The 132,798-nt window shown below is 44.1% G+C and overlaps 2 protein-coding genes across 6 annotated transcripts in view; both read left to right on the top strand.

The window, feature by feature from the left end:
• The window catches only part of LOC112104365 (transmembrane protein 136-like), an 8,210-nt gene extending 207 nt beyond the window's left edge, over positions 1–8,003 (top strand). Inside the window, exons 1-3 of one of the 2 annotated variants that reach the window (XM_024196648.3) lie at positions 1,081–3,132; positions 3,795–3,994; positions 4,392–8,003. In XM_024196648.3, the coding sequence (XP_024052416.1) occupies positions 3,796–3,994; positions 4,392–4,930 (738 nt within the window). In that variant the 5' untranslated portion in view covers positions 1,081–3,132; position 3,795 and the 3' untranslated portion in view covers positions 4,931–8,003. Of the gene's footprint in view, positions 1–1,080; positions 3,133–3,794; positions 3,995–4,391 lie in introns of those variants that run through there. The other variant, XM_024196651.3, reaches the window with a different exon arrangement.
• A 10,830-nt stretch (positions 8,004–18,833) lies between these two features.
• ARHGEF12 (Rho guanine nucleotide exchange factor 12) lies at positions 18,834–115,179 on the top strand. Of its 4 annotated transcripts, none has more exons than XM_024196652.3 (41): positions 18,834–20,162; positions 57,879–57,902; positions 58,691–58,779; positions 60,405–60,461; positions 71,098–71,196; positions 71,724–71,773; positions 72,699–72,756; positions 73,523–73,701; positions 74,257–74,334; positions 74,978–75,097; positions 76,209–76,343; positions 78,118–78,189; positions 79,707–79,799; positions 80,467–80,577; positions 80,943–81,041; positions 82,475–82,517; positions 82,959–83,064; positions 83,719–83,856; positions 84,372–84,404; positions 85,356–85,470; positions 85,992–86,097; positions 86,444–86,656; positions 87,070–87,202; positions 87,535–87,570; positions 89,382–89,536; positions 90,181–90,327; positions 91,115–91,200; positions 93,122–93,247; positions 94,043–94,157; positions 98,598–98,698; positions 98,863–98,940; positions 101,426–101,501; positions 101,904–102,071; positions 102,652–102,739; positions 104,733–104,822; positions 104,963–105,042; positions 105,436–105,645; positions 107,685–108,167; positions 112,110–112,420; positions 113,252–113,324; positions 114,134–115,179. In XM_024196652.3, exons 1-41 carry the CDS (start codon positions 20,131–20,133, stop codon positions 114,142–114,144), a joined length of 4,617 nt encoding a protein of 1,538 aa, XP_024052420.1. In that variant the 5' UTR covers positions 18,834–20,130; the 3' UTR covers positions 114,145–115,179. The 4 variants fall into 4 exon arrangements, with proteins under 4 accessions (XP_024052420.1, XP_024052421.1, XP_024052424.1 ...); XM_024196654.3 differs by lacking the exon at positions 18,834–20,162 and adding an exon at positions 24,950–24,987; XM_024196653.3 differs by lacking the exon at positions 60,405–60,461.
• Positions 115,180–132,798: the final 17,619 nt, after the last annotated feature.

Below are 132,798 nucleotides of genomic sequence, written 5' to 3'. Positions count from 1 at the left end.
AGGAGATCCAGCTCTGCTCCCCCTTGCACCACGCAGGATACCGTGATCAGCTGCTCCTAAACTCTCTCCTAGCTCAGCGGGTCGGGATGTTATTTCAACATCCTGCTTATTCAGGGGCTCATCAGGTGCCGCCTGCCTGTGCTGTGTTCCCTGCCCGATGTATTATTTTGGCTGCATCCTCAGCCTGGTGCTAGGACGATCCGAATGGTATTAGCCCGCTTCCCGCATGACAGGCTGCCTCTGGGAATGACACTTATTTCGCTCTATTCAGTGCTGGTCTTTACATAGGCTCTGGGCTGGCCCCAAAGGCGATTCATGCCCTGAAGATTCCTTCCTCAACTTTCTGTGCGATTTTGTCTCATTCCTCTCTTGCCCCCTCTGCTGTTTTCCATGTCATGTAGGGAAAGCATGAGCCCTGGTCTCTGAGCTAAGATTCAGACTCAAACTAGATGGACAAGTCCTGCCTTGTACCACTAGAGCTTTTTCGGCCCCCACTAATCCCAGCTCTCTACCCCCTTTCCCTCAGCAATATCTCGGAGTGCTAGCTACCTGCCCCATTCAAAAGAAACAGGAGCACCCATTTATTCCCAAGACTTTGGATCAGACATTTGCTCCTGCTAGGGAGACCAGATAGCAAGTGTGAAAAATCGGGACGGGGTGGGGAGTAATAGGTGCCTATATAAGACAAAGCCTCCAAAATCGGTACTGTCCCTATAAAATCAGGACATCTGGTCACCCTAGCTCCTGCTATAACAGATGGAGAGACAAAAACTGTGAACTCTCCTTCACCCTCTAACATTTTGAGTTTAGACTGAATGTAAAGTAAATTGGAGGATGTTGTGGTGAGGCGGGAGAGCAGCAGTAGGGAGATGGAGCCCTGGTATGATATATTTTGTCCTGAAGAGGAAGGACTTTCTTCTGGTTACAGTACTGGGCTGGGATTCAGGAGATCCAGTGTCAATTCCTGACTCCTCCACGCAATCTCTGTGACACTTTGGCCAAATCAAGGATGATTTAGTTGGGTGTTGGTCCTGCTTTGAGCAGGGGGTTGGACTAGATGACCTCCTGAGGTCCCTTCCAACCCTAATCTTCTATGATTCTAAGTCACTTAGGCCTGGATTGTCAATGGGAGAAATCCCAGCTTGCTGTCATCTGTAAATTTTGTAAGTGTACTCTCCACTCTGTTATTTAAGGCATTAATGAAAATATTGAATGGTACTGGACCTAATTCTGACCCCTGTTGAGTCCCCCTTTGGTTCCTTCCCCCAGTTTGACAGCGAACCGTTGATCTGCTTTTTGAGTATGGTCTTTCAACCAGTTGTGTGCTCACCTGACAGTAGTTTCATTTAGACCACATTTCCCTAGTTTGCTAATGAGAATTTCATGTGGCACTTTGTCAACCCCTTAAGTAAAATCCAGATATATCACGTCTGCAGCTTTCTGCCGTCTGCTTGGCCAGTAACTCTGTCAAAGAGAGAAGTTAGTTGGTTTGTCATGATTTGTTCTTGACAAATCCATGTTGGCTATTCCTTATATCCATATTATCCTCTCAATGCTTTGGGGGTTGCAAAGGATTGTGGGTTCAGGGTCACAGGAAGAACCAATGTGAGAGGTTTTTGGGTGCAGTGAGCAGGATGGGTAAGCAGGGGTGAGTTGAGATGTTTCCTTCTTATGTTAAACTTTGAGATCTACTGATAAGAGTTACACTAGACAATTATGTATTATTATTACTTACTTACTTTCTGCTCCATGCTGTTTATCTCTCATCCACCTGTTGCTTTCTGTCATGCACTTAGATGGTATATTCTCTGAGGGAGAGACTGTATTCTTGTCTGTACAGTACCTGACTGTGGCCCCTCAGTGCTATTGTAATACAAATAAGGAGGGATAGCTGGGCTGGAGGTAGGATCACTTTTGGATAGTTTCCCATGGGTTGCACAGATTGTTCGCCGTTCAAGTGCTGCCTTATATGACCACCACCAGCTGTGGCAGTGCACAATAATTGTAAGCTGCTCTTAAAAACAGAGCGTACTTTCTACACCACGAAAGGAGAGGCTTAAACAGCATGTCGGTACCTATGAAGTTACGCATGTGGAGTGTGTGTGTTTAAAGAAAAATCTGTAATTATAATGTTTTAAAAGGCAGCTTTGTTTTGTTGAGCATCTTTCACACAAAGTATCCAGGAAATGCTTTAGTTTTGCAAAATTACCATTAAATATCAGAGGGAGGGAAAAACCCACCGCAGTCAAAGAGGGCAAAGGAAAACACGGGTATCTTTAGATGAGATTTGAAGCTAGATAGGGAATTGGCGAAGCGATCCTGGGAGGCTGCTCCAGATGGCAGGAGCTCATGCCAGCAGTGCTGAAGAGACAGAAGAGGCCGGGTGCTAGCTGAACCGAGGTGAGTAGCAGAGAAGATCTGGTAGAGGGTTTTCAAATAGATGAGGAGCAATTTTGAACTGTGCCCTGAGATGAAGGGGGAACCGGTTGTTAGAAGTGGGGTGATGTGGTCAGACTTCTTTACGTATGTGAGAAAAGGGGGTGTGCTGGCATGTGGAGAACTAGGACTCAAAAGGGAAAGGTGGTCCAATAGTCAAAGTGGAAGGAGATTATAGGGGTCAGGTGAAATTCTTGCCCATGTCTTTGTATCCTGTGTACACATCTGGAAATGGGTATTGTAACGCTCACTCGCTGAGGTGTTGGAAGGCCTGCTTAATGTTTGTGACAGGCAGCACTCCTCGGGTGGCAAGTCCTGTAGGAGTGCAAAATATTTCTCTTGTTCCGGCAGAGGTGGAATTGAGATGCTGCCCTCCATGAGCAATGTTACAAAGCAGGGCAGGTGATGCGACGGGCAGACCTTTCAGACGCAGAAGGCACGGGAGGAGAAGAAGAGTTGAGGCCCAGGGATGACTCTCGTACTTGGAGCTCAGTCTTAAAACTTTTTCAGAATGCAGCAGCCTGCCAGCTAGGTAGAGTAGATGGCTGAGAACACATCCCACCCGTGCTCTGCACTCTACTCTGGCTGCCAGTCTGATAATGGGTCCATTTCCAAGTCCTGGTCTTTAAGGACCCAACTGGGCTAGGACCTAGTGGCCTAGAAGAGCATCTCTCACAACACACCTCCCCACAACAGGTAAGACTGGTGAGGTTGCTTCAGCTGGCACTCCCCATGGGCTGCTTTCTCAATATTGGGCCAGCCACTGGAATTCACTCCTAGTGGGTCTAATTCTCATCACCTTCGGGGTTCTCTGCAGGACACACTTCTTTCAGACAGGCTTCCTCCTAACCGAGTCACGGAGGGTTCCCTGGCAGTAGATGGTAGCCTGTTCCAGAATTGGGAGGCAAGAGACCTTACATTCCAAACCTTGCCGATGAGTCGCAGTGTGACCTGGGGTAATTCACATCACCACGGTGTAGCTCAGGATCCCCATCTGAAAAATGGAGATTATGATGCTGACCCTCTTATGGGAAGCAATTTGAGAGCTGGTGAGGCTGCTACTTATTGTATTCTAATCCCATTGCCTGCGATGGTGCCTTACCCGAGTAAAATGGCTCTGTCTGAGGCAGGGGAGGAGAGAAGGTGGCAGCTCTAATAGGATTTGCTGCATGCTCGGGTGCTATGGCAGCAGGTGCCTTCAAAATAATTTGTTATAACAAGCAGCAGAAAATACTAATTTATACGGAGGAGTCGTCAGAGCAACTTAGTGGTAAGTCTGGAAATGATGTGATGGAGCCAATTGACTTTGCATGTGACTAGATTAACTAATCTTTCTCTGTCTCCCTGCCCTGTCCTAGGATGATGGCCTCTATGCCCCTCCGGGTGACCTGCAGTCTGATCTCCTGGCTGTCTCTCTACACCTGGTTCTGCCATCGGTATAAGCACAGGAGTTATGAGTGGAGCTGCCGGCTGGTCACTCTGACCCACGGTGTCCTCGCCACCTGCCTCTCTGCTTACATTGGTTTTATCGATGGCCCCTGGCCTTTGACTCACCCAGGTGTGTTATGGGGGTTTTGCCCTCAGGCTACTGATCTCATGAGTCATGGCAGAGAGTGGTGTCTTCTGAGCAACAGGAGCCCACCCATCTTCCTCAGTGGATCTTGCTGGCTGTTTCCTTCTTGGGCTCCATCTCCAGTCAAATGTAATTGGTGCCAGGAAGGGGGGAATCATGGAGTGGGGCGGGGGGGCGTGTTTCTGTAATGTTCTCTGGGCTCCTTTGGGATGGGAGGTGTTTTGCGAGCATAGAGGCCGTTATTGTGACTTCCTCAGCTTTCCCTTGCTCAGTGCCAGGCGAAGCGGCCATTGCTGGAAGAGAACACCTTGCCCCTTCTGCAGATCCTGCCTGCCTGGCGTCTCCTCACTTTAATGTACCAGCTGGTGTCTTTCCTTTCCAGGGTCCCCGAACACAACCCTCCAGGTGCACGGGCTGTGCCTGAGCTTGGGCTACTTCCTCTTCGACCTGGGCTGGTGCGTATACTTCCAGGCGGAGGGTGCTCTGATGTTGGCCCATCACATGGTGAGCATCTTGGGAATCACGGTGTCTCTGGCCCTGGGTGAGTCGGCTGCCGAAGTCAACGCCGTCATCTTTGGCAGCGAGATCACCAATCCGCTGCTGCAGGCCCGCTGGTTCCTGCGGGAGATGGGGCTCTACCACAGCTTCACGGGGGACGTGGTGGATTTCTTCTTCGTGGCCCTCTTCACGGGCGTGCGGATCGGGGTCGGGGCCTGGCTCATGTACTGCGAGCTTGTGTCACCCAAGCCCAGGTGGTTCATTAAGGTGGGGGGGGTGATTATGTACGCGGTCTCCTGGGTTTTCATGGTCAGCATTTGCCGCTTCGCTAGGAGGAAAAGCATGAAGAAGTACCATGCCTGGAGGAGCCGGAGGAACGAGGAGCTGTACTCGGAAACAAATGGCCATCTGAAGAGTCATTAACCCTGCGGACTCCAAGTTCACGATCTTGCAAGAAGGGGATCGAGCCCCTGGACAGGAAGGTCATTCTTGGGAGATGAGCCATTTAACATTAGAGAGAACTGAGCCAAGTGCATCCCTGGTGTAACGCCATTGAAGTCAGTGGGGTTACAGCATCAATGCATTGAGTCTAGGGAGTGTTACCTGGAAGAGACTGGATTAGAGGTGTGCTGTATGTATGTAGACATATAGCAAACTGCGTGAGTGGGGAAAGGGCTTAATTTACAATTAAAGCAGTTGCCAGTGCATCAGCACAGGTGTAAATAGCAGTGTTAGTGGCTGACTCCTTCAGCACTGATATAATCTTGAAGGAGATAAGATCAAGCACTAGGTCTCAGTGTTCAATGTACTGCACAGTGCAGGCACCTCGTGTGACTCTGATTTCCTGCTCAGAAGAGGTGTGGTCTAGTGCTTGGCGTGGGGAAACTAGGAGTCAGGATTCCTGGCTCCGCCACCAACTCGCAAGGTGAGTCGCTTAGCTCTCTTTATGCCTCAATTTCCCCATCTGTAAAGTGGGGATAATGAGGCTGATCCACACCTCTGGGAAGCACTTTCAGATTCTTGGATAAAAGGGGGTCTGTATATGCAAAATGTGGTAGATATTTATTATTATCTCGGCATTTCCTTTGGAAGAGAGAAGCTTGGCGGTTGAGCCAGAATGCAAGTGCAGGTTAGATAGCAGTTGAGTCAGTATTATTTTTCTTCTGGTTGCTTGTAATTCTTTATTAATTTATTTATTTCTGTTATTTCTGTTACAGTAGCGCCCAGAATCGAGGCCTCGGTGTACTAGGTGCTGTACATACACACACAATGAGGCAGTCTCTGATGCGAAGAGCTTACAATGGCTTTTCCCCCCAGCTCACTCCTTCCCACCCCTGATCGTTAAAACGATACCCACAATGTCGTTCTCGGTTCCCTCTCCAGTAGTCAGGTGTCTAACTGCTCCCATCACAAAAAGCCACATCAGCAAGGGGCTATAACTGCCCCACTTGCTGGCTGTCTCCGGAGGTGGGCTGATCTGCCCATGGAGACTGAATTCCCCTTTGCGATGCTTCCCATCTGTCCAGGGACAGGGGATAGCACAGAGGAAGCTTGCTTTGCTGCTTAGCGTGCTCTAACTTGTGGATAAATGACATAGTTAAGGCTGGTCAAACCAACATTTCTCACCAGCCGTAAATTCATTTAAAAACTAAATCCTCAAGTAGGATGGGGCTGGCAGCTCGCAGAGTAACAACCAGATCCTGACCTTGGTTAACCTAGTGTAAAGGCAATGCATTTCCACTGTGGATTTAAACCAGTGTATCTGAAACCAGAATCTGGCCCAGTGTTGCCTTTGTGATAGCCGGCTGACCTGTACATAGGAAAGCTGTGTTGCCGACACTGGCCCCGTGCACAGATTCTGCTGTGTTGGGGAAACTGTGTTCCAGTTTTCAGATGCTGTTGTGTTTATCTCGCTGCAGTCTCTTAAGCACAATTTGGTTTTGATCCTGGCCCTTTTTCGTGTGGATTCCGCCATGCCCGAATCTACAGTTCATATTTCAGTTCTCCTGTAGACGTCGCCTGTTGCAACCAAAGAACTGACAAGCGAATTGCCACATGCCAGCTTCAGGTGAACAGAGCTGACAGAAGGGCAGGCCAGCCCTCAAAGGGAAACTCCACCTGTTTTGCTCGGTGCAGTGATACAAATGTTCACTCTTGAAGGGAGGTAGGTGGTTAGCACAGGTAAGTGGTAATCAGGACTCCTGGGTTCTATTCCTGGCCCTGCCACTGACCTGTGTGTCATGTGACCTCTTTGCTTCAGTTTACCCATCTATGAAATGGGTATAATATTGACCTACCTCACAGGGGTGTCTTGAGGCTTATCAACAGTAAAGCACTTTACCCACCTATAGTGAGTGCTTTCAGGTCTCTGGTGAGCAGTGCTGTATAAATGTAGAGTGTTACTGCTGTGATTTGAGAACTTTCCCCCATGATATATAAACTATGAACTATAACTGGGACTAAACTTTCTAACTCAAACATAGCACTTCTCAGTCCCTGGCTTACTCAAATCACAAAACCCCAGAGGGATGTGATGCTTTTGAACAGTGTTTACAGGCAGGATTCTGAGAGGTACCAGTTGCTACTGTGAACTGGAAATATATTTAGGGGCCAGTCCTGCAATCTCTTCTCAGGTAAAGTTCCTGTTTGATTAAAGCGAGGGTGGTGGGGTTGTTTGCCCACGTGGGGACTACAGGAGTACGTCTGGAGTCTCAACCACCTCCTGCAGTGGGCCTGAACCTGAAAATCTTTTTGTGTGGAACTCTCATCAGTCAATAAAGGGTTTGTGCAGGGAAGGCTTGAAGGTTGGAGTCTCAAGTAGGCTTAGAAGAAAGCTGAGCCTGGTATGTTCTAATTGCCAGCCAGGAATGGTTCCATGCGCAGACCTGATGGTTTGGATTGAGACCTAGATCTTCAGAGAAGTTTGGTGTGCAGTTGCATTCAAAGTTGATGCCGTTACATGCACAAATAGTCGAGTAGCCATGGTGGTGCGCGCAGTGGAAGTAGTAGCACGTGCAAATTAGATAGGCACTTTGCACGAGCCGGTGTGCGCTTAGAAAAATATGAGCTGTAATGGCCAAGGAGTTCCTTTATTTGTGCTTCTGAGAGTAGAAAGGGGACTTGTTGCAGAGCCCCTGATGAGTATCAGGACTGTTTAGAATGTTATACAGGGGTGCCCGAAGACAAAAAGAGTAATTGACAGTAGCTTTGCAGAAAAGAGACGGCAAGAATGCTTCTAGCAAAGGCCTTGTAGTGCCTGCAGTGGGCACAAGTGCAGAATCATGGACCCAGGGAGAGGGAAGATATCTTGCCATCTGAGTGAAGCACATGGTGAGAGAGAATGTCCTAAATTACACTGAGTAGAAGGGCTAACCCATGGTGTCTGGAACAGATGTGTGGGACTAGTGTGAAATACTAACTTGTGTTTGAATTACTGTGTAATAATTATTAATGTTCCACCGGTGGATGGTGTAGAAGCTTTCTATTACATTTTATAAAATAAAGACACTTTAACTATACAAGGAACCGAGTCTCTCTCTCTCTCTCTCTTTAATGCAGTTTCTTCTTTTGAAGGTAAAATACTGGCTGCCAGATGAGTCAGCATGGCCTAGATCAGGGGTTCTCAACATTTTTCTTTCTGAGGCCTCCTCAACATGCAATAAAAATTCCCTGGCCCAGCTGTGCCACAACAACTGTTTTTCTGCGTGTAAAAGCCAGGGCCGGCATTAGGGGATAGCAAGCAGGGCAATTGCCTGAAGCCTCATGCCACGGGGCCTCCGTGAAACTATATTGCTCAGGCTTTGGCTTTAGCCCCGGGTGGTGGGGCTCAGGGCGCAGGCTTCAACCCCTTATGGGGAGACTTTGGCTTTCTACCCTGGGCCCCAGCGAGTCTAATGCTGGCCCTGCTTGGCGGCCCCTCTGAAACCTGCTCGTGGCCCCCCAGGGGCCTCGGACACCTGGTTGAGAACCACTGGCTGAGCTGGATGGGTAAAGCATTTGGGATCCATACCCACCAATCAATGGATAAAGTATTTGGACATGCAATCCTGCCTCTGCCAGCGTCTCATTAAGGGACTGTGAGCAAGTCCCTTTACCTCCATGTCTTTCAGTGTCTCCATCTGTAAAAGGAGGCTAGAGCCTAAGTCACAGGAGTGTTGTGGAGAGAAAACAGGGAGTGAAAATGGTTCATCTCAGGAAGAGAATAAAGGTCCCAAAGCTGGTCAGAATGAATGAGGCCATCTACAGGTATCTGGGCCCACTCGGGAGGTTTTCCACCGCAGCATATAGAGGGGGGGATTCTGGCCCCCACGCTGCCCCAGCAGTGTAGCGCTGTGGAAGAGCCCCAACTGGGAGCAAATTCCCCTGGCACAGCACCGGCGTAGATCCAAGGCAAGCAGCCCTATGCTGCCTTGACCCTTGCAAGTCCCAGCCTCGGGGATGGGAGGGAGAGCGTACTCGTAGCATTCAGCACTGTGTGAATTCTGGGCTGCCTGCTGCAGGGCCCGTAGACAGCCCTGAGGAAGCTGCTGTGTGTTTGAGCACTCCTCAGGGCTGTTCTAAGTTATGCTGGGGGCCACTGCAGCCCCCTCAGCAGCCCAGAATCTGGAGGGTGCAAAGATGGCGTGATGACGTACACCCGGGCTTTATTGTCTATGTGGCACCTCTTAAGAGGCACAGAGCAGAATCTAGCCCTGAGCTAGGGGGGAAACATGCAAGCAAGCGGTGGGTGTGACAGTTTTCAGAGTACCCAGGATTGAGAGTCACCTTGTAACCTTCCCCGCCGCCGTCTCCAGCATGAGAAAAACTTGCTTGTGCTTAACTGGGTATCAGCTCCCTGACGCCACCAGCCTGTCAGCTACCCATGCACTCACCTCTGGGCTAGGCCAGCCCTTACTGTGCCATGCAGGCTAACGATCAGTGTACCCCAGTCCCTGGGCCCCTTTGGAACTGAGGTGTCCAGCCTCTTACCCACTGAACACCCACAGAAACACTACGTCTGCTTGTCTCCACCAAGGGAACAGGGTGCATCCCGCTTTGTGTGATTCAGCTCAGGATCAGCCCCTGACTTAACATCACAGCACTTAAATATATTTATAGTGAAAACAACAAGTTTATTATCAACTATTCAAGAGAGAGTGTGTATGGATAATGGAAGGAAACAGTTACATATAAAACAAAACTAACATGCTTTCTAGAGACTAAACTCAACAGGCTAACCTCCCTGTGGCTCATTCTCCAGTGTGCTGCCTCCCTGTTGATTTCATATCTTCCCCCCGCCCCGTTGATTTCACATGTAAATAATTTGCCATCGTGTTGGCTTAAAATGCTTAGTTAACCTGCTGACAGAGAGACAGGTCAAAAAACATCTTTTATCTGGCAGAAAACCTGTTTGCCAACTCTGCCTTGATGCAGACTTTAAAGCACATTTTCAGTAGACATATGTAACTCCTGACCTGGTATCTGTACATACATTTCACAATGATATTAACAATCAGTGTGACCCTGGCTTTCATTTAAGACCTCACCTGATGCTCTTTGGTAAACCAGAATGTATATACCAGAATCCGGATATTCTTGTACCCCCCTTCCCAGTTGACATTTAGGGGTTCATGGATCACACTGGGTTCGCCAATGCTGCTGAAACCCATCTCATTTTATACCTCTCCATTCGCCTTAAAAAGCCTTCCCCTCCCCACCCCAAATGACCACTGTTGGCCCTAGCATACATATATATAACCTTCCCTTTCAATCCTCTGCCATACTTCTGTAACTGATCCCCATATTTATGTTTTAAGAGGCTGGTATTTTATAATATTCAGGGCTTTATTCCCTTGCAACAGTGGCCCAGGCACTGATGAAAAAGCTGAATGTTTTAAGACGTTAGAGTCTAGACTTAATACCAGCACTGTCAGCAGGTCTGTTTCTTGGATTTGAAAGATGAGAGAATGTTTTAAGCCTCATGAAAGTCCTGAATGCATTTCTGATCCTTCCAGACATTGTGTAGCTTGGCTGGAAATAAAATTGCAAAGTCTGCTGCCATTTCCAAAGAAATCAAATTGCAGAGAGAGAAATTGTCTGCATCGGCCTTGAGTCGCATGAGCAATTTCTGGGCAAGGAGGGACTCTTTTGATTATCCCAATATATCGGCACTTTTCTCCTTCCAAACCATAGCGTGCATGTGTTCTAGTGAATTAGCATAGAAGGAATTAGCTTTTTATGGGCCTAATCCTCTTCCCATTTTAGGAGTGGTTTGCTTTTGATGAACATGAGCCTGACTTTGCTCCCGTCACACTACAATCCGAGTTTTGCAGTTGATTTGGTGGGAACAGAATTGGGCCTTAAATACAGACCTGCTCAAGTTGCTTATTAGAAGGTCTTTAACTAAGATGACTATAAAATGCTTTAATTAAAAGGAGAGTATAAATGCTGGAATTAGGGGTGCTGAGGGTGCTCCTGCACCCCCTGGCTTGAAGTGGTTTCCATCATATACAGGGTTTACAGTTTGGTTCAATGGCTCTCAGCCCCCCTGAAGGAAAGGAACTTTTTATTCAGAATTAATTCAGAAGTGGAGAAATTGTCAGTTTTTATGCCATCCCTAATATCTCAAGGTATAGCTTTTGGGATAACTTTCCTAACAAGTATAGTGTTATCTTTAATTGAGACTCCTGTCAAAAGGTTTCAACCCCTCCAGCACATCTGACAGTCCTTGTACATGATTGGAGATAGTATTATTTTCCAGCTCTGCAACAACAACACAAGCCAACTTACACTTCTAGTCAGAAGCACGCTGATTTCAGGGCTTGTCTATACAGGGACACTCGGGAAAGTTTGGAAATTAAAATCGAATGAAGGCCACTTTAATTCTGAATCATTGTGTTCACATAAGGATTTAACGTGGTTTAACTAATCCACTTTAAAAGTTAATTCGGGTTAATTTTCCTGAGCCCACGAGCCCTTAGAAGACAACAAAAAGAACGGCTCCATGACAGAAAGCACAGTGTGTGGAGACTTGTGTATACTTAAAATGTTTTGCTGCTTTAATTATGGCAGTGTAGTTAAAGCAGCAAAACCCTTCTAGTGTAGACACAGCTATATCCATATAAAAATGTGTAAACCAGTATAGTTTATTTTAGTTTGGGACCTATAATAAGCAATACTATTATAAGTCACATTTAGACCACCACAACAGCATCTACACTATGGCTTTTTCCACCATCGTCATATGATTGAAAAAATCACACTCCTAACTAACATAGTCTGCTGATAAAGTGTTGAAGCATAGACCACTCCTGTGTATGTCTCTGCTAGCAGTGTGTGCTGAAATGAACGCAGAATAGCTTGCTGCTGACAGCAGAGCCATTGGCTCTTTAAAGGTGCAGCATACAAAAAAACATCACAGTTACATAGATATATGCACAACAGCACTTCCACCCATCCACTTCCCCAAATTCCTGATTGCATCAAAATGGCTTTTAATAGTGACTGATCAGGCATCATATCAGCTTCTAAGACAGATCCTGTCTAGTCAACATGAGGATAAAAGCAACAGCCAAATGTCTGACTATAGAATCTCCCCTTTTGAGTTGTGGATGGCTCGATAGTTAGGTTCATTAGATACATGGTTGTCTTGCTTCTGGCCATAGTATCGGAGACAGCTTAAAGCTGTCTCAGAAGGAAAATCTCAGCAAAAGGCCGAGTTCAAAGTAAATTCCCAACTGGCTCAGAAGGATATAACCCCAAGTAAGTTCCCTGGGATCAAAGAATACTGAACCAAGCTCTAGCTCAGAGCAGATTAGATAATGCACAGGTGAGCTCCATTTAATCGAAGCTCAGACAGTTACCGAAATCAATAAGGTAGGAAGATTTAAGCTGTGCTAAGCGTGAGAGCAAAACCAGCCTTAACCTACTCCCGACAGGGGGGCAACTAGCTAGCCGCGTGGAAAATTAATATAATCAATTGCATGTTGAAGCCAGCGAAAGGCAGTGCTTACTGCTCTATGCCACAAAGCCAGGCTGTGGTGAGAGCTTCCACTTACAGTCAGGGGACTGCTGTCCATGTTTTTAAACATAATCAGTGGGTTGGTAAGACCCAGCATTGTGATTTGTGGGGAGCAGTTGGCTTGGCAGCAGATGATTCAGCTACGATGGATTCTTGCATTGCAAAGTGAAAATAGCTGATAGATCTGTCTGCAAGTTGAAACAAATGGATTAACTTGACTGTCTAGCTGCTCTGTTTCAGATCCTCATGCTATGTTCCCTTTGGGTGCACTTCTGTAGCCAGAGAGAATGCTGGGGACGGTCTATCTAAGCATCCAGTCTGTGTTACGTAAACTTCATGGCATAGCAGGTTGAAATGCGAGCAGCATTGCCTCAGCCTTTCATCCTTCCTTGACAACTTAAGGTCAGTGTGTGGGAGACTCTTACATGAGACTGTTAAAAAGTCAAGGATGAGGCCTTAGAAACCAAGGTCCTCTCTGTTGGTCTTAAGTGTTAAAAGCTTAAGGCACATTGTGTAACATTAGGTGTTTCCGCTGGTGTCCAGAGGCAGAATTTCCCCTTCACACCCTGTTGTGGAGGGTCCCAAAGAGCTGTCACCGGCCAGAGACTGCTGCACTTAACTGGTGCAGTGTATAGTTTGCAATAAAAGGTGTAATTTAAATGTAAAATATCAGTGTTTTTTTATCACCGATTCTAAATCCATCACCTAACGGCAGCTGAGGTTGAGAGAGAGGCCTTAATCCCACAGATTACTGGGGATGGTAGGGGTAAACCTCTCTCCTCTCAAAATCTCACACATGCTTCTACCCTAAATGGAATTAGGATTAAAAGAGTTTAAGGCCGAAGGGACCAAATGATCATGTAGTCTGATCTCCAGTAATTACAGGCCAAAGGAACCTCACCCATGATTTCTCCTTGAAGGCAATAACTTCTGTTTGAGTTAGACCATATTTTAGAAAGATACCCGGTCTTGAATTAAATCCTGCAAGTGATGGAGAAACCATCATATCTGTAGGTAAATTGTTTTCATGGTTAATTGCTCTCTCTGTTAAAAATGTACAGAATGTGAGGACGTAGATTCCTCATAAACAGAATCTCTTTAATTAAACTTCTTGCTCTGTTTATACTAAGGCCAAGGTTAAAGCTTGAAATGCTTCCTTATGCTGATTTTTTTTTAATTTAACGCTTTCTTAATATTTTTGAGAATAATACAAATGAAAACAACCAAACAGACCTACAAAAGAAAGAGATGTTTATATTTATTCTACAATGAACTATGGAAAGGAAATGGCCAGAAATGTTATAAATACCTCAGCCAAATTGACAGGGGCATATACTGGCTACCAAAAATAAGGAAACTACAACTGGTCACAAATTTTCAACATCTGAAATGTTAGGGAGAAATAATTCTTCAAAATTAGAATTTTGACAGCACATAAAAATAGAGTTTTGCACATTTTTCCTGTCCCCCCCCCCCAATTAGCTATAGAGCTATTATTTAAAAAAAAGACTTTAAAAAATGAAATTTTTGTCCAAATTTGATTTTTTGGGGAAAAACTTTGCAAAATATTATTTTTTGACTTTTTTACCACCTCCAAAAAAAGTTTCTAACTTACTGATCCAGATTCACTACTCATGTAAGCAGATCCAGCTCAAATAATTCTCCCAAAGTTGCTCTTGTGGTTGGTGTGGATTATTGTGTGTAGGGGCAGTTGGCATCTTTCAGGCTTAAAAGTCACAATGTACACAGGCACACCAAACAAACCACAATGGACCAGATCCTCAACTTGTGTACATTGCTTTTGCTCAGTTGAAGTCAATGGAATCATGACAATTTACATCAGCTGAGGGTCTGGCCCAGTGTATTCAGAGCTGAACCCTAGAGTGTCAGTGAACTGCACTGACTAGGTTTCCCATAAACTCCATAATCTGAAGTTTGATTAAAAGACTCATTGCAAAAGTGTGGATCTCCTTTTAAAATGGGTCCCCTGGCCAGATGGGAGGTTTTCAGGTGGGAATTGTGATGCTGGGATGTTCCAGCAGATGGCAACAGGTTCCTAGTGTGAGCTATAGTAGTAAGGTAGATTGGATCTCTTTCTTTTCTTTCCAGAAATAAACATTGCGTAACCATTTTGACTTGCGTTTGTATTTCCAGGAGTCCAATATAAGAGGCCTCAGAGGAGTTGTCCTTCTTATACCATGCTTTACTGCAACACCAGCTGAGGAGTTCTGGTCCATGGGACACATATCCTTCAATGAAAGAAGTTCCCACTTCTTTGACACATTTACTTCTGGTCTGGACACTGGAGAATATGCTATAGAGAACAACCTTGTATTGCCCTGGAGAAATGGATTAGATAACTTAATAGCCCTTTTCTGTTTCTAATCTATGTTTCTATGAAGGTACTAACTGTAAATTGCAGGCTAAGTGAGGTTTTTATAGCCAAAAAAAATCTATTTTAATTGGTAGTGCACAGTGTAATTGCTTATTGATTTTATCTGCTGGATTTCACATTGTTAAACTGCTCAAGCAGCAGAAACCTCGTAAATAAACACAGGTATTAAATTAATAAATGTTACATTTGAAGGCACGCACCATTGGTTCCTAACAAAATCAACATTTGCTAAAAAGATAAACAGTACTTGCATAAGGGCTTGTTTTGATTAGGTGTTTCCCTTCTTAATTGTTGAATTAAAATGTCTATGTGAACCATCAGGAGAGAACAGTGTCTTACATGGAAATTTGTACTTCTTCTTTATCGTGAGGGCATGGTTGTAGAATGATTCTTTTAAACAGGCAAGCCCTCAGCAGGTGTAAATCAATTTAGCTTCATTGATTTCGATGGAGCTATGCAGATTTATTCCAGCTGAGGCTGTAATAATCCTTACTGTACTTGTGTATACACTTTCTTGTTACAGACATATTAAGATGGAACACCAGCAAATTATGAAGCATGTTCAGCAGGAATGCTGCTACCCGGCCAGCAACTGTGGTTGCCAAAAGCTTTGATGGCATGAGAAGATCGCCAATGATGGGCCAAAAATGAAAATCCAGCCAGACCAACTTAAAGACCTAGCGAGTGATTGATCCAGGTATGGATTGATCTGCAAGGAGGCTATGGCCCCCTGAGATTGGCTATGATGCTGGTGATGTCTTCCTCTTCCTAATTGTTATTGTAATGTGATTATTTTGTCATGCACAATAAAATACGTTAAAGAAATAAAATAAAAGGACAACACAGCCTAATATGCAATTACCAGCCCTGACATAAAGCACGGGGTTTCCCAGAACCCCACCTTCTCTAAGATCATGACATCAGCATCGTCATCTGAAAGGAAATCACAAGGAAAATATAGATCTTCTCCGTGCCTATGCAAATGTCATGCATCATCTAGAGAATGGTTTCATTCCCCACTTCCCCTCTTGCAATGAATCGTTGTGAAAGAAGAAGTTAATTAGACACTAATACGGTCTCTTGGCTCACGCTAACCAGATCCCTGGTGAAAAACGTTATACCACAAGGTAAAACAGTACTGTAGCTTATTTATTGCAGGGCACTGGCCTGTATCCCTAGTGATCTGCTAACAGGCCAGTGTCCTGAGTCGCTTTGGCCTCGCCACGAGCGTTTGATGCTTGGCAAAAGCGCTGTGTACATCAATCCTGTGGCATTTGGTAAGAAAAGACTGATAGGCACTCCAGCTGCTAAGATCTTGAGTTTGGGAGACTAGGTGCTGCCACCAAACTTTGCTAATGGAGCAGTGCCATGCACCCATGGCATATTGCATGAACTCTTGCCACTTGGTAACATGGTAATAGCTTGAATCCTTGGCAATATGACACATGGTAATGGAATTTCATGAACTTGTAGTATAGGGGTAATAATCTTTGGCACTTAATAGCATGGCACTTGGGTGGACGCTTGGTACCAATAGGGGTGGGGATGAGGAGGAGTGGTGGGTATGTAGGGTTAGATAATACAGAACTCAGCTGCTGGGTTTATTGTTATTATTTATGGTGTGCTGCCTGTACAGTCTGTGCTACCAGACATTGGCAATAGAGTTTAGACACAAACAGGACCAGGTGGGCAAACTGATGCGCAAATTTTAAACCTCTCCCCAAGCCTAGTATATTCTATAAATGCTGGGGGGGACCATAAAAAGATGTGTCAGGGAAGCTGTAGTTTTAGGGACTGAAGAGAGGGGGATTGTTTGGGAAACAAGTGAGGGAGAGCCACGTCCCTGAAAGTTTAATTGTGAGAATGGGCATTAGGGTTAATTTATGGCTTGATCCTGTGCCCTTTGATGTCAATGGGAGCCGGGTGAGGCCCTTAACTGGAATATTTAGTAGGGGACGAGGGTGCACAGCGCCCTTCTGGTCTATCGGCAGTAGTAGGTTTTCTCCCCACCCACAGGAATAACTCCCAGTGAAACAATCAGAAAGCCAAGCATCCAAGATCAGACGGTACCACTAGAGCTCATCCAGTTTTCCCTCCTGTTTATCACAGGCCACTACCACCCCCTGCACCCCCCCAGCAAGCCCCCAAACCAGAATTAGCCCAAAGTATTACACTGCTCAGGCAACAAAACTATTAGGTGTCATCTGCAGAGAAGAGGAGGGCTCAAGGTGCAACCAAAGCCCCTGCAAGGGCCGAGAATTGATTAAATGTGATATACCCAGATGAGGGGCATTAGCGCTGTGATGTGAAGCCACAAAAAGCTCTGGTAATTACAGCATCCTATTATTCCCATTCCTACTTTGGTACTGTGGGTACCCTCTTATTTTAGCTTATGTATTTACTTATCACACAATGGTTCTCCACTGCCACAATTTCACACTTTACAGAGCCTCAGCTACAGCAATAGACCCTCCCTGCCCCAAAGAGCCAATGAGCTGCCTAAGACATGACAAAACAAAGCATAAGGTAGTATGTGGGTGGATAGAAATGGGGAAAGGAGGGATAGTTTGACGAAGCGTAGCTTAAGGGAGAGCTTTGAAGGCGGCAAGAGAAATATTTTTAGCAAATGGTAATGCAGCTCACTGGAAGGAAATAGCTATTAATACTTAGCTCTTAGAATAGGACAGAAAATCCATTCACTGGCTGGGAAGCCATCAAGGCTGCAATTTCCAATGGGGGTAATTGATTCAGGGTGTCTCCAGTTTGGGGCACTCCCCACCCCCGGAGACACCTTGGGGCCTGATTCTTCAGAGGTGCTCGCAACTCCAACTCAATTCAATGGGAGCAACATTAAATATGGAGATTGAGAGCCTAACTTTAGGCATTTATTTTATGTCTGAAAACTTTGCCCATCAGTGGGAGGGGAAAGAGTTTCCTAGGCACCGATTTCCCCCCCCCCCCCCCAAAAAAAAATCACCATGGAGTCAATCTTTTTGTCTTTATTAGGGATAAGGTGGGGCGGCTATCTCTGCAGTGAATTAGGATGGGAAGATCCCAGCTCTGCAGTGCATGGGGGGTGGGGGGAGAGGGGAGGGAATCTCATCTCTTCAATGCATTCCGGAGGGGTGTGGAGAGTTTCTGGCTCTACATTGCATTGGGGTGGGGGAAATCCCTTTGCTTCAGGGCATTTGGGATGTGGGGGGTCCATATCTGCATATGATTGAGGTGGGGGATCCCCTCTCCTCAGTGCATTCAGTGCTAGTGGTACCTTCTGGTCTTAGATGCTATGCCTCAATTGCCCATCGTTTCATTGGGAGTGCATTCAGGGGCGAGGATGCCTTTACTCCAGGGGTAGTTGATAGGTGGAGCATGGGCCAAATCAGGACTGCCAGATGCTTTTGAATGGACCCTGACATCTTTTATTTACTTATTATCATTATTGGGTTTTTTTTATTATTATTTTCTCTGGAGTCTTGACCTGGACTATACCTTGACCAAGAAACGTGCACCTTTGACTACCCTTGCTTTATTGCATTGCACTGGGGTGGAGGGATTACTTCTCTTCAGTGCACGGGGGTGGTCGTGGGTTTCCCTATCCGCACTGCCTTGGGGAGGGGTCCCTTTTCTACCCAGCTTTAGGGATGGGGAAGGTTCTTTCAGCCCCCTTCAGTACTGTGCACTGGGGGCTCCCGTGTCCCGCCTCTCCAGTCTGCTGGGTGGGGGAGCTTGGCATCCCCTGCAGTGTTTCTAAGGTACTGGGGGGCATTCCCGGTCGCGTGCTGGGGGGGGGGGGGGGGGCCCCCCCCCCCCCCCCCCGGGGGGGGGGGGAGCGAGGGACTCCTTTGCCTGCCCAGCTCCCGGCGGAGGCGCCGGGCAGGGCGGGGAGGCGATCGGCGCAGGGAGCCGGGGGGGGGGGGAGAGGGTGACGCGGCTCCCAGAAGTAAGAGAGACACAAAAAAGCCGCCGCAGCCCGGGGCGGGGGATCGGAACCGGACCCGAACCGGACCGGCTCCCCCGCGACACCCGCCGGTCCCTGAGCCGGGCCGGGAGCCCCGAGAGCCGAAGCGGGCCAGGGACGAGCCGGGCGGAACCGGAGCAGCCAGGACCGGGCTCCCGAGAGCGGCCCGAGCCCCCCGGCCGGCGAGAGCACCGGACCGGGCCGGCCGAGGCGGCGGCCCCGAGCTGGGAGCGGGAGCAGAGCCGCCGAACCGGGCCGGGGCCGCACGGAGCGGCCGGAGACCCCGCTCCTCCAGGCCGCGGGGACAGACCCCGCTGGGACCGGACACCGAACCGGGCCAGGATCCAGGGACCGGACGGAGAGACCCAAGTGGGCCGCGCTACCGAACCGGGCCCGGACCCCGGGGAGCGGCGGGGGGACCCCGCTGGACGCGGGGCCCGAGATCCCGGCGAGCGGACCTGACCCGGGGACCCCCCCCCGCCTCGCAGGGGAAGCGGAGCCCGGCCCGGCTGGAGGAGATGGAGCCCTGAGAGCCGCCGGCACCGCGGGGCCTAGGGGGACACCGGCAGCCGCTGCTCGGGGGGGACATGGGCCCCGCTCTGCGCCCCCAGGAGGAGAGGGAGCCGCGGGCGCGGGGGGGCTGTGAGCCGCACCCCGGCACCCCCAGATAAGGGACCCCGACGTCCGGAGGGGGCACCCCGAGAGTGACCGGTTGCGGGGCACCCCCTATTATCCCATAAGGGGGCTGTGTAGGCTTCTCCATAGGTCAGGGTGTGTATAGGTACCCCCCCCCCATAATCCATAGGATTACCCACCCTGGTGGTTTGGGAGTGGAGCCCTGTCACCCCAGGGAAGGTAAACAGAGGAACAGATACCCTGGTAGGGCCCAGTTAACAAAGGCGTCTCTTAGGCTCAAATCAGGATCTCCGCATAACCACCCTTTCCCCGGCATTTAAAGGTTTGGACCCTCTGAGGATTTACCACGTTTGAATATTTTTTCTCTTCCTTTTGGGAAATTTTTGCCCCTGGGAGAACTCGTGTGTGTTGTTGGATTATTATTTTTTTTTTAAGAGTCCCTTTGATCTGGATATTCTGATTGACTGAGCGAAGGTGTTTTTGAACTGAATTTGCCTTCTGTGCACGTCTCTTCTGGAGCAAGGCTGGATCTCAAACACTGCTTTATGTGTGGGGGGCAACATATGTGGGGAGATCCCTGCGAGAATAGTAAAATGCAAATTGGATAAAAAGACGACTCCTTGCCCAGGGCTCCAATGAGTGGCACACAGTCCACAATCACGGACAGGTTAGTATGAAACAGGATTTTATTAAACAAAAAACCCGTTTCCCTGCTCCAGAGTTGGTTGCCTTCTTTTTGGGTTTAGTGACAGCATGAAAGGTTGGGAGGGGTTGACAGGATCAGGAAAGTGGGAGTAAATTGATTTTGGAATCAGTAAATATTCCTGAGCAATTGAAATTAACCCAACATTTAAAACAGCTAATCCATATCTGTAGGAATTAAGGGATCCTCTTTCAGCCTCAGAGCTAGAGGGTCAAAGTACCCAAGACAGTCAGGTAAAATTAAGGGTTGGGGCTTCCTGGCAAGGGGATGTAATTTAGGCTACAAACATTTTGTGTATTAGGTGTATGTATATATCTATATCTATTCTTTATTGGGTCAGCAAGTTACAGTCATTCAGGGAAAGGTCACTTCAGGTGAAGACAGGATCCATATCTGATCAACAGGTATGTCTGCCCAGGTGTCTACTATATCATAGTGGTGTTTTCCAATTGTCTCCTTCAGGTGACTTCTTCAGTCTCTTGGCTTCTGTGTAAAACATCATTTTACTCTCTGGCAGTTTTTGTGCCTTTTCATCTTTATTGGGTTCTTCAGGGACAGGGGCTGGAATGTTGCTCTCTGTTAGGAGAGATTTGGATCGTATAAGAGCCATCGGATAATTCCACACAAACTTTCCATATGCGTTTGAGACAGTAGCATGATGTGAAGGAAGGAGAGTATTTAAGTTGTATTTCCATTTCTAGGCAACCAGGAAAAATGTCTTCTCTGAGGTTTTCAGACAAGATAATTTATTTTAGTGCATAGGTGTGTGTGTTTGGAAGCGATGACATAAAATGATAGCAGAACTGTGTGCGGTTTGGACCACTTGGGCCTCATGTGATCTGTACATCAGTCTTGAAGTAGCTGAGACAGGAGCATGATTCAGTTTCCAGTATCTGAGAGTAGCCTTGTAGATTCCAAAGGTGGGCAGAAGAGACACTGAGCCTGATTCTCATGTACATTAAGCCTTTTTACACTATTCTGGGAGTGTAAAGGGGCCTTAATGGGTGTTAAACTGCCTGAGTAGAATAAAGGGGCCTTGGTGTAAACAAGAATCAGGTCCACTATGTTCTGTTTATCATGTTTGTTTTCAGAATATTGAGCATTTGCAATTAATTTTTGCAATATTCATTTTTTTCTAGTGTGATAGGTGGGACAGTAACCGCTATACTGTGAATGCTGACTTGTTTTTCTTTTACAGAGCATGTGCATTAACACTGAATTGCATATTTGTATGAGTGCTGTAACGTACCATTTTCATACACAGCAAGGAGAGTTCTGTCATATAGATTTAAAAGAAATGCGTTCCCTAAAACTATTTAAAAGACATCATAGGGATAACTAGGTACTGGATCTAGGGTTTCCACCATATACAGTTCGGTTCAATGGCTCTCAGCACCCCCACTATTTAAAAAAAAAAAAATTGTTCCAGCACCTCTGTAGGGACAATAGGCTCTTCACACCAAAAAAGAAATTCAGTTGCTGAATGTGAAGGGGATACATGAAGGCAGGGGATTTGGTTGTTAATAAAACAAAAAATATTTTCCATCACTGCATTAGAAGGGCCAGTACAAAAACATAAGCACTTCCACTTCCTGCTGCTTTGTCATGTCCCAGGCATGTTCGTGTGCAGTATCCAATTAAAAGCTTGGAATAAAAATATGAATGCTGGGAAAAGAGGCTGGCTTGACAGCCCTGGAGACTAAAGCTTTCTATCATGACCGAGTACAGCATGGGCGATGGCAGGTTGGGGAGGCTTGTCCTTTGCCTTGCCACTCTGCCTCACCTCTGACCCGGAGGAACCCTTGATCTAATGGCGAGAGGGTAATTCAGTCTTCATGGCCCATTTGTTCCTTGGCTGAGACAGTTGACAAACTGCCAAATGTGACGATGTGTTCTCGTGATCTGGATATCCGCTCACTAGGAATTGGAATGAGACCACGCATGCATTCATTCATGTGTGGCACCAAATGCCCTCAAATGGTGGTCTTTTTGGCCACCCCTGTCCTGGCAACCTAGCGGTGAAAGGCTCTCTGTCACATTAGGGTAAAGAAATGTATATTCCCTTTTTATGTCTTGCTACTAATTGTGGGAATACAAAGTAGGTGCAGCCTAAGTGCAGGTCACTAGGCCTACAGAATATAAAAGCATATTCCAGGTTTAAGTTTCTCTGGTTGCCAGTGATGTTTATTAGCCTGGCTTTTTCACTCTTTCATGGAGTGCCTTTTTAAAAGTTCAGACATCCACACGTGTGCCAAACAGAAACATGAACATAGCAGGGAGGGCATTATGAGCCAACATCCTTCTCAGTTTGTGTTTATGGGCCTTTTGCGTACTGATCGCTTCTTAAATACCTATTAGGGAAAAGATCTACTGTCCATATGCATAATCTCCTTCACTCCCCCGCCCCCAACTGATTTAGCAGTGACCACCTTGAACTTTATTTGTGATATCTGATTGACATTCTTTTTGTGCAGGGTTACACTGGCTGTCGTGCTCGCAGCTCTTGCAGTTGATCTCATTTCTGGCACTAGTTTACAAGTTAGGCCAAAGATAGGAATAGTCAGTTTCAGTGCTGCTCCAGTGACAACAGGCCAAATCGCAAAAACCAGCCAGCCCTCTCCTTTTTCTCTTTGTCCCATAGCCCCTTCTGTTTAAGACACTTGGAGGATTCCAGATATTCCTGCAACTGCATCTGGGTCTGCTCAGGTATGCAATGCAGCCAATTTGTGTTGGCCCAGTTTGAGATGTCGGTCTCTCTCAAAATGCATCAAGCCATCAGCCCAGCTCTGTTTAATCAGAGATGTTATGCATCTGTTCTAACCCACCAAAGTAGGAGTGTTTCCTACAGGACATTTTCTAGCATATTTTCCCCCAGTGTATAAATGTCTCAAGAAAACACTAGGTGTTGAGTTAAATGAATTTATAACAAATCCTGAGACTGGTCAGCGAGTTAACTCCTTATCTTCAAAGCTATCCTGAAAAGAAGATGGAAATATCTGGGACATGTTAAGAATGAAGCCAGAGCATCTGTGCTATTGGACTACTGGAGAAGGGGGCAACTGAAAGAATCCTTGTGTCAAACAATACTTGGAGAGCGAATTTGGGGGATTTAATGACTTAGAGCAGTGGTTTTCAAACTTTTTTTTTTCTGGCAACCCAGTTGAAGAAAATTGTTTGATGGCTATGACCCAACGGAGCTGGGGCAGAGGGGTTTGGGGTGTGGGAGGGGGTCAGGGCTGGGGCAGAGGGTTGGGGTGTGGGGGGTAAGGGCTGTGGGGTGGGGCTGGTAATGAGGGGTTCAGGTTCTGGGAGGGGGCTCTGGGTTTGGGGGCTCAGGGCTGGGGAAGAGGGTTGGGGTGCAGGAGGGGGTCTGGGCTGGGGGTGCAGGCTCGAGTGGGGCTGGGGATGAGGGGTTTGGGGTGCAGGAAGGGTCTCTGGGTTTGGGGGGGCTTAGGGCTGGAACAGGAGATTGGAGTGTGGGCTTACCTCAAGTGGCTCCTGGTCAGGAGCGCAGTATGAGTGCTAAGGCAGGCTTCCTGCCTGTCCTGGCACTGCAGACCACACTGAGCCCTGGAAGTGACCAGCAGCAGGTCCAGCTCCTAGGCGGAGGTATGCAAGCGGCTCTGCGAGTCTCTCTCCCGTAGGCACTCCCCCTCCTCCCCCCAGCTCCATGAGAGTGCAGAACCCGTGCTTGGGGTGGGGTCAGCGTGCGGAGCCCTGCCCCCGCCCCCCAGGAGCCATACCTGCTGCTGGCCACTTATTGGGCGCAGCGCGGTGTCGGAACAGGTAGGGACTAGCCTGCTGTAGCCAGACAGCACAGCTGATGGGACTTCTAACGGCCCGGTCGGCGGTGCTGACCAGAGCCGCCGTGACCCAGTGCCTTACATTCCACAACCCAGTACTGGGTCACGACCCACAGTTTGAAAACCACTGACCTAGAGGACATGCAAAGGGTGTGCCAAGATAGATAGGGATAATGGCACCTTGTTTGTGTCCTAAATGACCTCTCATGGCATGGGAAGGATTCAGAAGCTTAAGTACACCAAACAAGGCTTTCCTCCCCTTCCTCTTTTGGGAGACTATTAAACAGCCTAGATTTTCTCTCTTCGTGATTGAATCCTGCCACCCATTGGACTATATGAAACAATTTCCCTTCATCCTTGGTGTTCGCATCCTTGGAAATGATCATGCACCCTTCACTTAATTATCTCTTAACCAGGTTGTGCATATTTAGCTCTTTTATTGCTTCCAGTCTTTCACTGTTTGTTCAATTCCTTCCCTAGTTGTCACAGTTTTTCTGGTACTGAATGGTTTTGGCTTGGTGATGTTCTGTTAGTGTTTCCAACTGTCGGGTCAGTCCTAGGCTAAGATTAGATGGTTACGCTGGCTTTAGACTTTGGTGTGTGTGTGTGTGTTTGGGTTTCTTCCTTCTGTTGTTTCTCTCAGGGTTGCAGGCTCTTCAGAGTCCCTCTGACTCAAGCTAAAATCAAACAGGCTGGCTTTGGGCGTAGCTATCTTGCCGTTTGTGGCAGGCGACACATGGCTGAGCAAGATAAGGGTTTTATTCTTAGCAGGGACTGCTGGGACTGGGTTGAAACTCAGCAACTTGCAGGCTGTGATTGGTCACTTAATGATTATCAGAACCTTGTTGTAGCTTCTTATAATGCTGCAGAAACGTTTGGATGTAGTTGTTTTTCCTTTTTTGTAACCCAGTTCCTACATTTTTCTTCCTGCAGCGGCTCCAGTCATATTGGAGCAAGGAGATTGCATGGTTACATGGACTGTGCAGGTTTGTGTGTGTGTGGTGGCTCAAGTACTGTAAAGAATGTAGATATTTTGTAAGAAGTGTGTCCATGTTCCTATGCGATTGCTGTCAAATAGGTTTTATTTATAATAGTGCCATAGCCTGTGCTACCATAATTGTAAAATAAGGCGGGGAGGGGGTAGAATTTACACATAATTATCCTTGTGAAGCTTTTAATTGTTGATTTTTCTCATCACTTGATAGTAAAGTAAACCTTAATTGTTTCTAATCCGCTTAGATGTGCTTCCCCTCTCTGAGTGTTTAAATGTCCCCTTGGTAGTTGGGACATCTTTTTTTAGCCAAATGGTGGCAAAATAACCCCTCCTCCTCTTTCTCTCTCTGAAATTCAGGGCCTTCTCTGCAACAGTCTTACTGAATAGCTAGCTACACTTACAATTTGCGCAGTGTTCATTTCGTCTATTTTTTTTCAACTTTCTCCCTTAAATCTAGTACTCACACAAGATAGATGTCGTTGAAGCCTTCCTTCTTAGTTATCGAGTGGCCAGTTGCATACAGGCATCGGTGCAAGCTTTCTTGTGTTGTCCAGTATTGTCGCCATTTCATTTTGAGTATGAGGTGATAGTCTCTGTGCTTACTTATTGTATTCTGTACTTTTATCGAAGCTGTCGGGATAGGGTGCCAGTCGCGATGTGTGCTGTTGGCTATGGGATAGACAGGAACCACAATGTCTTTTGCTACAGAGACTGAAAGTGAGGCGAGCTTGATTTTCTAGTTTTAATAGAGCTGGGAACATCTATTGTGGTTATTTGGCTGGAGGCAGGAATAGCATGCAGTGTGTTAGCCAAAGAGATATAATTCTCTTTGTGAGTAACTCCTATTGTGACATAAATGAATGCTGCTTAGGGAGGTCTGAATGGCTCTGGAACTGCCATGTGATGTAAAGCTTTCCCCTTCTAGATCTCTTTGCATCCAGCCCAGGTCTGCAGGAATCAGGGCCTGGAACACTGACCGGACCCCTCTTAGCCAGAGGTAGAAACAAAAGACTTGAAGGATGATAGAGCTATTGTTAATGTCCAGAGAAGCCCAGCCCCATACCCGGCTGCTGTGATTCCTGCCAGGTGAAGTCCTTGGACCCTGCTAGGGGGCTCTGGCTAATAGTGTGGAATAAATTTGAAACTCCCCATGGCCTCTGGAAGACAGAGGAACTCTTTCACTTTTCCACCCCTATCTCATCTAGTCTAAAAAGATTCTTATGCTGCTCTTATCACTATAGTATTTGAGCGCCTTCCAGCAGTGCATTAGATGACATGACCTATCATGTATGGTTGATTTCTCTCTCTCTCTCTCTCTCTCTCTCTCTCTCTCTCTCTTACAATTCTCCCCTGGGGAGAGGATATGTGCAGTGGAGTGTTTTTTTTTTTTGTGGGGTGGTTTTTTTTTTTTTTTTTAATGTCTGCTCTCTTTTGTCTGTGTTAGAGAAGGCAGGAAGGAGTGTGCCTTGCACTTGGAGCAGAAGGTGGTGAGGTTTGTGAGAGTCCTCAACTCCTGTGGGATTTCATTCTACAATCTCAGACCAGCCCCCGAGAAAGCTCTGTCTCCTGCACAGATGAACTTTACCCACGTGGTATAAAGTGCCATTGTGCCTGTGGAGTGGAGATGTTGACCATGATCTTCATTCCAGAGCTTTATGCAGTCTTTTAGTTATGCTGGGCTCAAGGCGTTGAGCACCTTGAAGGTAAGAACTAGACCTTGAACTTGACTCCATATTCTGTCGGAAGCCAGTGGAGAAACTGATGGGCAGGTTTGATGTGCTTGCAATAGCTTAAGCTGCTAGGGAGGTGTGCTGCAGAATTCTTTACTAGCTGGAGCTTCCTAAGGGCTGATGGCTTCATGCCCATCTGTGTCCTAGTCTTCTGAATGCTTCAGGATGAGGGGTCCACAACTCTACCCTCACTTCAGCCTTCTTTTTATGGGTCTTCCTATTCAGTGAGGAGCTTTGGTGTCTGTTTCTGCAGCTGCTCATAGCATTCCCAAGCAGAATCAGAGTGGATTTGACATGAGTCTGGACAGTTTCCCTGCTATCCACAATGTTCGTAGTAGCATCGTTGGAGCTATGACAGGTGTCCACGTCGCAAAAAACCAACCCCCCGAAACCATCAGCACAGTTGACACTAACCAGGCACTCTACTAATAGCATCAGGAGCAAGGCCATGGTTTACTTTGGTAATAGGGACTGATTTCCCCACTCGTACCTTAAGGTGTGGCTCTCGGGTTAGAGGGGAAATATATTGGCAGGGCTGTTTCAAGCATAAGTTTGGACTTCTGCTGCAGATGGTGTTGGTGCTCTGTGCATAAAAAGAAGCCTTCAGTCTCCAGGGCTGTCAAGGCGTTACCTTTCACCAGCGCTAAATTCTTATCAATAAGGATTATACTGGTATATCCTCCTTGTGCTTCTAGATTTGGGAACATAATGCAGTTGACATATTGCATGGTGATATGTAACTTACGTTTGTTACGGTGATCATTTTTTCATCATCAGTGAGTTTCTTGTAGCAGCCTCCCATTAGTATTGCTAAAAATTCAGAAGCTTTACTCCCAGTTAAGGCCATGTAATACAGCCGTAGTGTAGACATGTCTACACTATGACTGTAGCGTCCTAGTGTAGACGCTAACTACTGTGACAGAGGAGGGAGTTTTTATGTCACTGTAGGGATTCCACCTTCCACAAAAATGGTAGCTAGGTTGATGGAAGCTGCATCTGCACCAGGGCTTAGGTCGGCCTAGCTACGGTGCACTGGGGTATGAATATTTCACACCCCTGAGCACTGTTGTTGTGTTGACCTAACTCTTACATGTAGAGCAGGCCAAAGAACACCCCCCTCCCATTATCTATTTTGCAAGGTCTGGGTTTGTGTATGTAAGAGGGGCCAATAAGAATTCAGAGAGACAAACCCTTTTTTCGAGCCAGGACGGCAATTCTGCATGTATTGTCACTCTACAATCCAGCCCTGGAAATAACCATTAGGCTTTAAAAACATATATCAAATTTAAAATCTCACTTTAACAAAACTAAGGCCCTTAATTATTCCGAAGACTGAATGCAGATATTGTCTCCGCATAAAAATAGCGGCCTGACAATGAGGAGGAGAGGGAAGGGATGCAAGGCTTTTTATAAGTAAAACAAGAAAGGGGTATAAAGCATATAGAGATGTAATAAACAATGAAAAGGGGGAAGGCATAGAATGCAAAACAGGCCACCAAGAACTATAGAAATCAAGCAACAGGCTTAGAACGGAAGAGCAAATAAAGAAAAAGGCAGGAAGAGACTGTTGGTTTGTTTTTTAATTTTGTGTTTGTGTTAAACAAAAAAATAAAATAAAACCATGTATATTTTTAAAACAAGCATGGCAGGAAAAGGCATTGTCCTCAGTTTACATTTAAATGTAAATACAATTATAAATAGTAAAACCAAAACAAATGGTATTAAACACAAACTGTGGAGTAAACAAAATGTGCGCCAAACATCCCCACTTTTGTCCCTTCCTTTTATGCTGCATCCCTTTTCCCCACCCTTTCCCTGTCTGTATTTTGTCTGTTTGGTCTGTAAACCCTTTTGGCAGGAACCTGGTTGTCTTGCATATCTGTGCAGCTCATCTACCGTGTTTCCCCGAAAATAAGACAGTGTCTTATATTAATTTTTGCTCCCAAAGATGCGCTAGGTCTTATTTTCAGGGGAGGTCTTATTTTTCTTGTCCTGCGGCCAATCAGTGAGCCGCGCGGCGGCGCCCGCCGCTAGGTCTTATTTTCGGGGGATGCCTTATATTACAGTGAGAGGCAAAACTGGAAGTAGGTCTTATTTTCGGGGGATGTCTTACTTTCGGGGAAACAGGGTAGCAATGTTTGACCCTATGTACATGATGTTGCTGCTTTTATTTGTTGGCAAACTCTTAGAATTTGTCCACTGAGCTATTTTGAGCTTTGCTTTTGGATCCTTTAACTTTTGGGTTCTTCAGTGTAAATTAGAATGAATTAAGAAAGTCACTCTCCAAAATTGAGACCGCGAATGACCAATGTTGTCCCCGGGGCTGAGTACCCAAGCTGGAAAAGGCACTGATTTATTGCAGGTGGGCTCCCACACATTAGCGACAGTTCAAGTTCTAATCTAGTTCTGGGTAATCTCATCAATCAGGGTCATTATTGTGTTTGTCAGTTACGTGTTGTCAAGTGTCCTGCTGATTATGGCTGAAGTGTTGCTGTGTCTGTCAGAAACACAATGTCCACTGTGTGAACCTATGGATTGCAACAGGACGTGCTGATTTGTAGAGGCTCAAAGTGCATCTCCCATTTGTTTAAACAACTCAGCAAAATTATGGCATTTATGGTCTGAACTCACTGGCGATGTAGAAGATGTGGCATGAAGTGTGAGGTGTGAATTAACAAAAAGGGCCTGCCTTGGTGCAGATAATGAGGCTGCAGGATTTGTGCTAGCTGCCAAAGGGAGAATCCCAGGACAATGGAGTGTCTAGCCTGCTTATACCCACATGAACAAGGTGTAGTTTTGCTGGGGCTGGACATTTGAGTTGGTTCAATCAGCTTCTGAGCTCTTCAAGTGTGTGCTTCAGACTTTAAGAAATAGATGGGGGAAATTTGACTCTTCTTATCTAAGTAATGTTTCTCTTTAAAGCTGTGTGCACCAGTCCAGCTAACAAAGTTCCTGTTTATCTATGAAACTGATCTCAAGTTCGTCTGTAGGCGCTGAGTCCTGGTTCGTGATATTGCAGGCAGTCGCATGCCAGAGCACTTGGGTGACTTCCCAGTGTAGAGAGACAGAAGCCTGTAGCCTATGAGGAGTTAAGTATGCTTTCATGGAATTTTGAACAATTCCATAGTAGCTGGCAGGAGGTTGGAAGGCATGAACTGACCTAAGGCAGTGTTTCCCAGCCTGGAGGGAGGTGGCCAGATCTCACGGAGGGAGCACTAGACTCATTCAGGAGGGGCACAGTGCAAGGTAAGGTGCAGGATCTTCAATCCGGCAGCGCACCTACCTGCATGCATATGCTGCAACCTGCTGGTCCATATAAAGTGTCAGGTGGCTGCTTTCAAGTCTTCTCTTCCTGCTGTGATTGTGCTCCCCAATGTAGCTGGTTGGCAACTGCTCCTGCATGTTCTGGGATGAAGGCTCAGACCAAGTGTCTTTTCTCTGCACTCCTGCAGTGCAGAGGCACCAATAGATGTCCTATCCCATGCCCAGCACCACATAACCTTCTGATGAAGAGGGAAGGAAATTGAGGCTACCAGAGATGGGGAAAGGAGAAGAGTTAGCAAAAAAAAAAAAAATTAAAGAGCAAAAGAAGAACAAGAAAAAGATAATGAAAACCGATAGAAAATGAGCGAGAGAAAACTTGAACAGGAGGCAACCATAGGATATAGGAGAGGCTGCTCTTATGCCATTCCCAACAGCAGGCTCTAACTAAAAAGGGTGAGAACCATTGATCTAAGGGAAGAGAATTTGCTGGAGCATGACATTCCTTTCAGGTTCATAACATTCAGCTGTGCTTTTCAGCAACACCATGGAAGTGTATAGATGCCTGTTTGAAATGTGGGGGTAGATATTCATGCCCAGAGGGGCTGCATGGTGGTGTTGAGAACCGTCAGTCCCTTCTGGCAGTGGTTGTGTTTTTGTTTTTCCATTTGCCCTGGCTTAAACGGATGCACTAGTGCACGGGGACACTTGGGCATTGTTGATATTAAATACTTTCCTGTGTCGTACATTGGTTTTCAAGGTCAGTCCTTTTGGTAGCATGGTTCTGGCTGGCCTGTGTAGACGGGAAAACTTGCTGGAAATTTTTGTTGACTCCAGAGACCAAATTCACCAATGGCTTCTTTAGGATTTACACCCACTTATACCAGGGCTGAATTGTTGATTAACTCAAAACATTTTCAGCCATTCTTTCCCCCATCTCCCCTTCTGCTCCAGGCTGGACAGCCATGTTACCAGGAATTTTTCTGTGTAGATGGGGGGCCTTAATGGCTGCTTTCTGGAAGAAAAGTGGTGAGGGAAGGATATGTTTCACTGGAAACTGAAGGAGGTGTATGGAGGAACCAGTGTGATGTGAATTCATTAAGGTCAACAGGACAATGAGAGAGCTCATCTGTGAGAATCCGAGCATTCTGTATCCCAAAGATAAGAATGATAGAAATCCTGTAATGGTGATCTGTAACTCACATTGGTGATCTGCTCCTGCAATCTGCTGAGAAACACAGGAATGATAGGTTGTGGTTTGCCTTGTGTAGTCGCTGTGGTTTCTGCAACGGAAGTGGTTCTTGTGGGTGATGATCTGATCTTAGAGATTGTTGGTAGTATGTGTACTATCATTTCGTTTCCATTTTTGTTGGCTGGTGGAATAAGGCGCCCTTGGGATGCTGCTGAAAGAGCCTTTTATAGTCTTAGCTATTTATAATTAGGTTTTCTTTAATTCTGTCACTCCATGCTGCAATGAAGGTGTCAAAGTGCACAGAGACTTGATGAAGTTAACAACACTGTCAGAGGCTTCTTCTTTACCACTGAGCTTCAGACCTCTTTGTAGTGGGAGGCAGCATTCCTGTAGTAGTTAGGACATGGGGATAGGGGCCACAATACCTAGTTTCTGTTCCTAGTTCTAACCTGGATTTGCTGTGTGATGAAGGCTGCTTCACCTTTCGGTTCCTCAGTACTCCATTTCAAAATGGGGATAAGCTTGTACCCCACAGTAGCCTTAAGCATAATGTCGAGTGCTTTGAGCTCCTCTGAATGATGTGATAGAAATGCGTGTAGTTGTTAGTTAATCCCTGTATAAGTTCTTTGCTCAGGTGGGTTAAATCTATACGTTGGATTTTCAGGAAGATGTCAGCCCACTGTTAGTGGTTGGTTCACCCAGTAACTTCTTTAACTTCTGACTTGAGAAAGCAAGCATGCCAGTCTGTCCTTCAAAATATGGAAGGTTGAATTTAAAAATCAGCGTGATCATTTGTAAATGGTAAGATTGTTTGCTTTAGCCATTCACCAATGTTGTTGCAGCCATGCATGTTATATGACACATCTTTAGCTCTGTCTCTCTTTTTCCAGTAGACTTTGTCATCGGGTTTTGGGCTCAGTGAAGGTATATTAATAATACTTAGATTTTTATCTAGGGCTGTTTACACAAGGCAATCAATCCCATTTTATAGCAAGAAACCGACTGGGGCATGGAATAGAAGCCAGGAGTCCTGACTCCCAGTCCTTCTGTTCTAAGCACTAAACACTTCCTCCCTGGGAGTCTGAAATGCGCTTTGCAATTGGCTACAACTACTCTTGAAATTGTGGGTTGCAGTAATACTGGCTGGCAGGTGCCAAGAGAAGGGGGAATAGTTAGTGTTATGATTAGTGTTTATTTTGACAGTCCGCCTCCTTCAGAAAGACTCTTCCTATCTGCTTCTCCCAGCAGTGTTGCAGTGTTCCTAGGTCATTGCTGAAGCAGAAGCAGGCAGTTAAGCTGAGGGTGGTGGTGGTGGAAATAACCTCGCAACAGGTCTGTGGTGCAGGCAGTTCTCAATTCTCAGTGATCTTGTTGTCTGGAATTCAGCCAGTTGAAAGGAATCCCATTTTTGTCATTAATTGCTCCACAGCAGCTGGGAGGCTGTTTTTGTCAAGGCTGCTTATTTATTCCACTGACAAGAACGTCACAGTGCTTGTGAAGCACTTTTAAGTTCCTGCTCCACCTATCGCTGTTTGTGTTATGAGGAAACCACTCCTTCAGATCTACCCTGTGCTTCCTGAGATATTAAACATTAGGAGTCTCTGGATCAGCTGTAGAGGAATTGCAGAGGGTCACCCCATTGACTTAAAACTCCAGCCTCTCTCTCTTTCTCTCTCTGCTGAAGCTTCTGGTGGACGGTGGAAAAATTTTCCAGTAACAAGTTGGGCTTTTTTATTTTAAAGCTCTCTTCTGGAACACTGTGTGGCGTGTGGGTTTTTTGTTGTTGTTGTTTTTGTATTTTTTTTTAAACAAAAGCATAATTTTAAATCAAAATTGAGGTCAACCCCAATACAACCATCTATCAAGTGGGCAAGGAGGGAAATAATCGCGAAGGAACAGGCAATTAAGGAAGTAAATATAGTAACAGAGGTACAGTGAAGTCTTGCAACGAGCACTGAAGAGAGCCACAACGGAACTCTGGTGGACATCTTCAGACAAGGCGTTCTGTATTCAGGGACCTCATCTATGGAAGTCCCTATCCCTAAATTGATCGAAGCAGGACTTTGGAATGGAGAGCAGAAACCATTTGGTCAATCTCAGTTTGCCTTGGAGGTAGATAGACGAAGAGGTTAGATAATGCAGTGATAAACTCTGTACAGATGTCTGTAGATATGAAGGGCTTGCTCAAATACCTAGGGCCTACAGTGGTAGCAGTGTGTTCTGTGGATTTATTTAAATTCCGTAGTAACCATTTGGAGGTATGTCGTCATTCTCCTTCATTCTCCCCTGGTCTCTGTCCTTTCCCCAGCTGTGTGTGCAGAATCTCAGTGGCTATGTGAATCTGGGACAGCAATAACATAAATCTGGGGGCTGTCCTCTTCCAGTGACGAGGACTCCAGCCACCACCACGGCCCCAGGATCTGTTTCTCGATGACAGTCAGCTCAGTTCAGAGGAATGATAATGTGCAGTAACAAACTCCCACTGGCAAATTAATTTCATCTTCTAAGGCTGCCCACCCCTCTCCCGTCTCTTCCATTAGGTTTGGAGATACTTGCTTTAGATTAAAGCACTTTTACTTAATAACCAAGTGGCTCCAACTTCCATACTGCCATTAGAATAAATAATTTAATCAGACTATTTCAGAAGTCTGAGCAGGAAATACAGTAGGGAAATTGCCCTAATGCAGGCTATTCATAAATTAATTAAAATAAATGTTTCCTTTCTTCCTTGTCAATACATTAGCGGCTGATTTTCTGACCTGTGTTTGATATCCTGTATGTGGAAATCTGGATTGTCTCAATAACCTATGAAGAATGTGTTCAGCTGTTTGCACATTACTGTGGAACACAACGTTCTTCATCCTTTGCAGAGGTTTGATTGTGAGCAACTTCCCCTGGTTGTATAATGTGTACGTTTGGCGCCGGGGCACAGTGGGAATTAGAGAGAGGTTTATTTGCTGGCATTTGAATAATGCAGCCATATAGCGTTTGGAGAGTTGCGACTTCTGGCAAATACAGGTGTCTGAGACCTATGACCATAGGAGCACTAGCCAGTGTCCTTGAGAGCATTTCAGCAGATAAGCTGGGTTTGTGTCCTGGCATGACACAGGATGCAGTCACAAATCTAAAGTTAACATTGAAGTATACAGATAATATCTTATAGTTAACGATATAAATTTAATTATCAAATACTAGCTGACAGATGATCTCTGTTATTGGTCTAAACTTGGCTCAGCGATTGAGGTTTGAGGACAGCTCCTCCCAAGCTTAAAATAGGAAAAACTTGCAAAGGGGAGGGGGGAATGCAATTCTCTGCTAGTGAGCAAAGATTAAAAATACAGATGAATCATCTATCAGGAACTATTAAACTAGGGGCTTGTCTACACAGGGAAATTTACCAGTATAATTATACTGGTATAACTCCTTGTGTACACTCTCTGTTTTTCTGTAATAAGCTTGTCCACACAGGTGTATATACCAGTATAATTATAGAGGTAGCATAGTAAAATATGCCAGTAAATTTCCCCATGTAGACAAGCCCTAACACCTCGCCCCCCGCCTTCCCCCCCCTTCCCGCTTTTCCCCTGACTGCTTGCCATGGCATCATTTTTGTGCTAGAGACATGTTAATCTTTCCCACTGCTGTGGCAGGGGGGACTGGAGAGCCCTGGCAAAGACTATTTATTGGCTTGGGACTAAGAGGGAATTGTCAGTGCAGAAAAAAATTGTAATCATTGCAGCATCAGGAGTGACAAAACAATTAAATTAGTTCTTGGGCATCTATCGCCTGATCCCAGAGTCTCCAGACAATATAGGAACTCGAAATGTCAGCACTGGTGTTTGGTTCTGGTCACATCCTGGGGGTAAGCAGGTGAATGCGGCCACTAGTGCCCTGGGGGATGGATCTCTGCGTTTTCAGCGGCTGGGAATACGAATACAGATATTGCTGCCTTGGGGTGTCGATCTCGCTGCATTCTGAAGTTGGAAGTGTGACTCTACGCTTTAGTGACCTAAGCGGTAGATTGTATTGACAGTAGGGAAAATACTTACTCTTGCTTATGGAGTCAATATTCTGGTGCCTCTGCAGTTCTCCTGTATTGATTTATACTATGGGGTGGAGACTGAGATAGGAGAGATTTCATAATAGGTTGAGAAAATCCTTTAAAAATCTTATGAGAACAAGGATCCAAGATTTTTTTCTTTCTGATCATTGGCCCATAACTAGTGTTTGGACGAGTTTATTCGCTTTGAAAGCATTTGTATTTGTCGTCTGAAGAGCTTCTAACGCTGGCTGGTGCTGTAGCGAGGTTCTGGATCTTAAAACCATGCTGTTGTCTGTCTGTCTTCCTATCCTCTCTTTATTTCTGATGAGATTTTTGCTGCTGTTGGATAACTTGCTCTGGATGAGGGGATGTTACCATTGGGGTAACTGGGCATTTCAGCGTTTATTTCTGTCTCCGATTGTTTCATGAGATAGCGATCTATAAAATGGTCACTAGTTCCTTTAGTTTAGCATGCTGCTTCAGCAGTGGTCTCAGCTTGAATTTAGCAAGTACCAATCCTTGATCTGGTATAATTTTCTATTCCTAGAACAGCTGGTTGGTCTTCCTTGTAGCAGTCTTGCTGGAAACTATCAAACATGGAAAACAGGGTAAGCAGAACTTTGCATACTAGATGGTTTTAAAATATTTAATACCTCTTTGAAATTGGTCAAGATAAAAGATCAAGGAAGGAAATGTGACTTTTTTAAATGGAGCCCTGCATATACCATGGTCCTGCATCAGAAGCCAGCCCAGGCAAGTGAAAGCTTCAATCGAGTTAGAGCTCTCATGCGGGAGGGAAATCCTTTGCTTTGTGCTTCTAGGAGCTTTGTGTTTTCTGTTGGTTTGTCACTGACTTGGTATAATTTTTCAGCTCCTTTCTTTTCATGGACTAATAAACTTCCATTATTTGTACTAAAACTTGAAGATATTATCGTTGTTCTTAGGAAATCCCCATAGAGGTGCCCTAAAGCAGCCTGCTGTGTGACTCATAACTTGAGAGGTTAGAGGCTAGTACTCTTGGGCACTTCCCCAATTTCCTCAGATCAGCAGATTCTGTTTAATATCTATTAGTAGTAAGTTTTAAGCACAGTTATTGTTAGTACAGTTTCAGCCACAACATGGACACAGCTTCAAGGTTTCCACTACATGAAAGGAAATGTCTTAGCACTGCAGGTTTTGTTCAGAGTTAACACAGCCATGCATAAGAAAGAGACAGCTGTAGCTGAGTGTTGTAATGATTGGCTCTGTAGACTGTCTTGCCAGTCTAATCCTAACTTGGCTGATGTGTGCTTGTCTCGATGGAGCCCAGAAAGTGGGTTTTACTGAGTAGAGCTAGTGGATTTGCCTGGTGAATCACTCGGTGAGGTGAATGATGATAAATAGGGTCCTTTTGTGAGCGCTCAGCTCAGATGTGCTTTCTTCTCTTTTTTCCCCCCCGCCCTCACCCAGCCCTGTTTCCAACTTCTCTGACCTTTGGGTTCTTACTTAGTTCCCTTGAGAAGTTGTTTTAGTTGTGTAGCACTTCTCCTGCACCTGATTGCTCTTCTCTCATTGCCTCTTTGGCCGTTGGTAACTTGAGATGGATTGTGTTCTACAGGCACACTCCTCCGTTTCATGTGTTGAATCGTGAAGCTGGGCCCTCACCGAAACACCTGGGCACTCTGGAGCCCTCCTAGAGGGGCCTCATTCCACACTGAGACCCTAAATACTGTCTAGATTCCTCTCCTGTATCTGAAACCTGGAGACTTCTACATCTTTCCCCATACTCCACTGCCCATCTCTAGCATACAACTGAGGCGTCCTTTTGTTTTTCCTCCCTCCGTCTGAACATTCTGAGAGTTCATTTTCTGTATCCATAGGCTACAGCACTGGTCTTCTCCTAGTGTCCTTGCTAGATTACAGTACTGATTTAAGACAATGTGGGGAGTGATTATAGCACTGGATTGGGAATCTGGATTCTATTCCCACTTTAGCCACTAACTTGCACTATGATGTTGGGCAAGTTGCTTCCCCTTTCTGGACCTCGGTTTCCCAATCTGTGAAGTGGAACTAGAAACTTGCCTTTTAGAAATTGTTTGAGGTTCTTTGATGTTCTTTGATGAAAGGCCATGTAAGCGCTCAATAGTAGCATCTTAACGTTCTGCTTCTACCTGACCCGCTCTAGAAACTGTCTACTGTAAACTTGCAGAAGTTTCTGTTAGGAGGAGGCCTCTGTCTTGAACTTCCTCAGACTGATTGACTTAAGTACCACAGCATGCAACAAGTTTCAAATCCCTAAATAGAATATTTGACTGTCACTCGTTTGTTTAGCAAGGCATTTATTGCTGTCATTGAAAAGTATGGCAAAAGTGGCAGAGCTGCAGTGCTTTAGAGCCCCAAAATGTTTGCTTTCTCCATAGTGTGGATTATGGGATGCTGCAGTGGGGTGCAGCTATCTTAAAGGGAGTGATAGCCTCTTTGGGGCAGGGGGAAGGCATGGCACAGAGGACACATTAGCTCCACATTTCACACTCTATGCTTAAAATGTGTACAGCTCTACAAGTGGCATGAAGGAAGTGACTCGAATGTAATGGAACAAGTGCATTGGATGATAGCTGCAATGCTGGCAGCGTTTGTGTCTTTGTGGTCAGAAGCCATCTTTTTGGAGGAGTACTAGTTGCAGTGCTGTGAGGTGGGTGGGACAAAGGCATAGTACACATCTGAAGGAAAACTAAGGCTATGAGTTAGAAACAGCAGTGGCACAGGGAAAAAGGTGGTTGTACTGTATGTGTCTTGTAATGGAAAAATACAGTTTTGAATGCAGTATGCAGACTTTTTTTGTTTAAAAGCTCTATTGCATCTTATGTAACACTGCGTGTGTGGAAAAATAATGAAAATTTAGTGAACCAAGAACTCTTCTATACTGTCTGATAACCCAACGGTATTGAACAAAAAGGAGTGGGAATCAGTCTCTAATATTTACTGAGGATACTCATCAGTAGCATTTTGAATGTAGAGTCATTATTCCCTCTCTTCATATTTAAAAGCACAAGAGCTCTCAGGTATGTTAAAAAGATCGACTTGGTCTTGTGGACTATGTGAAGTTGCTCAGCATCCTGCTGAGAGTTTTTTTGTAGCTGACATTTATAGTATATCAAACTGCAGCCTGTGTTAAAGTTACTGATTTTCTTTTTTAAAGTATGCAAAACCAGCTTTATTTGAGGCCATTTACCATTGTCAATCACTTGCACCCAAATAGTCAATATAAATTACACTGATTTGTTGGCCATTGATGCAAGAATTGCTATTAATAGGCCAGCTTTTCTCACCCTGAGTGGAGCCACAGTGCATTATATAATAAAACAAAGACATGGATTAATATCTGTGATCTTATAAATTTTATTCCATTCCTACTGTGATAAGGAAATACAGGTGTCTAATTCTCACATCACATGTGATATAACTAAAGGAGATGGAGCCATAAAGGTAAATGTTTTATACATTAATGAGACTACCATGCAATAACATTGTAGTCTTAAGGCTTTTTATAGACTTAAAAAAATGATTTCCTATCCTTCCATAATTTTTAAACAATTCTATTTACTTGTAGGTTTTTCTTCATCACAGCCACTTTGAACTTTTCAGTCTTCCACATCTGTAACTTTAATTTTTATTTCTTAAGAAATTGCTGACTACTTGAATACTGGTATCTCTACAAGCACATGCTGTGATAACCTGCAAGCTTTGTGTCATTTTAAATCTCTGAATGAGCTTTAATGATACAAGTTTAAGCTGCAGTCCCAAGTGGTGGTAGAGAATATGGGAGTTAGATGGGCTTTTGCAAAAATATTGTTACTATGGCAATTTTGGAATCTTAATCATTTATTCAGCTGGAGATTTTCTAATAGACACAACATTTTAAAATCAAATTACTCTGTTTCAGCCCTAGTTCAGTATCTCACTACTGAGCAAGTTAGTGCTGTTACCTTCTCTCCATTCTTTTTAAACGAGCTGATCATGATAATTATCTAGTGGTGGTGATTTGTTACCAAATAGAGTTCTGTTGTTGGCAGCCCTGATAGATTCATAGATTATTTTTATTTTTTTTTAATTATTATTATTATTATTTTTTTTTTTAAGGCCAGAGCGGACCATTAGATAATCTACACTGACATCCTGTATATCCGAAGCCATGAAATTTCATCCGGTTACCCCTATATTTAGCCCGATAACTTGTCTTTGACTGAAATGTAACTTGTGTTTGGCTAAAGCAGATCTTCCAGAAAGTCATCCAGTCTCAATCTGAAGACACTGAGAGACGGTGAATCCACCACTTCCTTTGGTAATTTGTTCCTGTGCTTCATCTCCCTCAATGTTAAAAATTAGTGACTTGTTTCTAACTTGAATTTGTCTGGCTTCTGCTTCCAGCCATTGGTTCTTGTTCTGTCTTTCTGGGCTAGATTAAAGAGCCCTTGTACCCAATATTTTCTCCCTATGAAGGTCCTTGTACAATGTAATCAAGTCACTTCTCAGTTGTCTTTTTGATCAACTAAACAGATTGAACTCTTTAAGTATCTCACGGCAAGTCTTCAAATATTATTTTGGGGTATTTTCTGCATGCTCTCAATTTTTTCAAAGTCCTTTTTAATCTCTGGACACAGCTGTGACTGAACTTGTATGTTCCTTCAGTACTGGCCTGATTCTGGGATGTGCGCTGAGCCCTCTCCAGTGGCATGGAAGCTGAAGACACTCAGTACCATGCAGACTCAAGCCTTATGTGCTGTAACATTGGTAGAAATCCAGCAGAAAGTTGTAAAAGGCAAGTCAGAGGCATGAGTGATCAGAACTGGAACTCTCAGTAGCTGCCCTGCAGCTTTTTGCTCGGATGTGGAGTCCATTCCTTGGGGACCTCTCCACATCCGCTGTGTGGAGCTCTGGGAAGCTGCTCTTTTCCCATGCTTGGCTCCTTATTGGGGTAAAGGTCTGTGAATTCCGCATAAATATTTACCATATCCCATCCTAACCAGCAGAGAGCTGCTAACGCTGTTTCTTAGGAAAACAGGCAGAGTTCTGCTTGTTGTTTGCAGGGTTCATGTCTCATGTGTGCCTGAGCAGGAAAGCGTCTCATCATCAGTAGAGGCTGTGACGGGAGAAACGAAGGCCAATATGAAAGTTATTGGACGTAGAATAACATACAAAGAGAGGGGTGATCTATGGAAAATGGGTACTGAGCCACAGATACCACTGACCCCATTCTTTAGAAATACATAAATAACTGCCAGAAAGATTTTTTTAAAAAGGAAAATAGAATTTGGCTAACCTATAAGGCTTACAAGCAACATCTACTTTGGAGTTTAGGGGGGAGTGTTCCTTATTTTTAAGAGAGCAGCATCCCTTTTCCCTCATTCATTCTTTCTTTCCTTTCCCTCCCTTCCTCAGGGGTCTAGAAACCATTAAATTGTAGAGAACAACCCTGCAGAGTTTGCGGACATGGACTAAATGATCTAATAAATCACAGCTATCGCTAATTTCTCTTATCACCCAGCTGCACTGAACCTCTTTGCTACATGGCATCATGGGCTGCTGAATCAGATTTTTGCATGATTGGGAGGTTTAATTTGGCACAGAGGGCACTAGTGGATGGAGCTATTGGGGAGTAGGGTTGTTGGATAAGACAAGGGATGTATGAATGTTCATTCTTGGATCCCCTCATTTTACACCTTATCCTGGCATCTTCCTTAATCCCCCGAAGCAGCAATAAAACATGAAAAGAACACTCTGGGCTCCTTTTATTCCCCCGAAAGTTTTTAATCACTTTATCTTGTGATGAAAGCTAATATATTGTTATAAATCAAAAGTTGTGGTTAATTCTTGCCAAAGTCAGCCAGAAGTAAAGCTGTCAGCTACTCCCTAGCCCTAAAATGAATATAACCGATCACAATAAAAATCAAGCCGGATAATGCTGACTTTCCCCATTAAATCTCTGATTTTGCCCTTTTCCCCCAGTGAGTATATAGGGGAACCTCACATGTCCTGAAAGTTGTCAAATTTGGGCTGTTTCAGATGGGATGGGAACTAGGTTCCAAAAATTGTCCAGTGTATTGTAGCTTTAGGTAGCAACGTGGTTCTGGTAATCTAGTATTTCAGAATGTGTTGAACACACTTGGTCGGAGTCTTACTTACGCTAAGGCTCTTCACTCTGCTCTGGAAGTGTAAAATAAGCCTTCGTGTAAATGAGAATCGGGCGCGTTGTATTTTGAGTTCAAGAATTGCATGTGTCATCTCTCTTTTTAAACCAGTGTCTTCCTCTCTCTTGTAATAACCTTCCAAGATGCTGTCACTTTATCCTGTGCTCAAATCCCCTGGAAGCTTCTATCTCCTCCCACGATAGACCCTTTCCTGGGTGCTTGTGCTACTTGCCACTTTCCACTGAACTTCATTTAACTTTTTCAAATAAGGAGGTATTTTGGGGGGTTTCAGTTTTGATGGACTACAGATTACGATGTATAGTTTTGAAGCATTTAGGGTTCATGGTTCAGACTGAAAAGACAATTCAGTATTTTCCTGTGTCCTGGAACCATCACAGGCTTTTTGATTTATGAGGCCTGAAAATGTAACCACTGAGTTATAGTAATAATAGATTAGAATAAGATCTGCTTATTGACCCTTACACTAATGACGTAAAATTAAATATTTTACATAATGATTTTTTAAAAAAAAAGAAAGATTTCCCCTGTGTGAATGGGCAAGTAGAGCTTTGCAAGGTTGTAGTAATACTTTCCAGTGTTGCACTTTTTGTAGGATTGTAAACACATTTTGAACCTCAAATAACCCTCAGAGGTACATATCCCCATTTTAAAGCTAGGCAAACAGAGGTGCACAGATGTGAAATGATTTGGTCAAAGTTGCACTGACTGAAATAGATCCAGGAATAGATCTTGAGTTCTGACTTGTTGTTTTAGGCTCTAACTGCTAGATCACATTGCTTCTACTACTGTAGGCTGTGACTGTTTCCACAGGATAACTCTTTAGTGAAGTCAAAGATGTTGAATAATTAGGATCAATGTTTTAAGAAAAAGTATTTTTGGTAAATTCGCTCTTCTTGTGGTGTTACTATTACTGCATAGATTTTGTCCAAATGTCAGTGGGCGTGGCGGGGGGAGTGAGGAGATTTAGGAATTCTTGACTTTAAAACAAACCATTAGTGTTAAAAATAGCCTGTCTTTTGACACCCTGCTCCAGTTCTGAAGGGAAGGGTGGCTGTCTGGCACACGTGATGCATGAATAAAGTAGATGTGCAGGCTCTGCTTTGGGATTTAAAGTTTTTGTTTTGTTGTTTTTTCTCATTTCATTATATCTTGGGACACTTTGTTTTGAAGAGCACAGGTGAAAGAAACATTACTGACTGTTTCAGTTCTGCTCTCTAGGGTAGACTGGGATTGTGTGCAATGAGGTGCTGGCCAGTGAATTTCTGAGCATTTGGCCACCTTTTGTGTTTTCCCTCTTGTTAGAGCTGGAGTCCTTTGTTTTTGTGAAATCTCTCAAAAATGAGAGACACACACGTGTCTCCGAGCTGAAGACCACGCTAAATACAGCCACTAATCTTTAGAAAATTATAATGAAAACCACAGGAAAAAAATCTAGAAGCATGGAAAATGCATTCCCTGGGAATGTATGGGTGGGAATTTTTTGCATATTTAGAGCTGTGGAACAGAAAGATTTAGAGGTAGGAGTGGATTCTTTTGGCTCTGTGCCTCCTACATTAATTCCTTCTGTAGCCGTGATGAGATCATGGTTTTGTCAAATTGTAATTGGTCAGTGCAATTTGGTATTGACACAAACTGGGCTGAGGAGCACTGAAGTTGTGGTGAATGGGCCTTTTGATTTGTGTGTGTGAAGTTGCTCACCACTTTTTCTAGCCATTTCCATCTTTTTGACAACCACAGTGACACGGGAAATATGTGGAGTTAAGTTAGGAACAGCATTCAGAGCAAACGATCATAACCTCTTCAGTGACGTTAGACGGTTTCAAGGGAAAGGCTTTAAATGAGTGTTCCCTTTCCTTCTCTCCTCTTGCTGTCTGCAGTGGCATAGATGCCTGTTAATGGAGCGCTGGCCATCACATTGCCTGCGGCATGGTTAGAGCCCTGGGAAGATTTACATTAATCAAACACAAACAGACAGTGTAGCGTGAAGAAATTTCTATCCTGCTAGCGCTGCTCGGGAACCTAATTAGGTTATTGGGGCAGAAAAAGAAAACAACCCCTCCATCCCACTGCTACTTTCTTTCCCTAGGGCTGAGCCAGTCATATAGCCAAACTGGCTCAGCCCTAGGGAAGGAGAGCTGCCCTCTGTGTTGACCTGCTGATCTGTCGTTCCAGAAAAGAGAGAGAGAGAGACGATTTTATTCCCCTCCTTCTCTTGAAAACAATAGGGAAGGTCCATTCTTCCAAGAAGAATTCTGTGCTTTCAGGTATCATTGTGGGTGGGTGCCTTTTAAATATGTCTGTAAACACAATAAATCATATGATATGCATGTGGGGGGAAGGCAGAGCTGTGTGTGATGACAAGACCCCCGCAGCCCTCTTTGGGCATCTTGTACAAGTGCATCATTTCATATTTGTTAATTTACCAGGCTCAGTAGAGTGATCTGACACTTCCCTTTTTTTTTTTTTTTTTTTTTTTCCCTCTTGGTCCCAGGATATTTGGACATGCTGAGTTTTTAAACCCCAGCTCTCCTCCTTTTGCTGCCCTGCTGCATGCATTCTCCCAGAGAAGTACATGGATGCTGTTCTCTGCCTGTCCATTAGTAGCGCAGTGTTGGGTCTCCGTTGATGATGGTTGGGAGGAGATGGGAGAGAAGAGGTGGAGTTTATTCCCATCCCTCAGATGATCAGTAAAACAATCAAATGCCTTTCCAAGAATGTCAGATGAGCATTTAAAAAAAAGAGAAGGCAAAAACGAGGGGTAGCTTGTGCTCTTTGGAGAGGAGTTGGGCCCGATATTCTACTCCGTGGTAATGAGCCTTTCGAGATCTCCCTTGTCTGCTGTTTTGTCCTGTGATCCAGGTAATGTCTGGAAGCCTTTGTTCCCTCTCTCTGTTATATGAATATGGTGAGAGACTAGAAAATAGCATGTCTGAGTGCCGGGTGCAGGGGGAAAAGGAATGTTCCTGTAACATTGATGAGAATTAACTGTGCATGAAATAACCCTTTCCCCTTTGTTGTGATCCTGCAGTTGCTCTTTTTTTGTGTTGGTTTTTAATTTACCGTTTAAATACACTAATTTTGAAAATGCACGCCTGCTTGAGAACAAAGGTTTTGACAGCTAGAAAAGATGTCTTGCAAAAAACGTAGGCAGCACTACCCTCTTGTCAGTCCTCAATGCTGAACTGCTTGCAACCCTTTATGCATGCTAGCAGCATCCTCCTTACCAGCATTTGTGATCTACCAGAAGTGAGATTTGATAATCTGATGCTTTGGGATAGCGGTGGTGAATTACTTCCCACTCAGTGCTTGCGAAACCATTTTAGAGATGATGATGATGGTTTAAATATTTTCCTATAATATTTCCATTGTTATATTTCTAATTGGGTCTGGTTTTATTGAAAACAAAAGCAGCAGTGGAAGAGAGCTGAGCTGACTGTCTCTGTTCAGGGCAGTGCTGCTGGTACAGAATTCATACAGCATTAATCTGAATAATTTTACCATTTATTCAGTGTGTAATGTCAGCACCATGATGTGTATGAAGACACTACTGTCTTGCTTTGTGATGGCGTTGGGAGGTTCATTGTATCCATTTGAGCAGATCTATTAATGTATGGATGTTGGGATTAGATGTGAAGGGTGAAGACGGTGTGAAAAACACATCACTGCGTTTCCTTTGTTGGAATATGCTATAAAAGAGGCATTCAGCTTCTGTCCAGAAAGGGAACTTCCTAGAAAGGCAAGCTTTTAGGTGGCCCTGGCATGAAGAGGCAGCTCTGAGAAGTATTGGGACATGATTCTGAATGTTGTTGCAAGCTCTGTTCTCTCACTGAAGTCCGTGAGAGTTGAGAGTACTTACCACTGCACTGGGCCTTTAATAAGGAGTAAGTGCTGAGGACTAATGTATTCTGCCAAGCTTGAATTGAAACTTGAAGCAGACACTGCGATTTTCAAATGGTTTGATTATCTCCATCCTGCTGACACGAGACTTGAGGAATGTAACTGCTCCCACCTCTCGACAGCTGGTATATTTCTCAGGAATAAGGCTTTCTTTTAAGATGGCTTCACAGGAGAATTCGGGGTGGAGGGGAGGGAATATTCATATAAAAATGTCCTTAGAAGTATAATGGTTATAACTCTGCTGATACGTTGTTGTCGCATGCTTTCTGAGCATCCGAAAGGATGTTACCATAACCTCATGGCTTTATTATTGAACTAGACTGGTTTCTCTATTTTCCCCCTTCCCAACTCACAACCGAAGACACTGGACTTGATCCTGCAGTGAAACCAGAACCTGTGTTTGATCTAGTTTCTGACAGTAGTTTGTCATAGATTCAGCATTGAAACTTCTCTGTAAGAACAAATTGAAGGGGAATATGAAATACGAGGGAGCAAAGCATTGCTTAAATACACCTGGAGAAATTGCACTCTTCACGCATGCAGTATGCTGTGTGTCATTTGCTTCTTGGCTTCTAGCTCAGGCTGCATATCAGTGGTGTGGAAGATAGAAGGTTTGCATATTATGTGCATTTGTTTTGGTTCCTTTGGGTTTGTAGGTGCTATACAAAAATATAAGATACCAGGGAGAGCCACTATTGTCTTTATAGTTAAGATTGAAATTAGTTTTCCAGCATAAGCTTGGTGGGGTGTGGTTCTCCCCCCCCCCCCCCCCCCCCCCCACCCTACTTTACTTCCCTTTGCTAGAGCTAAGAGAATCTGTCTGAAACGTCTCATGTGATCTTGTACCAGGGTAGAAATTTTTCTGGAAAGTCTTGAAGCAAATAGGATGAGACGTTAGCGGGATTAAAAAAGAGATGTAATTCACTTCTGAAAAAAAAATTTTTTTTTCTTGGTTTATATCTCAAATGTTGTGGCTTACAAATGACAGTCTCGTTTATTCTGTCTCCCTCAGTGGTTGAATCTATGCTAGCCAACTTTGTAGCATTAACTCACCACCAATGCAATTTCACCAGTAGTAAAATGGGCTGCAAATCAAGATGTATCAGAAGCCTTCTACAATTGTCAGTAACTTGGACCCAGTAGCGTGGAAGCTGTAGATAGGACTGAAGTGTTACAACCTACAGTGTAGGTTAGAGAGCACTGTGGTCATGATTCCCAAGACTGTCTAAGCTGTAGATTCTGCTGGTGGAGCAGTATGTGTCCAGTTTCTTCCTAGTGTAAATGAGGCCACTGAGGAGCTCTTTGGCTAGTTTTGGACACATTATGTGTAGATTAGTTATTGCTGCAGGCAAATATTAGGAGTCTTGCAAAGGTCATAAAAGTGCATGCCATCCAGTCAGCACAGGCAAATGAGCATGGTTTGACAAATGGGTTAAGGGGGAGGAATAGCTCAGTGGTTTGAGCATTGGCCAGCTAAACCCAGGGTTGTGAGTTCAATCCTTGAGGGGACCACTTAGGGATCTGGGGCAAAATCAGTACTTGGTCCTGCTAGTGAAGGCAGGGGGCTGGTCTCAATGACCTTTCAGGGTCCCTTCCAGTTCTATGAGATAAGTATATCTCTATATATTGGGGGAGGGATGGCTCAGTGATTTGAGCATTGGCCTGCTAATCCCAGGGTTGTGAGTTCAGTCCTTGAGGGGACCATTTAGAGGCCTGGGGATTGGTCCTGCTTTGAGCAGGGGGTCGGACTAGATGACCTTCTGAGGTTCCTTCCAACCTTGATATTCTATGATTGGGGCTTGGGCATGGTGAAGGATGCATTTTACTTTGGTTGCCCTTTGGCTGAAAAGAGGCAGTCCCAGGTTGGCTGGCACAAAAATTCTGATGTGCCAGCATTGAGGTACTAGACCAATAACCTACATTAACTATTGGGACAAACTGCTAAGAGAAGTGATGGATTCTCCATCATTTGATGTCTTCAGATTCAGACTTGGATGCCTTTTGTCAAACATAGGCTGTGGTGTTCAGTACAAGAGTAACTGGAGGAAATTCTGTGGTCTGTCACACAGGAGGTCAGACAGTATGAGCTAATGGTCCCTTCTGGCCTTGAAACTTGACTCTATGAATTAAGGTGTCATTGAGCTACTTTACACTATTTTTGTCAAAGTTCCCAAACCAAAGGAAATGTTCCAGTCAAATGTCTGCATTAAGCTGTAGTTAAGTTACATGTGCATTTATAATCGCAAGGGGGGAAAACAACTTATTAAAATAAAGTTTTCTAAAAATAAAAACCAGTATCTGAAAGACAATAAATACAAAGATAAAGTCACACTTTGAAAATGGAAAATATATAAATATTACTATAATTTGGCATCCTTGGGAAATGGTGTTTGTGTATAATCAGTGTCTAGATATAGGATAGGGGAAATAGAGCTGAGTCTCATATGTCAGCGAGCTTTCTGAGCTGAAAAGTCCCTGTGCATAGGGACATAATCCTACTCCCATTGAAATTCATTGCAAAACTCCCGTGAATTTCAGTGGGAGCAAGCTAGGGTTGCCAGGCATCTGGTTTTGGACCGGAACACCTGGTTGAAAAGGGGCCTGGTGGCTCTAGTCAGTACTGCTGACAGGGCCGCTAAAAGTCCAGTTGGTGGGGCTAAGGCAGGCTCCCTGCCTGCCCTGGCTCTGTGCAGCTCCTGGAAGCAGCGACATGTCCCTGCGGCCCCTAGGCACAGGGATGGCCTGCGGGTGAGACTCCTGCGCAGCGCCCCCGGGGCTGAGCCTACACCTGTGGGCTGCAGGGACATGTTGCCACTTCTGGGAGCCACTGGAGGGAAGCACCACCCGGAGCCTGCGCCCCAGCCCTGAGCCCCACTCCAGAGCCTGTACCCTGAGCCGGAGCTATCAACCCCTCCCGCACTCCAACCCCCTGCCCCAGCCAGGTGTAAATGAGCGAGGGTGGGGGAGACCGAGTGACAGAGGGAGGGGGGAATAGAGTGAACAAGGGGTGGGGCCTCGGAAAAGGGGCGGGGTCGGGCACACAGGGCAAGGGTGTTTGGTTTTCAGCAGTCAGAAAGTTGGCAACCGTAAGCAAGACTGGTCTGTTAGTTGCTGCTCTGAGTGTACCCATTCTTGGGTAACAGACTCAGTTCCTCACTGGTGGCTAGAACTTTCGTATAGGACAGATGTGATGAATGAGTCTGTTGAGTGTACTGTCTGTGTGTGGTTTTGTTCTGCCATAGGGTGGGTGATACACAGACAGATTTTCAAAGGGGCTTCAGACTTGCTTCTGCCTTTGTGCACACAATCACAAAAGCAAAATTTGATATTTGGAGACAGTGTATAGAAAATTTGGCTTCCAAAATATGGGGTATTACATGTGACATGTTTTCTCCTTCCAACCTGTGTCTTTGCTGTTTTAAAAGCTGTCTTCACTTGTTGCTAGTCTACCACAGCCACAAATAAGATACAGCATTAATAAGGAAACTAGGCTGTCTCTCTAATGCAACACGAAAGTTGCATGATACAGTGGGGCAACATGACTGATCTCCAAGCCCTTGTGCATGTGTTGGGTGGAAGCAAATCCCATGGCATTTGAACGTGTTAATTTCCAATGGTTGGTTTAGCAGAATAAAACTGACTGGCATAGTGTGTGTGTGTGTGTGTGTGTGTGTGCGCGCACGCTGGTGTGTGCTGGTGTGGGAGTAGCAGACTAGTGTTTCCTGTGAGCCAGCTTTGTATTGCAATTATTGTCAGGCAAAGCAAACATTTCATTTCAACAGTAATTAATCTGCTTTTCTAAACTGTAGCTAATTTTGACTGCCTGGCCCTGTCGTCTAAAGGAACTTAGTTGCTTTGTGGTCTTTGTGCAGTGGGGCCATCTGTGGTTGTAGAAATTTTTAAATTATTTCTTATTAATGGATACGGGAGGGAGAAAAATGCAACACAAGGTACTGGTTGTGTTCCTGAGAGGTGTAAATTGGGCTTTTCCCCACAAGCAGAAACTCATGGTGCCAAGAAGTAGTGCAAATGGAAAAAGGCTTTTGTCAGAGCTTTTCTAATAGGACCAAACCAGATACTATAGAATTGACTTCTGGTGTTAAGAGGTAAGTGCGAATATGAATTCTGTAGGTCTGAGAATTTTTGCCTAAGAAAGCACAGTCTTTACTCCTGGATTTGAAGGGTTTGGCCCTCTTATCTTACTGGTTCAATATGCAATGCAATGGATGCTTGCAGCAAATGGACAAATCTTGTGGACGCTTGCCCGCTAGTTCACAGTGGCATAACATCTGTCTTGGCTACAGCAGCTTCTTTCAGGTAAAGTAATTTTAAGAAAGTGGTTGTCCTTTTTTGAAAATAATTGATCATGTGTGTTTAATTCATTTTGTCACCCCCTTCTGTCTGTCTGTCTGTCTGTCTGTATGTCTCTCTCTCTCTCTCTCTCTCTCTCTCTCTCCCCCTCCCTCCCTCTGCTGGAAAAAAGGTGAGCCAGTAACCTGTGACTGGTCACCCCGTTGCCTAACCCCAGCATGTGCTCCACAGACTGGTGGTAGTCCATGGACCACAGTTTAGGAGCCTCTGCTCCAGAATGATTTCAGAATAGAGTTTTGCTGTGGGTCTCTGATGTATCATTTCCCCTAGATGAACCTGACACTGTTGCTTAAATCTCTTGTTTTCAGGCTTCATTTATAAAGCCTCAGGGATGAGGGAAAACTGAGCAGTTTGTTACATTACTATCTCTTGTATTTTGTAGTTATGGCTTGTGTTCTGTATAGCTGTTCCTACCCAATAGTGCAGATACTAGACAATAGTTGTCCTTGTGCTAGTAAAGGACTGTAACTTCAAGTCCTGTAGATGGGGGAACTATGATGCTTCTAAACCTTGGAAGTCAGGCGCTCGTGGAACAGTATTTGGTGCTGAAAATGTTTGTCTGATTAAAATGTCCTCTCCCATTAGCAGAATTTCTACAGTGACTAAAAGCTCTCTCGCAGGGTCCTGGCTTCAGCAGCAGAACAGCACAAAGGCCACATTGAGAATAGCTGCTGGGGAAACCCTCCTTCCTTGCCTGCTCTGTAAATGCCGTTCTTTCTCCATGAAAAGCCCTGACATCAGCTCTTGGAAAAATCCAAACGCTTGTGTCATGGAACAGAGTTGAGGCACTTGGCTGGTATGGTACTGAATGGCTGAACTGTGGATGAAACTTCACTAGAGATGCTTTTCCCTTCCCCTCCCCTAACCCATACTGCTCTGAGAAACATTAACCCACACTTTGGAAAGCTGCCCAAAGAGAAGAGACTAAGAACAGTTGCAAAACTGCAATAAGTTATCAGTATTTTCTGGACACTCACCCCTCCACTAGCCCCTCTCTCCTTCTCCATGTGTTATACACCTCTTCTTCTAGAGCTGAATACATCTATCTATACTGTTATTTCCCAAAGCTGGCAAAAGATATCCCACCAGCATTGTTAGTATCTTTCATATAGCTCCTGGTGTGGAAACCAAGGCATTGTTTTCTTTTTACATGAAGTTCTTTCATCCTTTTTTTCTTTTTCTTTTTTGCCTGTTCTATTGCTTCCCCCCCCCCCCAACCCCGCCCCATAGCTCCTGGCAGCTGCAGAGAGAGAGCTTGCCAAGGTCTGTGGCACTGCTGCACAGCAATGAACATTCCCACCCCCAGCATGCGCCAGTTTAACCACTTTTCCAAAGTTGCCAGCAGCATTGTTTTTGAAAATCCCAAAGGTTCTGCGCCTACTTATCAGAGACTATACCTCCCTGTAGTGGTAGGGTGCTTTTGCTAGTACTGGTGTTGGGACTTTTCCCATGGGGAGTCCCCACCTTTTGGGAATCTCTCCTTTTTTGATGATCCATCGGAGACAGTCATGTAGCTTTCAAGGCTCTGAGGAAGGCATATTTATTTATTGCCTTTAACTTTTGATTGATTTTGCTTATTTCATTCCTGCCAGTTTTGCTGCCAAAACAATACTAGCATCCATTGGTAGAGTCTCTTTAACTTTACTCCTAATGGGCATTTCAGGAAAGCTATTGAGGGATTTTTATAGTTTGCCTATCACTATGATGGTGAGGTGCTTATTTTTGAAACTTAAAAATGCATAAACTACCCTCAGCGGCATAACATGAAAAGATCGCTGCAGCAGCCCACAGGAATGTTACCATATTAAAGCAAAACACAGTGGAATCTAAAACTAAAAATATTATGAGCCAAATCCTGAGCTCTTTACTGGCTTTCTACTTGGGCAAAACTCCCTTTGGAGCTGATGGGATCATGTGGGGGAAGAGTATTGTGTGGGGTCAGCACTAGGGGACTGAACTAGACCGGCTTTCCGGCCTTCTTCAGTCGTTAGTTTCCTATGTCCCTGCATTGAAGGTAGAGATTAGATCCATTCACAGAACTGTCAGTAATCTAAAGCTAATAATGCCATGAGCAATTCTTCCATGAGTCATTCTGTCAGCTGTGGCTGCTGCTCCGGACTCCTACTAAAATAACAGGGATGTTTTTCTTGATCACCCAGTTCAGTTTCCCTCCCCCTTACTGCAAGTGTACCAGATCTCTATATGGCTGCAAGCTTATAGTGTACCAGAGCTCTATATGGCTGCAAAGGGTCCTAGCAATGTGTACCACTTGGCCACTCTTTCTAGCTCAGTTTCTTCTCTGCAGCCTGCATTTGGAAACCCCTTGTCCTGAAGGGCTGTCAGATTTTGTTCAGGAGATGACTTCATGGTTCCCACATCTCTAAGCAGAGCACAACATTTTGTTGGTGATGGTGGCAAAGGGGACACTGAACTTTAAATGGATACATTCTAAGCCATAGATGGTTTGTGCACTGGGTCAGCGGTGTCTAGTGAAAGCAACCTAGATAAGCTGATATGGTCACAGCAGGGGTTTGTGGGTAGTGCATTGAAATGCCATATTTTTCTCTGCATTCTCTCTTGGTTTCTAATAGCTGGCCACTTGCCACATCTGCGTTTCTCTCTGTCCGCCTGTCATTTGCAATCTCATCAGTTCCTCTTACTCAGCCATCCCTCTTGTACAGAACATGTTCACCCAACTTTGTTGTGACAGAGGACTGCCTGTAGCTGTATGTTAAGGTCATAATGGTGCTGCTGTAGTTCAGGTCGTGTGGGCACTATCCTGTAAGCCTCGTCTTCTCGGGGCTTTGAAATTCAACAAACAAATGCCTTCCTCCGTTTAGAGAGAGTGTGTAAAATGTGAGAATAGCACAAATCTTTTGTTTTGTTTTTAAATCTTTGTTTTGTTTCTGAAAAATTACTATGAAATGGCATCACAGTCTTCCATGTTGGTTGTAGCTCAAAGACTCCAGTTCAGATGTGCTCAGTTTACAAGTTAAAATACAGCTTTTTTCTGACCACCAGCACTGTATACTTGATCTGGGGTCTGAGAGTCAAATTTGAAGTGTCTGATGAAGATAAACAAGTAATAAAGATGGTGCAGGCTGTTCAGTGGTCTGGCATGGGTGTGTGAGAGTCAAATTTAGTCTAGCTGTTAAATCTTAATGATCAGATCTGCTGGTGCATACATGAGCCAGAACAGAATCTAGCTCCATATCTGAGCTGCAGTTGCTCTGCAGAACTAAATGGAAAAGAGAGCACTAAAAACTTACTGTTTTGTTACTAAAGTCAGCAGATGTGACTCCTAAATATCTACAGAGATCCCATTATTGACTAATAATACCCAGTGATAACCTGCTATTGGGTAACAAGGTGCCATTTTAAGTAGCCTCTTTTTAGAGCAGAACAACTCTTGGAGTTTTTTTTTCTTTCCTTTTCTCTTTCAGCACTTTTTCTCATGGAAAAAGTAAGATGGCTTTATGATTTCTTTCCCCCCCACCTCCTTCCTGTTTAGGGTTCTGCAAAAAGCAACTTCTTTTTCTAAATGACTACTAATAAGTAACCACAATGCTTTCAATGCTACTATTCCTCTCCTAATTAAAGATTATTTCTGTCAAGCAAGCAGTTTTTGCTCATCCCTGTTGAGCAAATTTCATGTTCTAAATTACTCACACCAGCACAAGCTGTAATAATTTTGATTGCAATCCTGCAAGCAATAACTTACACACAAGCTTGACTTTAAGCATGTGAGTAGGCCGAGTGATGTAAATGAGGCTAAAGTTATGCAAATACATATGTTTTTTTCTAAGTTTGGGGCCCAAGTTTGAATCAAAATATTGTTCTTTGATCAGTTTTTGAGAAAGCAGGTACTAAAACCTTGCTAGAAATCAAGCCGGAATAAAACCCGACATGGTTCTCTGAACAATGTGCTATTTATGGCCTGATATATTTTCAACCTTCAGGGCTAGAATGGAATGCTTTGTACTGTTGGAAAGCTGGGAATCCTTCCTAGCCCTGGTGTGTTTTGACACACACAATCTTAAAACTATTATTTTTCTCTTGGCTTAGGTGGTGCTTTTTAGGCTCTGGTCCAATGCAGAGAGTGAGTGTGTGTGTGTGTGTGTGTGTGTGTGTGTGTGTGTGTGAGGGAGATACTTTAGAGCAGTTAATTTTCAGTCTCTAGTATTGCAGGTTTTGTATTTTTGTTCAAATTGCTCATTACTGAACTTATTTTACTTAACATACTTATGACTGATAAAGGCATACTTTTAATAGTCTGACACGTTAAGTCAAATATATCAAGTGATTTTAAATTACTTGAAAATGAAATTTGATATAGTTCTTAATCACTTCTGGTATTTGGGAGGCATAGAGAGTGCAGAACGACTAGTTTGAAAATGTGCTGATGCGCAACGGCATTTCAGACAAAATGTCCACAAAGGTTTTTTATCAGTCAGATTTGGAGTTGAATCTCAGCCTGCAGTGGGTTTGCAATGGTAGGTGAAATGCACAATCTACTGTGTTGTTTGGGTACAAGGGGGTGAGTTCAAGCTGAGCTTTCAGCACTACCTCTGAACAACTTTTTGGCTTTTGTGGGATGAAGGGTGAACATCAAATAAAAATTGAGTTAAGCATGTGAACACTTGCTGAATACCTGCAGACTGTGGTGGGCATCTGGCAGAGAAATAAGGTTATATTAATCACTTAGTGCTTTATCTTTTGCTCTCAGTTAAGCACCATTCCTCCCTATTTCCCTGAAAGAGAAATCTTTCTGATGCTTCCTGGTGCATGTTTGAAGGTACCTCAGAGTGCAAGAAAATCAGATATTTCAAATCGTACTGCGTCACGTGGCAGCTCTGTCTGCGTCATTCTGGAATCTCTTTTGAGGTACTTTCAATATACGTCATTTCTCAGTCTAATTTCTTATACTGTGCCTATTACCATAGTACAGAAGTGATTTGGTATTTAAGCATGGAAGGATATCTTCAGCAAACCAAGAAATGCTAGGAGTTATTCACAGTGGGAGCATGTGGGAAAAGTAGAAACTTAGCCTGTGCTGAATGCTCCCCAGTCTGATTACTGAATGTCTTAAACTCCGCAGATTTCTTCCATCCCTTAATTTCGGTGGGTCTGTAATTCAGTGGTCTGGAACTACTTCAGGGCTTGTTCAGAGTTGTTCTATATAAGGGAGCTTATCTCTGGTTCAGCTCTAACACAAAGACCCAAGTTCCTATGCAGTCCTGGTCTGTTAGCTTGACTAGACACTTCTGCTTCTGAAGTAAAGTTCAGTAATTCAAGGCAGAAATGCAGTGATTGTACGCTGGAGGAATGAAATTTGAGGTCTCCTCGTCTCTCCCTGTATTTCTAGAGTTTGCTGGGTACTCGTAGGCTTGTGAGAGGCTTCACTGTGATCATGACCTGCTGCCTGCCCTGCTTCCCTCCCCTCCCCCCCCTCTCTTTTTGAGAGAAAAAAGAAACTCAGGAAATTGGCTTGCAGCCAGTGGCTGGGGAGCTTCCGGGAATCTATCCCAGAATCCTTCTGGAACAGTGCACCCCTTGACGCATGCGGCATTGTTCTGGAGAGTGGAGTTTTCGTGAGGGAAAGACAGAGGCTAAAGGTGAGAGACACTGTGGTCGTGCGATCCCAGGATTAGTGCTGAAACCCACGGAAAAGAAACCAATCTGCTTTCTTCTCTGGCAGCAACTCTGCCAGGACGAGCAGGCCCATTGTAAATGGATAATAATTGCTTGTCATATAGGAATGCTCTGAGGCTTGGACCCTGCCTGATTCAGCAAGGTGTTTAAATACATGCCTAACTTTGAAGTGCATCAGCTGTTCCACTGACTTCAATGTGCTTGAAGTTAAGCTTGTACTTAAGAACTTTGCTGAATCAGGGCCTTAATTAATTATAGGAAAACCCTGAATACATGCTTATGGACTTCTTTTGAAAACAAACAAATTGTAGCATAGCACTTTACATTACTAAAACTCAATTTACTTTCCTCATTTATGCTGTTAGGGGGAGGATAGAGAAGTGTAAAAAATAAAACCGTAAAAGAGCTAGTTTTATTTTGCTTTGTAATCTATTTCTCTTTCTGGCTGCACTAGTATGATGTAACAACGTTTTGAGTTGGAAACACTGTAAGGGAAAACTGTTTTCATATAAATGTTTCTATTTAATAATAGGTTTTGCAAAACACATAACAATGTAAATTTGGGTGCCTCAGCTATCAGATGCCACTCAAATATTTGTGACACACCCTGTGATACTATAAGTTCTTGTAAGAGAAATTATTATTGCATCAGGCTTTGGGAAGCTAATGGTTTGCCCCTCCTGCTCTTCCCTAGATCCACTGTCCGCTCATTCTACTGTTGAGTCAGACCCTTTGTTATTGCATCTCAGTTTATCACTGAATCTGTAGGACTAGGTTAGATTTAGCTGCCTGAAACACCCGTGGGAGGATGAACTGTCCAGGTGGAGCAGAATGGGGAGAGGTTGGGCTGGGTAAGCATTTAGGACACAGTGGTTAAATTTTAAGCAAGGGATCTCCTGAATTTTTTGGGGAAGGAGAAGCCAACATTGCATTCTCAGTGTTTAGATCTTCACAGCCTCTTATTTGGATTTGTTGCTGTATTTACAGCCAGTGTGTTTGGCTTGGTGTATGTATGTCTTTTAAATGGAAAACGTGCTCCTTTTGGAGAGTTGTAATTTCAGTTTGTTTCCTCTCCTGTCAGCCTTTTGTGGGAAGGGATGGATTTGTTTATAGCAGTGTGCTTGAGTAGAGGATTGGCACAGGTGGTGGGCATTTTGTATGTGTACATCTTTTATGTGGGTTCCTTTTACCTGAAGAGAGGGATTAGGTGAGTGATAAGATCAGGTTGAATTTAATTACCATTTTAAAGTAATTGTGGTGATGTCACAGGTGTGTAAAGGCACCACTTCTGTTTAGGCCACAGGAGATGCATTTGGTACTGGGCAGAAAGCAGGTGGTCAACTGCTTTTTTCCTTAGGAAACAGAAAACTTTAAGCATGAAGCAGCTTGTAAATAGTCATCTTGTGTGGGGAGACTCCTTGCTAGCCCAGAAAACCATTTGGGAGAGGAGGTTGATTCTGAATGTGGCCCAGTCAGTCATTTTCATGGGCTCAGGGTTCTTCAACTTGCTTATTGAGTCTGAGGTTGGAAATGCTAGTCTCAGGACTGGCCTGCTTTAATAAAATGCCTTTCCTTTTTTCTAACACACACCACCTTTCCGCGGGAGACTGAGCAGATTTTATTAAAGGAACTTGGTCCAGTTAAAATCTAGTAGATAAAACAAAATCAGTTAAGTGTTGCCTTCCAGTTTTTATTTGATTACATTTTCCTTCTTTAATTTAGTCGTCTTTTCCTTTCTTCTGTTGCTGTGAGGAAAAACCCAGACAAAACAGGAAAAACGGACTCTACGTTAAGTGCTGTCAAATGCACAAAGCAAACAAATGGGGGGGGAAAAGGAGGAAAATATTTCCCTCTAATCTTTCACTTATTGTAATCCTAAGCGTTACTAGTAACAATAGGGAAAAATAATTTCGGACAAAATGTGACCTTAAATGATCTATGTCCATTTTACTATACTACTTTTCACTTCTGTACTGCTTTCCAGACACGAATCTAAGAGCACTTGACAAACAGTATTGAATTTAGCCTCCTAAAACTGCTGAGAGTTCAGGAAGTATTATTACCATTTTGCAGATACGGAAGCTGAGGCACATAGAAGTTAAGTTACATGCTAAAGGTCACACATGGGAATTGAGTGGCAGTGTGCTAGGAACAGAATCTCTAGGTCTCCTGATTGCTTTGCCTCATTGTCTAAATTGCTGATTTCCACCCTTTCCTCTCCTTTTATGAGAGAGGATGCTGCGGGAGGTATGGTGTTTATTGATAAGAAAATGGGCCTGGGGTACTGGATTCAAGGGTTCTAACCCCAGATCTGCCATTGGCTAGCTGTGAGACCTTGGGTAAATGTTAAACTTCCTTTAGTTCAGTTTACCCAACTGTAAAATGAGCATAGTGAAGGCTCAAAGAGGGAGTTATGTTGTTCAATTAGCAAGGTAAAGGACTTGGGGATCGTCTTATGAAAGGCATTACAGACATGCAGAATGTCTTTATTAACGTTAACTATGATATTAAGAAGCAAAATGTATTTCACTACACTTTCTTTTTTTTCAGGTTTCCTCTCAAAAAACCTACAAGGTAAGATAATGGGGTTTTGGTTGCCTACTGTACTGCAAGCTTCAAGATGACATTTTTGCACTATAAAATTACTTTAAAAAAATATTTGGAGCAGTGTCCATAGCTCACTTAAGTAAATGAAGTGCACAAATTGGTCTGTGGTTATACAGAAGGTCAGACTAAATGGTGACAGTGGTCCCTTCTGGCCTTGGAATCAGTGGAACTGAATGCTCAAAATATAGCTGGTGACATTTATAGTGCCTGGTTTAGTGTTACCATTTGCAGTTTCTGTAGCATTTTTGCTATGCACACCAACTCAACTTATCTGGGATTTGAGATGGTCCTAGAATGTGACTCTAGGATTGAGCCTGATATACAAACTCTTGCTGCATGAAGGCTTTTTGTTTTAAATCTTTGTCTCCATTTTGAAATGAAGTTTTAAGGCCGGGTTGGGGGAACTGATGATTTTTGGATGGCTCTTTTGCCCCTTTGTAAATTATAAACTGGCTTCATTTTTAAAGTGAAATTTGGCAAATTATTACACAACCAATAAGCTTAATTGCTTTTAACACTTGGAAAGCTAAAAGGTTAAATGCACTGTTTATCTGAGGGAGAGAAAATTTCTTCTCCCTTTCAGAATTTGGTGTCTATCTTTGACTGTTAACTCAAATGTTGCTTCATGTCTTCTCAGTATCTTTTGTTTGTTTGTTTTTAACTGAGGCTACTTGCAGTTTACAAAGAAAGTTTTAGCTATAACCGACGGTCCTATGGTGAAGTGATCCAAAATCAGTTGCTTTTGTTTGACATAGGCATGGCAGCATTCTGAGCAGAGAGACTCCAGCTGACAAGAAACAGAAGGTTGAACGCTGCAGTAGTGCACACGACTTTGATCCGACAGGTAAAGGTTTCAAAACTTCCCAGATGAGAGTGCAGGATTTAAAAGTTATTGGGGGTTGGAGTAAAGAGCTCTAATAGGCATAATGTTCAGGAGCTATTGTTCTCTATTTGATTGCAAAGCTGCTTTTCATTTTTTTTCCTTTTCAATATTATACCCAGACTTTGCAGCAAAGGTGGGTGACTGAATTTGGCGTGACCTTGCACAAGGTGGCTTTCATCTGTGCAAAAATAAATCTAGACTAGTAACCCCAGTAAATGACCTAAATTGTGTGTTGTTTTTAAGAAATAAAATAAATAGCCCAAATGTTCAGGAAGCAAATATTTTAGCTTGTGGCTGGTCTTACTTGGTGGAGGAAATGCGAATACGTAAAAGGTCGTGTGGTCACAGCAGCAACTGACTTCCAGTCCCAGTGGGTTTTGAACCTTCTCTGCATCCTTAAGGATGAAGCTGCACTCTCAAGAACTCAATTTTTTAAATAAAACTTAATTTTCATGGACATGGTGTCCCTTTTTTTTTTCTCTGTTTCCTCCTCTTTCTATGCCCTTCTGTGAAATCTGGACCATCTTTGTTAGTTTCAGAGTCTAATGCTGTCTTGGGCACTGGACTGCATGCAAAGATTATTTCCTCTCCCCCTAAACCACTAACCCAGTGACTGCTGTGTGTTCTTAAAACTGTCTGACAGGCTCTTGCGTGTAAGCCTGCAGGCCCCATGCAGTGTGTTTCTCATGTTTGTGCACTCTGGTCCTGCTATTCCCTAGGGTCTGTGGAACAGGTCAGAATAGAATCTGAAGTTTGTAGACTGGGATATGAAGGAAGTGTTCTTGCACAGAGTGGATCAAGCTACTGTTTGCAAACCATGTTGTTGTAACGTTTCTGCCACTAGCTGCGTGGTTCCTTTCTAGTGTGCAGAACAAATACATTTAAAATGGGCTTCTAATGTGCACTTTTCCAGGGGTGGTGGGAATTTAATGAGTATCTCAATTCTCTTTAGGGTTAGGTAAAAGTAAAATATTTAGATTTGGATTGCGTGGGAGAAGGTCACAGGATTTTGAACTTCAGGTTTAGAATTTGGCTGCCTGGAAAGCAAAGCAGATGATCCTGGGACCTTTTAATCCCAGTACCCATTCTCTTGCTTTTAAGGGCTGTTGCTCTGCCCTACCATTAACGTATCTGTGGTCTAGTCTGGTAGATAAACTCTTTATTCTAGCCTCCATAACACTCATGCCTTTCTAAAGATGGATTCCAAGCATTGTGCACTTTCATATATGCAAGCTGTTTTATGGTAAAGATGATTGCTCTGGGGTCTGTATGCCCCCAAGACTTTTACCTAGAGTAACTTCTCCAATTCACTTGCTGGCATAGGAGAGAACTTGGTTTATTCCACTTTGTCTTCTGTGATAGACCCTCCCAGTGTGAGGTTACCCGTGTTGTTCACACTTGCATTATTCACACTTATTCCAAGTGTTATCACCTATGTGTTGTTCATACCCTATTTGTGTTTTGCACGATTTAACCTGATCATAGAAAATCATTCTGTTTTTTCCTTGAAGTTTTTTTTTCTCATGTTTGGTCTCCATATTTTCTGTATCTCTCTCTCTTTCTCCTTTTCTCCTGCTCTTGTGCAGATAGCTCCTCCAAGAAGACAAAGTCTAGCTCGGAGGAGAGTAGATCCGAGACGTATGGTAAGCTAAAGCAGCCACTCCAGCCTTGCATCTTTCCTGTCTGCTCCATGCTTTCTGCCTGTGCACCCGAGGCCTTTGCCTTTTACTTGCTCTGCATGGCTTGCTTTGCAGTAGGGAGAGGGAAGCTGGGGTTTTAATGTGGTTTAGATGTGCAAGCATGTAACCGCTGGATAATAACCCATGTGTAGGAAGTGTAGCCTGTCTTCTATATTCTCCTGTCTTCTGTTACCAGCTGGGAAAACTTGCTGGACCTGCTGTGTTTGGAGAATCTCTCTACCACCAAATAGTCATGGCAGTGTATCAACACACTTAAGTCAGACTGGACTCTACAGCATGTGATGCTGATGCAGAACTGTCTGCATCTTGTTTTAACCATGAAGGTTGAGCTGGCTGGGGTAGCAGGATTTTTTTTTAATGATTTGCAGTTTCACTTTTTCAGTTTCATAAAATGGAGAAACAGTTCTTCATAAATCCCTTGCATGGGTTTGGCAGGGGATTTAACTATCTAGATAGATATTCAAAATGATCCCATTAATTTTATTTTGGTGAAAACATTCACTCTATTTGCTTCATTCTGGTAAGGTCGCATCCCTTGAACTCTCATTTTGTTGCACCCTTGTGTTCTCTGGGTCTTCAGGCCAATGTAAATCAGCACATGATTCTGCCAGGAAAAGCTCACCCCTTCTTATATTTCCCAGTTCACCCCCGAGATGTGCCATGACAGAGTATCTTTCAAGGAAGCCCATTTACCACATAGTCCATGGTTGATCATCTTTCCCTTCTAGTCTCCCTCAGGAGTGCTTCTCTTTGGACTGTGTCTTCCCCTCCACCTGCAGAGTATGCTTGTGGCTTGCTGTGTTGTTAGCACTCCTAAAGAGATCGGTAGTCAAAAGGTAAGCTGGGCTTACAGCTGGTATGAGTCTGAGACCTATAGGGATGGTAGACTACCAGTCTGTTACCGACCTAGCTGAGGCTGTGTAGTGGACAGTCACCCGACTGTGATAAGTGGACCAACCTTTGGATCCTGCATGCTTCCAAGTGAGCTGGAGCTGCCCGGGCAAAGCACTGTCTCTAGCTCTGAGCCTCTAGGGAATACTTCTGGGTGCAGACTCCCTACCTGAAATCCTTCCTTGGGACTTGGCTTTCTGCAGTGCAATTGCCCTAGTCCCAAGAGCAGTGCCAAGACTTTCCAAACCTCAGAGTTGCTTATGCATGCTCCCCCAGAGTTTCCCCTCCTGTGGCCGCTCCGATTTGTAATTTAACTTTTTGGGGACATATGGTAGGCAAAGTAAGGAACACAGGCTTTGCACAGGAATTTCTCCAATGCACTCTTTCGTCCGTCTTGGCAGGAGAGTTACAGATCTAGGCAAAACAAACGCCAGAATACAATCCCTCACTCCCGCTCCCACCGCAAAAGTCCTTGGGAAAAGGCATGCCCCTCCTGCCACCATCCTCCCTGTCTCTTGTTTTTGGAAATTGACATACGCTCTAAGCAAAGGAGCCAGTCCCTTTAAAAGAAGTCGGAGACATCTTTTCAGTTCTTCCACTGAGGATTTTCCATGTTCTGACCTCTCACTATTTGCTGTCAGGCAGAGGTCGCTAAGTCAGTGGCTCTACCAGTAGCAAGCTTAGTGTCCCGTCAGGATAGAACTGTCCAGTGTTGATGGCCCTGTTTCAGCTTCCCAGACAGTCTTTCTGCTACCAAAAAGGGGGTTCTGATACACACTGAAAGTTTAAAATCATAAATATTTCACAAAACAAAAAATTCATAAGTTTGAGACAAATTTATTCCCCAGATTGCTACACCACCTTCCTTAGGGATCTGAAGCTGGTCTTGAGAGAGTATGGGCTGGTTAGATGCAGCTGGAAGCTGATGTTGGGTCAGGCCTGCCCTGCTGTAGCTGTATGCACATCTTCCATCTCCAGAAGGAAGGAACAAGCAAACTACTTGCCTGAAGACCAAACATAAGCATTTTAGAAGGTTTCAGCTGACAAACTAATACTGTGGAACCCTTTACCAATTCCTAGCTAGCCAGGGCTTCTCCTTAGTGAACGCTGGCTAGCTAGTGACCCGGCAGCCATGCTGGCCGTATCCAAATACCTTAAACCTCAACTAACTTTTGTCTAAAGCTGCTTAACCATCACATAGTCAGACTGTTCCCTGTTAATTACAGGAAATGTTTGGTATGCCTAGTGGAATGTATCTGTGTTTATACTACTTGCTCACTCTGTACAATGTCCTGGCTTTTCATGTCTTCATAGAGAAAGATGACTTCCTGACTTAAGCCTTTACTTCCGCCAAAATTTCCTGCAGATGTTCTGTCTGTGGCCAGTAGCTAGGCGAACAGTTTCCAGTCCTCCTTCCTTTCCAGTGGCCTTTTGCTGTGTTGGACCTCACCCTACCTTCTCTCTTCTTTCTCTACCTTCCCCAGCCCTGTGATACGTGTGGAGAAGCCTGCTGTTTGCTTTGGATGGGACCAAACTTTTTAAGAGCCTACAAGCAGAAATACTGAACTAATATTTTTTTTGTTAATGCAGTCTCTGGCTTGCCATTGGGCACTTAGTAATAGCAATCTCTTGAGTGGCAACAGGAAAATGAGGTGCGTCTTTCATACATGTGTGTGTTCTTTGTAACTCTTGAAATGCTTATTTGAAGTAGCAATAAGCCAAGAGTCCTTGAGCAACTCTTTTCAGTGGGTTGGGGAATTAGGCAGGCAACACCATTCTCATGACTAGAAATTGATTGTGATAGAGCTAACTTAAAATGTTTGACTTTCTGCTTCATAAATCCAACTACCCTTCTCCTGTCTGTGTATTCAGTGAAGTCGTGAAAGATTCACGGTGTGGTCTGAGAACTGTATCCTAGTGCTGTTCAGTGCCATTATAATGCAGCTGAATCTTTTGGCGCATCTCTTATGTCTTTCATGGAGTGTAATTTTAGTCATGTAAACTGCTTTTAGATAGAAAATTACCAATCAGGATCTTGAGCTCCATGCCAGCTAGCTTAGCCAATTTTTCAGTTAGTTTGTGGCAAATAGCTTTTGTGATCACAGGAATTCTCTTTACATCCTTTAATTTTTTTCTTCCACAAAATCTTTTCTTGTACATTTAATGAGATGGGCGTTTTTGCAGGTCATTGCTCCATATGGCAGACTAGACCCACTGAGTATTAATTTTCTCATTCCCACTCTTAGGATGTGAAGGCTGTTTCATTTAATTTTCTTTTGAAAATAGAGTTTCTATCCTTGTTATGTGCCTGATGGAGCCCTAGAGGATTCTTCTTTCTTCACTCTTCCTGTTTTGTTCACTTTAGTCCCTCCTATTTTTTTATAGGTTTTTATGCAATGCTTGTCACCGGGCTATCTGAGCACCTTCCAGTTGTGCATTAAGCCATGTGACTACACATCTGTCACGTCTTGTTTGGTTTTTTTATCCTCTCCCCGAGGGAGAAGGGTGTGCAGTGGAGTGTCTTGTTTTGGTGGTGTCTTTTTAAAAAGTATTTATACAGTTGTACCTGTTGCTATGTTTTCATTAGAGAAGGCAAGGTCAAAGAAATGTACATTGCACTAGGAGTGTAAATTTAATGAGATTTGTGATGGTCCCTGGACAGGTTCATGCCACAGTCCTAGACCATCCCTGGAGAAAGTTCTGTCTTCTGCACAGACAAGCTTTACTCTTATCATCGAGAGTTCCGTTGTACCATGGGAGCGTAATTGTCGACCACGGTCTGTCCCAAAGCTTGAGATTTTTTCAGATATCCTGGGGCCAAGCCATGGAGTGCTTTGAAGATAAGGACTGAGACCTTGAAACTTGATTCAATTCTATAGGAAGCCAATGTAGGGAGCCATAAAGCCTTTGTGACTTTGATACAGCTACTGTCTTTCCAGCCACTGAGGCCTTGAAAGGACACTTGGAAACCCCTCCTCATTGCACTTACAATGGCTAGAACTGGCTTGGAGCGTAATGGGGTACTCAGCCACAGGGGTTGAATGTGCTGTTTCCATGGAAGCAGATGATCCTATTTGTAATGATTAAAAGTTCCAGGCCTGTATATAGTAAGGATATCCAGGCTAACAATGTGAATGGTGTTCAGTGCTATTGATACCAAGTCTTATCAAGACATTATATATTGCACTAACTTTTCCATGTGAGTTGGAGGAATGACTTCTGTTTCCTATTTGATGGAAGAATCTCTGAACAATTCTGATCTTGGAATATTTGTGTCCTGTGGGACATTCCAACATTTGTTTTCATTGCAAAATTGGGACAAAAGGTTGACATTTCAAAATCTTGCGTGGAAAGGAAATTCAGAATTTTTTGCCATTTTTGACTGAAACAAAACATTTAATCATTCCTGAGATCAAAATGGTTGGTTTTGGTTTATTGAACTTACCTGAAACACTTTGTTTCAAGTCTGTTCAATATAAAACTGCATTTTTTCCACTGTGATGCATTGCATCATGGGAGTTGTAGCTCAGGAGCCTGATGCCCCCGTTTTTCCCTTATGGGTCAAGTTCCATAATGCACCCAGTGACATGTGACTCCCATGACCACCACTCAATGTGAGGGAAATCTGCATTGCATTATGGGAGATGTAGTTTAGACTCCCATTCTTGCCTGTGGACTGGGCTTCCTGAAGGACTATTACAGCTCCTGTAAAGCAATGTGCTGATAGGCAGATACAGTTTAATGTTATGTAGAACTGATTCAAAATGAAACCTTTTGGGTCCGTTCAAAAACTGAAATATTCAAAATTTGGAAAAATATTGATTTGCTGCTGGCCCCTCCCCACCTTCATTTTCCATCAGAAAATTAGTCAGACAGAAAATTCCCAACCAGCTCGAGTAATAACTAACACTTCTATAAAACTGTACCCTCTTAAAGATCCCAAAACACTTTAGCGTTTCTCTAATGGATCAGACTCGCTGTTCCTGGGTGGTGAAATAGAGCTGCAGTCTTTCACATGTATAATAATGTGTAGGAGGGAAAATTAATTGTTCAAACGGTCAGAGGTCAAACACCCTTACAAGTACCATGAAATGTCAGTGACCATGAAAAGCTAGGACCTTGACTCTTTCTGTCGTCCAAAAGACAGCACCTCCAGAATCACAGCACTTCTTAGATTGTCGTATTGGTCTGGTAATGAATCGGAGGGAAAAGTGCCACCTACTGAATGGTTAGTGTCTAGGCTTTCCTTGGAACTCTCCATTTCTAATATGGGCCAAACTCAAACCTGCTTAACTAAAATATCTTCTTGAGATGATATGGCCTCAGGCCAAGAGCACAATAGGTTAGTGGGTTTTTTGTTTTTCTCCCTCCCTCCACTCCCATCCCGTAATGGGTATGAGAGGATTTTTCTTAATTTTGTCCTTTTTTTAAAAAAAAACTGAAGTCCCCACTGGGAACTGCATAATATGAAATAAATACAGAAATTGCAGTTGAGGTGACACCTCTTCATTCCCCAGCGCAGACTAATTTTCACTTCTTGCCCCTGCTGGCTTAGAGTAGGAATGAGGTCGGTTGTTGAGGGATGCAAGGTGTTCTTTTGGTGATAAGTGTAATTATTGATCTATAGTACAACCTGGTCCTCTGCAGCCTCCATCTTTCCAGCCAAGTGAGGTCTTGAGACACCTTGACAAGCATGGACTCATACTAAGGAAATAAAAACATCAAGGATTGGAATGAATTCTATAAGGGCGGGCGAGATGACTGAAGGCTGCCACTTCATTATTAACTTGTCAGTGATAATTAACTTGTTGCTCTTTCTGTGTCGCACTAAATTTACAGACTCCACATAATCAAGGTGTGCTGCTCTAATATTTCATTACAACATTTCCATTATGATATTTCATGAATTTGTGATGCTAAGTCACAACAGTGCAACAGCTCCTTGAAAACAACCAGCAACACGTCTTGGGTGTGGTTTTTCATAACTCCAATCAGTCACGGTTCTCCAGATCATCAGTTGTATGCCACTGGATTAAGTATCCAATGCAAGATCACGTATTGTGGTGAGATCCCAGTTTCATAAGAACAAAGGTACAGGAGTCAAGAACAGAATACCGGTGTTTTCTTAGAACTCCCTAGTTGAGCTGTTTAAGTTTAATGTATTTTAGTTAATAGAAGTGAACAAATGACCAGCTTTTACATGGTTATTCTTTCTCCCTGCCAGAGCAGAGTGAAACAGTGCAGTTGAGACTTGCTCTTGTTCCCCTCCCTGGCACAGGCATAGGAATTGCTATACTGGTTAGACAAGGCTAGTCCAGGATCCTTTCTGACAGTGACTAGTATGAGGTCTTTCAGAGGAAGATGCAAGAAACCCCATAAAGAACAATCATGGAATCAGTTCTTTGTTCCCAGCACATGTGGTATTGGTACCTTTGTCAGCTAGCTGGGATATCCAGTACTCAAGGCGAAGACTCGAGTTCTGTTAATGCCAAACCCTACTTGGGGTTAGGGAAAGGATCAGGAGCACATTCCTTTGTGAATGGTTGTAGGGAGGAGATGGTGACTAATAAATTCTGACCGCTGTGGTCCTAATTAGACTCCTCTGCCATTCATCTGCTGGCTTGTTCTGTATCTATAAAATCCAAAGAAGACTATCTTGGGATGTAAATTACACATCAGTAAGCAGCTCTCAGGTAGCGTATTACACTCCCTTACATATTACTCTGCATTTGGCACCAGGTTTAGTTGGTGAGAACTCCTCAATACAACCATCTCCAGTATTATTGATTTTAGAAATAAAACCAACCTATGCAGGAAATAAAGGGACAATGCATTGGCAGGACTATACTGTGCCTTTTAAACTAGGAAGGTTCTTACTAGTAGAAAGACTACCTGAGGTCTTACTCATAAAATCTGAAGGTCTGGCAGCAGAGTTTAAAAAAAGCTGTTTGTTTGAAATAGCACATGTTCCCTCTCCTACACCCTGCCCTGGGGCATCATTCTTGTGAAGTGAGGCTTAGAGAAGATTGGTCACGTAGAGAAATTGGAGGTGAGGGAAAGAAAGAGATGTTCTTTCACTGAAGTAAATGAGGGGTGTAAAGCTTAGTGCTTCTCTTTAGCCCCGCTTCTCATTCCCCCTTCTTGGTTCCATTCCATCAATTTGCTGCTTGTCACTAAGGAAAACATAAGGGCTTTGGCTTTACAGTGGGAGGGAAGGATTTGTTGCTAGATGATTATGATGTGAGTAGAAGGCTTCAGTGGTTCCAGCACCACAGACAACACCGGGTGGAGCGTGTTCTGATTTATACTGCTCATTTACATTAGGATTAACTCCCAGTGAAGTTAGTATAGCTATGCTGATGTAGAAGTTGAGAGAGACCAGGATCAGGTCCAGGGTTTCCTTCACACCCTACTACCGCTCATCCTTTCAAACAAAATTCCTTTTGGGATCATATTTTCATCGCCCTAGTTATTTCTTCCCTTCTTCCCTTCCCCACAAGAAATATCCACAACGTAGATCACTGAATGATGCTGGAAAAGAAACTCCTATTCCCCCACTGGCTCCCTGTAGAAGAGTTTTGCCTGGTGTTGCTGCGTAAATGAGCAAGTAGAATGAATGATTGGAAATAAGGATGGCCCTTTGTTTTGTTAGCTGGTAGAGTGTAAAATGCTTTAAAGATCTATTTATTTGTATTGCACTAAGTGCCAAAGTCCCCCATCAAAGTAGGGCCCTATTGTGCTATGCATCGTACGAATATTCAGGGAAACACACTTTCCACCGCAAAGACTACGAAGTCTAATGCAAAGAGCTGCTAGTTTATTATTTATTATTTTATAAATTCACTTATAAGGGTGGTGGGTAGCTCAGAGGATTGGCTATGGAATAAGGGATATAGAACCTTTGACTGCGAGCTCACAAGTTTGATGAAGCTCATCTCTTTAGTAATCTAAAGTTGTTCAGTGGAATATATAAAACGAGTTTGGTTCTCAATGCACAGGTGTCTTTATCAGAGACCCTTGCCACAATTAGCATGAATTGGTACCCAGAGCAGAGAACTCGGACTGAATGGGCCACTTACTACTTTCACAGGTGAGCGGGATCTGGTTCTTCTTGATTCCATTTCCAAGAGGACACTGGACGTCTATAACACTTTACCTCCACAAAATGCTGTACAAATGTGAACAAATTAATCTCTGCAGCTGTATTTCTAAATCTGCAGACGAGATATAAATTAAAGCACAGCGAAAGTAGGTGACTTGCCCTAGGTCTTGCGGCAAATTGAAGGAAGAGCAGAGATTAGAACTTCCTAGCTTTTGGCCCTGTGCTTTGATTACAGGATCACTTTGCCACGCAGTGGGAAATGGGATATTACTCGTTTCTGAGTGCTGGCAGGCCAAAATAGACATGGCTCTTGTCTTTGCTGCTATTACCCTGTCTCTGCCCTGTTGAATAACCCCATGGGATTCTTCAGCTCCAGAGGGAGGGTAGTTTGTTTGCAGGGAGGCATGAAACAGGGAAAGAACAGGATAAAGGATATTTAGATTACTTAGATGTATTTAAGTTGGCACAACCTGATGAAGTTCATGCTAGGGTACCTAAGGAACTAGGTGAAGCAATGTCAAAAGGGTTAGTAATTATCTGTGAGAACTCAAGGACCCAAAGGACTGGAGAATGGCAAACATAGTGCCTATATTTAAAAAGGGGAACAAAGAGAACCTAGAGAATTATAGACTGTCAGCATAACTTTTGATACCTGGAAAGATACTGGAACGAATTATTAAACAATCAGTTTGTAAATGGAGGATAATAAGGTTATAAGGAGTAGCCATCATGGATTTGTCAAGAACAAATCATGCCAAACCAACTTAATTCTTTCTTTGACAGGGTTGCTGGCCTAGTGGATTGGGGGAAGCAGTAGACATGATATATCTTGATTTTTAGTAAGGCTTTTCACACAGTCCTACATTCTCGTAAGCAAAGTAGGGAGATGGAGTCTAGATGAAATTACTATAAAGTGGATGCACACCTGGTTGAAAGACCATACTTAACAGAGTAGTTACACTCTACCGGTTTGACAGCTAACCATTGGTATCTAATGGGGTCCTGCAGGAGTCAGATCTGAGTCTGGTACTATTCAGTATTTTTATGAATTAGTCGGACAATGGAGTGGAGAGTATATCTTCATAACATGTGCAAATGGGGTTACAAGCACTTTGGAGAACAGGATTAGAATTCATAAAGACCTTGACAAATTGGAGAATTGATCTGAAATCAGCAAGATGTAACTTAAAGACAAGTGCAAAGTACTTCACTTAGGAGAGAAAAATCAAATGTGCATGTACAAAATGGTGAATACCTGGCTGTGTGAGTGGTAGTACTGCTGAAAAGGATCTGGGGGTTATGGTGGATCACAAATTGAATGAGTCAACTATTAGCAAAAAGGGCTACTATTCTGGAGTGTATTAAGGGACATCTTGTATGTAAGACATGGGAGGTAATTGTCACGCTCTGCTCGGCACTGGTGAGGCCTCAGCTGGAGTACTGTGTCCGAGTCTAGGCGCCAGGCTTTAGGAAAGATGTGGACAAATTGGAGAGAGTCCAGAGGAGAGCAACAAAAACGATAAAAGGTTTAGAAAATCAGACCTGTGAGGAGAAGTTGGAAACAAAATAAAACTGAGCATGTTTAGTCTTGAGAAAAGAAGACTGAAGGGGGGAACCTGATAAGTTTTCAAAAATGTTAAGGGCTGATACAGAGAGGATGGTGATCAATTGTTCTCTGCGTTCACTGAAGGTAGGACAAGAGGTAATGGGCTTTTAATCTGCATCAAGGGAGGTTTAGGTTAGACATTAGAAAAAACATTCTAATTAGAAGGATAGTTAAGTTCTGGAATAGGCTACCAAGGGAAGTTGTGGAATCTCCATCGTTTTCAGGTTTTTTAGAACATGTTGGACAAACACTTGTCAGGGATGGTTTAGGTCAGTGGTTTTCAAACTCCATTTGCAGACCCCCCAAAAATGTTGAATGGAAGTGCAGACCCCTTTGGAAATTTTAGATATAGTCTGCAGACCTTCAGGGGTCTGCGGGACCACCGGTTGAAAACCACTGCTCTAGGTTTACTTGCTCCTGCCTTAGCATGGGGGGAAGGATTAGATGACCCCTTGAAGGTTCCTTCCTGCCCTACGTTTCTATGAAGACTTGTTTGTGCTGTAAACTTTTACAAATCAAATCTGCTGACTTTAGTTTGAGCTATCTGTGTTTTTTGTGTGTTAATTTGGTCATATGTAAATATATTTGGTACTGTTTATATTTGCCAGGTGCCTAGAGCATTATCGCGGATACAGGTGGTGTACAGAGAATTATTGGGGTGGGGAGAAGGCGATTGTGCACAATGATTCATGTTCATAGTTGCTTTTCTTAAAGGTCGCTTTTACCTCCAGTCTCGTCTGATGTGCCAGAGCTGTCTGCATCTCTGCTATATATCTGTGTCGTGTAACCAATTCAGTGAGCTTGACCTGTCTTGACATACTTATGTTTCTGGACTGATGCCCTATTTGTGTCTTCTAGTACAGGTTTCATTCAGTGCTTTGCGGTGTTCTAGCAGAATAAGCTTCTGGACTGATGCCGAGCTTGTCGTTTTGTATTTTTTCCCCTCTCTCTTCTCCCCTTTCCCCACCTTACTTGTGCAGGTCTCGTTCAGCGCTGCGTTATCATCCAGCGGGATGAAAATGGATTTGGGCTGACAGTTAGTGGAGACAATCCAGTCTTTGTGCAGTCAGTCAAAGAAGGTAAGCTAACTTGCTAAATATGCTAGCAGACAGCAGTCCACAGGGCTTCTGTCTAGGGCAGGGGAGCATGTGAGAGGGGAAGGGAGAAGATTCGAATAGTAATCCTCCAGGGCAAGGAGCTGTAGCCATCACAGATGGATGATCAGATGCATGAGGACAAGGGTAGCATTGCATTGCTGGATTGCGTGGGGCCTCCCCTCTCCAGTGTCTGAACTAATCAGAAGCAGTTTCATATCCTGTGCAGGCCAGGAAATAAATGAGGTCTGTGTTTATACGGTTGTGGGATTGTGATCATGATGTGTCACCTGCAATGTGAAACCATAACTCCTGGAATCTGGAGACTCATGAGATTGTAATCTGTGGATACCTGGGTTCTGGGGGAGTCGAGAGGGGGTTAGGGCAAGTATGAGAGGATGGTTTTTGCACAGAGTTAGAAAGAGGATGACGTTTCTCTAGTCACTGAAATGGAAAATTACTGGAAGCAGAAATAGATACAATTGTAAATGACTAATTCTCTCCTTCTCTAGATGGAGCAGCCATGCGGGCTGGAGTGCAGACAGGTGATCGAATCATCAAGGTAAGGGTGCTTAGTGTTTTCAGTGAAATGGATCACGTGCATTAGAGAAATGTGCAGTTCAGTGGTCCCCATTAAAACGTCTGCATTTGTCAAAAGTTAATAGCAGTTACTACTATATACTAGATCTGAGAAATCCTCTATTTCCTTATTTCACTGCTAGCCAGTAACTGTGTAATGTCTGTTGGCAGATGATAATTTTTTAATGGAGATTACTCTCATTTCAGAATGTCCCCCGCAAGCTTATGTACCTCAAATGGTTCAAATTGCACATACATAGAAAGGCCAATAAATGTGGCAAGAGGGAGAGCCAATGATACTTAGCTGTAAATTGGAACGCACTTTTTGATTTTCCCCATGTATCCTAAATCCATGCTCCCTTTTGGTATCAAACAAATAAGAAACCTAGGTATTGGCTGTGAAATTCTCCAGGGAACCAGTGCAAAAAATCCTACCCCCATTGAAGTCAATGGCAAAACTCCCACTGACTCTGATCCAGCTGGGATTTCACCCCAAGTGAATTAACTAGTGAGTTAAATGAGCCAAGGCTAGATTTTTTTACTGTACTTCCCTGCTATTTTCTTCACCAAGATTTGCTCTGGTGCACTGGGCTTCTGCTTCCCTGTGCATGAGATTCATCAGCACAGGGGAAGCATCGTATTTCTCCTTTCAAACCAATGCTGCATTTTTAACATGTTTATATGGAGAGGGAGGGCTTATCAGATTTTCTCTGTAGTGTGGCATCCAAAGGTGGGAGTATCCTGTTAGTACATTAAAGGGCATGAAAAAAGTGAGAGCAAACATGGGTCTAGTTGCTTCTCTCTCTGAGTTTGTGTTGAGACATGAGGAAGCAGTTTCTCCAAGGTCAGAGACCAAAAAGTTTAATGCTCTTCCTCTCTTCCCTCCCCACCCCCCATCCTCCCCCCAGGTGAATGGGACTCTTGTAACAAACTCAAACCATGGGGATGTGGTGAAGCTGATCAAGTGTAAGTCCATGCAGGTTGTTGCTTATTTTCAGTGCACTGCTTGAAACCATTAAAGGGATGACTGTTTAAGAGGTCAAACTACCAGTTCAGCCATCAGGCAGTTACTAGGGGAGTCTGGCTCTGCTATTGACCATTATTCCACCTGTCTGATAGTGCTGAGTACGTTCAAAGTAGAGATAGAGAAGTGGAGTTTGAAATCTCTTTGAAGGGCAGGGAAAGGTTTAATCCATACTTCAGCAGATATGGAATTTTACTCTTTTCTACCATTGTCCAATGGCTGAAATTACCCTACCCCCCACTACCGATCTCCTGCATCTCCCCTTGTTTTGCCTCTCTAATGTCAGTGCCTTTGTATGTCACTAATAGTTGTCATTCGAGCTGTATCTCCTGTAGATTGTCATAAAGGGATAGTGGAGTTGGGCTGGTTCCTTCATGCAGGAAAGGGATGTTACTAGTTCTTCCCAATGTAGCCCATGTTAATTCTTTGGTGACTACAGACATGTATCTTAAACATACATTTGTCTAGCAAACTAAAAAAAAAGTATTTTGTCACTGCTTAACTGATAGATTTTTGGGCTACCTGAAGTTTAAAAACAATCTCTCGAGCGGAGCTAACAGTATTTTCAGGCTCTTTGGTGTGAATAAACACCATTGGACAGATTAACAGATGAAGTATAGTCTGCTGCTTGTCTCTTGGGGACAGAAAGGGCCATGACTAGTCCAACGTAAATGTATGTGAAATGCGAATTGTTCTTTCTCCGCACAGCGGGTTCCTATGTAGCTCTCACTGTGCAGGGGCGCCCACCAGGGTCGTCCCAGATTCCATTAGCTGATTCTGAAGTGGATCCAGCAGCATTTGGGCATATGTCTCCCATCATGACATCTCCCCATTCGCCTGGCACATCTGGAAATGCAGAGAGGATTACTAGCCCGGTGCTGATGGGGGTAAGATTCAAATGGGCTTTTGGAGCAGGGTTGGTTGTGCAATGGGAAAATATGCTAATGTTCAGTCTCTGGAGACCTATTTTCCATTCTTGATCAAATGGAATTTGTATTCATAGTGGACACATGCCAATGGCAAAACTACCATTCAGCTAAGCATCATGTCTATTTGAGAGAGCAGGGCTTGAATAGCAGGAGGGCACTACCGTCCGCTTTGAGATTTGCTAAGAAAATTGCATGATGGATGTTTGCACAATGGCCGGCTCTAGCAATGGCCATCATTCCATAACATTTATTAGCATCCAACTGCAAGAGAAACAAGCGTTTAAGGACAAGAAAATGAGTAACTGGTTTGGGTGAATCACTTTTAAGAAAGAGTTGTGGCAACTATGTTCAGGTAGAGAGGTGGGTGGATACCGTCAGTGTAGGATAATGACCTGAGGAAACTTAAGAACCCATTTGGAAGGGTTTGTAGAGGCCCTATATTTAAGATGGGGGTGAGGGAGCATCTCCATATTTTCCTTTCCAAGTGCATTAACATTTCTCCATTTTTCTCAGGAGGAGAACAATATTGTTCACAACCAGAAAGTGGAGATTCTGAGAAAGATGCTGCAGAAAGAGCAGGAGCGGCTGCAGGTACTGGAGAGTGGGGTCTGCAGAGGGAAGAGTTGAAAATAGAGACCAGCTTTTGAATCTTTCATTAGTACTGTCTTGATCAATTTCCTTGTGGTCTGTAACATGACTGCCTAAGAGATTGCCTCTATCCCAGCACAACAGCAGAGACCTGTCAAGGTGCTCATGCTTGACAGTTGAATGCTTAAGAGTGGAGGATGTCTTCTCTTCGGGAGGCTTCTATGTGCTTCTCATCCCCTCTGGTCTAATCCTGAGAGATGTGAGCATCTGAGAGTCTTGTGGAAGAAAACAGGAGTTGTGGGTTTGCAGCACTTCTCAGGATTAAGCTCCAAATGTGCTTACCTCTGGCTATGGTAGAAGGTGCATCTCTTTAGTTGAGCAACTATGTGAATGTCTGTCTGAATATGGCTATGACGGGGAATTTTTTCTTACAGTTAGGTCGGGGAGAAGAGGGAGGAGCTCTGTATTAATATAGGTGCTGTAGCACCCAGTTGCAACAGCAACAGGTGTACAAATAATTCCATTTAATGGCATTTGTAATTAGTATTTCATAGACATGTCGCTGATATGCAGATGAGTCAGTGACTGCAGCTCTAGGCATCAGTGTTGCAGGGATAGCTCACCAAATGCTCATTAAACTTTTCAGTCCTTGCAAGAAGATTACAGCCGAGCACCCACCCCGCGCCTGCTTAAGGAGATACAGGAAACTAAGAAGCACATCCCTCAGCTGCAAGAGCAGCTGTCCAAAGCCACCGGCTCTACTCAGGTAATGGGAGTGTTGAGAATCCTGTCCGTGAACTCCAGCTGGACGTGCTGTAGGGAAAGCTGTATGTGGGTGGGAGCAGGGTGTTCCCTGCCATGTTCTTGCCAATTTCCACAAGCAGACCTGCACTGCCTACTTTCAGGAGCTGTCTAGATGCAGGCATAAGTGACTTTTTTTTTTTTTTTTAATTATTATTTGCAATTAGGCTCACAGAAGTTGATAACTTACAGGTTCTGTATATGGTGGATATGATAGTATTTAATCAGAAGTAATAATGCACCGTTGCTCTGTGTCCGAGGAGATTGAGAGGCTGTGTTTAAAGCAATAAGATCTAATTGTGTGTTAGTGATTTGATCTCTAATTTATTTCTGTATCTTAAGTAAAAGTGAAATGAAATCTGTAAAATTATCCTATGGACTATAATCAGGTTCAAAAAAGAACTAGGGAAGTTCATGGAAGACAGGTCCATCAATGGCTATTAACCAGAATTGTCAGGGATGGTGTCACTAGCCTCTGCTTGCCAGAAGCTGGGAATGGGCAACAGGGGATGGATTGCTTGATGATTCCCTGTTCTGTTCATTTCCTGTGAAGCACCTGGCATTGGCCACTGTTGAAAGATAGGATACTGGGCTAGATGGACCTTTGGTCGAACCCCAGTATGGCCGTTCCTATGTTATGTTCTTATATCCTTATAGTTCAGAATAAATTACTTGAAGCTCTAAAATAGAAAGTGTCTTTACTGAAGGGATTTTTTCCCCATTGCCTGTTGACCAGTAAAAGCAAATTTTTCCCCATTGCATGTTGTAAGGCTGTTCATGAGCACCGTGCTCTTGATGTTATTTCTTAGAAAAGCATCTACCGCCACTTAACAAATTTGGAGTTTTATAGATCAAGCGGATTAGGTCAAATTTTGAACCTGCTAATTATAGAGTCATAAAATCGTAGAAGATTAGGGTTGGAAGAGACCTCAGGAGGTCATCTAGTCCAACCTCCTGCTCGAAGCAGGACCAACTAAATCATGCCAGCCAGGGCTTTATCATCCTAAGTGTTCTACTCCTTAAACACCTCATTGCCCTGCTTCGGGCAGTCTCTTAATACATTTTCTCTTTCTTAGGATGGAGTTTTGTCCTCCAGATCTGTGACGGAGTCACTGCAGATCAGTGAAGTAGAGGCTGAGAGTGGGGATGGGCTGAGCAAAATAGACTACAGCAGTGGTGACGGCTCCCGGCCGAACAGTGACATTGCTGATGTGAGTATAGGGTAGCTCCGAAGCTCCACCTTTGTCCCTTTGCGCTTGTTTTTCTCATAATGAGTTTTAGGTTGACAGCTCTGTCCTCCATGTGTTATGCATATGTTCGCTCTCTCACACACACAGTACTAGGACAGCGCTTTGAGGGATGTACCAAAGACGCTGCTGTGAGGAAGCTTGCAGTGCTAGTCTTCCCTGAGGCACTGGGAAAGGAAAATACCATGTTTTTCAGGGTTGGGTTTTCCTGGCACATTCCCTGTTACCAGGCTGAGAAAGATGAATGCCAGTGTCTTACAGAAATGAGACAAACTACAGTATCTGGAAGCACATCTTAATGTTCCGTATGTGGTTAGAATGACTCAGACAGTCACAGGGCAAGTTGCCATGAGTGTGAGGAAAAGCATCACTCCTACCAGATACACATCAGTCATTAACCAGTAGTTAGTCTTTTCTTTTATTGATCCATCAGCTAACTATCTAGGTACTAATAAGACCCCATCGCTATAGTGTTTTAGCACCTAACCTTTAATTAATGCGTTGTTTGGTTAGTACTGGGGAATTGGGACTGGGGCTGTTATAGAACTTATGGGTCATTTTTCTGAGCTGTGTATTGGGGATATGATGATTTCTACCTCCTAGTGGGTTGTGTGAGGTTTGATAGTTTTGTAAATAATTTGATATCCCTGAGAGAAAACTGCCATGCAAAATAATCATGTAGTTGTAGTCTGAGTTTCCGATTTTAGGTTTATATGAACAAAATCTCACTGAAATGTAAAGTTGAAAGAAGACTTTATAAAAACTCTAGACAAAAGCTCCTGAAACAGACAATCTTTGCAGAATTGAAAATTGACTTATAGAGGGGAATGGTGGGCCGTGGGGCTCTCCCACCCTTACAGGGGAGCTGAGCCCAAGAAATGCAAGGCTTTGAAGGGGATCTGTTTTTATTAATGACAGCCAGCGGTAGTCACACCCATTATAGTTAAGGTAGCAAATGAGTTTCCATTATCGCCTTCTGTTTTCACAGGCTTCAAAATCTTCACCTATTAAGTGGAAGGCCATTGTCATTAAGGGAACTGTGGCATGGGTTTCCTTTTATTTTGCGGGGATCAGGGAAGAGTGGGAATCGTATTGTTTGATGCTTGAAGAATCTCAACTGCCCCCTCTCCCTTTTCTTGATTATTAGCGATGATGTAGGAGTCTAGCTGGGTGGGGCTTCAATTTGCAATTGGAAATTAAAGGAACAGGGACCAGAAAAAGATCAAGATTGTCCGTTTGCTCCCTCTCGTTTTTATGCAATATAATAGTGGTTTTCAACCTGTGGTGCACAGACCCCTGGGGATCTGGAAATCTTAGGAATAGTCTGCAAATGGGTCCCACCTCCATTTAAAATGTTTGAGGTCCACAAATGAAAAAAGGTTGAAAACCACTGCAATATAACATCAGTGAGAACTGCATTTTAAGGGGACTAGGCAGGGCAAAATTACCATTTGAGGTAGTAGCCTTTGTAATGAAAGAAATTCTGTCAATATTATTAGCTTAATTTACTCAGTTCCTTTCATGTGTCCTAGAAACATATTAAGTTACTGGTTTTAGATAGTGTGCCTATGGGTGTCTATTTAGGGTTTAACTTTTCTTGACTGTTTCTGGCAGCTACTTAGCAATCCATTGAATGTGAGCCATGTAAAATTTGTCTGTTACTCAAGAACTTGCTCGACAGTTCTTATTTTTCTGAGCCTGCTGATACTCACCAGAATTGCCCTTCCTTTCTTCCCAGAGTCCCCGGAGTGGCCTGAAGGAACGGATTTCCCTGGAGGAGAGTCCAGAGAAGAGTGAGATTCAAGATACTGTGAGTCCAAGCTGCTGCTTCTGTAATGAGTCTATTAAAATCTTTTTTTTTTTTTTCTTCCCCTGTTGTCTAAATGGAACATAAATTGACTTTTTGCCTTAGAAAATAAAATGCAATTAAGAATTGTGCAGGAAACTTCAATTGGCCAAATAAATATTTATGGAGCTTAAAAGGGGGTCCATTAAAGGATCAGAAGTATATAATCTGCTGTAAAACAGCTGTCTCTCAAATGACTGGAGCTGTCACCTATGTCTGTATTCCTTCAGCCCCACCCGAAATGGAGGAAGGCTTTCTTGCCTTGGGACACTCAATCACTGTGTGACTGGGACCTCAGGGATGTCATTGTGAATGGGGAAAAGAGAAACTTTTGTCAGCAGTAGTTATTGGTTATTCGAATGAATAATTTTCCCGAGGAAGAATTCTAAAGGGTATGCCTCTCACCCGTTAGTTCTCAATTGGTTCCCAAATTGTGGTGCATACACCACTGGCGATATGTCCGCTTGATGCTCCTTCAGTTCGCAACAGTTTAAGAGGGTGATACATGAACCGATATAGTTTGGGAACTGCTGCGAGTCAAATGCCTCCATTTGCAGAAAGAAGTTGCTAGGCATATACCATCTCACAGCATGCCTCGTTGGAGGCATTCTCACTTTGATGGGTGACGGTCAGAGAATACAAAAATAGGCCATTCAATGTGGGTTTGAAACCTATTAACTGTGGCTTTTCTGAGCATTCTTATCTTAAAAGGGGAAGATCCTAATGTCACAATTCAGGAACCTGCATTTCCCCCTTGTGGTCCAGCAAGGGCACCCACTGTAGGCTCCAGGCTCCTCAGCTGACAGCTCTCTTGCATGGGGGAGGGGACGGGGACGGGACCTGCGCCACTCTCCCTCCTGACTGGGGTATTTCCAGACTGCACAGCTCCCTGCTTACACTTCGAGCTCCCCAGCTCAAAGCTGGCCTGCTTGTCTTTTCTCCTCACAGACAGTAAACCGTATAATTGCCATAGTTAAGATACCACATAGCACTTTATAAGCAAGCACATTTATTCTTAAGGTAAATGCATTACAGAAAAATTTATAAACAATAAAAGAACCTACATGCATGCTAATCAGCTTCCCAGAGATCGCCCCCTGACTCCAAGGGCTCTGACCAGTGAAAAGTCCTTCAGACTCCATCCCAGGGGTTTTCTGTGGTCACAAGTTCATCACAGCTTCAGCTCAGAACAAGGGCTTTTGTTCTTCTGGTGCCTCAGTGGGCCAAAGTCCTTCCAATCCTTCCCTTAGGATTGGGGCCCTCCTTGGACCAGGGGTCCTGTCCATTTGCTGCATCAGAAAGAAGGCCTGGGTCAGTTTAAACTCGGGCTGTTTGGTCTAAAGACCAGACTGAGTTTCAAAAGAGTGACTGTTTCATTAAAAATGAAACTCTCATAATCTCCTGATAGGCGGTTGCCAAAGAGAAACCTTCCCTGAGACATTAACCGCTCTCTGCATTTTTTTTCTCTCTCAACACCCCAGGATTCTCAATCCAGTATTGGGAGTCCCTCCTCCCGCATGGCACCTCAGATCATCGGAGCAGAGGATGACGACTTTGACACTGAACAGGAGCAGGTGGGTATTGCTCTTCTCTGTCACAAAGCCATTTCTTTGGGATGGGACGCAGCTGCATCTAAACACTTTCCTTATGCCTCTGTTATGACCACGTCATGCCATATTGTTAGCAGACAGTTCTTGTCTAGTAAAGTTTAAAAAAAAAAAAAAAAAAAAAAAAGAGAGAGAGAGAAAAAAGAGGATTCATTGTCACTGTTGGCCCTAACTAACGGCAAATGGCACTTTCAGAGTCTGCGCTAAAATAGTCTGTGATTCTTTGTTATCCTGTCATTTTCCCCATAACTTTAACCTCACCGGAAATTAATCTGCTTTATTGTATTGCCTAGCTTTAATTGGCTTTTTGTAAGCTGCAGTGTTGCTTCAGCAGTGATCTTTTCTAATACCTTTGTACTGAAGGGTTTTAATCGTAATTTGCTCTTGATTCTGTTCCATTATGTCTTGTGTGAAAATGTTTTCAAGTACTAAACTGTATGGAAAAGACCAGGAAGTGGGCTGATGCTGAGCTCTTCCTGAAGGGCTAGAATGGCAGTCCATGAGTCATGGAGTTAGGCTGGTTCTGCTCTGTTGCTTACCAAAGAAAGGAGAAGCCATTCGACTGGGAAGAAGCCTTCCAGGTTTCTCACAGGCCTTTGTGTGCAATTGAAGTGGACTGTCTGTGTCTTTACAGATTAATGGGCAATGCAGCTGTTTCCAGAACATCGAGCTGCTGAAATCTCGCCCAGCTCACCTGGCTGTGTTCCTGCATCATGTGGTGTCCCAGTTTGACCCAGCAACGCTGGTAAGATGTCACTCTGGAATGGTTCTGCTGGGCCAGATTTATGGGGTTGGCCTGAGTGGTCTGGAGTCACCTCTCTCTTAAGCAACATAATCCCGGATAGTGCAGCTGCTTTGGCAGTGAGAAAAATGAAGCTGTCTTCGTGTGAGGGTTCACCTCTCACGCGTGTGTCGAGCTTTTGAATAAATGAAGGGAAATGTCAGATAAATAAAATGGCCTCTAAAAGTATTGATTCATCTCTTCAGCACAGCCATGTTACAAGTTCTTTGCCAGTAACTGGAGTTTTGAGAGGCTTATCTCCTCTGAACATTTGGGAGGAAATTCACAGGTAGAATTTGGAGAGTTCTCACTCTCTCTCTTTCCTCCAGCTCTGCTATCTTTACACGGACTTGTACAAACAGACCAACTCCAAAGAGACTCGTCGTGTCTTCCTTGAGTTTAACCAGTTCTTCCTGGACCGAGCTGCGGTAGGTTCCAAGACAGGTGTGCCCTTTTTGTCTCCCCCTGCAACCACACGGAAGGAACTGATTTTACCTTACTCATTCTGATGTGCTGGAGAGCTCTTAGAAGTGCTATAGGCACTGTGGAACCTTCATTTGTATCCAGGCCGGGTAGACCTAGCCTTCTGTTTTGTGGGGTAAAAGCTGTTGTCTGTGGGTGTCTTAAATACCAGAATATTGTCTGTCTCTTCCTGAAAGATCACATGACCGGTTTCATAAGAGTAGGCCAAAACTCCCCTTGGTCCCCACTCTGCACATATTGTAAAGTATTCTGCACTCCAGTTATTTGGTGCTTTCCAACCTACAGGTGCTGCATTTCATTGGCTGGCTGTGTGTGTGTGTGTGTGTGTGTGTGTGTGTGTGTGTGTGTGTAACTGGAGCTTCACAATGAAAAGCACTATAGAAATGTTGCTATGGATTAAAGCTGATACAGCCTTCTCTCCAGTGCCTCAAACTTCTGGGGGTTTACATAGTGTTTCATCTATTGCTCACAGCCATTATACATTATATATGGCTTCCCTATTCTTTATCGTTTGTGGTCTATCAGGTTGAGATTTACTTCTGCCGAGTTTAAAATGTATGATCGTTATTTATAGTTGAGTAAACTGAAACGACTCAATGGCTGAATTGACTGTGCGGTCATAGCATTGCCACCAATGCTCAGAAATCTGAAAACGGAAGTAAAATTTTTCAAACGTAATTTAAAAAAAAAAAAAAAATCAAGTTAGTCCTGGTTTTCTAACCTTCTCCTCCCCCTCCCCCCAAAGCTGTACCCAGGCAGAGGCGCTTCTTCTGTCTGTCTCCTGTAACTACTGTAGTTCCTTGTTAAAATCTTAGCACTGAATGTAAGAATAAAGCTGGCCACAACCTCAGGACTATGGAAACCCCCCAATTTGCAAGCAGCATGTTCTTTGATAGGAAGTGGAATGAGTTTGACATCCGAGATAACCTGGGGTAGTCGTCCGTTGCTGTAGAGTTGGATTCTGCCGCTTAAATTGATGCGACGGTTACACAAAATTCCCACATTAGCATCTGTTTTACAAAGACGAGGAGCCTCTATTTTGCCATAATGGATAAGACCCATGGACAGGCTCATCTGATATCCTGCCTGAAGCAGAGGTCTGTACCACATGCCTTGGAAGAAGGTGAAACCACTTCCATGATGCACCTAGTAACAGTGCAATGTTATCTAAAATATCAGTTGTAGGAATTATTTTGGGGAAACTCTGCACTCCTGTATAACACAGGCCATAGACTAGGTGTTCACAATGGTCCCTTCTGGCCTTAGAATTGATACGTTCTGAGCAGAGGGAATTGCCTTTGTGACTCCTGCAAGTGCTCAGGGGAGAGAAGAGCCTGTCACGTATGGTCTCACTCTTACATTTGCTTTCCTTTTTCAGAATCTGAAGGTTCCAGTTCCAGATGAAATATCTATAGATCTAGGTAAGGTCCTTTTATACTGAGTGTCCATTGGCATAGATCCTACTGTTTGAGACAGTCCTAACGGATCTCTTAAAGAAATCTCTCTGTGGGTATGTCTTCAGGTGTGTGTTTGACACCTAGACAGTGTTGCATGTCAAACATGGAGAGACAGGTAGGTGGTCGTGTTGGTGTTTGATTGGGAAGAACATTCTATACGCTCTGGTATATGGCTAGATGGGAGGCGTGGGCACCTACATCTTGTATTTGTTTAGTGCGATATTGGGTCTAGCTAACGCTGTTGGCGCTTAATGCACTTTCACGTGGCAGACAGCAGGAGGTAAAAGGTCACTGCTACATAGACTGAAGAGCTTATGTGGATGGCTTTCTCCTAATACAGAGTAACTATTGTAATACAGTGTTCTAAAGTGAAACTCTGCCTCTTCTTCCTCCCTTCACCTGCAGAAAAAAGAAGGCCAGAACTCATTCCAGAGGAATTGCACCGCCATTATATCCAAACTATGCAAGATAAAGTCTATCCAGATGTCCAGAGGCATCTGGAAGATTTCAGGTATGTAGACTCTTTCCTGCAGTTTGTACTGAGCACTAAACTTCAGCCCTGCCCCGAGTTAACATTCTGTTAATATGGAGGGAAGTTCAAACTTCCAGGACTTGGTAATTCGTCTTTGGCCTAGATGAATCCTCCATGTTAGCAAGTCACTGTGGGGATACTCTCAAATTTTGGAGCTCACTTGCTCCTCTGCTATGTGTGGTCAGAGCAATTGCATGGTAATCTGTGATTGCTTGGAAGGACAGCCCTGGGCTCTTCAAATGCCCTCTGTATTGGCACAGACACTGAGTGCACAGTGCTCAGATCAGACTTCCTCTCTTCCTTGGCCATTATTGCCCGTCTCCGCCTCTTCCTATGTGGGGCACAGCTTATTGTACAGCAGTCTGGCTGCCGCCCTTGACCTCAGAAGAGGCTACAGTTTCATGAAGCTGTATTTGCAGTTTGTGAAGCCTTCTTGCTCCATGAAGTGGTATTGGCTGTGCTTTACTGCTTGGGCCAATGATGCACAGAGGTGAAGTGACTTTCCCAAGGCCACATAACATTTTGGTAGGAGAGGTGGGACTGGAACTATCGAGCATTCTGAATGCTGGGAGGCCACTTGTTCACATCACCCAGGTATGTTATTTCATGGGGTTATTTTCTCTCCTTATTTAGACAGAAGCGTAGCATGGGATTGACGCTGGCCGAAAATGAACTGACCAAGCTGGATGCAGAACGTGTCCGTGACCGGATCACGTTGGAGAGAGAGCGAGCGTGTGCGGAGCAGATAATTATCAAAATCGAGGAGGTGTTGTAAGTAGCAGCGTGTGTGAATGTGGGGTTAACCTGCAGACTGTCTTCTATCCACTCAAGGCTTGATGAGAGCAAAGCAAAGGAGTTGAGAACTGAAAACAATTCAGGGTCATCACCTTTCCCCTCCTCCCTAGTTTGCTTCTGGCCGCTGTTGGATTACCCATCAGTATAATGGAGGCCATCGGAGAATGAATCCAGAGCAAATATCCCCAGATAGTCTGTAGTGGATTTGCTTATTCCTGGAATACATATTAAATAGCCACTCCAGGGCTTCCGTTCTTGGCATCTCGAGTGTCAGACCCAGCATTTTTGTAGTTGGCTCAAAGAAACTTGCAGCCTCAGACTTGGTTTTTAGAAGAGCTGCTGGCTTCTCCCTATGGAATTTGGCTGGGATTTGTTAGCATTCAAGGAGGAGGCACTATACAAATAGGTGCTGTCGTGCTGGATTGTTTTGACTGTGAGTGTTTTTGCTTGGGATTGGTTTGTGTTCTTTAAACTGTCTCTCTCATTTTCAGGATGACTTCTCAGCCTCTGGAAGAGGACAAGAGGTAATGTACCAGTTTTGTGGAGTTTGCATGTGGACTAAGATCACCTCACCTAAGTGCTGTCGCTTGGCTCCGTGTCTGACTTTTGCTGAGCAGGACAAGATAGCCCTCTGCTGGCTGTAGCAGCAAACTTCATTTTCTAGACGTGCTCTCCGTCGGAGATCAGTCTGGATGGAGCCTTACTGTATCTGGGCAAGTTTTACTGCAGCTGAGACTTAGCTGCATTGTGGTATTACTAGTATGTTTACTGTTCTAGAACTTCTGGAAACATTTTCTGAATAATTGCCTAGATGTTACAGAGCAGTGGTTCTCAATCTTTCCAGACTACGGTACACCTTGTAGGAGTCTGATTTGTCTTACGTTGCCTCCAAATTTCACCTCACTTAAAATCTACTTGCATTCAAAATCGGACATACAGATACAAAAATATCACAGCACACTATTACTGAAAAATTGCTTACATTCTCATTTTTACCATATATTTATAAAATAGATCAATTGGAATGTAAATATTGTACTTACATTTTGGTGTATAGTACAAACAAGTCATTGTCGGTATGAAATTTTAGTTTGTACTGACTTCACTAGAGCTTTTTATGTAGCCTGTTGTAAAACTAGGCAAATATCTAGATGAGCTGATGTACCCCCTGGAAGATGTCTAAGTACACCCAGGGGTACAGGTACCCCTGGTTGAGAACCACTGCTACAGAGGATGTATCAGTCAGCAGGTATCAGGGACTATATTTTGCACTTGCAAGAGGACAGGTTCTATGATGGGCAAGGTGTTTTCTGGTCTTTTGTGACTGTCCCATCAAAAGGAATTGGTGCCCCAATGCTAGAGAAGGATTTTAATTAGAAAATCAGTTGTTAATCTCTGTATGCCAACTTCTTAATTAAGAGGCTTGCCAAACTCAGTTTTTACCAGTTTCCCTCTCTCTTTCATTTGTTTTGCAGTTCAACCATGCAGTATGTGATTCTCACCTACATGAAATATTTGGGTGTGAAAGTCAAGGAGCCCCGGAGCCTGGAGCAGAAGCGTGGACGTATTGGTTTCCTGCCAAAGATAAAGGTAAGAGCGGCACATCCGGAGTCTGTGGCCAACCTTCTCAAACGTGAGTGCCTCAAGTAAGACTCCATACTTAAGCGCCTAAATATAAGTGGCCATGACTTCCAGTGGTGCTGAGTGTCTGCAGCCTCCATTGACTTCAGTGGGAGCTGGGGCTGCTCCACACTCCAGTGTGTCAGGTGTCTAAAGATGGATTTAAGAGCCTATGTTTTGACACGTTAGCTTTGTTCCTCTCTCATTTGGCTGCCTGACTCCTGGTCACCCTCTTCTCATACTTCGAGTCCTATAAAAGCTCTGGGTAAGGAAATGACCCTTAGAACCCACTCCTTTCTCCTGGAAATCGAAATACTGTTGTGAACTGTCCTGCGCTGACAGAGAGGAATAGGGATAGACCAACTGGTGTGAATGGGTCTCGACCATCTTGAACTTCTAGGATTCTGAGGTGGTAGCAGATATAGCTATAACTGACTCCTGGAGAAATGAGTTCCTCATTTGGTTTTTCTTTGGTTGCGGATTAACCACAGCAAAGTATAAAGAAAGAGAAAGAAGGGGAGGAAAAAGTGAAGAGGAGAGGCTTCCCCAGTATCCTGGGACCACCACGGAGACCGAGTCGCCATGACAGCAGTGCAAGTATGTTGGACTGTGGAAAGTGCGTTCTGCTTACTAATTGTCTGTCTGAAAAATCGGTTGGTCTCTGCACCCATCGTCACCCTATATCCCAATGAGACTTAAAATCTGTTTAGGTAACCTCCACAATGCACAGAGTACTTTAGATGTCGGCTAAAGAAACCCTCTGAACAACATCCTCGTATCAGAGCTTGAGTAGCCATTCGTTAACTGGAGACTCATTGGGTTTGAGATGTGATTTTTTTTAAAAAACAAAGCAAGCTAATGAAATTATTTGTTGAAATCTCTCTGAGGGTTTCTGGAGACAGGAAGGCCTCCAGCAATCTCTGTCTGGTCTGTCTCTGTTCAGTTGGCAGGGCCATGGAAATTCAGAAGCAGCGCCATCCAAAGCACTTATCCACGGCCTCTTCAGTTAGTCCAGAGCCGCCAGACTCTGTCAAGATGCGCCAGAGTGGGTCCTCCAGCGATGGTACAGACACGACATGCCCTCCTGCCAATCCTATGTCTCCTTTAGCTATGGGACCCTTTACCTCCCCGGAGGGAAGCAAGGACAGCGAGACAGGTGAGAGGATGCTGGAGTGGGGGGGGTTAAAGGCTGTATTGCGGACAGGATGTGCAAATTGCCATCCCATTGTGAGAGCATGTTACTAACATTGAGGCCCTTAGACACTGACTCTTCGTGTTCAGTGATTTGTGCTGAGTTATGTCACTGGGTCCTTGAATGTGGCTTCCAAATTCTGTATTGTTTGATCATCCTGAGGAAGAAATAGCCCCGACTTCAGTGCTCAAGTACCCAGCCCTGCAAAAACAGATGAATGCAATGTTAAATGCTTCTCTGTTAAGGCTTCTTTCTTTCGAAGATCAGGAATTGTTGGGTTTATTTTATTTTTGTCCCCCCTCAGCCTCCAAGAGAGCTCTGAAAGCTAGTTTTGTGTTTTGATCTCTCCTGGAAACCCTTGACCGTTCTCTTTTCAGGCCCCAAGCTGTCTGGAGATGCTCCACCTCCTAGTGACTCTATGGATGGCGCACCCCGCACACCTAACACCATCTTTGATTTCCCATCCCCTCCGCTGGACCAGCTGCAAGAGGAGGAGGGAGAACTTGATAGGTATTTATGGGCACAGGTTATTTGGAGCTGGGAAGGGTGTAGCAATTATATTGGGTCTATAGAACAACATTGGCAGCATGGCCTATTTTGAACATTATTTGGGGCGGGGTGAGCGGAGAAGGGGGGAGAATAGAGACACTGCCCTGAGATACTTGAGTTTCCTCCCACTATAATTGTAGTAGAAGACTCTCTCTTCAGCATCAGGGCTAGAATGTCAAGTTTGGCTAGAGACACAAACCAGTCCTTAAGATTTCACTCTGGAGCTCCTCTGAATGGAATGAAATCCCATTACTCACGTTAATCCTGTAATGTGTTGTGTTTTTGTTGTTTAGATTAGCCGACTTGGGAACACCAAAACCTTTCCGAAAGTGAGTATGGCTGTGAACTAGTTGGAACTAAAGACGTTACTTTACTTTATGGTAATACCTGATGTAGCACTTTACAAAGGAGGTCGGCATAGTTATCCCCATTTCCCACAGGGTGGAGACTGAAGTATGGAGAAATGGCGTGACTTGACCAGGTGCACTTAGCAGGCCAGTGGCAGACCTGGGCTTTGAACCCAGGTCTCCTGAGTGCCAGTCAAGTGTGCTGTCCACCAGGCCACACTCTTATAAAGTAGAGCTCAGTGATATTTGTAATCTGTCCCTGTTCAAAATAGCTTCAATGACCGTCCTAGATAATAGTACTGGGTAGTGGGGTTATTAATACCCACGTTGTGAAGCGCTGTGTGATGTCTGGATGAAAAGCACTAATTATTATTACCACTGCTTATAATGGTTGGATTGGGAGTCAAGAATACTGGGTTCTGTTCCTACGGGTATGTCTACACTGGCAAGTTTCTGCACCACAAGTTATACCACTTTTATTAAAACCCTGTTGCCTGTCCACACTGCGCTCCTTGTGACGCTGGAGCGCATCCACATTAGCAGCTCTTGCAACGGCAAAGAAAGCAGTGCATTGTGGTAGCTGTTCCATTGTGCAACTGGCCGCCAGGTGCTTTGGGAAGGATTTGCAATGCCCCATGGGGCAAGCACAGCGTCACATGATGCAGGTTTCCCAATCCAATTGTTCCATGGGCATCCTCCTACCAGGGCCGGCTCCAGGCACCAGATGAGGAAGAATGTCCCTGGGGCGGCCCATTGAAAGGGGCGGCACATTCCAGCCCCACCCCTTTTTTTTTTTTTTTTTTTTTTCGCTTGGGGCGGTAAAAAAAAGCTAAAGCCGGCCCTGCCTACTACATTGCCAGCTGCTTTTCAACTGCAGTGTGTGGGGGAAAGTGTGTGACAGGGAGGGTGTGGGTGTATGGGGGGGAGAGACTGTGTTTTGCGGGACAGAGTTTGTCAGCATGCTGTCTTGTAAGTTCAGACAGCGGCAGGAAGCAACCAGTCCTGAGGCAGGGGGAGGGGGAAACCCCAACATCAGCCCCCGTCTTTCTCTCTCATGCACGCACACGCCCACCTGCCTCTGTGTTCAACAGCATGAGCATTCCACATTGAAAGGGGAGGGGCGCATGTCTCCAGGCAGCCAAGTTAAAAACAATGAGCAGAGCGGTCACTTGAGGCATTATGGGACAGCTCTGGAGGCCAAATTACAGTACAGAAAGCAACCAAGTGTCTACACTGGCCATAGAGCGCTAGAGCCTCTGCACAAATAGCCTTATGACTCTCGTCGAGCTGGGGGTTTTTTTTTGCAGCGCTGCAACTGGGAAGTTTCTGTGCACAAAGTGGCTCGGCAGCATGTACACATCTGCAGTTTGAGCGCAAAAAGCTGCTTTTCTGTGCAGAAACTTGCCAATGTAGACAAGCCCTAAATCTTTGTGGTAGTATCTGCAGATGGAGGGAAGAGATGATTTTCCTCCCCCCACCCTCCTTCTGCTGTCTTACTATGTGACCTTGAGCAAATGACTTCACCTCTGTGTAGCCATGTCGTAAAATGGGGATTATAATACTCAATGCAGAGGGTGTTGTAAGAGTGAACGCTAAGCCTTAGATAAAGGTCTCTGTAAAAGGGCTAAGTACCAAACTGCATCTGTAACCAGAAGGCTTCTGGCAGCTTCCCTGAGTATTTCTTAACATTTTACAACTGTTTCTCCCCCCCCCCCGCCTCCACTTTGCCATTTTCTTCCCTGTGTCGGTGCTTGAATCAGAAGGCGTCTGACTGGCGTGTTCTCTCTCTTCAGGATGGACAGTGTGGGCTTTGGGGAGATTCAGAGTGAGGATGAGCTGTTTGATTTTGACACTGAGACTGATCCTCCCAACTGGCAGCAGCTGGTGAGCCAAGAGGTGCTGCTGGGGCTGAAACCCCACGAAATCAAACGCCAGGAAGTGATTAATGGTGAGTTCGCGTGTTTCTCTTTGCTGACCCACCAACTCCTGGAACCTTCAAACTTCAAGCAGGTGCAAACTGCTGGTATAGAGTTGATATATCAGTAGGTAACATGCAGAGATGCTAGACTGGCTCAGTCCCAAAGCAGCGCAAGCAATTTTAGATGGCAAAACAAGGACCAGCTTACAGCATGCTTGGAGGAGTAAAGAGGCAGGGAGGACTACATACTGCTTGTTGGAAAAAGCAGGCTCTAAGGGAATGGCTCCTATCCCAGCACACTCATGGAGACTTCACCTTGATCTCAAATCATACAAGTCTACAGAGCTGTGAGTGTGACTGGGTGAGCTGATAGGTTAATTCAGTAACAAGTTTGCTTCCCTGCACGTTCCTGTATCTAGGGTAACGGAGCATGGTTTCTGATTTCTTAGTACACCAGAATCTGGGCCAGCAAGGAGGGCACAGATGAGGGGAGAGATTTTCGCAGATTCAGGTTCCTGACCCCAGAGTTAATACGTGCTCTCTAAACTGCTTAATTTATTAAGTAACTCAATTGCTGGCAGATTCTGGCTTCCCGCTATGGATCATGTTGGAATCCACACACTGTTCCTGCGTTAAATGAGTAATAATCCCGTATTTCTCTTCTTCCTCTTCAGAGCTGTTCTACACTGAGCGAGCTCACGTCCGCACGCTGAAGGTGCTGCATCAGGTCTTCTACCAGCGTGTACTCCGTGAAGGCATCCTGACCCCCTCTGACCTGCGCAAAATCTTTTCAAACCTGGAGGATATCCTTCTGCTCCACAGTAAGGGCAGATGAGGCACCTTTCAGCTCTGCTAGCCTCACGACAGCAGTGATGGATGCACACATCTGAGATATACATGCTTGCTGATGCAAGTATGCATAAGTATATCCGCACATAGTGAGCATCCACACACAGCACTTGAATTACATGCACGCAATCATTTCACACTTGGTTTGCAAGCATATCTGTTGCCAAGGTGCCAGATACACTCTTGTTCTCATCCACATCCCCAAGCTGTCTTGAGGCGATGTACGCTCCCTCTTTCATAAACAGAGCAATACTGAGATGAATACTCATAGGCACGTGCGAAAAAACTAACCAGACAGATGCTGCCCAGGAGGATAATAGGCAGAGGGCTATTAAAGGGAGCAATATGTATTTGGATGCTGATGCTTCTGAAAAGCAGGGTTTCCTAGTGGTTAGAGCAAGGGACTGTTATTTAGGATTCCAGCTGTATCACTGTGATTTTTGGGCAAGCCACTCTCTGTAACCTTACTGTGTCTGTTTCCCCGCATTTTAAAATTAGAATAGCATTAACCCTCTCCTCCTTGTGAAGTAGACAAAGTAATGTTGGAAAAATTCTTGGAGTGGGTGGTTATTGTTCATTCTTATTAATGATTCCTGTTTATCAATATTAGCCTACCATCTAGCACTTCTGTTGTTTCACTTTAATTTGCCAGGTGATTATTGCAAATCCAGTCTCCTTTTTGGTTTGTTTGCATTTTGAAATAAATGACCAATTTAGATCATAGTAATTATCCCTTCTTTTGCCTTTTTCCCCCTCCAGCTGGTTTGAATGATCAGATGAAAGCTGTCCGTAAACGGAATGAGACCTCTGTTATTGATCAGATTGGGGAAGACTTGCTAACCTGGGTAAAATGAATTTCTTTTTCTCCCTGTTCAGAAATGTAAATATTCCTGAAAGTGAGAGTCCAATAACCATAGTAAATAAAGCCCCAGGGAAACCAGTGTAATTCGCACCCACCAAGAACGTAATATCTGAAATCGGTAATTTCTGTGGAGCTGATATGGAGGTGGGGACACAGGATGGTGAGAAGGTGGAGGGAGCTCAACATGGAGTTTTTGCAGAGTGCTTTATCTAATGGAGTGCTTTTATTCAGTTAAAGATAAATACGTGAGTCCTTTCTTTAAAGGTGACCTCCGTAGAGGGGAAAACTTGTCTGCCTTTTTTGCTTCTTTATGATGTGTGAAGGACAGAAAGGAGGGGGTGTGTGTGTGTGAGAGAGAAAATGAATGGCTTTTGCTGGGTGGTTGGATTACTTATATTTTTACCTTGGAAATATTGAGAATATAAAGTATTGTATTCTCTGTGTTTCTGCTGGAGGATTCATAAAACTACTAGACAATTGGAGTGGGAGTTTCCTCAGACCCAAGTGGAAGGAATTGGGAGTGTTTGAGTCCTTCAAAAAATGCTTGTATCCTGGGGGTCAGACTTTCTGTTGCTGTCTTGTGAAACCTATTTAATTTAGAGTTTCCGAGTTTGGCTAAAACTCCTTCCCTTTACAGTTGTTCAGCTTTCAGTCTCTTGTGATGTGTTCATCCCACCAGATCTCCATTCCTCTAGCCAAAAGAAGGCAACGTAGGCCTCATATTTCAGATGGAGGGAAGCCCCAAACCTTTTGGGTCTCCTCTGTATATTGTAAAGAAGCAAAAAATTGCGCACATGTTCCTTTCCTTTGCAGGTCACCTTTTAAAGTGTGTGGATGGAAGGCTTGGAATGTCAGCAGCCTGGGCATTTTTCATGCCAGTGCAGTCCCTTGAGATTTTTCAGCTGAATGATCAAACCCAAAACAGGAATTCATTCCAAGTAGTAGGCATTTTCAGGGACTCTGTGGCCTTTTCTACACTGCCACTTTATAGCGCTGCAACTTTCTTGCTCGAGGTGTGAAAAAACACCCCCTGAGCACTGCAAGTTTCAGCGCTGTAACGTGGCCGTGTAGACCGTGCACCAGCACTGGGAGCTACTCCCCTGGTGGGGTGGTTTTTTACAGCGCTGGGAAAGCGCTCTCCCAGCGCTGGTGCTGCGACTACACAGCCATGTTAGAGCACTGCCGCGACAGCGCTTTAATGTTGCTCGTAAAGACATACCCCTCGGCTGTCTCAAGGGTGAGTGCCAAGGAGAGCAGATACAGGGGTTTGCAGTGCAGTCTCTTGCAGTCATCAGCCCTGCTCATTTTTTTTAATTTCTTTTTTTCCCCCCAACTCAACCTGCCATCTCACTGCAGAAGTTTGGGGCAGGCAATAAGACCACATGTTGAATCCCAGGAGCTTGTAGTGGATGGCCCAACCACCTGGTTTCACAAACAACCCTGGACTTGCATGTACAGGCCAATGGCAAAGTAAAATAGGCCCAATTCATCCCTCATTATTTAAATCGGTGTAGTTGTACCTGCTTACACCAAGGCTGGTTTTGACTCCATGGCTTGATGGACAAAGCAATGGCATTGTGTCCTCTTCTGAGTCAGCAGTGACCTCAGTGCCTTGCAGTACTTTCTGCCTTTGGTATTGATAGAAAGACAGTGATTGTGAAAAGTGGGCTGTGTAAAAGCAGGCCTAACCGGAGATCTTCTCAGCTGCAAAGGGTTCCTCGGCGGGTTGGGGTGAAGAAGCCTTAAAGGCAGTCTGTATCCATTAGAGACAAGGAGGTGTAAACATGGCTATTTTGGGGGTATGGGCAGCTTTTTGCTTTCTGAGAGCAATTCCAGCATGTGCCAGAGCTCACGTGCCTAGTTTGTCTCTGTCTAAATTTGGCTTCCTGGGTTTCTTGGCACAGTTCAGTGGAGCAGGTGAGGAGAACCTGAAACACGCAACTGCCACCTTTTGTAGTAACCAGCCTTTTGCTCTAGAGGTGATCAAATCACGGCAGAAGAAAGACTCTCGCTTCCAAACCTTTGTGCAGGTGAGTTTCACTCAAAAATTGGAACTGGTCCCAAGTTGGGATGATGGTTAGTGAAGGATAACCGGGGGCTGTAAGTAAGGTTAATGCAATTAGCAGGATTATATCTAACATTGCTGTTGTATTGGGATTATTTCCAACACCAGATTGTCTCTGTTAATCACTTCTGGACAGGTGAACCTTTAATGTTGAGGATTAAAGATAATGTGCTGGTAGAGAGAAGCATGTTCAGTTACAGGACTTAGATACCCATACCTGTTACACTGTGCACATATCCGATTGGGAACAGGGGTTCTGTGTAGCACAGCAGGGCCCAGTAAACAGTTGGGTGTGCGCCCTGAACGCAAGAGACATGTGGTATACCTATCCCACTGGGAAGGATCTCAGCATGTGTGCCATCTGAAGAGGAGAGCATTATCTGCCTTACCGCTGGATGGGAACTCTGGTAATACAAAGACTGATGTAATTTTGAAAAATGTAGTGTCTACGTAGTGTGAAAGACTAAGCTGATGTCTTCCCTATATGGCAGTGACTGAGATTGATTATGGATGGTACCAGCCTGTGTGAAGTAATGAGGGAAGGAAGTCACTGCTTTTGTGATGAGCCTTTCTTATATGTAATTGCAAATGAAACTGGGCTGTGTAGTCTAAGTGATAAATCTAGGCATTTCTTGTCTTGTATTTAATTACCGGAAATGTGAAGTAATAGACATTTATATGATGAATAGATGGTACATGTTCAGGTAATTATAGTCTTAATAAAAATGACAAATGCCATTATTACGCTGTTCAATTTTAGGATGCTGAGAGCAATCCACTGTGTCGCCGGTTGCAGCTGAAAGATATCATTCCCACTGAGATGCAGAGGCTGACTAAGTACCCCCTTCTGCTGGATAATATCGCTAAGTACTCAGGTAGAGCATTTCCACGAGGGAGCCATTATCTTTGTGCGTGCATCTTGGCGGTTTTGCCAAACAAATCTGACTCTTAAAAATGTATGCATAGTGGATCGTTCAGTGCCATGGGTCAGTGACTGTTCTCAGCATGTGTCCTCCACCCTTTCTCATGCCTTTTCTAATATCCACTCCCTATGAGAAAAGCGCATGCACTTGGGAAATAAGGTTCAAAACAGGTTTGATGCCTGCAAGCTTAAACATTCTGTCTTAAGCATTTTTAATATATTTGTCATGCTAATACCTAGGTTCTGGAAATAGTGTGAATGTTAGAGGTTCTCTCTTCACACTGGATGTTGATAGACTTTGAATCTAATATTGCTACTCTTATCACCCTTTAAATCTTCAAAGGGTTGTAGTAACGTTGATACACGCAGCAGAACCTTGCTCACCTGTACATCACTAAAATGCAGTTTTGATTGACCCGAAACTAGTTACGACCAAACCAAAAAATGTGACCAAAATGGTCGTGTCGAAACACAACCTTTTTCTTTCTGCTTGATTAGAAAAATTTCATTCTGGTTTTGGGCAGTGGACTCTCTAGCGTGATAACTATAGCACTCTAGTCAGGATGTGGGAGAATCCAGTTTGAATCTCTGCTCCAATGACTATTGTTTTCTTTTATACAACTTAGAACATCTTCAGTGGGAGGAATTAAGAAAGACTCATACAGAATATCCCATAGCCCAGTGGCTAAGGGACTCTACTAGGATGTGAGAGATCCAAGTTCAGGTCCCTTCTCCACATCAGACAGAACCCAGGTCTCCCACATCCCAGGAGAGTAGCCTGACACTAGTGATATGCTTAGTTATAAGGGAGTTGCTCCTCCCCTGTCTTGTGAATCTTGTCCTCTTTGCTTTTGTCAAAATGCCTGAAATTTAAATGAATTTTTTCAAATTGGAACAAATATAAATATCCAAAACACAAGATCTGGTAGTAATGCGGAACTTGAACTACACAGATGTTGGAAAATTAATCTGGAAGTTCTTGGAATGTATTGGGGACAACTTTTTGTTTCAGAAGGTGGAGGGAGTAACCAAGGGACGACCACTTTAAATTTGATTCTGACTAACAGAGAGGAATTGGTTGTGAATCTGAAGGTTGAAGGCGCTTTGGGTTCTAGTAATCATGAAATGATAGATTGCATCATGGTAAGCAAAGGAAGGAGGGAGAGCAGCAGAATAAGGACAATGGACTTCAAAAAAGCAGACTAACAAACTCAAAGAACTGGTAGATCAGGTCCCAGGGGAAGAAAATCTAAGGGAAAAAATGAATTCAGGAGAGAATCTCTTAGAGAGAAGATTAAAGGCACAACAGCAAACTATCCCCATGCGAAGGAAAGATAGGAAGATTAGTAAGAGGCCAAAAAGGCTCCATCAATAGCTCTTTAATGACCTGAAAATCAAAAATGAATCCTACAAAAGTAGAAAAACGGACAAATTGCTACGGATGAGTACAAAAGAATAGAAGAAACATGTAGGGACAAAATCAGCAAGGCTAAGAAACAAAATGAGTTACACTTAGCAAGGAACATAGAAGGCAATAAAATGAGATTCTGTAAGTACATTATGAGCAGGAGAAAATGAAGGCAAATGTAGGTTGTCCACTTAGTGGGGAAGGAGAGGTAATAGGGGACGACAGCAAGAATTGACTGAGGTGTTCTAATACCGCTTTCTCTTGTCTCCACTAAAAAGGTAAATGGTTATCAGATACTTAATCCGGCTAATATTAGCAAGAGGGAGGAATGTAAGCCAAAATAGGGAAAGAACAGGTTAAAGAGTATTTAGATTAATTAGATTTTTGCAAGTTAGCTGGGCAGATGAAACTCATCCAAGGATACTTACGGAACTAGCTGTCTCAATCTTGGAACTGTAGCAATTCTCTGGAAGAATTCATGGAGATGGGTAAGGTTCCAGAGAACTGGAGAAGGGCAAATATAGTAGCTTTCTTTTTTAAAAGAGGAACAGAGGACCCGGGGAGTTAGCCTAACTTTAATACCTGGAAAGATGGATTTGAGAAGAACAAGTCATGCCAAACCAACCCAATTGCCTTTTTGACAGGGTTGCTGGCCTAGTGGATAGAGGCAAAACTGTAGATATGTCTCTTGATTTTAGTAAGGCTTTTGACCCAGTCCCACATGATATTTTCATAAGCAAACTAGGGAAGTTTGGTCTAGATGAAATGACTGCAAGGTGGGTGCACAGCTGGTTGAAAGACTAGAACAAGAAGTAATGGTCTCAAGTTGCAGTGGGGGAGGTCTAGATTGGATATTAGGAAAAACTATTTCACTAGGAGTGTGGTGAAGCACTGGAATGGGCTACCTAGGAGGTGGTGGAATCTCCATCCTTAGAGGTTTTTAAGGCCCAGTTTGACAAAGCCCTGGCTGGGATGATTTAGTTGGGGATTGGTCCTGCTTTGAGAAGGGGATTGGACTAGATGACCTCCTGAGGTCTCTTCCAACCCTAATCTCCTATGATTCTATGACTATTCAGAGTCGTTATCAGTGGTTCGCTGTCTAACTGGAAGGTGTATCTACTGGGGTCCCATCCTGGGTCCAGTACTAGTCAATATTTTCATTAATGAGTGGAGAGTATGCCTATAAAATTTGCAGATGCCATCAAACTGGGAGAGGTTCCTAGCACTTTGAAGGACAGGATTAGAATTCAAAAAGACCTTGACAAATTAGAGATCTGAAATCTGCAAGGAGAAATTCAATAAAGACAAATGGAAATTACTTCACCTAAGAAAGAAAAATCAAATGCAGCACTACAAAATGGGGAATAACTGGCTAGGTGGTAGTACTGCTGGAAAGGATCTTGGTTATGGTAGATGACCAATTGAATGAGTCCCCAATTACAAAAAAGGCTAATATTCTGGAGTATATTAGCAGGAGTGTCATATGTAAGACACATGAGGTAATTGTCCTGCTCTAATCAGTACTGGTGAGATATCCGCTGGAGTACTGTCCAGTTCTGGGCACCACACTTTAGGGAAGATATGGACAAATTGGAAAAAGTCCATGGAAGAGCAACAAAAATGATAAAAGGTTTAGAAAACCTGACTTATGAGGAAAGGTTAAAAACTGGGCATGTTTAGTCTTGAGAAAATAAGACTGACGGGGGGACCTCATAGTAGTCACCAAATATGTTGAGGACTTCTATAAAGAAGACTGTGATCAGTTGTTCTCCATGTCCATTGAAGGTAGGACAAGAAGTAAGCTGAGTGTACAGCAAGGCAGATTCAAGTTAGATATTAGGAAAAACTTTAACTGTAAAGGTAGTTAAGGGCTGGAGCAGGCTTCCAAGGGAGTTTGTGGAATCCCCATCATTGGAGGTTTTTAAGAACAGGTTAAACAAACACCTGTTGGGATGGTTTAGGTTTACTTTGGTCCTGTCTCAGCATGGGGGGATGGACTAGAGGATGCCATGAGTGTCCCTTCCAGTCCTGCATTTCTCTGATTCAGAGAGAATTTCCAAAAAATTCCATTTTGGATTTGACCCAGAACAATTTTTTTTGATTGTCAGCAAACAGAAAAATCCATTTTTTCACCCAGCTCGGCCTGAAAACTGCACAAAAGCTTGGTGGTAATCCCACATGCACCCTTCTTAACAAAGGTTTAATAACAGATGTTGGCTGCAGTGAGACCTGATCCATAGTATTACTTTCATGTTTGCACCGAATTTTTTCCCCCTCCCTATTTTTAAAATGTTTGTCCTTTATAGAAAAGGCTGCAGCTTAGAAGCTGCAGTTTTTCTTTTACTCTCTCTAATTATTTAGTCATGTTTACTTGCCGTTAACAATTTATCGCTTTTTCACATTGGTTTCAAAGTATGAGTAGTTTTATCAGATGTTATGCATTCACCACTGAGCCAGCTCCTCCGTCTCTTTAAACATTAGACAGCACATGGAAAAAAAATGCATCTTTCCTGTTTCTTCCCCCGACCCTCAGTCTGCCCTGACCAACCTCTCTGGGAACTAGAATGGAATTCTAGCAAACTTCTCTCACAGCTCAGAATTCCCTTTGGGCAGGAATTGATGAAGTGGAGAAACTTTTTCTGGAAAGTCTTTGTGTCCCTGTTTTGGGCGGGGAAGGTTATAGAATGCCGCCTCTACTGTTTGATCCGTATCATGGACCTGTGTCCAATGTGATCCAAACCTAGATCTCTCTGACGTGAAGCTATTTCCATCATTAATCTGTGAAGCGATGAAGCTAATTGAATGTTTTATAAAGTCCAGCTCCCCTCTTTGATTTTGGGGGGCCGATGTGTTGCATTAGATACTGGACTAAATGGTCCATTGGTCTGACCCAGGATGGCCATTCTTATGTTATGTTCTTAATTAATTCTCCTTTTACCCCTCCCCTGGAGCTCACCTCGTCTTTATTTCTTTGCCCTGTTGTAGAACGGCCTGAGGAGAAGGAGAAAGTGAAGAAAGCAGCGGATCACTGCCGTCAGATCCTTAACTATGTGAACCAGGCGGTCAAAGAATCCGAGAATAAGCAGGTAGGAGGAGGGAATGAGAAGGCTGGACAAGGGTGGATGATGGGGAGATGAAGAGAAACCATCCAGAATCGCTAGCACTGTGGTTGGAGGTCACCTGCATGTACTTGGACTCTTCCAAGTTGTCCCAAACTAGTATAACCATGACTTCATCACATGTCTTCCAGCGTTTGGAAGATTATCAGCGTCGCCTTGACCTGTCCTACTTGAAGCAGTCAGAGTACCCTATGCTGGATGAGATCAGGGTGAGTGACGGAGCGAAAGTGATTTATTGAGCCATGATCCTGACCCCCTGTAGTTAAGCTGGTGACGCTTCCTGCTATAACTTTATTGTAAAGTCAAAAAAACTCATTCCACTTGAAACTTCTCATGAAGAGTCTCTGGTGAGAGGTGAATTTATTTTATATAAAGGTTAAGTGGAACATTTATTAGATATGAAAACCTGAACCTCTGGTTGCTCTTGGAAGGTCTCCATGAATTTAATAACTTGATCTTGCAAAACGGAGAGTGTCTGTGGAACTTGTAAATGTCATGGAACAAAACTGCCATGGAATACTAGGTTTTTCACTTGTATGTCACATGAGAGAGAACTGGTTCACGGCATTTATATCCCCTTCTGAAACAACCAATAGAGTATGTACACCTCGTGGTGGGGTAGCTCTACATTATCTCCTACTTCAGAGTACTGCTGGCAGAACAAGGAAGTCCTTTGGGAGAACCAAAGCTTAGAAATTCTGTTGGCTTCACAAGTGGAACTTGTAGCTATGAAGATCCAATGGTATAGGTAGCCGAGCTTCTAAATCCAGTGCTAAAGTGCTATGCTTCATGTCCTGTTTAAATTCCAGCAGGTCTCAGAGTGGAGCTTGTAACTTTTCTGATATAGTTTTGTTTAGGGGGAAGGGGCACAGATATTTAGGGAGGGAGGGATAGCTTAGTGATTTGAGCATTGGCCTGCTAACCCCAGGGTTCTGAGTTCAATCCTTGAGAGGGCCATTTGGGGCAAAAACCTGACTGGGGATTGGTCCTGCTTTGAGCAGGGGGTTGGACTAGATGACCTCCTGAGGTCCCTTCCAACCCTGATATTCTATGATTCTATGACAGGGCTACACCTTTTGGTATAAATGTACAAAAAATTGTCAGGATATACACTCAACGTTCATCTTTTCATAGTAGTATATACTGTTTCTTGCAGTGTTAGTGACCATGTGGAAGTTCTAACATGTTATAATATCCAAAGAGGTATTTTTGTTTCAAGGATCATGGAGTTCACTCTAAAGTTCTTTTGTATGGTCTGCCAGCCACTAAAAAAGGCTTGCAAACTCTTTAAGAAATAAAGGAATCATGGAAATATAAAATCTGCCATCTTGATATAAACTCTGAAACTTGGAAGGAATGGCTAATGAAAATTACTATCTCTACTAGCTTGCCTGCGGATCTGTCAGGAGCCCTGACATGAGTGAATAACTCAGTGACGTTATAAAGTCCAGCAGATCATCAAAACAATTCATGCTTCAGAGTGTGCTGCAGGCACTCTTAACGTACAGTCCACATTTTGAAGCATTAACAAAGTAAAATATAAATTCCAAACATTTGTATGAATTGTTGCCAAAATACTGCTGGAAACAATCATTGTTATGATAATGCCTCAGAACTTCATTTAAAAGAAAATCCTCCCCCGAAAATGTCTAAGGTTGTGTAAGGCTGTACACACAAATCCCTCATCCAAACAAAACCTCATTAGAACATTATAGCTTGAAGATACTTGCGTGTCAGAAAGTCTCAAGTTTTTACTTTCATGCTGTATCTAATTTTCAAAACCATAGGCCACAGGATCCAACCCAACTTTCCATATAGACTTAGAAACTGTCCCCTCTACTAAAAATCCTATACATCCACCCACTACTTAGAGGCTAACTCCAGTCATCAAATACCCTGGCATTTGCTAGTGACCACAGCCTCTCCCCTATTGTCCTTTACCTAGACTACCCAGAAGCTTTCACTGCCCCACTTATCCCTGGGAACACCATTCACCTTCCCAACGCCCTCTTGCCACAGGCAGGAGATCCCATGTTATCACATTCACCAAGGGTACAGGACGGGAGGGGGGCACTGGCACTGGAGGCCATGCACCTCACTCTTTAACGTGGGCATAGTTTAGGGGATGGGGCGGTGTGCTCCCCCAAACTGCAAGCCTCAGGCAGGTGTGGAGCAGTGCTGGCTGGGGCTGCATTTTGAGGCTGGAGAGCTGATAACAGTGATAAGCTCCCCCGCTGTGAAGCACAGCCCCAGCTGGCGCTGCTCCATGCCTGCTTGCAGTTTCGGGGGGGCAGGCTGACCCTTCAAACTACGCCCATGTTAAAAAGTAGGAGGGGGCATGGCCTTCTGGCTCCCTGGTTCCAGTGCCTACACATAAAGCTTCCATTCCCTCACCCTTTACAGTCCTGACATCCCCCTGTGCCTGATACAGGGTGGGAGAATCCTATCCTTTCACAGCAGGGAAAACAGACGTTTCTTTCATATGGCACGAGGTCAGTGAGTGCTGAAGAGTGAAACAACCCACAGGTTCTAGGTTCTCACACATACCACAGATTCTAAATCTCATTTTACTTGTCTTTGAATTCAGCTGCTGGTCTTCTGACAGGAGTGCCTTTTACCTTGACCTCCAAAGTTCCCCGTGCAGTGAACCCCATATGAAAGCTACTTTTTTTTCTTCTCCCCCCATATTGACAGAATTTGGATTTAACCAAGAAGAAGATGATTCACGAAGGACCTCTGACCTGGAAAGTTAATCGGGACAAGACTATTGGTGAGCCTTATCCCACCAGCCAACTTAAACTTGGGTTTGTGACCAAGGGAGGGAAAAGATGTGGCATAGCTGTGATTCCCAATTATGAGTTGTACCGCTGCCTGTATGACTTCATGTCTGCTCCTCAAGCGGATTCAGTTATTCTTGTCAAATCTGAAATGTGTCTGAGTATCATTAGGACCATGCTGGGGCCCCGCAGTCTGTTGGGAGATGAGCCAGTCCCATCTGTAGCCCTCTGCTGTGGTTCTGATGAGAGAGATTTGCAAGCTTTGCTTAGGCTGGCACAGCCTCTGCATATATAATAGAAAATACAGCCTTTTTTTTTTTTTCCTATGTGCCATGAGGTGTGATGTGAGGGAGTGACTCGTTAACCCATTCCAGGCTTGTTTTTGCCCTTTACAGATCTCTACACGCTACTCTTGGAGGATATTCTAGTGCTGTTGCAAAAGCAAGATGATAAACTGGTGCTGAGGTGTCACAGTAAGATCCTGGCATCCACTTCTGACAGCAAACACACATTCAGCCCTGTTATCAAGCTGAACACTGTGTTGGTTCGCCAGGTGGCGACAGGTCAGTGCAACCAATGGGCAAAACTTAAGAGTAAGCTGAATGCAAAGGCAAGGCCATTTGAGGAAGGAAGTTTTGTCTAGGAGTTGGAGCAGGACATTGGGAGTCGCGACTCCTGGTTTTAATTCTCGGCTGCACTTTTGATTTGCAGTGTTACCTTGGATGAGCTGTTTAACCTGCCTACATCGGTTACCCCTCTGTAAAGTGGGGTAGTATCTTTACAGAGGTGGTGTGAGCTCTAGTTAATGTTTGTAAAGTACTCTGAGATCCCCAGAAGGAAAGTGCTTTAGAAATGCCAGGTAACCCGGGAAGAGGGAGGGGAAATAAACCGACTTTAAAGAGGTGTGAGGAGTAATAACTATTTTTTGTCAGGCCTGGAAGGCAGAGTCCCATTTGTGTTCGAGAATGAAACTTCTTTGTATTTATGCAGTTTGCCTGCTGGTTTACTTCACAGAATCTTCCTGCAGTATACCTTATTGGGTAATAAAAACGTATGGGTATCTGCCTGGTTTCAGTGAACTTGAGATACAATTGTTCAGGACGAGGCATCAGATTAAATTACTCTCCTCTTGTGTCTCTCCAGATAACAAAGCTTTCTTCGTCATCTCCATGTCAGAAAACGGTGCTCAGATTTATGAATTGGTGGCACAGACTGTTTCTGAAAAGACTGTGTAAGTGATGGACTCGGTTATCTCTGCTGTGGTGGAGAGAGAAATCTTACATCTGAGTAGTAGTTTCACTCTAGAGGGGCTTGTGAATTATCTTGAGCTCAGCTCACACACACAGCTAATGTGCAAAACTCTCACCTGTCGCCCCATTGGGAATTTTCCTTAATTCTTAAAAAGAACAACAATAACTCTTTGCCAGCTCAGGCTGTTTCTAGAGATTTTTCCGGTTATGTCTCATCTCTCACTCCTAGCCCTTCTCTTGCCTTACAAGTGCTTCTTTTTTTAAAAATCCTTTATTGGGGCTAATGAGACCCACATGGTTTAACTGTCAGATGAATCAATGACATAGTCCTGCATCTCTGTGCAGAGTCCTAGAACCTAACATCTGTCCTGGGTACCCTCAGGATTCTGGGACATGTTACAGAGTAGCAGAAAACTCAAAAGCACTATAATTTATGAATTCAAGTCCCTGTCTGAACTGTTCTTCATTCTGCCTTTGATAGGAGTGCTTTGCCTCTGGACTGTGAACACCTCAGGGTGTGGATTTGTTTGTATGGTATTTTGTACATATTGCACAGTACCATGTACATCAGCAATATAAAATGCATAGTCAGTGGTAAAATCCAGGATTGCTAGCTTTGGTACAAAGGTGGTGATACAAACTGCTCGCGTGCGTGAAAGTTTGAAACTAGCTGCATCAGTAACATTCTGGTACCCCCATATTATGTCTTGTAACCATTGTAGTTCAGGAAAATACTGCCCTGAGAGACTTGATGGCTTCTTAGTGGTTGGTAATGAGATTATCTGCCTTCTGTCGCTATGTTAGGTATTTGAAACTGATCCCTCATCTCCAGTAAGCAAAACTTGCCATACAATGGCTGAGTGGCCTGCGTTATGTGAGATTAGTTGGTGGGTCTCACCCAAGTTCATTGTGGACAGGTGTTGCAACATGTGAACTACCAGCAATTTTGGCAGTAACTGGCCACTGTTATCTGCTGTCTCTGCACAGAGGCCAGAGGATTGATTGAGCCCTGGGGTGAACTCACCCCTGCCCCCTAGAGAAAATCATCCAGAACCGACTTTATAAATGGTGCGTGTAGAGAGGTAGTTTTCACTGCTGCTGTCCGTGCTGTACTTGCTCTTTGGCAATAGAGAGAGAATTTCAGTTCCCAGGATTCAGTCTGGCATCTCTTAACGAGCACTGCAATTCCCTTTAAAGGTAAAACATTAATTAGAAATTTTAAATGTTCAATGTGGACAAAGAAATTTGTGGGCCCTTCCTTCAAGTGAGGTGCAATTAGGATAACAAAGACTTCTTTGGTGTCACCAAGCTTTTGTTCATTGAGTGGAATATTAAATCTGAAGTGCCGAAATTAGAGCTGCCTTTCAGCAATGTGTGTGTGTTCAATGCATTTTCAGTTTTAAAAAAAAGTCTGGAGACAAAGCACTCTTCTAGGGCTATATTCATAGAACTGGTTTCATTCCAATAGAAATCCTGTAGTAAAGAACCACATTCAGACTGCAGGAATCCCTCCCCCAAACTTTAGTGTATTTTGTTACCTTGAGAACTTTACGGAAAAAAATAAAATCTCTTTTCTGATGTTCTGCGTAAAATGACAAAATCCCAGGCACCCGCAATTCACTGCGGAATAGGTTCGCTTTAGGCCATTGCATACAATGCTCTACTTCTGGCTTCATTTGTTGTTGTTGGATTGAATCTCCCACTTCTGCATCTGTATGGTTTCTGCTGAGGTTGTTGCATTCATTTCTCAGGGCTGGAGCATCTGCCTTGTTAACTATGGTGACCTCACCAGATACCTGTGGAATTCAACTCACTGCCACAAGATGTTGAGGCAAACAATGTAGCAGGATTTTTAAAAAATGTCTATTCCTTTAAGACTATCCACAGTTATATTAGCTGGGTTAAAAAACCTTACATGAGATAGCATCCTTTTATGCTTCAAGTGTCTTGTCTCTCATTTTTGGCCTCTCGCAGATGGCAGGACCTGATAGCTCGGATGGCAGGGACAGTAAAAGTCGAGGCATCTAAAAGGCCGATTCCATTACCACAATCAGGACCTGGCGAGTAAGTAAAAATCACTTTCGGCTTTGGTTTTTCAGTGGCTTTTGTCCATTCCTGAACGGGATCACCAAAGCGTTGACGCTGTTAGAGTGGTAGAAATGCATGGGATTCACAGAATTTGGTCCTTTTTCCCCTTCCTGCAGCGAGGAGCGTGAGGAAGAAGAGCAGCAGAAACTGAAAGAAGAACAGCGTGATATCCCTGCCAGCGGTATGCAGAGTCCAGGTAACAGCATAAGTCAGCGTGCTGGACGCAGTATAAGAGGGATAGGCTTTGTCTTCACATTATAGGGATCTTTCTGCTGCAGTGAAAGTTGATGTGTGGTTTTTTTGTTTTTGTTTTTCTTGGCTCAGAAAAGCCTTCACTAGAAGCCCTGTGAGAGAGTGAAACCCGGTCTATTGAGGTATACCTGCTAGTCTTTCCCAGCTACCCTTAAACTGCAGGGAAAGGAGATTCTGCAGAGTTTCAGATACTTAAAAATAATAGCCCATGCGACAGATACACATCCTCAAATTTGTCCTTGTGAAAGAGAGTGCCATGTGGTTTAGTTTTTCACCCTGTGGGTAGTTCAGAATATGTAGTGGGACATCTAACTTGATTGTCTTTTCTGTTGGCTAGATAAAGATTTGGGACTTGAGTCTCCCTTGATGCTGAAGACTCAGTCTCCTTCAGCAATCATGGCTGAGAAGTCCGAGGTAGAAGATCTTCTTAGGACTGAAACACATTTTGAGAAAGATCAACGGGCAGAAGAATCTTCTGCGCGTTACGGACCACCACTCCCTTTCCAGATCTCAGAAGAGCGGTGGGCATTGGATGCATTAAGAAACTGTAAGTAACTATGATGCTATGGACAGAAGTGGCCCTGATGAGTCTTGATTTGGATCTGGGAATTTTCAGGTGGACAATTTGATCCCATGGGCTAAAATAGTATTTTCTGTCTGTTTGTAGTAGAAGCTCTTATGTTCCCATCTGGGCTGCAAAGCAGAATGGGCTAGAAATCAAGAATTTCTGAGCTTCAGTTATATTGCAGATGCTGGCTCTTTCTGTGAGCAAGTCCTCCTCTGCCTTTGTGTGCCCATCTATCAGACTGGAATAATAATACTGATTTATGAGGAGTTCTTCATTCTTGTCCATGAAGTGCTTTGGGGAGATGGAGTAACACTTGGGTGCTTTATGCATGATATGCAAAGTATTATTGTTTCAGGCACAAAGGGTGTTTTTATTTATTTATTTATTTATTTATTTATTTATTTATTTATAAACATACAGTTAACCAGTGGGACTCATTGCCACAAGATATTATCTAGGCCATCATTTTTCAGCAGTATTCAGAAAGGGATTGTATATTTGGATAACAAGAACACATAGAGTTAAAATTAGTAAGGTTCGGGGGAAAAAGAAGAGTGTGGAAGTGATCTAGAACCTTATGCCTTAGGCTGTAAACCAACCTCTAGCTGAGGGATTTAGGAAGAACTTCCCCTTTGAGCAGGTTATTCCATATTTTCTCACTTTGAGATATCTTGCACCTTCCTCTGAGAAGCCTGATATTGGCCTGTATCAGAGCCAGGACTAATACGGACAACTGATCTGATCCAGTATGGTCATTCGTATGTTCCTAAGTATGATCTCCCAGCTACCTTACTGATGTTCAGGTGACACATAAACATGCTTCCTTGGTAACTCTGAGATGGATGTGGTGCCTCTAAATAAAACTGAACTGTGCTACTGGGAGTGGTCTATATCACTTCTTTATTGGCCCTCTTAGCTCAAGGCATATAGGTGATTTGACTGAGTTTTGCCTCTACACAGGTCTCTTCAGTCTAACAGGTTTATCCTGGGTCTTTTGATCCATATTATATCAGATTTTTACAGAATTCAAAGCATTGTTCTAGGGCTGGGTGCTTTCAAGTATTTCTAGTGCTTGGGCTCTTAGATTGTTGTTAATGGAAGCTCATTCTAGGGGGGGTGGATGGCGCATTAGATAACATCAATGATCTAATGTCTGTCCTGACTGCTAAGATTTAATGAGACGCCCTCTAGCAATAGTAATGGGTCACTTCATGTTCCTGCAAGTGCCTTCCATTCAAATGTGTGGCTGCTTTGTTTTAGGAACTGATAGCATTTCTCACGCTGTGGGTGTTATGCGAGTGTCCACTTATAGCTACATGAAGCACTTGGACTGCATTATACCTGCTAGTTCTTAAGTAGTGGTGTTTAAGTAGTTTGAGTGAGAACTAAAGCATCATAGGACAAAGACCAAATAAGAATCTCCCAGATAATTTAGAGATTCTGAATGTTTGTATGAACTTGTAGGGAGAGTTTGCATCCTAGCATTTAGACTAGAAGGTTATGCCATGGAAAGGTAATTTCCCTTGAATCTGCAGTAGGATCTTTGCTTCAGCCTGTGATGTTAATGTTCTGATAACTTGAACATTCGCAATACACCTTTAACCTCAGATTGGGAGTGGGGGCAGCCCGCTCAGCATTACCGGCATTATGTAGCAGTTGGGACTGGAAATCAGGGGATTTGGGTTCTCCTCATGACTGCCACTTGATGGATGATTTAGCTAAGCTACTAACCAGTCTGTGCCTTAGTTTCCCCATCCATAAATTGGGGATAATACTATGGTACTTATTCACCTTTGTGAAATGATTTGAGATCCTGTGATGTAAGGCGCAAAGTAGTATAACAGAGCTCCAACCATTTCTTTGTATCTCTCTCCCCGCCTTTGCAACAGTAACAGTGAGAGAGCTGGTCATAGAGTAAACTCTTTCAGAAAGAGGCATCATAACATCCGTCTCATTGAGTGTACAACGGAGATGGCTTATACAGTTCAGTGAATGTTCCATGTTTCCTTTCCTTTCAGTGGGCTTGCTGAAGCAGTTGTTGGTGCAGCAGCTGGGCATGTCTGAGAAGGGGACCCTTGAAGACTGGCGATGTTTTCCCAGGTATAGGACCGTTTCCCGGGGGGCCCAGGCAGAGAGTGGTATCCAGCATGGACTACAGCATTCTGACGACAAGATGCAGCAGCCTGGAACAGACCAGATGCCTCCCGGAACAGGAACTAGTGAATCTGCAGCTTGTTATGGCCTCCGGACTTCAACCGAGTTTCCAGCTCCACAGGATGCTGTGCAGCTGGGGTCTAGAGACGCCAGGTTTAGTAACAATTTAGTAATGGACCATGTGAACATGAACCTGGAGACCCCTACCCCGGAGCTGGAAGGGGTGGGTGCTGATAACAGTGGAGAGCATTTCTTTGATGCTCGTGACGCCCACAGCGATGAGAATCCATTGGAAGGTGAAGTAATGGAGAGGAAGGAGGATGAGGAGGTGCACTTACGGATCTCAGGTGAGCTTATCCCACTTTACACAGTACGTTGAGTTATGGCCAGTTCAGCTCAAATGCCAGAGACTTGATTGTGTTCAGAGACCAGAAATGAATAGTAAATATGTGATTAAAAAGAAGCACAATTATGCTTTCGTGGTGGAATCTCCCTTGCTGACTCAGTAAGAGACACTTTAAACATAGCGCTTCTGGTCTTTAGAAGTCCTTTTGGCTTTGGACGTATCAAAATAGTTAGTCCTCTACACTTTAAAAGTGATGTACAGACATGAACTAAATTATTACCTCAACACCCTGAAGGGTGGCTGATTAAAAGAGAAACTGAGATACTGCTAAATGAATAGCTTATCATAGGCTACAGCTGAAGAAATTGAGAATTCCTGGCTCTAGCCCAGGTGCATCAAAAGGGAGACCGTTCCATTACAGTCTGCATACAGCATCCATGTACCAAGGACCTCTCCAAAGCTGTATCCTCCCAGTCTCCCACTTTAGACTCCCATCAAGTAGTGGTGCATAACTCCTCTCCCAAGTCTGTCAATATATCCTTGTTTCCCATTATCAACCCTCTGTCTCTCTCCAGAACACCACGAGGACTTGACTGCATACCCAAACCTATAAAATAACCTTCTTGAATATATCCCTCCCTGAAATGTTTTTCCACTGTACGCCCAAAGTACTGACTCTGCTACATTCTACATGGCAACTGGGGATGTAATTTGAAATCTAGCTAAAACTCTACAAATAGCAGTGAGGACACAGAGGTGCGGGTGTCAGCATAGGCTAGCAAAGTGTGTATGTACCCAGGGGGTCAGGCTGCCTTGTACAGCTCTCGCCTGAAGCCCATGCCGCTGTGTCTTCACCGCTGTTTATAGTGAGGTAGCTTAAAGCTATCACAGGAACATCTACCCAAGCTGCAGATGACACCCCTGGTTGTATAGAAATAACCTATGAGGCATGATTACATGTATACAGAGATCCTTCTGGATCACCTACAGAAATCATCAGTGGACTAGAATGTCTCATTATCTGTCTCCTCTTGATACGAAAAAATACAGAGACAAAACATTTTGTTTCCAAAGAACATAGGAATGATGGTTTGGTGCTCTACAATGAGTCTCAACAATGCAACATATACAGGGTTGTCACTTTAAATGTGGGACCCCTGGGGATAACTGTGCAAGGGCGATTTTACAGTCGTGTGAGACGTGTCACTCTACGGCCACTGTTTTGGTTTTTCTTGCTCGAGCTTCAAAAAGGAACTTTCTGCAGTTTGGCTTTGCTTGGTAATAGTCTCCACAAACTCCCTGTCGCCAGGTCTGAAGCTCTTAAAAGCTTTTCTTGTTTATATATCAATATATAAAGTAATGGTTTCCTGAGCGGCACCTTGAAACAGATCTTTTTTTAGCCATAAGGAGAGGTTGTATGCGTTTGGGTCTCACTAGAATGGCAGCTGCACATGCTTTCCTGGAGCTTTGCAGGTTCTGTGATGGATGGCCCTGGGATCCTGCTGGGCATCTGAAATAGTGGTGCTGCACTTTATGAATGAAGGTGCAGTTAATTTGTCATGTGCCTGTTGCAGCTGTCAGACTTGGAATACGTTATCCATAAATATACTTCATTTAAAAATTGGATTTTGTATGATGAGCTTGTTTCTGACTGGCTGAATGATGCCATCCAGTCATATATTGAAAATCATATTCCCTTCTTTTCTATGTTGTTAAAGCACTTTAAATTAAGTGAACCAACATCTTCAAAAATCTAATTTATTTTTCACTTCTTGTACTGTTCACTTTTTGCTTAACTAAGCAGGGACTTTGAAACTAGATCTACCCATTCTGATCAAGTTATACTTCTGGTTTTCATGCACTAGCATAGCTGCAACACTGCAGAGAAATTAAGGACAAAATTCCAGTGGCACATGCAAATCGTGAAAATAATTAAGAACATTGGCCATACTGGATCAAACCAATGGTCCATCTAGCCCAGTAGCCTGGCTTCCAGCAGCAGCCAGAGCCAGATGCTTCAGAGGAAGTGAACAGAACAGGGCAATTTTATCAAGTGACCCATCTCCTGTTGTCCAGTCCCAGCTTCTAGCAGCCAGATGTTTAGGAACATCTGGAGCATGCATCCCTGTATCCCTGACCATCTTGGCTAATAGCCATTGATGGACCTATCCTCCATGAACTTCTGATTCTTTTTTGAACCAAGTTATACTTTTGACCTTTTTAACAACATTCCCTGGCAACGAGTTCCACAAGTTGACTGTGTGTTGTGTGAAGGACTTGTTTTTGTTTTTTGTGTTTTAAACTGTTGCTTCTGAATTTCATTGGGTGACTGGCCCTTGATTTGTGTTATGTGAAGGGGTAAATAACATGTCCTTACTCACTTTCTCCCCACCATTCATGATTTTATAGACCTCTATCATACCCCCATCAGTTATCTTTTCCAAGCTGAACTATCCCAGGCTTTTAAACCTCTCCTCCTATGGAAGCTGTTCCATACCCCAGTATTTTTTGTAGCCTTTCTCTGCATCTTTTCCAATTCTAATAGATCTTCTTTGAGATGGGGCAACCAGAACTGCATGCAGTATTCAAGTGTGGGCGTACCATGGGTTTTTATATAGTGGCATTATGATATGTACTGTCTTGTTATCTATCTCTTTCCTAATGGTTCCTAACACTGTTAGCTTTTTTGACTGCTAATGCATATTGAGCAGATGTTTTCAGAGAACTATCCACAATGGCTCCATGATCTCTTGAGTGGTAACAGCTAATTTAGACTCTCTCATTTTGTATGGATAGTTGGGATTATATTTCCTAGTGTGCATTACTTTGTGTGTATCTGTGTTGAATTTCATCTGCCATTTTGTTGGCCAGTCACCCAGTTCTTTGAGATCCCTTGATAACTCTTCACAGGCAGCCTTGGACTTAAGTATCTTGAATAATTTTGTATCATCTGCAAACTTTGCCACCTCACTGTTTACCCCTTTTTCTGAATCGTTGATGAATATGTTGAAAAGCACAGGTCCCAGTTTAGATCCTTGGTGGACTCTGCTATTTACCTCTCGCTATTGTGAAAACTGCTTTGTTTCCTATCTTTTGACCAGTTACTTGTCCGTGAGAGAACCTTCCCTCTAATCCCATGGCTCCTTACTTTGCTTAAGAGCCTTGGTGAGGGATCTTATCAAAGGCTTTCTGAAAGTCCAAGCACACTATATCCAGTGGATCAATGTTTGTTGACCCCCTTTAAAAACTCAGATTGGTGCAGCATGATTTCCCTTTACAAAAGGTGTGTTGACTCTTCCCCAGCAAATTGTGTTCATCTGTGTCTGATTATTCCGTTCTTTACTATAGTTTCAACCAATTTGCCTGATGCTGAAGTCAGGCTTACTGGCTTGTAATTGCCACAGTCAACTCTGGAGCCTTTTTTAAAAATTGGTGTCCCATTATTTCTATTAATAATACTGCATATTTTATAGAACCTTTTATTAGAAATCTAAATTTGAGTGTAACCTAGCAAAAAAATCTCTGAAACTGAATAGTGAATTCCATTTAGACGCCCAGCAGTATTATTGATGGCTAGCATGGATTCCATTGTAGTAATTAGTAGCATGCACATGAATATTTTTAAGATACCTTCTCATGAGAGAAACGCAGAACAAGAGGTAGAAAAACCCTATTTGGTTATCTAATCCTGTGGTTCTCAAACAGCAGACCCTACATACACCTCTAGTGTTCCCCATTCAGAACCAGTCTAGTCCAAACCAGTTCAGAGTGGGCTCTGCAGGGTATCCTCCGATGCTTTATCTAGTCGGTTTTAAAACATGACGAGATGAAGCTTTCATCAGTTATCTTTTTTTAATGTCCAATTAAATTGTCTCTCTAGTTCAGTGACTCTTTGCGATTTTATTGACCTGGCGGTGCTAGTACAAAACTGTTCTCTTAACAGGAAATTATTTGATCCTTGATGGATATGGAACTGTGCAGGAGAGCTCTACAGATGAGGACGTGTCCTCTCTAGTTCTACAGTGCACTGCCGGCCTCTCCTCTTTGGACTCAGCACACCAGCAGCCGATTTCCCCACGAGATGCCCAGTCAGATGAAGGGAGCTCCCCCTTTGCTGAGGAATTTATGGCCTCACGCTGGGGGCCAGTGGACGAATTGTGCTCCGATGCACCGAGCCCCCACCTCTCCGTAGAGTCGCGTATCCAAATGATGCAGTACATTCAGAAGATAGAGGCTGACCTTGAACACTTAAAGGTACAACACTTTTTTTTTTTATTTGAATTATTCAGATTTCGCCTTCACTGTTTTTAAAAGGAGCAAGCTTGGGGGAAGAAAGCAAACCAGGAAAAGTACAGGGTTGTGAATACAAGTGCTTGTGTGATAAGACCTGAGTCTGTCTGTCTGTCTGTCCTTGGACGATCTCCAGGGAAGGGACAGGAGAAACCAGGAGCTCTATATAAATATGGGCAGATGTTAAATGTATGTAGCTGCAGACAATTTGGAGATGCAGACATTCTCCAAAGTTATGAGAAGTGGAAATTTAATTTAGTGGGTGTTAGAATAAGGCTGCAAAAATTGGGAGTGGAGAGGTGGACCCACCGCCTGGGGAATATGAATAACTGACCTGGAAATACTTACCCAATTATCACTTATTGACGCTAATGTAAAAACAGAGTCAAAATCCCCATTGGGCCAATAGTAAGTATTTCAAACCCACTAATTTCCAAGTCACTTTCCTTGCATTCTGGGGATTCTCTGTCCCATCTTGAGGGTTATTCCAAAGAAATGGGGCCTGGAGTACTGTTTGCTGAGAGACCTGCCAGCTTGTTGTGGCAACGGGGGACTTTCTTGCTTCGTTCTAATGTAACCAAGATCCAAAAGAAATAAACAATTGTACAGCTTTCCCTGATGGAGGAACTTCTCACCGGTGCTAGTGATGGTTTGAGAGCTGACGATGGAATGTGTTTAGTAACGTGTAATTACAATCCAGTCAGCTCCACTAAAACGTTTCCTATTCTAAGAGACGAGCTCTCTGGAGGTTCATTAAGAACAGAAATAAAGGGCCACGTGGGTTTTGTCTTTCAGGAAGTTGAGGAAAATTACACCACTCTCCTTCGCCAAAGGCTGGCTGGCTCAGCCCCCACAGATGAGCATTCAGGTATGTGAACAACACATCGTCCCTTCTCCCGGTGCTTCTTTCTAAATGGTAACGTATGTTAAAATATCATTGAACTCTGGCACCAAGGACAATGAACAAAGCCGGTTATTAATCTTTCAAACAAAAGCCTTGAGAGATGTCATTATGGCTTCAGCCTTTTGAAAGCTGCTGGTTCCACAACATCGTAAATCTGCTGATCATGTATTACCTTCTCTGAGGATGTGTGAAGTTGGAGGCAGCTCTCCTCCACTTTCCTTTTCCCCACTGCAAGCCCATGAATAAGGTGTTCAGCTTGTCTTTCAAAGGGGTTCGGATCAGTTTAGGGACTGAAGTCAGATGAGTTATGGCTGTTGGCCAGGATGGTGTCCCTAGCCTCTGTTTGCCAGAAGCTGTGAATGGGCAATGGGATGGATCACTTGATGATTTCCTGTTCTGTTCATTCTCTCTGGGGCACCTGACATTGGCCACTGTCAGAAGACAGGATACTGGGCTAGATGGACCTTTGGTCTGACCCAGTGTGGCCGTTCTTATGAGTTAGATTGTAAGATCTTCTGGGTTAGGCCCCTCTTACTTTTGTGTGTAAAGCACCATGTATACCATTGACACGGTGTAAAGCAGCCATCACAACTCCTTTTAAATTTGGTTTGAGCAGATTCCTGTGATGCCTGCAGGTGTGTTCTCCAAGTCAACTGTGGCACACAGTTATCCCCACAAACAGTGCTGTCTGAATTGGCTGTGCGTTTTGAAGGGTTCGTGATGCTCACTTCTCTCGTGGCCTGTTTTTCCCCTACCATCTCTTTCCTTTTCAGACAAAAGTTAGTCACATTTTCTGGAAGTGGCTGAAAATTGGATGAGAGCATCAGCGCCTACTAGCTTCCATGCGGACTCTGAGATGAGAGCGTTCTGTCTGTGGACCATCCAAGTGCTAACCATGCTCTAGCAGAGTGGGGATGGGGTGCTTTCCCTGTGGGGCATCTGCACTAGTTTGTCAGTGAGGGAATCTCTTCCATTCTCTCCTCCTCCTCTTGCTACCGGAAATTTTGTTTTTGATTCAGAACAACAACAAAAAACCAAACCAAATGTACAGAGCTTTGGATGTAGGATATAAAAATGTATTTAGACATTTAAAAAATCAATGTATTTATTTGACTTCATTCCATGTATCAAAAGCACATTTTAATTTTTTTTTATTTGCTTTTGTTTTAATTGGGTAGTGACAGTTCTAGCCCTTGGAATCTAGTGCACTCTGGATCCCGCTGCTCCAGAAGCAAAGTTCAGATCTGAGAAGGGAGGGGTGTATTTTGTGTCTTGATTTCACTGGATTGGACTCCATGCTCCCTGCTGGCAACCCAACTGCCACACACAGAGTTATTTGCAAAGGTGTTCTTATGACCTTTGGTGGGAATAGGCTACATTCAACAGCCTGTGAACTGGCTCCATTTGGAGCGATTGCCTGTTCTGTGTAGCTCATGTGCAATGAGAATTCTCCATGCACTAAATAGCCAGGCACTTGAAATTAGCAAACCATTTTTCCCCTTGACGGTCCCCTTCATTGACTTGGGGTCTCTGACAGGGAGAGGAGAAAGCTGGGTTTAATTTTTTTTTCTTGACTTTGTTGGCCGTGATAATTGTCTCCTATTTAAAGCGATCAACAATGTTTGGAGCTCCAGCACTTGTGTAACCGTTCACCGGATCAAGCAGGAAAAAATGCAAACCCAGAAAGGTGGGGCAGGTGGGGGGGGAGGGTCTCACTAAATCACTACTGAATGAACGTTGGCTGCCATTTGAGTTAGCCACAGGTACTGCTGATTATAGGGCCAGTAAATGTTAGTACCTGGAGGTATGTCTTGCTGAGTTTCATGGGGGGTGAGGGGTGTTTATTTTTATTGGGGGGGGAGGGGGGCTATTTTGGGGGTTTTTTGCACTGATTGTACCAAAGTGCTCTCAGATAGGTGCATTGCAGAGAAGGCAGAACTGCTGGAACCAGACCCAGTTCTCTAGCACTTCCCATAGGCCAGTTCCAACAGTTTTTTCTGTTGGACTTCATTCCAGACTGACCCTGCAAAATGCAAGCTCATAACAGAACTAGCTCTGGACACTCCAGACGGGTTATTGATAGCGCCTGCTCTGAAATTGGTACTAGGATGGGCACTACCTGCTATGGGACAGTTGGTTCAGGACGTTCTTAGTCTCTCAAATTTCTGGAATCACAAACTGCTAATTTAAAGTGTGTGTGACACATTCTTTCTGCACCAGGTACCCAAGATTTTTTAGACTCTTTTACCACGGAACTGAATAACGTGCCAAACCAGTAAATCCTCTTCCCCTCTTAGAACCATTACAAAAAAGTGTGCATTACTGCATGGACCATGATGTGCAGAGAATATCTTTAGTCAGTGGAAAGGTCGTTCTCCCTGCTCCATTTTCCCTGTCACTAATGACAGAGGATCAAAATTGCTTTTCCACTCCTGTGACGCAAAAGCCAGTTCTTGTCCTTTTCCTTAAAAAAAGAGCTTATCCCAGTTGTTATAGGTTGAACAGAGATGATTTTGGATCCACTTTACAAGTTGGGACCATTGGAGAGCAGGGAGGATTCTCTTGTAGAAGCCAAGTGCATGGAACACTTCCCCAGCAGGATCCCCACGTTCCCAACACAAGCCCAAATGTTACCTTCTAGACTGGCAGTGGCATCTCACTGGTGCCAAGCTAGGGGCTCCTGGGTTATGCCTGTATGAACATATGATCAGCATCCGTTAAGAGCTTCCAGTGTCAGACAAGCAGGACTTCTGCACCCAGCCCCAGCCATATGGTTCTATTAGTTTTAAACATCTAGACTTGCTCTAACGAACCCAGAAATTAAACGGTTGTAACAAATGGTGCCTGACGCTGTGTGGAGTCTCCCTTTTACCCAATCCTGCCACAAAGATCTCTTGGTCCATGGCCAAGCTTAGTTTTGGATGCCCTTTTCATTTTATAGCTACTGTTTCTTCCCCCTTAGCCTCTTCTCTTTATCAGCATGGTGCGTCTCTCTTACAGGGATGGATGGAAGAGCTGATTTTTCCGCTGCATGAATTGGAGCAGTTGCTATAGCCCTGCCGCACTAGCCTTTATAACCCGTTTCCAGAGCTGTCCAAGCTGTGTTTGAGCGTAGATCCCTCCCTACTTTGAGCTGCGTTTAATAAACACAGTTCAGACCCGTTGTCCAAACACAGGTTCAAAGCCCAGTGAAGATGATGGGGTCTAGGAGAGCATCATGGCCAAGCTCTTTGCCATTGTGGCTCCTGAGGTCTCCAGCCTCCTTACTCGGTGCAGGAAGCCTAACGTTCGTGGTGAGAAGCATGCTGCATAAGCAGCGGAGAGAGGAGTGTGTAATGATGGCCTAGTGGGGAATGGTCTGCAGTTCCATGTCCTGGCTTGTCTGACTCCTCTGCCTTATGTGCGCTAGCATTTGGGGGGAAATCCCCCACCACTCTATTAGCGTCAGTGCAGTTCCACCAGAGGTGGTGGTGGTGGAAGGGCTAGTGAAGATAGAGATTGACTTTAGTGTGTCATCTAGACTTGCACTCTGGTTACCACTACTGGGGCTGCAGGGGTGGGAGAGTTCCCCTAAAATGCTAACTTAGCCATAGCCTTTAGTCCCGCGGGAGGTGGGATGGGATATTGTCTCTGCAACCTCTCCAGATGTATAAGGGGAAATGTTGACTGTCCCATTCTCAGCTGTGGTAGTGGGGGTGACACATGAATCTGTGGGATGATTTGGCTGGTAGGAGTGGCATAGAAGAGATAATGGGGATCTTCTTGAGCTAGCAAAGCAAGGTACACTACAGAGACCCAGCTTTATGGGAAGTGAAATGACGTGCTGTGTTGTGCTTGGTCCTACTTGTTTTTCCATATTGATCAATCTCATGTTAAGGGCATTATTCCTTGGTGAGGGATAAGGGATCCTTCATTTCCCCAGCCCCGTGACCTGAAATCACTGGGATTCCATTTCATTCCCTAGCACATCTACTGTATCACAGATCCCAGGCATGGTTCATTTTGAAGTGGGGTGGGGGGGGCTGATGTTCAAATGCACTCTTCAGTTTTCTCATTTTTATTTGCTTCAGTAGCCATGGGTTATCCCTTCTGTAAATTCCAGTTTCCAGTCAAGCGCGAGATGACGTGGCCTGTGATTGTATGTTCCCTTGTTCAGATTGGACAGCAGGGCACGGTGTTCTCTGAGATGATTGTGTCTTTCTAAATAAAAAGATGACCCAGCGTTTCTCATCTTGAGAGTGAGGAAAGATTGCTACAATGCACCCTGCAGTCCCTTCTGAGAAGTGTGTTCATCTGGTGTTATGGGATCTAGTTCGTAGGGCTAGAAAGAATTGGGTTGTGTGGGTTTGTAACAGACGGAGTGTCTTGTCCCACAAAAAAGGGAGTGATGCAGATGGCAATACTATTTAGGCCACATTTGCTCAGGTTTCTCTATCTTGCTTTCTCTGTAGAGAGAGGAGATTAAAACATCCAAGGGGCAGGATCAGAAAGGAGGATCAGGTGTGAAAACCCAATGGCCTGAGTAGCCTAGATGCCCTGGTCAGCTTTTACACCACAACCCTCTGCCTAGTTTCAGTGTTTCCGATAGAAACACATCATCTATAAAACATAGATACTCACTGACTGTTATAGTAACTGTGTCCCTTTGGCTAGAAAAGGTGTCTGTTACCTGTGTAGGTGATCCTTGATTAGAGTCTCAGTGCTGATGGTAATTGGTATTTTCTTTGCCCCCTGGGCTCCCCCAAGAAATCCCTTTTCTTTTCCAGGTGCCAACTGACAAGCAGATGTACTGCAAAAGGGATACTACAGCCAACACACTGTTTTTATTTTGAATTGTCTTTTGGAACTCTCTTCCTACTAGAATATTTTTATTTTCTTTGTACACCATACAATCATGTACTCTTAACAGAGAATTTACTTTAAAGAGAAGAAGGAAAACAAATCTGGAAATATTCTTTAAAAAAAATACAAAAATATCTTTATTAATAATCTTGTATTTTTACTGATCATGTTTGAATGTCTAAGAAAAGACTCTATTGTTCTAATTATCCAGATGTATGTTTGTAAAATAGCTCTTTTATGACTTAGCGGATAAGGTTGTATGTTTCTGGAATTAAATATTGGTCATTTTAAAAGTATTTCTGTTTTCAGGAGCTGGGAAATAGAAAATTTAAGCATTCAAATATCATTAAATAAGCTTAAAGGAACCAAGTCCATCACTGGCTGCTTTTTGTTTTGTTTTTTTTTATTGCCTGGCGCTTGGCAGTACAAACTGTTCCAAAGAGAAAACTTGATGGGGAGTGGAAGCTTTTATTTGGTACAAATAACCTATCAGAGTTCATTGATGCAATTGCTTGGGGAGTGGATTCTTTCTCACAGTTAACACTATTGTTCTTACTGATTAGTAGCTCTTCCCTGCAGAGCCCCCTGTTGGTATCCATGACAGTTTAGACATCCTGCTCCAAGTAACCTACGCCTAGTCGTGGTGTGCATCCTTGCCATCTGGAGAAGGGTATGCCACTGTTCTGGTAAGAGAGAATGCTTTCAAAGCCTAGTCATGCTAAAAAGTCTGACTTGGCTCTCTAGTTCCAGACACAGTCCTTCTCTCCCACTGAGTTGCCAGTGTGTCTGCTCCATGTGGGAAGTGTCCCTTGCTGGTTCCATAGAAATAAGTGTGAATTCCATAGAAAAGTGAATTACTTTCTCGTGTTCAGTGCATTCACCTGACTCCTTCTTTATCTCACCTTCACCCTAAACTTGTAAACAATATAGTGTGAGTAATATTTCCAGATACCAAAATCTCTCTCCCAGTAGATCTTTTCTCATCATCTGCCATCAGTGTATTTCATGTTTTCTCCTGATGTCTGTGGTCAAAGATCCTTTATTAACATGGGCCTGATCCAACCCCTTTGGAAGTGTATAGGAATCTTTCCATTGATTCCCATGGGCTTTGAATCAGACCCTATAACTTTTAGAATTTGTAAGAGATTCAGATATCACGGAAACAGGGTGTAGTGTACATGAAGGTGCAAACTTTTCTGTTCTCAATTGCCTGTCTCTGGTATGTGTAGCACACTCCTCACTTTGTAAATGTTACACAATGCCAGTAAGATAAATTGATTCTCTTCCCCTTTTCAGAGCATATGGTTAGATTGGGTTTTTAGCTTGTGTCCCACTTTGCTGTTAGATAATCTCAGTTTGGTATGAATGCCCCACAGCTATTTACTAGCAACACATTTTTTTTGTTCTCCGCATTTCCTAACCCTTAACACTCCTTTCTCACTTGACACTTCGTGCCCCTGAATCCCTGACCCCGTACAAGTACCCCCTGCTGATAGTGACCGATATTCCAACCCCACTCTGCATTTGTATGCCTTTTATGACTGGGTGTCTGTACCCCACACAATTCCTGATAAGACTTAAACACTAACTTGCTGTTAAGTGAAATATTTCTGTTCGTTCCAGTGAATTCCCATCTCGGAGCCTTTAAAATTGCCTGAAGCTTTAATGGAGTGAGTATAACATTCTTCTCAATGTGTCTTGATAAAGCAATGGAGATGACATTGAGAACAATCCTGTATCAGGTGGGGATGGATGAGATAATCTAACAGGTCTTTCCTTTCTTTTCTACGATGCCTCTGAAACATTTTCTAAATACATACGAGATGCTAGTGATTTTTTTTTTTAAATACTCTTGTTTGCAGTGTCTATTCAATGCTCAGTCTTTTTTCCTAAAACCTGTCGTGGCACCCCTCCCACCCAATGTTGGTTACCCCATGGTCGGGAAGTGTATTTAATGTTTTTGTGCTTGTCCGTCCTTTGTCTGTGGTTCTTCGCTCCTGTGGGCTGAGTGTGGCAGTCTCAATACAAAGTCCACACACTTGCTCTTATGGTCTAATGGAGCAGAAGTAGTAAAGTGAGTCCTGTGGCAAAGGGAAGCATTTGACATAGGAAATTAACCACTCTCTCCTACGCAAGTAACACTGTCCTGGCTACCCTAGAAAGGGCTACTCTTTGTGCCATCCCCCTTCCATTTGCTTTCTTCAGCGTTAAGGCCAGGAATATCCCTACATGGTGGTGGTCTTGCTCAGCCCAAAGCCAGAATTCTTGGTCGTGGAAGTCAAACAATTGGACTTTCAGCCACAAAAATGAGAACGCTGCACCTCAATCTGTGAACTGCTGAATTATAATGCAGGAGGTTCCCAATGCTAAGGGATCTATTAGTATTGCTACTCACATCTATAAGATGCCAGTGATCATCATCAGTTGTGTTTGCGGGAGTGAATGGGCACAAGATTCTTGTGGTGGAAGTTTAGCCTTCACACTGAATTTTGGATACGAGTGCAGCCCCATTGTATTACTTGACCTGAAAGTTCTTGTTTTTCATCATTTCCTTCCCTGTGTCACAAGTAGCAACTTCATAACACTTCAGACACATGGACTTTCTGGTTCATTTGTTCTACTTTGACAGTGAAGTTAGACCAGTCTGTTTCACTTCCTATTTCTAGTCAGTTACACTGTCCGATACTCATGCATTTAACACACAATGAGGTTGCCTTTATGTTTCTAGCACCACAGCAGGATGTGTAAGTCCAGCCAGAAGCATTCCCCAGTGCAATTAAATGCTTTGGGGTTTTATTTTAAAACGTTTTTTTTTTTTTAAGCAAAATCTAAATGTTTCGGCATAAAATATTCTGACAGCGAGAGGCGTTTTAACAAGGTGCTGTAGTTAAGGAATCTGGCAGTATATTCATTATCAAAGGTTTTTTGGACTATTTTCCCCCCTTATGCACATACGTATGAGCACTTCAGCTGTCTTGCTGAAAGGCTGAAGCTTTATACAAAGTGTCTGTCAAACTGTTTCTCAGGTGGCTATAAAACTCCATTAGGCCGTATGTTATTGCTTGTTTGCTTCCCCCAAAGTGACTCATCATCTGTTGAATCTTTGCTTTTTATAAACTTAGCCCATCATGGAAGAAGTCAGACTTCTTGTTCAGAGGTCTTTTTAAAATGGAGCTCTAACAAAACCAAGAGCTGTTGTCTTCCTGGGTAGACAGACTCCCACAAATGGGGCCCAAGCTAACATGCTAAAAATAGCGGTGTGGATGGTAGTGCAGCTCCAGTGGAGATTCGAGCTAGCCACCCGAGCTCGGAGCCAGGGGATCGGGTGGGCTTGAGAGCCTGAGCTCCTGACCAAGCCGTACTGTCCACGTTGCTATTTTTTTAGCACGTTGGCTCAAGGCACACTAGCATGAATCCGTCTGCCCGGGCTGGGAGGCATGCTCCTAGCTGAGGTGTAGAAGTAACCTAGGCTGACGAGAGCCATTTATTTTTCCCCTCCAGCCTTTGCTTTGTTTTCCTCCCTAGACTCTTCCCCGTGAGTTTGAAGTTTTCTCTTGCTGTTTGATTGTCCTTAATTCTTCACAAGTTAGGGGACATAGGGTACGTCAGCACTGCAGTCCAAGGTGCTGATTGCAGCTCGGGTGGATAGCAGGGCAAGTTTGACCTGTGCTAGCATGGATAAAAATAGCTGCGTATGCTTCAACACGGGCTATATAATCATGTACTTGAATTGGTGACCTGCACTGAACCTCATGCCCCTGCATCCACATGGCTGTTTTTAGCTGCGCTAGCATGGGTATATCCCCCCAGGCTCTAATCCCTCATTGGATTGGAGTGTAGACAAACCCTGAAGACCTACAGTGACTTTCCTGTGGCAGAAGCCACATTACAGAAGACTGTATTTCTGTGCGTGGGAGTGTTTTTAGCTCGGAGTTTTTTTTCATTGTTGTTCAGCAGTAGTTTTTCCCCTCAAGATCAAATAGAAATTTGAAGGGGAAACAAAATTTGAACTTGCTATTGAGGGTACTTGGAGATTAATAGTGAACGTTTTGTTAAGATTATTGTCCCTGGGCCTGTATTTTACTGTGTTATCTGCAGAGAGTCATCTACATATATTCCCATTATTTAGTGCTGTCCCTCACCCCACCTTTTGGCTTCCCTGGCATTTGACATGGCACCGATCCAGATAACGAATCTGGAAAAGCAGAGTCTCTGGTATTTTTTTCCCAAACTTTGGGAGTCCTGTTTCTCCCCTTCTGCAATATATCTCTACAGCTCCTTGAGAATTGCTTTATTACAAATGAGCTCTGTTGTGCTTTCTAATGATGCTGTTTGTGTTTTGCCTATTTAAATATTATTTTATCTATTCGCTATGCTGCACCATTGTAAATAAATTTATTCAAAATAAACCAATCAAGTGCTGCTCTGTGACTTCTCCAGCAGCCAGTGTCCTTGAGCCCAGCTAGGGGGAGGAGGAGGACTGTAAAAATCAGAAGGTGCTGTCTCTTCCAGGGCTTTTTCGGCTGCAGGGTCAAGTCTCTCTGGGACTCCTCGCCCTGCTGGCTGGCTGCCATGGTTATTGGAGTAGGGAAGTGGGAGCCAGGACTCCAAGAGTCCGACACAGATTTGTTACACTTTGGACAAGTCTGCATAAATTCTCTTGTGCACTATTTGTAGCGTTACAGTGATGTATCCTACCCGATGGGGACGTTGGGGCTTTGGTAATATTTTATTTGTACCTAACAGTGATGCCTCGGAACCTCAGTCATGGACCAGTGGGCTTGATGCTATACAGACACAACAAAAAGACTGTCCGTGTCTCAAACTTGCCATCTCAAGTTTGCAAATGGCTTTGAGATTCTCTGCTATAGAAGTGCAATGTGCTCCACTCCCAGCTCTTCGCATGGGGCATTAAAATTATCCTTCACTTCTTGGATTTTTTCCCCCCTACCTTTCTTTGCATCCTAAGTATTTCCTAGTTCTCAGTAAACTGGCAAGCAGGCTAGTGCTGCTTCCCAAAGAGCAAGGGCAAGGTTTAAATGCTATTTTGTTCCAGTGAAGATCTTTCATGGGGTTGGAAGGCCTGTGCATTTCTCCCCCCTCCCCCCCCAGCCTGTCTCTAGATGACCTTTTCCTTTTATCAGCTAGTGGATGCAGTTATTTTTCTTCAAATATTTATGAAGGTTGGACTAAAATGAAAGCTGTCTAGTCTCTGGCATGTGATCCAGCCAGCTGGTCTGATTATTGTGAGTGAATGCATCATCAGAGAAACAGGCTCAGCCAGTGAGAACATGTCCCACAGAAGTAGGAAGCTCTCATATCTCCAGTTTAGGCATGATCAAATATTTACAGACAGTAACTGCCCAAGTGAAGTGGGAGGGGTTGGAGAGGGTCATCCAGTGTGTGTCTGCATTTTGATGTTGGTAATCTCACGCTTCAAAATTTTCCAAATGCATTTGATTTTAAAGAGAGGAAGGAAAATCCTCGTCCCCACTGGAAAGTGCTGGGAGCCATGTGCCTTTTGTGTTGATCGTTTGCCTCTGGACTCTTTGGTAATGTACTACAGCAATGGCCCTTTAAAGATTTCTCCTGCCCTGCTATACAGGAGGGGGATTCTTTGAAAAGACGAACTTTGCTATTCAATAGAATATACCCTGCAGGCCAGGAGGGATTTTAAGGGCCAGGACGGTGCATGCAGCTGAAGAAGTCTCTTTGCCTGTGCATAGGGAAGATTGGGGGGAAATTTAACGAAGGCTGAAGCCATCCAGTGCGGAGTCCAGGCTGCAGTAGCTTGTTAGCAGGGGAGTTCTTAGTGCAGGCTGAGGATCAAAGAGAGCTACAGTATCTTACAATGTGGACCCATGGCTGATCTGTCTCTCTCTCTGTAACCACAGGGTGAGCTTAATGCTGATCAGCTGCATGGCAGGTTTTCATTGCTGATGAACTTCCATCAATTTTTATCAAGAAATCTTGAAGTACAGGCAAAAAATGTTTGGGTTCCCCCCCCCATAGGCAGCTCTCAGACTCCTGGCCTGTTGCCAGCACAGCCCATAAACTGCCACGAAGAGGGAACCCCAGTGACTGTGGCAACTGGAGAACAGAGACTAGGTCCCCTGGAGACATGTGCCATAGACTGGAAAATTTTAAGGGGATTTCTGAGAGAGAGGGTAGATGGAGCAGTGAGAGCCTCGGCTACCACTAGCCCCATCCAAATGATCCTGGGGTGGCCTGTAAGTCCCTGTCGGGGCTGAGAGCTTGGCAAATAAGTTTTCAACCCCACTGTCCCCCTTGGCCTCCTCTTTGCAAGCAATTTTGGAAACTGTGTGTCCTGCACCATCCCTGTCCTTGCTGGGCATGACTATGTGCATAGTTTTTAAATTGTGCTGTGAAAAAGCAATAAACTGTGAAACATGCCTCCCTCAGTATTTCTCCAATGTGAGAGCCTTTATTGGTTGCCCACCCTCCACTCCCCCAGCTGCTATCTTACAGCTGCAAGTCATCAGCTGGGCTTTCAGTGGAATAAAACACCCTGAATCTCTCCACTGCTTCCTTGAACTGGTTTGTCTCCAGATGTCTGTGGCTTATTTAGCATGAAGCATTTCCCCTCATCAGTGTTTTAACTTCCTTGTTGATATTTACTCAGAGCTGCTGAATAAATGGCATTAAATGGAGCTCCATGGATGGGAGAGTAAATCTACATTTCTATCTGCTCTCTGGAGGTTTTGCAATAATTCAGACTATGGGAAGTTATTGTTATACTAGGATATTAACCAGTGTGGGGTTTTTTGGCCTCCTCCCACTGAAATTTCAATACCGATTCTGCTTCATAGCCTGAAACAACACTCAGTGTCTTAAATTAACATGAGAAGGAAAGCTCTGTATTCTCCAATCGCCTCCTCCCCTTTGGAATATTGCCTTTTAGCCATTTCAAAGGCGTACTTAGGGACTTCCATCTGTCCTCAGTGCAACCCTTATGAGGACGATGGGATTAAACACTCCTCCTGTGGTGTTTTTTTTTCTTCTTTTTCATTTTTGCTTTGAAATCGTATCTGCGCACCTCCCCCGGCCTGACCAGCTCTGAAGTCTAATTAGATGGTACTGAACAACAGAGGGTTTTGCTACCTTTTCACCATGTATCCTGGTGTCTTCTGATTTACAGCCAGGTTCCTGTGTTGATCAAACTGCCTGTTCAGCGATGGGTGCCCTTGCCCCATCTTTTACGTACAGTTATTGATACTTGTATGCTTCTGTATGTAATTCTGTACACCGAGAACCAGAGTTATTCCAGGGGACCTGGTACTTCAGCAGCCCCCCCTCCCTTGCCACAGCTGAACAGGTAGTTGAAATGTTTTCAGCTTTGGCCTCCTTCAAAGGAAGATGCTCGACGATTGTGTGTCTGGTCAGGTTCCATAGTAATAAATTGCCAACTGTTGCAATATTTGGTGGTTTTCTTAAAGCCTCAGCTGTTAGAGTTGTGTGAATGTAAGAAACTCAGCTTTTTTTTTCTTTAGTGCATGTGTAGTCCTTGTGCTTACAGAAAAAAGCTTGAAAATGTGACCCAAGAGCACCCGAAAGGCTCCGAAACTGGAATAAAAAGGTGGGGGAGGAAGCAAATATATAAAACGAAAATCTGTTTTAAGCCAGTAGTGGGTTTTTTTTGGGGCAGGGGTGTATGATTGTGGAACATTGGGGGTTGGCCTTACTGAAATAATAGTGTGTTTTTAACCTGGGCCAGATCCACAGCTGCTGTCAATCAATGTGTTTCTACTGATGTCCGTGGACTCTGCTGAGTTTTATATCCGCTGAGGATCTGGCCCTGTGTCTAGAATATTTTCCTTTTTGAAGCACTTTATCAAACTTAGTACTCCAAATCCCCATGAGATGGGTACATATCTGATATCTCACAGGTGAGGATCCTCAGAGGCAGAGAGGATAAATTTTCAAAAGCATCCATGGATTTGGGGCATCTCACTGGGTAAGGACCCAACTCTGAGATACTTTAGGCCTGATTTTTCATGGAGTTGATGTACTTACGCTTCCACTGCGAAGCACCGAGATGCAGGTGCTCCACATCTCTGAAAATCAGCCCAAAAAGGTGGCCACAAATCGGGGCATTTTATATTAGTGGATACTTTTTGAAAAGTAAGACCAAAGCAATTTGCCTGTGGTCCCAGAGTGAATCCTAGTTCAATGTGGGACTAGAATATGAGTTCCTGAAAGCCATCTTTCTGCTTAGGCTGCTAGCTTAGCCGTATGGCTATTTGATTGTGTTGAAACAACGCACCCCTCCCTTTCCTTTCAGGAACAATTCTGGATTTGAACTTTGGCTCCTAAATTCCACCCAGTTTCTTTCAGCTTTTTTGCAGTTGCTGCTTCGTTTGGGTTCTTCACTTCTCCGGCTTCATTCAAAGGGGTTTAAAATTCTTTGTATTTCAGGGAAAGGAAAATTTTGCCCATGTCAGCCAGATCCAATTGAAATCTATTGACTTCAGTCTGCATCGTGTTCTTGTACAGTCACAGCTTTGGTGTCCAGTTACTCTGTTGAGCAGATATTTAGTGTTTATACTACAGTACTGCGTGGAGGGCCCTATTGTGCTAGCATTGTACAAATATAGCAAGAGAGGAGCTTGGGTTCAACAAATTTGTCTTGTCTATTTAGACTGTAAAAGGGTCAGAGGGGGCACAGAGAGCAGAAATGCTTTTACCAAAGTCATGTGGCGTAACTGGGCCTAGAACCTGGGTGTTCTGACTTTTCAGCTAGTCTCTGCTCTATTCAACCACACTGCAGCTTGGATCTCTGAAGTAAATTTCATTCTTCATGCAGGGTGTGTCCTGTTGCTGGAGTGTTTTCTCATTTTAAAATCTTAATTCTTGTGCTTTCACTACATTTCAAAGAGGAGTGTTTTTCTTTAATGACTACTTTTAATTTTTCTTTGGCACATGAATGAAACTTACAGAAGAAAACATCTTTTGATAGCCGTAATTACAAGGGAATGAACACCAGAACAATAAAGAATCTGACAGATCTGAATCAAGGACAACACTTTGCAAACAGCAATGGGTGTTTTTATTATTCTTGTGTTTTTAAAAAAAAAACAAAAACAAAAAAACCTCCTATGGTTATAGTATTGTACTAGGCCTTTAGAGATCTGAGTTCAATTCCTGGCTCTGCACAAGACTCCCTAGGTGACCCTGGGCATGTTATGTAAGCCCAGATCCACAGTGGTATTTGGGCACCTAACTCCCACTTGAAATCAGTGCAAGCTGCGTCCCTGGCTTGCTTTGAGGATCTGGGCTTAATGGCTCTTTGCCAGTTAATGTCTCTGTGCCTCTGTTCACAATCTGAAATATGGGGGTTGCAATCTTTCCATTCTCCTACCCTTGACTTGTCTATTGATATTATAAGCTAGTTTGCATACAAACAATCTCACTGTGGTATAATCAGCACCTCCTACACTGCAGCTCCAATCTCAGTGAGGGCCTCTTGGAGAAACTGGAATAAAAATGAAGGTAAAAAGAGAGAGTTCAGGCAATGCATGGTTTGAAAGGTACAAATGAGAGCTTGGGGGCAGGGGGACTATGAGGGAAGAGTAGGATTTTGACTTGGTTGTAGCAAAAGTTCATCTATTCAAGGAATGAATTTCTGTGAGTCAGAGAACAGAGCTGTGTTCCAAGGGAGGAAAAAAAAAATCTTTGTCATGATTGCAAAGTTAATCATTCAAAGGTTAGGAAATGCCAGGAGGAGGGGCAGTTGCTCTGCAGTTCTGGCCAGTAGGCCCATAATGAAGAAGAGGAGCGATGCAGGAACTGATAAGGGGAGATAGTCGTTTTGGTGTAGGCCATGCTTTAAATGTAGTCCAAGGCTGTAGTGGCTGAAAGCTGTCACTCCGGAATGATGGCTCTGTTTTTATTTGGATAAACATAGAGCCTACTGGTGATTTTAAACCCTATTGTGCAAGGCTCTGTACGCAATGAAAAGACAGTTCCTTCCCCAAACAGCTTACCAGCAAAGGACCTGGCACACAGCTATTCACTTCAGAAAACCCCTCATAAAAAGTATTTGCATGAGTGATGTCTACAATGGTTAGTTAGCGCTTTGTTTTTTCTTCCTACTTATAGACCTGTATTCTGCCAATGCTCATCTGTTTAATTTTACCTGTGTGAGTAGTCTCACGGAGCTAGATCCCCAGCTGCTGTAAATCATCAGAGCTCCATTTATTTCAGTGAGGCTACAGCAGCCGAGAATCTGGCCTTGTGTCTTCAATGGAGCTACTCCCATGAATAACATGACCTGCGTGTGTAAGTGCTTGTGAGACTGGGGTTGCTTTGGACTGTAATCCCCTTTTACATTTGAACAGATTTTCTTTTTTTCAAATAAAAGCAACGCAGTTTATTTTTCACAAATGTTCCTTATTTACACAATTGGTCTGATTAACTCATTGGAGCTGTCTCTGGTTGGAAACATAGAATGGGGGGGGGGTGGTTTTTTTGTTTGTTTTTTTGCAACTACCATTATGTGCTAACTACCCTAGAGCTGTCCTTTCAATACTTAGCCTGTCTGTAAAATTATATAATTTGGACATGTTCTCATATTGGCAAAAAAATCATTTTGAACACTAACAAGGAAAAATCCTACACACACACACACACACACACTCTCCAGATTTTTTTGCCTCTATATTTCAGTTAGATGAGGTATCTTTGCTTCTGTAATATCTTTCATCCTGAAGGATTTCACAACACTTTACAGATTTAACTAACTCCTATGCAGTGAGTTTATTTATTCTGCCACTGAAATGTAGCTACTGCTGGAGTTAAGTGTAGCAGCTGTTTACAGGGTGCAGAGCTCAACTACATGCCCGGTTAAGATGAGAGAAGAATACCTTCTGTGCTATTGAAAGTGCAGGAGTAATTTGTTTAGCTATATAATAGACACCTAGATGAACACTGTTATTACTGATGGGGGAAATTTGGCTAGGATGTTGGGTTTAATGGATGATAGACTATTAGATGGGCCAAACTGTTTTGCAAATTTCAGTGTCAGTTATAAATTGGAGTAATTATCCCATAACTGCCTCTGCAGGTTTTTTGCACCTTTCTCTGAAGTAACTGCTGCTGGCTACTCTCAGAGACAGGTACTACACTAGATTGAGCACTGGTCTGGTACATTAGGGCTATTCCTATGAGCATCACTTTTGGTCTCCTATTCTGATCATTCTGTGCATTTGTCTGATTTTCTTTCTGTGCCTTTATAGGCCTCAGTCAGTATCTTCACAACCTCTCTTGAAGGGGGATTGCGAGGCTTGGTCTACACCTAAAACATAGGTTGAACTAGCTACGTTCCTCAGGGGTGTGAAAAATTCACACTCCTGAGAGATGCAGTACAGCTATTGCTAAGTCAACAAAACAATTCTGTCACTGACCTTGCTAACAGCTCTCAGGTACGTGCCACCAGAACCCCCCTTCCGTCAGTGTATCTATGCTACAGCGCAGAAGCTCTGTCATGGCTGTGCATACAATGTAGGTGCCTTTGAGCACAGTGATTGGTGACCTTAAACATAAGCCTTGTCTACACTGCAGAGACTATATTGCTGTCATTAGGCTGTGTCTATGCTGATGCCCGGGGTTTCTCTGCCTGTGTAGGAATACCTTCTCTCTAAACCACACGGGATAGAAGCCCAGAAAACATCTCCATCAACATTGCTGTGTCTACATGGGGGTGGGGGAAGGGGTTTGTTGGCATAGTGACATCAGTCAGGGGAAGGTTTTTCACACCCTTAACTGCTGTAGCTATGCAGATCAAACTTTTCAGTGTGGACCAGGCCGTAGACAGTGTCCTCAATCAGGAACTATATGCTCACCTTTCTCTCAGGCATCTGTCTTTCTATAGCACCACTCACAATAGGCCCCCAACCCCACTTCTGGTCTCTGTAAATATATGATGGTAGCACCTATTACCAATAATTTCCCTACTGAATGATCCCAGAAACAATCTGAGCTCCAAAAGTGAGAACTAGGGCAATGAGCTATCCTAGTTTTAAACCAACCTCTAGGCTCCTGCCAGTTGAGCTAGCGCACTTTTGGGGGGAAATAGGAGAACAAGAAGCTCATATCAGCATTTCTGTGTTTCAATTTCCCACCTTGCCAAGTTCTTGGGGGTTAGCACCTCTGCTTCCTGGATTTTGAGGGCGTTTGCCACTGTGAACTTGTCTTTCTGATGTTTCTTTCCGGGGAATGGTCTCTCTCCACCTCCCTTCTGTTAAATGCTAAAGAAAAGATCCTCGGGTGCTGTAAGGTGAAAGAGCTTAATTGGTTTCACTAGAGCTATGCTGATTTACACCTGCTGGGAATTTGACCCTGAGAGTTTCTGAAGTCAAGACCTTGGGTTAGCTTTCCAGCTCTGTAGACATCTTTTTACAACCCTACCCACAAGGCTGAAGCTCACTAGAACATCTTGAAGGACTTTCCACCAGGCAGAGACTGTATCCGTATTCAGTACAAAAGAACAACAGTCAGATTCCACCCAGGTTGCAAAGCAAACCACTCCACAGACAGAAAATGCCAAGATAGGTGGCAGGCAGGGCCGGCTCCAGGCACCAGGCACCCAAGCTGGTGCTTGGGGCGGCACCTGGAGGGGGGCCATATTGGTTGACCGGGAGGTGGGCGGGGCCACAGCTGGGCTTGCCGCCCTCCCCCCGGCGCTCTGGCCGCCCTCCCCCCAGCCGCCGGGGCGGGGGGGGCGGGGGGCGCGGCCGGAGGCTTTTTTGCCTGGGGCGGCAAAAAAGCCAGAGCCGGCCCTGGTGGCAGGAACTCAGCACTCATCCGGATCTGGCCTACAATGAGCATACAGAGGGATTCCCTCCTGTCCCCGGCAAGGGCCAGCTTATGCCCTGAAGCACGCCATGGTGATTCTTCCCTTGTTTTAGCCTGTTTAAGTGCAGAAGTGGTTATTCGTCACAAAATTATCCAGCCTCTACTTTTACCCAGACTCATTTTCTTTTCTGCCCAGCACCACCCTGCCACCGTTCCCCCCTGTATTCAAACTGAGGTGCAATCTCCCACTTTCATCAGTGTTGAAGCCCAGGCAGCCAAGAGTCTAGGAGCTTGGGGGCCATAGACATAACCGAAAAGCAAGTGCAGCCTAGACCTAGGGAAATGCTTTCACACACAGAGAGAATAAGAAATGATTGGGCTGGCCTATTCTTGTAAAGGCTCACGGATGATTCAAGGAGTAAGTGACTTGTAGCTATTGTCCTAAGAGAAATGATGTGGGAAGGGGATGAGTTCAAAGCAGCCGGGGGCTCTTACCTGTGGGTCTTATGAGCAATTTGTCTCTGTGGCGGAGGCATTTTTCCCCCCAGTGAAGCTGTTCCCTTTTCTCTTCTCTCTCAATGCTGTTTCTTCCCAGCAGGAGGGGAAGAGTTTGTCTGAAATAGCAGCTCATTGCTGTTAATGCACAAGTCAGTTAATTGAAGGTGTAAACGCTTTATATTTCTTGCCATTCAAAAACCCCATAAACCAAAACTACAGTATTGGACAGCAAGGCGCCCTAGGCTTACAGCCCTGTTCCAACAGCCCTCTGGGCTAATACAAAGTATTGGTTGTTGTTTTACAGTGAGAGAAGGGCCCAGTTCTGCCCCCCTCCTATCTGATCTGACTATAGGATTGCCAAGCAATAGGTGCAGGAATTGTTTTTGCCTTGGGTGGAAATGCCCCATGGCTTCCTAGCCCTGTGGGCCGGGGAAGGGGGAGATGTTAACCTTGAAGGTTAAGAGTGTGGTAGCTGTGAGCAAAGGCATTTAACCCCATCGTGTCTAAAGCTCCCTCCCCCTTCGCCAGCAGGAGGGAAGGAAACAGGGTCCAGTCAAGAAATCCGGTCATTTGCAATATACCAGCCCGGGGGGGGGGGGGGTCACAGCAGTTACTAACTGGGGCGGGCCCGCTCCAGACAGCTGTGCAGGGGGTGCTGACTGGCGGGGGTGGGTGCTGAGCACGTCCCGAAGCCAGGCCCCTCCCAGCGCTCTCAAGCCGGCCTCTCAAACCACTGGTCATTTTTGAAAATTGAGACCGTGGCCATTTCCCTAAGGCAACATCCCTAGAGAACCATCCCGGGCCCCCGCGCATCCCTCCGCCGGGGGGCCACTGCTCGCCCCGCTGTCTGGAGCACCAGCCGGCTGCCGCACTTCGCTTCTCTTTGGGACGCAGCCTCCGCTCCGCTTTCCGAGCTAGGGGCCGGGACCCTTCCGCTCCGCTCCTCTCTCCCCTCGGCTTCATCCCCCCCTTTCCCCCTGGCTCCAGCAGGGGGCCCCAGCGCCCCTCTCCAGTGACTCCTGCCGTCCCCCCGCGCGGGGCCCTGCCTGGCCCGTGCTGCCCCGCCCGGCAGTGCTCCCCTGCCCCCGGGTACTGCCCCCCCCGGCAGTGCTCCCCGTCCCCCCCAGGTACTGCCCCCCGCCGTACTCCCCTCCCCCCGGGTACTGCCCCCCCCGGCAGTACCACCTCCTCCCGGTACTGCCCCCCCGGGAACTGCACACACACCCGTGCTGTGCTCCTCTCCCCCCGGGTACTGTCCCCTCCTCCTCCCAGTATTGCCCCCCCC

This window comes from Terrapene carolina, unplaced genomic scaffold (genome assembly GCF_002925995.2).
Source record: "Terrapene carolina triunguis isolate 2854851 unplaced genomic scaffold, T_m_triunguis-2.0 Scaffold374, whole genome shotgun sequence".
Lineage (NCBI taxonomy): Eukaryota > Metazoa > Chordata > Testudines > Emydidae > Terrapene > Terrapene triunguis.
The sequence above is the reverse complement of the archived record's forward strand: the minus strand, read 5'-3'. Positions and strand labels throughout refer to the sequence as shown.

Excerpts from the sequence above, each read along its gene's own strand:
- ARHGEF12 (XM_024196652.3), top strand. The coding sequence starts at position 20,131 with ATGAGTGGCACACAGTCCACAATCACGGACAG. Across the intron at positions 71,774-72,698 it reads CAGGTGATCGAATCATCAAG|GTGAATGGGACTCTTGTAAC; the intron begins GTAAGGGTGCTT and ends TCCTCCCCCCAG. Across the intron at positions 82,518-82,958 it reads TGAAATATCTATAGATCTAG|AAAAAAGAAGGCCAGAACTC; the intron begins GTAAGGTCCTTT and ends CTTCACCTGCAG.